The following is a 144179-nucleotide window of genomic DNA, read 5'->3' as shown; positions in this document are numbered from 1 at the left end:
GGGAAAATTCACTGGTGCCGTATTCCTAGATTTTGCAAAGGCTTTTGACACAGTTGATCATGCTATCCTGCTTAACAAACTCCAGAGCTCTGGAATAGGGAAGCATGCTTTAAACTGGTTTCAGTCCTACCTATCAGGAAGATCCCAACATGTGTCCATCTCAGGCTCTAACTCCAGCCCCCTGGATATCACCTGTGGTGTCCCGCAAGGCTCTGTTCTGGGGCACCTACTCTTCTCAGTGTTCATTAATGATCTTCCCACAGCTTGTAAGGAAGCCTCAATACACATGTATGCAGATGACACAATCCTATATGCACACAGCCATAGCCTCTCTGACCTTCAACACATACTTCAGACTGACTTTTTGAGACTCGAAAACTGGATTTCTCAAAACAAACTGTTTTTAAACACTGACAAGACTGTAACAATGGTATTTGGGACCAAGACTAAATTTGTAAAGCTTCCAGTGACTGAGCTCCTGATTAGAACCAACGCTAACACCACCCTAACACCTGTCACTTGTTTTAAATACCTGGGCTTATGGTTTGACTCCCACTTAACATTCGGGATGTACATTGATACCCTGACAACCACGACCTATGCCAAACTAGGGGTACTTTACAGGAATAAATCCTCCCTAAGTCTCCTGGTCAGAAAGCGTATCGCACAGCAGATGCTAATGCCAATTATTGACTATGGAGACATAGTATATGGCTCGGCACCTCAAACCAACCTTAGCAAACTTGACACCCTCTACAATTCAATTTGTCATTTTGTTCTCCAATGCAACTACAACACACATCACTGCGAAATGCTCAAAGAACTAGATTGGTCAACACTAGAGTCTAGGTGCAAAGTTCACCTTTCCTGTCTTGCCTTTAAATTCTTCATGGGCAAGCTACCCAGCTACCTGAATAAGCTCCTCACCCCTACCACATGCAGCACTTATCACCTGAGATCAGACTCCAAAAGACTGTTCATGGTCCCAAGGCTCAACAAAGTATCCGGACGTTCCTCCTTCTCCTACCGTGCACCCCAAAACTGGAACAACCTACTAGAGACTCTCACATCCACCACCAGTTTAAGTTCTTTCAAATCTAAGGCTGTCTCATATTTTAACCTGGTCTGTAACTGTTTCATACGCTCATAATATATATTTTCTTTAACTGTGCACGCAATATCTTGTATATAATGTATACCCTGTTCATTTATGTAACTGTACTTGTGACCATGTATTATTTGTTTTACTCTGTGCCCAGGACATACTTGAAAACGAGAGGTAACTCTCAATTTATTACTTCCTGGTAAAATATTTTATAAATAAATAAATAAAATATATCTATCCACCCCACACATCACACCTACAATCCAGTCCCAAGTCTCTGATTGATGAGGATATAGCATGATGCAATGACTGCCTTAAACTTAATATCTAAAAATCTGAGATCCTCATATTTTCTCCTAAACTTGGCCTAATATCCCCTTTCTCCATCACAGTAAATGGTACTACCATCTATCCTGTCATCAAAGCACATTGCCTAGGTGTGACATTCAATCTACTGCTAAAACTCTAATTCATACACTTATCCTGTTCAATCTGGATTATTGTACTATTCTGCTAGCAGACCTCCCTGCCTCAAAACTTTCTGCATTGCAAGTCTGATGCTAGAATAGTTTTACTTTCTCCCAGAGCAGTCCCTGTTCATCTACTCCTTAAATCCCTCACATGGCTTTCCATTAAGTTTTTGATCACCTACAAAGTTTTTTTCTAACCTTCAAAGCTGTCCACTCATTTGCACCTCCCTATGTATCAGCTTTGATCTGTTCTTACAGCAGGTTCCTGCTCATCACCCATGCTTTCTCATAATGGTCATAATGGCCTCCTTTACACCTATACTGCTTACTCTCATCTTAAACTTTTTTTTCCCTCACTTCATCTCACCTGTGGAACTCCCTCACACTCAGTATATGCCAAGCACCTATTATCACAACCTTTAAGTCAAACCTAAAAATGAAGCATTTCAATGGCCCAGACTCATGTGCGGCTACTGGCCCACACCCACAGTGGCTTCTACCAAATCTTTTGGCCAAGCACTGCCATCTACTGCACTTACTCCCTCACCTGCTGTCTCTGTAAGTCTCCCAATATACCACTTAGAATGTAAGCTCTCTGTGGCAGGGATTTTATTTCCTATTGTCTGATTTTGACTGTTGCACTTATTGTATTATAAATCCCTGTATTGTGCTATCTCTTTGTAAAGCACTGAATACACTGTGGACGTATAAAGAAAGTAGAAAAGAATAAGCAGGCACACGGTCTTAATCAGCAGTTAATGGGTTTAATGTGCCAAGAAATAAACCCATTCACTGCTGATTAAGACCGTGTGTCTGCTTCTTCTTTTCTACTGGACCATTTTGGGGACATCAGGAGCTCCCCAGAACCAGCGCACCGGCAGCTAAGTACCCCACTATCACCTGTATGTCTGAGTGCGTGCACAACCTTCTATCGACGTATAAAGATATACATACATTCATAGCAGGTTAATGAATGCTGGAATATGAAAGCTTGACAGTCTGTAAGATCTTGCAGCAAACTGCCATCATGCAGGAAAATTTTAAGCACTTGAGAAAGATCAAATGCCTGGTTTGAGAAGAAATCATTCACCGATTTATCACGATCATAAGAGCATAATAATGCATTTAATTTTGAAGGTGCCACCAGTAAACGACCTTGGGAGTGTAGGAATCAGTGCTGGAGCAGAGAGGTACAAGAACCACTAATTTAGCTCAACAACTTTGTATCCATCTTAAAAGGGCAATTCTCCCTGCATGTTTATTTTTTATATTTTGATGATTTCTTCACAATAATGTACAGTATTTTATTTAATAATTAAATATTTTACCTAGAAATATTGCATTATTGAATATGTCTAGTTTGGGGTGCTGTACCATATTTTATGTACCCATAGTCAATAATTGAGATTAGCATCTTCTGTGCGATGCGTTTTCTGACCTTTAGGCTTAGCCCTCTTTCCCTGTGACTTAAGGGACTACGCGTGCTGAGTGTTACCTACGTGGCTCAAAAGAGGCCTATGCCTCTGCCGCTGGGAGCCTGACGTTGTCTTGTCTCTTGGTTTACAGCGCCTTCACCTGAGAAGGATGCTGAACAGCGGGATAACCCCTCACAGGAACCCAATACATACACAGTAACTCTCACACCAAAGTATATAACAATAGTATTTACTGACATAAGACCCACAACATAATATAAAAGTGATCACACAATACACTACCCCCACAGTAACACCAACCCAGTGCAACCCCCAATGTACTGAGGTGCCTGGGCACTAAACCTGCTAGTGTCCACAGACCAGGCCCAGCCAAAGGGTGTTTGTGAAGTAGCGCTGCCCACTGTGTATGGCTGTGTCACGCTGCGCTCACCACAAACAGGACTGAAGACCGCGGGGCTGAGGTGGGGATGGAAAGACACCGACCCACAACCACGCAGTCCTGTCCGGAATGCGTAGTACAAGTCGTTCAGCGTCGTAGGGTTGGAGAGGTCAGGGTAGTCAGGGTACTTGCCGTAATTCAGGGTTGGAGAGTGGAGGATGGTAGATTTCCGTAGCCAAGGTCCAGGGTAATAGAAAGTAGAATGGTCAAGGGACGAAGCCGGGGTCAAAGCGCAGGAGAGTGTAAGAATCCGAAGAACAGCCAGGATCAAGACATGAGAGAACAGACAGGAAAAGGCAAAGCAGGGATCAAGACACAACTGAACAGCAGCGGTGAGCACAATGCATAAACAGGAGTTTATGCCCAGCAAGGAATGACAGACAGGAGCAGGTATATAAGTAGGAAGGATCCAATTACCTTGCAGGGGTGTGATTCGGTCCTCCAATGGTGTCAGGAAGGTACTAATCTGAAACAGCCTGCAGGTCAGGCTTCCCTGGTGATTACTTTGGTTGCTGGGCAAGCCGCACGCATGCGAGATGCGTGGCGCGGAGCGCTGACGTCACGCGGATGTGCGGTCGAGTTTCCTCCCTGTGGGAGGCGCCGATGGCTCCCTTCAGAGCGTGCGCGTACCGGCTTGGCAGTGCACGGGCGCGTGGGTCTGCCGTGTGACACGTCAGCCGGGCGGTTTATGGCAGGAGTTGCGGCGGATGTTACAGTATCCCCCCTTGAGGGGAGACCCCCGGGCGACCCATAGATGGTTTATCAGGATGCCTACGCTGGAAGGCATGAATGAGACTGTTAGCATGTACCTGACGATGAGGAATCCACTCTCTCTCCTCCAGGCCATAGCCCTTCCAGTGTACCAGATATTGCAATCCTCCTCTGGACATTCTGGAGTTGAGGATGGTCTGTACCTCGTATTCTTGTTGACCCTCTACCAGTATGGTTTGTGGAGGTTTAGGTTGTCCTTTGGAGAATGAGTCTTGTAGACAGGGTTTTAGAAGGGAGGAGTGAAAGATGGAGGGAATCCTCATAATCTTAGGCAGTTCTAGCCGGTAGGCTACTGGGTTGATCCTTTTAGTGATGCGGAAAGGTCCGATAAAGCGCGGTGCCAGTTTGGGTGAGGTTACCTTTAAACAAATGTTTTTAGTGGATAACCATAACCAGACCCTTTGTCCAACAAAGTACCCTGGGACCTCTCTACAGTGAAGGTCCGCTTGTCTCTTCTGTAGTTTACCAGCGTGCTGTAGGTTAAGATGGATCTTCTGCCATAAGTCTTGTAAGTGGAGGATCCTGTCCTCTGCGGCCGGGACTCCAAACTTCGAGATAAGAGAAGGGAGTGCAGAAGGGTGGAAGCCATAGTTGATCATGAACGATGACTGTTGGGACGATTCATTCCGAAGATTGTTATGGGAGAATTCTGCCCACGGGAGAAGTTCCGCCCAGTCGTCTTGAGTATCGGCAACAAAACACCTTAAAAATTGTTCAAGAGACTGATTGGTGCGTTCCGTTTGCCCATTTGTCTGGGGGTGATAGCCTGACGAAAAGTGTAGTGTGACGTCCAGACTCTTACAAAATGCCCTCCAGAACTGTGAGATGAATTGGGATCCTCTGTCAGATACTATGACCTGAGAGCCCCCAATTAACCTGAAGATCTCCCTGATGAAAACGTCGGACAACATAGGTGCGGTGGGTAGACCCTTCATCGGGATGAAGTGTGCCTGTTTTGAAAACCTGTCCACCACTACAAGCATGGTATCCATGCCTCTAGATTTAGGCAACTCAACGATAAAGTCCATAGATATGTGTGTCCATGGACGTTCCGGGATGGGTAATGGTTGAAGGAGACCCGCAGGTCTGTTGCGTGGAGTTTTGTTCTGTGCACAAGTAGAGCATGTAGCTACAAAAGCTTGTATGTATCTCTGCATGTTGGGCCACCAGAACGTGCGTTCAATTAACTCGGTAGTTCTCTTGGTGCCAGGATGACCAGCTGTCTTGGACGAATGCCCCCACTCCATGACTCTCCTCTGGTAAGGAAGGGGGGTGAACAAATGATCCTCCGGAACCTTGAGTACTGCTGGGATGTTGTTCTGAGCCTTGGTAATATCAGACAATGCACTGAAAGTATTGGCTGCCACAATGCAAGTGGATGGGAGAATGGTCTCCTGCTGTTCCACCTTGTTATCCTCTACCAGGAACTGTCGAGACAAGGCGTCGGCTTTTAGGTTCTTAGACCCTGGGATATAGGAGATAAGGAAGTTGAAGCGTGTAAAGAATGAGGACCATCTTGCCTGGCGAGACCCGAGTCGCCATGCTCCCTCAATGTATAGTAGGTTTTTATTGTCTGTTAATATCGTGACTGGCATTTCCGTGCCCTCCATTAAGTGTCTCCACTCCTCTGAGGCCAAGTTGATCGCGAGGAGCTCACGGTTACCCACGTCATAATTCCTTTGGGCGGAGGATTTTTTTTTAGACAAATACGCACAGGTGTGAAGTGGAGCTTGAGGATTCTTTCTCTGGGAGAGTATAGCACCTGCTCCTACATCGGAGGCATCAACCTCTAAAGAAAAAGGTAATGAAGGGTCTGGGTGTATCAAGATGGATGCTGAGGCAAATGCCGTCTTTATCCTCTCGAAGGCCTGGAGGGCTTCGTTAGACCAATTCGTAGGGTCAGCTCCCTTCTGGGTGAGCGCCGTGATGGATGCTACTACCGATGAGAATCCTTAAATGAACCTCTGGTAGTAGTTGGCGAAGCCGAGGAACCTTTGGATAGCCCTGAGGGAGAGAGGACAGGGCCATTCGAGTACAGCTTTGACCTTGGTAGGGTCCATAGCGAGACCGGTGTCAGATATGATGTAGCCGAGAAAGGAGGTAGATTTTTGGTGGAAATGGCATTTGTCTATCTTAGCAAACAAGTGGTTCTCTCTTAAGCGCAGTAAGACTTGCTTGACGTGAACCGTATGTTCAGGCATGGATCTGGAAAAAATTAGTATATCGTCCAGGTATACTATCACATGACGGTCCAGAAGGTCTCTAAAGATGTCATTGACAAAGTCTTGGAAGACAGCAGGGGCGTTACACAACCCAAACGGCATTACCCGGTACTCTTAGTGCCCGTCGCGAGTATTGAATGCGGTCTTCCATTCGTCTCCTTGTCTGATTCTAACCAGATTATAGGCGCCTCTGAGATCCAGTTTGGTGAAGATCCTTGCTCCTTGGAGTTTGTCAAATAATTCTGCTATCAACGGAAGGGGGTAGCGTTTTTTTATGGGGAGTTTGTTGAGACCGCGATAGTCTATGCAGGGTCTGAGGGTTCCGTCCTTCTTCTTGACGAAGAAGAAGCTTGCCCCAGCAGGTGATGAGAATTTTTGAATGAACCCCCTCTTGAGATTCACCTGGATATATAGTCTCATAGCCTGGGTCTCAGGTATAGATAATGGGTAAGATCCTCCTCTCGGGGGAATGGCGCCGGGTAGAAGATCGATCGGGAAATCGTACGCACGATGTGGTGGAAGTTCCTCTGCCTGGCGTTTATCGAACACGTCACGAAAGTCTTCATATATCACTGGCAGCTGTATCCTGTCAGGATCCGTGACCTCCAGACCTGCCACTGCCTTAGGAGTAGACATGCAATGTTCCAAGCAATAGGAACTCCATTGTAGAGGCGTGGACTCTGTCCAGTCAACGACCGGATTGTGGATCCGGAGCCACGGAAGTCCCAGAATAATGTCCGTGGAGGGAGTGTGGATAACATCCAGTGTTATGGTCTCGGAGTGGAAGTCACCGGTCGAGATCTTTAGGGGCACAGTTTGCAGGGAAATAAACGCGGGCTGCAAGGGTCGTCTGTCAATGGCTTCAAGGCCTACCGGTCGATCTTTGGGTACCAAAGGTATCCTATTCTTGATCGCAAACTCTTAGTCAACGAAGTTTCCCCCTGACCCTGAATCCAGAAAGGCCCGTGTCTGAACTGTGAAGGTCTCACCAAATAGGGAGATGGGTAGGTAAATCCTAGTAGAGGGTTGAGGAGGGGGAAAGGTTGCAGTACCCAGCGTGATCCTCCTAATACTCACTGGGCTTTGGCGTTTCCCGGTTTAAGCGGACAGTTGATCACAAGGTGTCCGTTGTTGCCGCAGTAGAGGCACAGCCCCGCTTGTCTTCTCCGTTGCCTCTCGGTAGGCGAAAGACTAGTCCCTCCCAGCTGCATGGGTTCATCTAGAACAGGAGTTGTGGGAAGTACAGGACCTATGGTGGAAAAGGAGGGCGATTGTATACCTCGAGTGTGTTTGTTTCTCTCCATCTTTCTCTCTTGAAGACGCTGATCCATGCGGATGCACAGGGTTATCAGATCTTCAAATCCAGCGGGGCGATTGAGAGATGCCAGTTCGTCCTTCAGACGTTTGAACAGGCCCTTCCAGAAGACTGCGGATAGGGCCTCATCGTTCCAGCCGGTCTCCGTAGCCACCGTCCGAAAATCCAGGGCATAGCGAGCCACACTATGGTCTCCCTGGGAAATATTAAGCAGAGTAGATGCGGCAGTAAACTTACGCCCTGGGGTGTCAAACACCCTTCTGAACTCGGCGATGAAGAGGGCGAGATCTGACGTCAGATCGGGGCGTTGCTCCCAGATGGGAGAGGCCCAGGCTAGAGCGGCATCAGTCAACAAGGAGAGTATGTACGCGACCTTTGATCTTGAGGAAGGGAAGTGAGAGAAAAGCATCTCAAACTGTATGGAGCACTGGTTCAGAATCCCCCGACAACCGGTGGGATCCCCTGCATACCGGTTGGGCGTTGGTAGTCGTGGCTCAGAGGTAGGCATCGTGGGAACGGGAGCAGTTGCGAGTGGGACGTTTTTGGCTGTAGATAAGGTCAGGCATCTAACTTGCTCTGTGAGGGTATCAACGTCTCGTTTAAGTTGGGAGACTAGTTGTTCCTTAAGTGTGAATGATCCGATAAGTTGCCGGAAGCATTCCTCATGTATGTCTACCTCAGCGGGGTCCATGTTTGTTGGGCTGAGCATATTGTCCCGCTGCGCTCACCACAAACAGGACTGAAGACCGCGGGGCTGAGGTGGGGATGGAAAGACACCGACCCACAACCACGCAGTCCTGTCCGGAATGCGTAGTCCAAGTCGTTCAGCGTCGTAGGGTTGGAGAGGTCAGGTTAGTCAGGGTACTTGCCGTAATTCAGGGTTGGAGAGTTGAGGATGGTAGATTTCCGTAGCCAAGGTCCAGGGTAATAGAAGGTAGAATGGTCAAGGGACAAAGTCAAGGTCAAAGCGCTGGAGAGTGTAGGAATCCGTAGAACAGCCAGGATCAGGACATGAGAGAACAGACAGGTAAGGCCAAGCAGGGATCAAGACACAACTAAACAGCAGCGGTGAGCACAATGCATAAACAGGAGTTTATGCTCAGCAAGGAATGACAGACAGGAGCAGGTATATAAGTAGGAAGGATCCAATTATCTTGCAGGGGTGTGATCCGGACCTCCAATGGTGTCAGGAAGGTACTAATCTGAAACAGCCTGCAGGTCAGGCTTCCCTGGTGATTACTTTGGTTGCTGGGCAAGCCGTGCGCGTGCGCGATGCGTGGCACGGAGCGCTGACATCATGCGGATGTGCGGTCGAGTTTCCTCCCTGTGGGAGGCGCCGACGTCTCCCATCAGAGCGTGCGCGTACTGGCTTGGCAGTGCGCGGGCGCGTGGGTCTGCCGTGAGACGCGTCAGCCGGGCGGTTTCCGGCAGGAGTTGCGGCGGATGTTACAGGCTGTTGATGCACTTTGATGCGATACCTTCCTGGTCTTAGGCCAGACCAGGACGACGGAGATAATAGGTCCGTTGAACCGCAACATGGTCCCACACCGCAGTACACCGGATCCTCGCCTCTCGGATCCTCAGGTGTCATCCGCTGGAGGGGTCTCCCACTGGAGTGCGCCCCTATTATAGTGTCTCTTATAATATAGTACCTGTGGTCTGGTCCCAGACCGCATGCCGCACACACCGAGTGCATCCTTCACTGGTGCCTTAACACTATAAGCTCCTCCGAGAATCTGGCAGCCCTATTGGCTGGACCTGCCCATGTGATCCTGCATCTCCCTGAGGCTCTTAGGAAACGCAGTCCCTTGCGTAACCTCTTCTAAGATGGCCACCGCAACTGTATCCACTTCGCATGCGCAACCTCCACAATGGCCGCCGCGACTTCGGGGCTCTCTGCACATGCGCAACCCATGTCCCGTGCATGTGCAAGCACCAACATGGCTGCCGTCTGCATCCCCGATCTGCCCCGGAGCTTCGGAGTTCCCGCTGCAGCGGCAGTAGCCTCTCCTTCTCCCGCACCAATGCCGGGTCCGCCCACAACGCTGGCGGCACAAGGGCAGATCAGCATCCGTCCCCCCACCCCACAGACCTGAAGTTAGGGGACCTGGCTACAAGATGATTTGTTCCTTTAAAGTATACCTAGTTTGGCATAGGATTCTGATGTTAGAGTATTAATAGGCAGCCCGAATGTTAAGTGGGAGTCAATCCAAATTCCCAGATGCTTAAAACGAGTGACAAAAGCTAGAATGGTGTTAGAGTTGTCCTGATCTGTAGCTCTGTCATTGAAAGCTTCAGTAATTTAGCCTTAGTTCCAAATACCATTGATACAATTTTGTCTGTATTCAAAAACAGGGTTTTTTTTTGTTTGTTTTTTTTTGTTTGTTTTTTTTAAAGCTGCATTCAAGTCTTGAAAAATTAGATTGAAGTACATGTCCAAGGTCAGTGAGGCTAGGGCTGTGTGCATATAAGATTGTGTCATCTGCATACATGTGCATTGAAGCTACCTTACAAGCTGTAGGAAGGTCATTAATGAAGACTGAAAAGAGTAGAGGCCCCAGAGAAGAGCATTGCGAGACCCGACAGGTGATATCCTAGGGGTTAGAGTTATAGTCCGAGATAGACAAAAATGAGGATAGGATTACCCGATAACTATAAGTGAAACCAATTTAAAGCATGTTCCCCTATTCGAGAGCATTGAAGCTTGTTTGACAAGATAACATGATCAAAAGCCTTTGCAAAATGTAGGAATATTGCACCAGTAAGTTGTCCCAGTTACATTCCACACTGAATCTCATTGCAAACTTTGAAGAGGGTAGTTACCATGGAGTTGGTTGGCGTGAAAGCCAGATTGGAGTTGTCTAAGGAAATTTGTTTTAGTATAATAATCACCTAAATGGGAGTGGAGACATGTTTCCATGACGTTGGATAGTATTGGGAGAAGAGAGATTGGTTGTAGTTGGAGACACTGTTTTTGCCCCCACTTTTGTAGATTGGGACAACTCTAGCATTTTTCCAGGTCTATGGGATATGGCCTGAAGACAAAATATAATTGATTAGGGAGGCAAGAGGTATGGCAATGGCTGGGGCACTAAGTCATAAGAACTTTAATTTCAGTAGGTCAGGCCTACATTGGCTGTTTAGTTTTAATGTTAAAAGCACCTGTAAAATCTCTTCTTCAGATACTGGGACAATTTGAATATTGTAAGCACTGTCCAGAATTAATATTGTGATCAGAGACATAGAAAAACATATGCAAAAAAGACATTTGTTGATTTCATATTGGGAATTAAAATGAGGAAATATAATCCATAGTATACCTAGGCCTGCCTGAAACCTTCCAATATCAAAGTTACGGAAGGCTATCACATCCAGTCTCCAGAAATAACAGCGTTAAATACTATATGCCCAATTGTCCATTTCTTCCCACAGCCATATACAGTGGTGTGAAAAAGAAAGTACACCCTCTTTGAATTCTGTGGTTTTACATATCAGGACATAATAACAATCATCTGTTCATTAGCAGGTCTTAAAATTAGGTAAATACAACCTCAGTTGAACAGCAAAAACATGATATATTACACTGTGTTATGATTTATTTAACAAAAATAAAGCCACAATGGAGAAGCCGTGTGAAAAACTAAGTATTGTAGAACCACTTTTAGCAGGAATAACTTGAAGTAATCGTTTTCTGTATGACTTTATCAGTCTCTTACATCGTTGTGGAGGAATTTTGGCCCACTCTTCTTTACAACGTTGCTTCAGCTCATTGAGGTTTGTGTGCATTTATTTATGCACAGCTCCCTTACGGGCCTGCCACAGCATTGCCATCGGGTTGAGGTCTGAACTTTGACTTGGCCATTGCAACACCTTGATTATTTTCTTTTTTAGCCATTCTGTTGTAGATTTGCTGGTGTGCTTGGGATCATTCTCCTGTTGCATGACCCAATTTCAGCCAAGCTTTAGCTGTCGGACAGATGGCCTCACATTTGACTCTAGAACACTTTGGTATACAGAGGAGTTCATGGTCGACTCAATGACTGCAAGGTTCCCAGGTCCTGTGGCTGCAAAACAAGCCCAAATCATCACCCCTCCACTACCGTGCTTGACAGTTGGTATAAGATATTTGTGCTGATATGCTGTGTTTGGTTTTTGCCAAACATGGCGCTGTGCATTATGGCCAAACATCTCCACTTTGGTCTCGTCTGTCCAAAGGACATTGTTCCAGAAGACTTGTGGTTTGTTCAGATGCAACTTTGCAAACCTAAGCCGTGCTGCCATGTTCTTTTTAGAGAGAAGAGGCTTTCTCCTGGCAACCCTTCCAAACAAACCATACTTGTTTTGTCTTTTTCTAATTGTACTGTCATGAACTTCAACATTTAACATGATAACTGATGCCTGTGGAGTCTGAGATGTAACTCTGGTTTTTTTTGCAATTTCTCTGAGCATTGCACGGTCTGACCTTGGGGTGAATTTGCTGGGACGTCCACTCCTGGGAAGATTGGCAACTGTCTTGAATGTTTCCACTTTTGAATAATCTTTCTCATTGTAGAATGATGGACTTTAAATTGTTTGGAAATGGCCTTATAATCCTTCCCATATTGATGGGCAGCAACAATTGCTTCTCTAAGATCATTGCTTATGTCTTTCCTCCTTGGCATTGTGTTAACACACACCTGAATGCTCCAGACCAGCAAACTGCTAAAACGTCGGCTTTTAAAGAGGAGGTCACACTTGCTGATGATCAATTAATCAAGGGCATTTGATTAGCAGCACCTGTCTGCTACTTAGCATCGTAATTCCTATGGAAGCAGTAAGGGTGTACTTCGTTTTTCACACATAGATTCTCCATTTTGGCTTTATTTTTGTTAAATAAATCATGATGGTGTAATATGCCATGTGGTGTTGTTCATCTGAGGTTGTATTTACCTAATTTTAAGACCTGCTAAGGAACAGATGATTGTTATTATGTCCTGATCTGTAAAACCATAGAATTCAAAGAGGGTGTACTTTCTTTTTCACACAACTGTATATATATATATATATATATATATATATATATATATATATATATATACATAATAAAAAAATAAATAGACGATACCGTTCTGTGGCTAACGAAATGCTTTTATTTGTGCGAGCTTTCGAGATACACTGATCTCTTCTTCCGGTGATGTTACAATGAATGAAGCAAGCAAAGGGTATATTTAAAAACAGTGTCTCTTGGAATGTTATCTGTGCTTGTCCCTCTCCCGTGTGTGGAAGTGATTTATGGCTAGAGGTGTTAAATGTTTCCTGAAAGTTAGTGATGTCAGAGTGTGTGTGTGTATATCTGTGTGAATATAAATGAATGGAGAGCCCACAGTGTATACAGTGCTTTACAAAAGGTGCGTGTGGAGTGGAAGTTAATATAAATGGTGTGGGTAGGTGTGGAAATGTGAGAGATTGTAGCATAACTAAAAGTGTGTGTAGATACTATGTGGTCCCTATTGGTGTATAGGGATGGTAAAACAAGGAGTATTTGTATGTGTAAGAGACAGCTGTGTGTGCATACATATAGCACAGTATGTACAGACATGGCCTTTAGCGCTCATGGGAAGAGAGTTCACTTGTGTCAGTAATGACTCATAAAATTTCGATCCATGTTTAGGCCACTGCTAAGTGTCCCGAACAGTTGCATAAATTTGTATTCATGCAACCGTCTCTCTTTCGGTGTTTTAAGATTACCTTTGAGTATGGCAACCCTCAGATCGTTCATCTTATGGCCAGAGTCAGAGAAATGTTCGCTGACAGGACCGTCTCTTGTTCCGCGTGTGATGCCGTGGCGATGCAGGTTCATTCTCTTGTTTAGCCCCTGCCCCGTCTCACCTATGTAGTAGCAGCCCCCTGGGCATTTCATGCACATGATGAGGTACACGACATTGCTGGGGGAACAGGTGAACCTTCCTCTGATTTTGTATTCCCGATTCCTGCGTGGTATTTGTATGTTGTCCGCTGTGTAGAGCATTGCGCAGGTTTTGCATCTTGCATCCTGGCATGGTTTTGTCCCGCATTCAGTTGTAATGCTGAATACTTTTATCTTCGCCATAATATTCTTGAGATTATGAGTTTGTCTGTATGATAATAAGGTTACTTCAGGGAAGACCTGTGGCAGTCTTGTACTGCTGCGGCCGAGTTTATTCGAGCATTTGCCCGTTCTCGGCCGCAGCAGTAGCCTGGCGCACGCCGGAGGGTGACGGGCGCGCGCCGAAGCAGCGGAAGAGCGCCCTCCGATCGGGGCGCTCTCCCTCCCGCTGCCGGGTCCGCCGGGTCCCCCGGAACCCCCTGCCGCCGTCCCCCACATCGCGGGACACCAGGGCTCCCTCGGGGAGCCCTGGACGCGCGTGCAGGGGGCGCACGCTCCCGATGACGCGTGACCGCGCGTCGGTGACGCGCGGCACGCCGAGGGGCGGCCACTAGCAAGCCGGGAAATCTCCCGGCTTGCGGATCTGGCCGCAGTGCAATAAACTGTGTCGCCAGTGTATCTTCCTGGAGGATGCGTTGTAGTTCCCTGGCAATCTTGCGTAGGGCTCCTAGGTGTGGGTTATATGTGACCACCAAAGGTACCCTGTCGCTTGTCTCTTTCTGTTTGTATTCAAGGAGATCACTTCTTGGTATTCTGGTGGCTTTGTGAATTTGCTGGTCTACAATTCTGTGGTTATATCCACGGTTTCTAAAATCTGATCTCAAGGCTTTAATCCGCTGGTCTCTGTCTGCTGTGTCGGAGCATATCCGGTTGTATCATATGGCTTGACTGTAGATGGTTGCATGTTTGGTGTGTGTCGGGTGGAAGCTGTTGTCCCTCAAATAGCTGGCTCTGTCTGTAGGTTTAAGTTAAGCCATACGATACAACCGGATATGCTCCGACACAGCAGACAGAGACCAGCGGATTAAAGCCTTGAGATCAGTTTTTATAAACCGTGGATATAACCACAGAATTGTAGACCAGCAAATTCACAAAGCCACCAGAATACCAAGAAGTGATCTCCTTGAATACAAACAGAAAGAGACAAGCGACATTGTACCTTTGGTGGTCACATATAACCCATACCTAGGAGCCCTATGCAAGATCGCCAGGGACCTACAACCCATCCTCCAGGAAGATAAAAGACTGCAACAGGTCTTCCCTGAAGCACCCTTAATATCATACAGACAACCTCATAATCTCAAGAATATTATGGCGAGAAGTAAAGTATTCAGCAGCACAACTGAATGCGGGATGAAACCATGCCAGTACGCAAGATGCAAAACCTGCACAATGCTCTACACAGCGGACACAATACAAATACCACACAGGAATCGGGAATACAAAATCAGAGGAAGGTTCACCTGTTCCTCCAGCAATGTCGTGTACCTCATCATGTGCATGAAATGCCCAGGGGGCTGCTACTACATAGGTGAGACAGGGCAGGAGCTAAACAAGAGAATGAACCTGCATCGCCACAGCATCACACGCGGAACAAGAGACGGTCCTGTCGGCGAACATTTCTCTGACTCTGGCCATAAGATGAACGATATGAGGGTTGCTGTACTCAAAGGTAATCTTAAAACACCGAAAGAGAGACGGTTGCATGAATACAAATTTATGCAACTGTTCGGGACACTTAGCGGTGGCCTAAACCGAGATCGAAATTTTATGAGTCATTACTGACACAAGTGAACTCTCTTCCCATGAGCGCTAAAGGCCATGTCTGTACATACTGTGCTATATGTATGCACACACAGCTGTCTCTTACACATACAAATACTCCTTGTTTTTCCATCCCTATACACCAATAGGGACCACATAGTATCTACACACACTTTTAGTTATGCTACAATCTCTCACATTTCCACACCTACCCACACCATTAATATTAACTCCCACTCCACATGCACCTTTTGTAAAGCACTGTATACACTGTGGGCTCTCCATTAATTTATATTCACACAGATACACACACACACACTCACATCACTAACATTCAGGAACCATTTAACACCTCTAGCCATAAATCACATCCACACACGGGGGAGGGAAAAGCACAGATAACATTCCAAGAGACACTGTTTTTAAGTATACCCTTTGCTTGCTTCATTCATTGTAACATCGCCGGAAGAAGAGATCAGTGTATCTCGAAAGCTCGCACAAATAAAAGCATTTTGTTAGCTACAGAACTGTATCGTCTATTTATTTTTTGAAGCTCGGCTAACACGGTACTGTGTTACGGATGGGTGTAGCGCTGCCTGCTTGGCACAGCACAGATGGTACTAAGGAGCGGGATTGTTTGGGCCACCACTACTACTAGATATTCAACATTCAAATATGATTAATATATGATGCCAAATTAACTTATATCCAATTCATCACCACAACTACCTTGATCATTTAACTAAAACTTCAGTCAGTCACAGGTTAATACATAACAAATAATGTAAAGGACCCTCTTATGTGAAAATATTGTGAATAATCAATTGATATATAGTGATGACGTGACAGGTGAATGTTTAGAACAATCTTATATTATAAACTATATTCAGACATGTAAATTCAACAATAACATATGTACATACAAAGTGAATACATGTGATATCAAAGTAAATAAGTAGGTGTAAAGATGCAGCTCAAAAAACCCTAATGGGGGCTTTTCCAGCAGTTCTCTCAGGCCTGTAGATATTCAAAAGTCGGGGATTGCAGATTTTCATCACCACAAAAATAAGAATGAAAAAAAAAACAATACATTAAAATGCATGTCTACATTAAATCATAATGTGAAGAAGTAGAGGCTGGAGATAAACTCACATGGCCCCATTGATAAAATGGCATATCCCAATTGTGGGATGATGTAATTATCTCTATAAGCAATGTCTCTTTGTAAATGATATCTTAAGATATCCAATAAAATCAAGCATTGAAATGGAATAATATAACTGGTGCAGTGTTCGAACAGTTTCACCACCGCCGTCCATTTCTGCATCACCCATGTTAATCATCTGGCTTTTCTGGTGTCGAAAGAGCTAAGAATACCTATAGAGACCAGCTTTAAACTCACAGGAAAGGGCAACTACACTTTGTTTGTCCTTTTAATACCAGAGGGATGATTTACAATGATTTACAATATTTGTTTCCAAAACACTTGTATGTTTTGACACCTGATTCTACAGTATTCTACATCAATATCTAAGTTGCAGATGTGTCGGGAATTTGGGAGATAGGTTGATATATAACTTCTTAAAAAGGGATAGAACATACAGATTTTAAAGACCAGACAAGCGGGATCCATACCCCTCTTGATCCTGCTCAATATATATTTATGTCTAGGAGTTATATCTCCTACGACTGACTTTATATCTTTAGATGGTAGCAAATGTTTTGATATTAGAGAGTACATTTATTGTAAGCAGTCGTGGTAATGCATTATCTAGTGTGTCCCTGCGATTTGACAGTGGGTGTGATTAGCAGGCATGTTAAGACTAGAATATCATAATAAAATTAGGAATTGGAATGAGGTTAGCAGTACTGTATAGTGTTGTATTTTAAGAGAGCACCCTAAGAATCATGAATTAATCAAAGTCTCTGGTATTGACAAAGTTAAATTGGAGATTACAGGTGGGGATATGGAGATAGGACTGTTGAGAAGAGAATGTACATTTGTGTTTACCTTGTACACAGTCTTAAGGATTTAAATGAGCAAAATAACTTCAGTGCATTCTTAAAGTGACACACCTTTACTATCATATTAAGTTTGTATATTGGTAACATTGAATTACTCGTGAAGATTCTTCCCACCTTATTGATTCTGTAGGCACGGTAAAAGCTTGTGTTACATATTGTGATCCTGGTGGTTAATATTGAAATATCTTGTGTATTGTTATATCTGATTCTTTATTTTTTCAGTTTGAGGCAATACTTTTCAATCAGCCTGTGCCTTCAGTATACTGTACAAATGTGTGTGAGCAGAGCTAACCCCTGTTGAAGCATTGGGAGGGTAGCTGGAGCCCCGCCCTTTGTGGTCCGGTCTGCCTGCCAAACTATGCCGCTTGACTGAATGGCGGACAACTGAGCTGAGAAAACACTGCACAAGCTAACCATACATCCAGATTGGGAGACACACTATTGAGCTGGGTTGGGGAGGCTTGCAATAACCCACACATATGCACGTGTGATATAATGCAACTGTTCTTATCTACCTGTTTCACTCCTGTCCTTTAACTTGCACTTACTGATACTTACTGTATGCTAAACCTCTCTCTGTTTTAGTGTGGTTCTTTAGATTTTACTGTGGATGTTTTTTTTTATTTTGTGGGGTCATCATTGATTGATTGTGGGAGGATTTATTTAGAGGACTAGGCAATCTTGATTCTGGGATAGTTATTTTGTGGTACTTGTTCAGTTCTATGTTTGTTTAGGCTTTGTTTTATTGTAAGTGTTTTCAATTGTCACTTCTCTTTTGGAGACACTTTGATTTGGATGAAAGACTTTTCGTGTTTCTGTACCTTGATATTTCAGTGTGCATGTGTTAGACCTACTTTTTGAACTGTACATTTTTTTTTGCTTATAACCTATCAATATAGTGCTCCAAATTGTTAAACGTTGAAATTAGGTACTTACACCCATTAAGTCTTGACTGGCAAGTGATTTTTGGGTTCTTTCTTCACCACTCATATTTTGAAGGTGGTGTTTCACGCTTTAGCCAAAATTACAATGCAACATTTTCTATTTAAATATCTCCATTGCTGCCTCTAGCAAATAGAATTGAGCAAATGCTGGACACAATGGCCATCTGTTTTTGTAATATTAATGATAGATATAGATGCTAACATATTTACCCTTCAAGAATGTACAAATAAAAAAATATGTATATACTGTACATTATTGCATCGGCTTTTTAAAATACTTTTTTACTTAACATATTTTACTCAAACAATGTAAAAAAAATAGGGATAGGTAACATAAACTAAAAAAAAGGAATAGGTATGGGGAGATTGGGGTATATTGGTACAATTAATTAATAATTTTTTTTTTTTTTTTAATCAGGTGTAGGGCTGATCACAGCAAAAGATAGGGCTGGAGGCTAATATCCAAAAAAAAAGTATTTATTAAATAGGTATAACGGCAGACAGATAAAAGACAGATACAAGGTCCTCAACCTCCAGACCGTTGGGCAGAGACGTGCTTCTATACAGGGTGAGTGTTGGTCTTGCTCCACTTACCCCTGTTAGCACAGTCAGGCTCCCATTTATTGGTTTTACTATATGGGGTACATAGGAGTGAGATTTCTTATTACACACACTGTATTGTGCATTCGGGTGGATTAGTGTTACACTTTATATGGATCCAGGAGTTGTTTGATATATTCTCATACCACGCTGTGATATTTTGTAGCACCAGTTAGGGGATTGTTACTATTTCTCCTATGTTCTACTTTTTTTTTTTTTTAAGATATTAGAAATAATCATGCATATTTTATTCCAGGTTTGGGAGATTATTGGACACTTCCAACAAACATGCAACATTGGATCCCACGTCTCCCCATCCCCTCCAGCTGGTGCTGGGCACCTCAGGAAACATCCCATGCAATCTCTCAAGAGCCAGGTACCACCAAAATTAAATATTATATCCTTTTCTTTAATATTTGTACAAATGGAAAATTGCTTTCTTTACAAAAATTGAGTGCCATGTCTCTATAGGTAATGCAAGACCTAGCTCTTTTTTCCATTTCAACATATATGGGGTTTGTGAGTCTATACTGAAGTAAATATAGTGTGAGATTACAATGTGTGGGGGATTGTACCAGCTGAATAAAAGGGGCAGCATAATGTGCACTTTTTTATTACACCTCTGCATATTTCTTAGGAACAACAGCAAAATTGTAAGAGCATGCAGTACTTAGATGTATTCTTAGCTATAGATCAGATTAACAAACTGGACAAAGCAATTGGAAATAACTACTTTTTAAATGAGTGCTTTATGTACTCCATCCCCTTTTTGATTCCACATATTATACTGCTACTGAAATGTTAACCTTATGTACATCGCATATCAGCTGCTCAAGAACATTGGACATTGAACTGTAAGAAATTACATTTTTAACCTTTGCTATGGAATGCCAAACATCTAACAACAACTTCACAAACTCAGCAACAGTTGAGCAGTGACCAGTAGTAAATGAAACTACATTAACAAGATTTGTTTTTTAATTTTGTAAATGATAATCACATAAATGACTATAAGTAGTTAGAGGGGAAGCAAAGTGGTATTTCACCTTTGATCAATGTATAAAAAAAAGGATGTGTCAGTTATTAGATAAATGTATGAATTGACCAATAAAATGCTGCAGCTAACAGTTGCTCCAAACCATTAAAAAAAACATTTACTGGAGAGTCAGGGAGTTGAGTGGCCTGTGCAGAAGGGGTTAAATGATCCATTCTCTGGTGGTCTCACTAATGCACTGCACAAGCCAAAAACAATACAAACATTTATCTTCTGGCCTTCCAGTCAGTTTGTCTTCTTAGTGCAAATCATAATTGCTTTAGGAGTTTCTAAATCCACTTTTGAATTCAAAGCTTGAGACAAATAATTGGATTTCCCACAAACATGCTGAGCTATGTTGCTCTTTCTGTCTTGCTTTGTATCCTCGGGGCTTTACTCTCTGTTTTATATCAAAGTTTACCTTCTAGGCTGGACGGGGGGAAGGGTAGATCATTCTTCATTAAGTTGTCCATTTGTATATAAAAAAAAGTCCCCAGAACAGTTTTTAACGTCTTCAAATGAATTATCACCACTGAAGTTAAGAAATAGGAAACTGTGCACAATGACTTAGTAAATTACTAACTGAAGTGTCTCCCCAGCCCTGTGGACCTACAATCCAAACCAATTACATTTTACCTGCTGTATTTTTACAACACTTTGACTTTGTATATAGCCACTTCATGTGTGTCACTGACTACAGGGCAGCTCTAAATGTGCTTTAGGCTATCTGGCTAGACATTTCTTGCTCCAGGTAAAATACAGTTGGGAAAAAAAAAATACAGCCTGATCTGTGAAGTCGTGCAAGCAAACAATAGTAAAGATCATGCTCCCTCACCATCTCAACATAGTTCCTCATTAGTCTGGCAGATGTACAAAGAATTCCTCAGTTCTAATATTTAATACTGACAGCACACCTCTGATATATAAGATCATCGTTAGACTACAAACAATGCCTATGGTAGAGCTTGCTTTTAGTATTCTGAAACATTGCTTTTATTTGATTCATTTGGGTGCAGACCCACAAATAGGCTCTGTTAAATCAGGGCTCAGAAAGCGATATTACGTTATCAGCGGTGGGCACTATTTTCCATGAGGTTAATACATATTCTCAAAGCTAATTATATGCGAAAACACGACCTCTTCTATATTTAAGCATAGGTCTAACGTCACTTTATTGTAGCAGAACGTTGCGCTAGCTTTCAATCATGTGAAGTTAAGTTGGTATTGCTTCCATCCAGAGCTTAAAAAAATATTTTGCTGGAGAGGAAAAGGGGGAGTTGGAGGGGGGGGGAGGGGATGGACAGAAGAAAAGAGGGTCGTATTTAATAGAGGACATATACCTCCTAAAAAAATCATATATAAAACACGTGGACGGTGAACACCTCGGAAATAAGCGCATTTAAATCTTTTATATATACTTGCCTATTTAAAGTAGCATATTTACAGGGTATGTCGGGTGGGATCACAGTTATCTCTCCACATGTTGTATAGACAAGTGTCAATAGGTACGCTACAAAAAACGGACTCCCTCTTTCTGTTTCCCTCTACTTTCCAGATAAAAAACCTATTTCAGGGTCTGGATAGGAGTAATGCCAAATTTAGGTATGAGTTAACTAACGTAATGTCCCTGAATTATTAACAGGCACTAACGCATGTTATAGTTAACAAAATGCTCTTAGTGGAACTAAACATGACTTCACGTTACCTTTTGGGCATTTGAAGATATGCAGTAAGTGACTTTAATGTATATTATTGTCCTGTTAAGTCACCTAATAGAGTTTTGTAGATTTTGGTTTAAGAATCATATTCTAAAACAACCTTTATATTGGAATTTCTTCTCACATTGAGGATATGGCCATGTAACTACCCTTTTATGTAATGATATTGTGTAATGACTTATATCATTGCATACAAAAAACAACTTAAAAAGACACATAGAATACTTCTGCACAAGACTAGATAAGCCTTTTTATTCTTAAAAACATAAAAACTAACATTTTGTAAAAAAAAACAAGTTAAGCAAACGGCTTATTTATTACTATGTGAACATGTAAGACTTGTTAATCTACTGCTTCAAAGTTTGTTACAAATTAAACCTTAGGTTTTAGTCTGATCCCAAAACTTTTAAGTCCTTGAAAGAGAGGCTTAACATGAATCAATTGATCAACCCATAATTACCTCAGATCCCTATATAGACATCTATTGCTAGATTACAACGTCGGTTAGTCAATGTCTCGATGATAAACCAGTTGGTTTATTCTACACTGTAAATGGTAACTTTTTGATCTGTACATTGTGCATGAAGTTTTGGAGACAATGGAGCCGATTCTAGTAGGTTTGATAACGTTGCTGCCATCTCGAACGGTGTCATGTTCCCACCAAATAGTTTGTCATTTGTGTTATCACAGTATTCAGAAAGAAGCTGAAACCATTTCTACAAGTCTCAAACCATGAGGTAGGAAAATGCCAATACTGCTCGGGACAGCAGCGACGGTATCTCAGCCTGTTTCAAAGTTCTCCCCCATACGATCTGGCCGCAGTCTGTAAGAGCTGCATAGAGAGATGCACAGAGAGAGCTGCATCTCCCTGCACAGCTCTTACAGGCAATCACAGCATTTTTATTTATATTTAATACTAGTGTACGGGAGCAGGGGTCTCCGGAGCTGAGCCGCATTAATTTCAGGCCCGGGGACCCCCTGCATCCCGAGTTACAGGCCCCTGTATGGGGTGTGGGTATCTCCTATGCATTTAAATTTCCCGTCACATGACACGGGGGATTTAAACATTGCATGGGGATACCGGAACCCCATACAAGAACCTGTAACTTAGGAAGCAAGGGGTCCCCGAGGCTGAAATAAATATGGTCTTAAACAGGCCCCCTCAATCCTCCAGGGGACGCTCTCACAATCTCTCCTCTTCCAGTGTCCCTATCCCCCTCTCTCTCACATTTCCTCCCCCCCCCCCCAGGCCCCATACCTACCGGCCCTCTGCGGCATAGCCCACGTGGCCCTCTGAGTCACAGCCTGCTCCTCACTCACCCCCCCTCCTCCCGACACCCCCCCCTCATCCCGACACCCCCTCTCCTCCAAACACCCCCCCTCCTCCAGACACCCCCCCTCCTCCCGACACCCCCCCCTCCTCCTGATGCCAGCTCCGCTCCGATCTCAGCAGCTGACACCAAAGGTAGGGAGGGGGAGTGGGAGGTGTGGTGTAGTGTGCTGTGAGAGTGTGTTGTGAGAGCTGTGTGCTGTGTAAGCTGTGTGCTGTGAGAGCTGTGTGCTGTGTGAGAGTGTGTGCTGTGAGAGTGTGTTCAGTGAGAGTGTGTGCAGTGGTGCAGTGAGAGTGAGTGCTGGGAGTGTGTGCACTGTGCTGTGAGCAGTATGCAGTGTAGAGTGTGTGCAGTGTGTGCAGTGTAGAGTGTGTGTAGTGTGTGCAGTGTAGAGTGTGTGCAGTGAGTGCTGTTAGTGTGTGCAGTGTAGAGTGTGTGCTGGGAGTGTGTGCAGTGTGCTGTGATCAGTGTGCAGTGTAGAGTGTGTGCAGTGTAGAGTGTGTGCAGTGAGTGCAGTTTAGAGTGTGTGCAGTGAGTGCTGGGAGTGTGTGCAGTGTGCTGTGAGCAGTGTGCAGTGTAGAGTGTGTGCAGTGTGTGCAGTGTAGAGTGTGTGCAGTGTGTGCAGTGTAGAGTGTGTGCTGGGAGTGTGTGCAGTGTAGAGTGTATGCTGGGAGTGTGTGCAGTGTGCTGTGAGCAGTGTGCAGTGTAGAGTGTGTGCAGTGTGTGCAGTGTAGAGTGTGCGCAGTGAGTGCAGTGTAGAGTGTGAGCAGTGTAGAGTGTGTGCAGTGAGTGCTGGGAGTGTGTGCAGTGTAGAGTGTGTGCTGGGAGTGTGTGCAGTGTGTTGTGAGCAGTGTGCAGTGTGCAGTGTAGAGTGTGTGCAGTGAGTGCAGTGTAGAGTGTGAGCAGTGTAGAGTGTGTGCAGTGAGTTGCTGGGAGTGTGTGCAGTGTAGAGTGTGTGCTGGGAGTGTGTGCAGTGTGTTGTGAGCAGTGTGCAGTGAAGAGTGTGTGCAGTGAGTGCAGTGTAGAGTGTGTGCAGTGTAGAGTGTGTGCAGTGTGAGCAGTGTAGAGTGTGTGCAGTGAGTGCTGGGAGTGTGTGCTGGGAGTGTGTGCAGTGAGGGCTGTGAGCAGTGTGCAGTGTAGAGTGTGTGCAGTGTGTGCAGTGTAGAGTGTGTGCAGTGAGTGCAGTGTAGAGTGTGTGCAGTGTGAGCAGTGTAGTGTGTGCAGTGAGTGCTGGGAGTGTGTGCAGTGTGTGCAGTGTGTGTGCAGTGTGTGTGCAGTGTGTGTGCAGTGTGTGTGCAGTGTGCAGTGTGCAGTGTGCAGTGTGCAGTGTGCAGTGTGCAGTGTGCAAAAAAAAGTTTTTTTTGAAATTTATTTATTTTATTTTTTTATAACGGGAGCCACGTGAAAACCGCGTTATAACCGATTTCGCGGTATAACGGGGCGCGCTATAATGGGGTTTACCTGTATATACTGAGTTAAGTTATGGTGAGTAAAAAAGTGACAAAAACCCTCCACAGCAAAGCATATAGCAAATGCAAATATACTGTATGCTCATTTGCATGTCTTTGGCAGGTCTGCAACCCCGCCTTTCACCATTATAACCCAGCACACAGCACTTCCACTGCAGCAAGGGATTCTGGGAAATGACATGCAAATGAGCACACAGTGCCACTTTTTGCTTCAAAAACCATTTTATACATGGTTTCCTATAGGCTTAAGCTTGCTGCATGGTCACAGCTTTGAGCACAGCCAGGGTTAAGATGCATAGCCAGAAAACCCACCCACAGACAGCTGTTTCGACCTTAATAGGTCTCATCAGTGTGGGGTTGGTTAACTGGCTATGCAATGAAGCGAAAGGATGGGATTTACCATACTGAGTTAAGTTATGGTGAGTAAAAAAAGTGTCAAAAACCCTCCACGGCAAAGCATATAGCAAATGCAAATATACTGTATGCTCATTTGCATGTCTTAGGCAGGTCTGCAACCCCGCCTTTCACCATTATCACCCAGCACACAGCACTTCCACTGCAGCAAGGGATTCAAGGTCCTGTCCCTAGGACCGAAACGTCGGTGATTGTGCCTGCTTTTCAATACAATATTTTCATCATTACCAAGTGTGCTGTCTCTTCCTTGCTGCGTGTACTTTGGATTCTCTGGACTCTATGGTCTGCCTGGTAAGAAGCCTTTGATTATATATATATATATATATATATATATATATATATATATATATATATATATATATATATATATATATATAAAAAACAGGTACACTCCTAGTGTGATAAAGTATTAAACCGTATTTATGGGATTGTAAAATATAAAAAGCGCACTCACAAATAGAGTAAAAATAATAGCATTTATGAGATATACTCAATCGCCTTGAAGCTGTGAAGGGAATGTATCAGCCTGTCCCGTTGGTGCCACCTCTAGTGTATCCGTTGGTTCAGCAAGGTGCACTGGAGCCACCGCAGCCAGATGATGTAATAATCAGCAACACGGTCAGAGACTCCCTCCATATACACCTCCCACAGCTCTCACTGCTCACCAGCAGGCAACTGCAAAACCAGAAGCAACAGCAGTCCCAAGCAAAATAGCAACAGCTCCAAGGTACTCTCTCCGTTCGTGCAGTAATGTCAGCCACAAACTCGCCTCTTTGGGAAACTCCCTACGCGTTTCGTCAGGTTTCCCTGACGAAGTCCTTAGCACTAGGAGTGCACCTGTTTTTTCTTCTTGTTTTCAGCAGATATCCTTGGGATTTGGTGATCCTTATATACGGGCAGCAAAACTCCAGTGGACTAAGTACATTTTTTGAAATTTCAACTGACATCTGGTTTTTATTTTATTTTTTATGTTTCATATTTTTTATTTTTGCTAAGATTTCAGTTGTTTTTATCACAAATTCGCCCTTTGGGGATTCTTTGGTCAATCGCCTTGTTAACTCTATCTGATTTACACAGCTGATTTATCCTTATCAAGCACAGACACAACTTTGTGCACAGACAAACAGTTTTACTGAAACACATAAAATACTCTTTTTATGGTAAACATTAACACTCAACAAGTTGGTTATTCACCTGTGATGCTTAATTACTTAAACATTGAATATGTTGTGCAGAGTAGTCGATTGTAGATGCCAGATCACTTAGCTATTTTTTTCTAAACAAATTGCCTTTATTTTTCTATGTAATTCATCCTAATTAAATATATCATTGTGAATGTCTGTAGTGTAAGGCACCAATGTTTGTGATTCAACATTTGGATTTTCTAATGACTGATTTACATTTCAAGCCTGATTGCTGTTATTTTTTAATCTACACCTTTTTTTCCCTACTCATTAGATGGACGAAACAGTCAAAATCGGTTTCCCGCAATTTCCCAAGCTTTCCATTCAAAATCCGTTCCGCTGTGTCAAATCCATCGATTGATTGTACCAGTTTCAAGGGTTGATAATGTTGTGAAATTAGTCTTTGCTGATATTTTGCTGAAAGCTTGGGAAATTGAAAAATCTAAGATTCATTTCCCAATAGCGTATCATGGTGTGTGTGTCCTCTATATAGTCTCAACATTAAGTGAATCTAGCAATGTTTACCGTACTCTCCGAGCTGCAAAACCATGACATAAAGTGGGGCAAATAATGGATTTAGATCTGACAATGAAGAGAAAACACTAAAAGTTTAATTTTTTGTTTTCCGCTCTTGAAACTTTGATACATGAACATGACCCCCAATGTTCCTTCACTATACTGTGATCGCTGTTAGCAGTCAGTAATACATTAATTTGATTTAAGTCCTTGGGCCATATTTTCTTAGCTGTGTTATTCAATAAGTGAAATACTAGTGGCAGAAGACACTTCACGGACCATGTCACCTGTCTCCCCCTACAATCTAACCTAAACGCTGCTGCCAGAATCACTCTACTCTTTCCTAAATCTGTCTCAGTGTCTCCCCTGCTGAAATCCCTCTCCTGGCTTTCCATCAAATCCCGCATCTCACACTCAATTCTCCTCCTCACTTAAAGCTTTACACTCTTCTGCCCTTCTTTACATCTTAGCCATAATTTCTCGCTATGCACCATCCTGACTCTTGCGTTCCATTTAAGGATGCCTTCTCTCTACCCCCTTTGTATCTAAAGCCCTCAACTGCCTAAAACCTTTCTCACTTACTGCTCCACACCTCTGGAATGCCCTTCCCCTCAATACCGACTAGCACCCTCTCTATCCACCTTTAAGACCCACTTAAAACACACCTGCTTAACGAAGCATATGAGTAGCTCTGTGGCTAAAACTATACACATGATACATAAAGCTTGGCCCTTTGCAGACGCACTTACCAGAATGCCCTCCTACTGTCTCTGTACGTTCTTCCTACCTACCAATTAGATTGTAAGCTCTTCGGAGCAGGGACTCCTCTTCCTAAACGTTAATTTTTATGTCTGAAGCACTTATTTCCGTGATCTATTATTTGTATTATTTGTTATATATATGATTGTCACGTGTATTACTGCGGTGAAGCGCTATGTACATAAATGGCGCTATATAAAGACATACTGTACATAAATACATACATACACTTAAATTGGCTGTACGGTATCTGCCAATTCTGCAAGGTGTTTTATGGGATAGCACCACTTAGAAAATATAGTCCCATATAAATTAACCATCGTAAACTGGAGCACAAATGCTCCACAAATGATGCAGAATGTGCCACCTTTACTGTGTATCACTGCCAGTGTGGTTTGTATCAATTTTGCTCTGCTTGCATCGGTAAGTGACTTGGGGAGTTGTTTTTGGAGCAAGTAAAGGAGAAGTTGCTTGGAACAAAAAAGATGTGAAAAAACACACTCAATTAAAGTTGCATTTTTGTGCCAAATTAATCTGCTTGGTCTGATTTGACATTAACCTCTTTTGCTAAAGAGATCAGTGTCAGGTGTAAGAAGTATACCCCAAATGCAAGTTGACACAAAAAGAAATATTTGCTATGGGCATGAAGTAAAAGCATAATTTTAATATGTATTTTCCTAGCTGTTTTATAATGAACAAATCATGGTAATTCATAGACTTTGGGCCATATTTGCTTAGTGTTCTATGCCATAAGATACTTTACATTACGAGAAGACACTACAGCCCATTCACTTGAATAGGCCTTAAAGCGACATCGACATTTGAAGGTGTCTGTTGGCATAGTACATATTGAAAATATGGGCATTAACTACCCCCAAATACATACAGCACTACCCCCCAAATACATACATCCGTACCCCTCCAAATACATAAAACACTAACCCCAAATACATACAAAACTATCTCCCCACAAATACATACAACAGTAATCCCCACCCACCGCCCAAAAAAAACAAACACACACACTTACCTTGGGGATGGTCTCAGGCCTCAGCTGCCTCGGCACTCCCCAACTGCTGACTGTCTCTCTCTCAGAAGTCGGGCCCAGCTTCTGGCGCCCACCGGCAGGAGAGAGGGGAGTGAGAGACAGGCCTGGCAGGAGGCCCACAGCAACTGAGAAGATCTGGGACCTGGTGGCAACTCAGGGTCCGGCAGCCAGACGCAGAAGTTGGGCCCAACTTCCAGCGCTCACTGGACACTTCTCCTGGCTCTCCCCCTCCCCCCCTCCCTGTTGTTGGCCCTGCATAGGACAGTGTTATTGCAGATAACAAACCTTTATTGCAGATAACAAACGATTTACAAACCTGCCCAAATTTGTATCAAATATTTAGTTCGAAAATTCGCTAGATAGTTTTAGCCAAAAATGTTAACAACTTTATTTCGTATTGTACTTTTCTTCCAATGAGACTCAAAGCGTTTCACAATTACAGTACAGTGTGCAGCACAACAGAATTTTACAGATACAGATCCCTGCCCAGACGAGTTTACAAGTTATGCTTTTGGTGCCTGAGGCACAGGGAGATAAAGTCACTTGCCCAAGGTTACAAGGAGCTGAAACTTGGATTTCAACCAGGTCCCCATGATTCAAACAATGTCATTGTTTAGAGTCAGTGGGGGTGATTCACTAAGCTCAGATTATTTGCGCTGAAATGGGAAAAATTCGGTCGGGCGCAAAAGGGTGAAGCCAAATGCGCTATTCACTAAGGCTGCTCGGCGCGTTTTCGGCCTGCCTTGCCAAAAAGTGCCATATCGTGGGAGCACCTTCTTTCCCCCATGCTATCGTGCTTAAAGTTATATAGCACGATAACTGATATAAATAAAGCAGCCTGTAAGAACTGCATGGAGACGCTGCATCTCAATACACGGCTCTTACAGGCCATCGTGCTGTACAAATATGATTTTTAATAATAGTGTAGATGAGCAGGGGGTCTCCTGAGCTGAACTGCATTGGTTTCAGCCTCGGGGACCCCCTGCTTCAGGAGATACAGGCCCCGTTATGGAGTGCCAGTATCCCCTGCAGAATTTAAATATTCCGGTCACGTGACGTGGGAGCTTTAAAACTGAAGTAGGGCTGAAACCAATGCAGTTTAGCTCAGGAGACCACCTGCACATACACTATTATTAAAACACCAATACCGGGGGCGTGGCCAAGACACAGAGTAGGCAGGACGTGTGTATGCTCAGCTCCGTCCCAAGAGTGATTAAAATAAAGATAACAGGGACCAAGAAACACCTAAAAAGTACCCAAAAAGCTGAAGAAAGATATCCTCCTCATGCTGACTGCCCCGGCGGTGGGGGATTCTACACAGTCCCAAAGCTCACGGACAAAAACCGGGTCCCCTGGGCCCCCTCTCTCATATTGCTGAGGGTCTAAGATTGCGGCTAAGCAGGACTGAGCTTCTTAGACCGTGCGCCAAATCCCACTAGACAGCCTCCCTGAGACCAAGGGCTGCAGCCCGCCAAACCTTCTGAGCTCCGGAGCACGAAGAGAGGATCTGTCCGGCGTGAGTCATCAACCCGCCACTGGTGCTGGCGGAGAGAGGTGGGTGAAGCGCAGGAGTGGTGGCGCATGTCGGGCCTTTGATCCCCCCTCCTAGTCAGTCCACGGGGTGCTCCCACGCTGGCCCATCCCGCGTGACAGCTGCCCATGGTGTCGGGCCCCTGCGGTGTACAGCAGGAGCCATCTGCAGCGTGTGAGCCCGACTGCCGAGGGTTCTGGAGGTGAGGGCACGCGGGGTAGCGGGGCAGTGCGGTGTGCGGGGAGAGGAGCAGGCAGCCACCTTGCCCCTGAAACACTCGGAGGCCCTGGAAAGGACGAGGGCGAACCTGCGCTAACCCAGGGCAGAGAAATAACATCGGGGCTCCCCCCCCTCCTCCCTCTTTACACGAGCTCACTAGGAGGTGTGTGGAAAACTCAGGGGTAGAACTGGCCATTGAGCTGCTACAACTCAGCTATAAAATGGCTGCCACGTGTTCTTGAGCTGGCAGTTCTTATCTTATGCACCCGTGCCAACAATCACTACGGCATAGGTCTGCTACAAAATAATACAATCTGTTCAAAATAAAAACACCATACTGTAGCAAATACACAGGAGAAACGAATAAATAAATAAAATTAAAAAAAAAACATCCCCCAAGAGAAAAGTAAAGCTTTACACCATTAAAAATACAAGGAGAGCTGCCATACCAGAAGAGACCCACACCCCTCCGCTGCAGAGACCCCAGTCTTGCGCCCCCTCAGAACTCCCAAGACAGTAGCAATTAAAGCAACAATGTTCCTCAGTGGAGCGCAAGTGGCGCAGTCCACAATGACCGTTTGAAGTGGGCTCCATGAGGCGGCGGGCATACAAGAGCATTTAACAAACTACTAGAAGCAGGAAAAGCATACATTGGAGGAGTGGTAAAGAGAAATCCCCAAAATGGCTCCGAAAAAGCCGACTTCGCAGAACTTTTTAAGACAAAAGAGAGAAACAAATCGGGCCACTCAGAAAGCAGAGCAACATCTCCAGTACAATCAGACGCAGAATCCGAGCCTGAACCCGAGCCTGAACCCGAGGTGTGTAACCAAACATCAACTAAAAAAGACATTGAGAATCTTTACGCCAGCCTAAAAACCTTACTCCACCAAGAGCTGCAAAGCGCACTCAAAGATCTCAGATCAGAGGTCAGCTCCATAGGAGAGCGCACAGACACGTTGGAACATAAAGTGGATGAAGTCATTAACAATCAGACAAATATGGATACGGAGTTCCTGGCCCTACAAACAGAATGGCCGACGTGGAGGAGAAACAGGAGAATCAAGAAAATAGGGCAAGAAGAAACAACCTCAGGTTCAAAAACATTCCAGAGACGGTCACAGATCTAGAAAAAGCAACTACTGAATGGCTACAGACCCTCCTCCCAGAAATGCCCCCAGCAACACTGATCCCTGACAGGGCGCATAGAGCGCTTCGACCGAGACCACAAGCTGGAGATAGAGCAAGGGATGTAGTGGTGAGGTTGCACTACTTTAAATCTAAATAAGCGGTTCTCACCCTGGCACGGGAAAAAGGAGGTCTGAAATGGGGAGATGTGACGATAGACGTGTACAATGATCTGGCTCCATCAACGCTGATGAAGAGGATGGCCCTGAAACACATCACAAAAGTCCAGAGAGACAACGACATCCGATACAAGTGGGGGTTTCCATTCCACCTTATCGCCACCAGAAATGGTACGCAAGCCTACATGAGGGATCCAGAAGAGGGAGTGGACTTCCTAGAAAGATTGGGACTGCAACCACCAGATTCCATGACCAGAGAAGAACGCAGACCGCCTCCCGTCAGACCCATATGGAAAGAAGTAGGCAGAGGAGCCACTCCACATAGAGGAAATCCAAGGGAATCACAAAAATCCTAGGTCTATGCAAATCCTGCTACAACAGAGAAGATCCGGAAAAAAACCCGATTTAAAGAACTATGCCAAAAATGTTAGTCTGTAACGTGTGACATAGACCCAGATAAGGATTAACAAGAGGTCACCACCATTCCCCCCATAGATGAGCGGGTAACCCGAGGGTTAAAATTTCTGGGGACAGTAAGCAGAAAACAAGAATTTAAGTAAAATAAGGAAATAAATGAAAAAAAAAAAAATGGGGGGGGGTGTGGACAAGAGAGGGTTAATGTATGTTTTTAGCTGTTGAATTATGTCTGTTCAATATAGAGTTGATCACAATGTCGTAGATCTACACATTAGGTTTGGGAGATCTACAAAAATATATAAAAAATAAAAAACAAAAAAAGAGGGATAGAAACGTTAAATGTAAATGTTATAAAAAAAAAAAATGTTGAGTTGTTGAGCGGGCCCGCGCCAGGGACCGCAATACGGTCTGTATACACTCAAGGATATGGGTGTGGGATTAGCGCTACTGCGCAAACGCAGAGAAAGTTCGTTCACGGTCAGTGAACATACAAATCCAGGTTATGTCAGTCACCTAGATTATCCTATATATGTTATTTTATTTTTGATGTTTACATGTTTGAATGTTTTTGTTGCTATAAGATATGCGGGAGTACCCTCCAGGCCGTCACTCAAGGGAAACCAGACAACGAATCCACTACAGAAGAAGACCTCACACCCAGGTAAATACATATGACACTAACACTAATATCTCATAACACCAAGGGACTGAATAATGTGGTAAAAAGGAAGATAGCAATGACACAATATAAAAGACTATCAGGGGACATAATATTCCTACAAGAAACGCACTTCACTGCTGGCTCCACCCCTACGTTTTGGGACAAATTCTACTCCCAGGTATACACAGCATCCGCAAAAGATGAAAAGAAAAGAGGGGTGGCCATTCTCCTAGCAAGGAACTCCCCATTTAAGGTGGATAAGGTAAAAAGGGATCCAGAGGGACGATACCTAATATTCACAGGGGACATAGAAGACACCCAGTTAACCTTAGTTAATGCGTACGCTCCGAACGAAAGCAAGAATATATTCTTTACAAAACTATTTTGACTGCTGGGTAAAATTTACCGGGGCTGCATAGTCTTCACTGGAAACCTCAATATAGCCTTAAATGAAAAACAGGACAGATCTAAACCTGCTTTAGCCGCGACTCTGGCGTCCTGAAAAGGGGAGAGAAAAGTGCTAAGAGAGGGACTTAAAGAATTTGATTTGAGGGATGCTTGGAGAGAGATTAATCCCCAGAAAAGAGATTTCTCTTTTTATTCAGCACCCCATAAAGTTTATACAAGGATAGATTACATTTTTGTAGATTCTCTGCTAATCCCAAACATAACAAAGGCCACAATGCACCCAATCACATGGTCAGATTATGCCCCAGTAGAAGTGCACATTGAGGATATACATAAGAAACCAAGTAAAGGGACATGGAGATTAAACGAGTCTCTACTAAAGATGCCGGAGGTCATAGCTGAGATCAGTAACGAGGCCACCAACTACTTCCAAATAAACGAAGGTAGCGTGGACTCACCCTATATCCTATGGGAGGCCCATAAGGATGTGGATAGAGGAAAACTTATCAATGTCGCAACACATAGAAAGAGGGAGAGACAGAAACAAACCGCAAGTCTGCTAGAAAAGATACAAACCCTAGAAGAGGCACATAAAGCAAATCATAGTATAGCCATTGAGACTTAATTGCGGGATCTAAGGGGGAAATTAAATCTATTACTGACTGACAAAGCTGAAAAGGCCATAGCATGGACAAAACTAAAATTCTACGAGAAGGCCAATAAGGCTGACACAATGTTGGCCACAAGATTGATAAAGGATAGAATGCAATCTAGAATACATAGCATCAGAAGAAAAAATGGGGTGTGTCCAACAAATCCACAGACAGTAGCTAATGAATTCACCACATACTACAAAGAGTTATACAATGGAGATAAAGTAGATAAAGGGAACACCACCAAGGAAAAACAGAGAGCATTTCTCAGAAAATTGAATTTGCCCAAACTCACAGTACAGGATATAACAGCACTATTCCAGCCAATAACTTCGACAGAGGTATTAGAAACAATAAAGGGGTTGAAAAATTCCAAGGCCCAGGGACCGGATGGCCTATCCAATATATACTATAAAAAACTAGCCCCAATATTAGTTCCCAAATTACTAAAGATATTTAATAAAGCTCTTGAGGGAGAGCAGTTTCCACAAACAATGCTGGAATCAAAAATAATACTAATACATAAAGAGGGAAAAACCCACTCAATGCAAAAGCTACAGGCCGATATCCCTGATCAATAATGATCTCAAAATATTTTCCAAAATATTAGCCACTAGACTGAATAAGTATCACCCGCAACTGGTAGACGCAGACCAGGCTGGATTTATACGAGTTCGACAGGCAGTGGATAATACACGGAGAACAATCGACTTAATCCAGTTAGCTAAGCACAATAACACGCCTTCGATGCTACTATCATTAGACGCTGAGAAAGCTTTTGATCGTAATGATTGGGGATATATGTTTGAGACACTTAGGGCATTTGGAATGAAAGGTAACTTTATGAAAGCTATTACATCACTATATGGAGAACCCACAGCTAAAGTATCCTATATTAATATGCAGACCGAGAAAATCCACATCAGAAATGGTAAAAGACAAGGTTGCCCTCTGTCACCCCTATTGTTCGCTTTGGCGATAGAACCGCTAGCAGCCCAAATCAGGGCGAATGCAGATATCGGGGGGATTAAGGTAAAACAAAAAGAATACAAGCTGGCATTGTTCGCCGATGACATATTGTTAACAATCTCAAAACCCTTCACCTCACTCCCAAACCTATTTAGTAACCTGTCAGAGTTCCAGAAATTATCAGGGTTCAAAATAAATAATGAAAAACCCGAAGCCCTAAATATAAACCTCCCTCAGGAACAACTAAAGCTAATAAAAATAAACTTTGACTTCGCGTGGAATACACAGGCCATAAAGTACTTGGGAATCTGGTTGACCAACACAACTGACACTATATACGAGACAAACTATCCTGCACTAATAAAAACACTGAAAAAAGACTTAGAAGAATGGTCCAGGTATCATATATCATGGATGGGCAGAGTAAACGCTATTAAAATGAACTTACTACCTAGAATCTTGTACCTATTCCACACACTCCCAGTGAAGGTCAGAGCTAGGGATATACACGAGCTACAGAAAGAAATGACAAAATTCATATGGAATAACAAAAAAGCGAGAATAAAGCTGCCCATACTCTATAGATCAAAACAGTCAGGAGGAGGGCTAGCTTTGCCACACTTGTGGCAATATTATCAAGCGGCACATGTAAGCCAACCGGTCGACTAGCATGCACATAAATAGAGGAAAAAGTGGTTGGAAATTGAGTCCGATCTGATAGCAGGGTCATCGCTAGAAAAGATACTGTGGTTAACAAAGAAAGAAAGACCAGTTCTGAGGGTGCCCCTGGAATCCATCACACACTCACTAATCATGTGGGATTCATTGAAACTCAAACATGGGCTATCCAACCTCAAATCTCAGGTGACACCATTATTTGACAATATTAGCTTTATCCCGGGCACGGAACCAACAGCGTTTAAGGACTGGAGCAAGGCAGGAATCACAAGGGTAAAGGATCTATGGGCAAACAAATATATTAAAAAGTTCGAGACAGTAACACGAGAAAATGGCTTTCATGAATCGGCCTTCTTTAGGTATCTCCAATTGAGGGACCACTTACAGAGGACAGGCCCATATAGTGACTTCACAGCTTTTGAGGATATGTGCCTCATAGGGGAGGACAAAAAAGGTCTGATCTCTACAGTATACAGCATGCTTGAGGAGGGTAAAACGGAACCGGAGATAAAACCCAAATTGATGACCAAGTGGGAGGAGGAGTTGGGAGAACAGCTAGATCAGGAGCAGTGGGATAACATACTGTATTTGAAGGACTAGCGAAGAGCTCCACATGCGTATTAATAAAAGAAAACGCTTATAAAATGCTCCACCAATGGTACTACACCCCACTACGTCTGTCCAAATTTTTCAGAAACATGTCCCCAGGATGTACAAGGAGGTGTGGCCAGCAGGGATCATTTGTACATATGCGGTGGACGTGCCCGAAGGTTGCAAAGCTATGGAAGGCCACACATGATATGGCACAGACAATACTTGGGTATACCTTCCCCCTAGACCCATGGAAGGTACTGCTATGCAGGCCAATTGAAACCATGGAAAAAATGGACGACAAACTACTGACACACATATATACAGCGGCCAAATGCGAAATAGCCAAAGCCTGGAAACAGGAACAGCAGCCGGCCATACACGCTGTAAAAGCGAGACTATGGAGGATCTGTCTTATGGAAAAACTGACGGGGATACAAAAAGACACAGTACAGAAATACTTAGAAGACTGGTGTAGCCGTGACCCCTGATTCACCCCCAAAGAGCGGGAGGTTGCGCTTGCAAATGGTAGTTGCAAAAGCCCGCGAAGGAAGTTGAACCGCCGCAGCGCAGGCCAGGTGCCCCAGGCCCAGTTAGCCCTGAGTCAACTTAGAGACAAGCTGAGCTAGGGATCGCCTTAGTGAGGTTCCTGTTCCCCTAGTAACTGTAAGTCTTGACGGGGACGATATCTGTCGAGAGGGAGGTCTGGGCTCAGACCCCCACTGGTGTTGCCGGAGTCTGGGTGGGAGCGCCCTAGAGAGAGAGAGAGAGAGAGATAGATCGGTGTCGACGTACAGAGACACTTTTTGAAGATCGTGGCAGTACCGAGCACCGGAGTGCTCGGCATGTATTTCATCAAGTGCACCATCTGTACCATTTATTCACCCGAGACATAGTGGCTGCGCAGTCACCCATACACACACATAGGGCCTGTTGTGAGCGGAAGGACTAATCCGTAAGTATCGGACACGGGGTGGGCTCCCCCGGTGGCGGGTGTGGGGATTCTTGTTGGCGTCCGCCGTGGCGCAAGGTGTGGGGCGTCCGCCGTGGCACTAGGTAATGTTGATGTCCGCCGTGGCGTGCTATATAACATATACATATATGTATAGGAATGTTATGGCATGTAATGTACTGTGAGTTTAGTCTGCAAGTAAAAGAGATTGGTTTTAGAACTTGGCTGTGTAAGTGTAATTCTTGCATATACGTCCTGCGAAGACCCACTCCCCCTTTGGCGGGGGCTGTCGCAGGTGGAGGCGCTGCACCCGTTATACATATTGCGCGCACCCCAGGCTCTCCGTGGCAGAGACTTAGGCCCTGTGAGCCGGCAGGTAATACAGCACATAGTATCAGCTTGCTAGTGATAGGAAGCAGGGCTACATTTTGAGGCGCTGCTGAGAGTTCAGACCTGGGGTGCCCCTTGAACCCCAAATTGTTATCACCATGGCTTTGCCCACCTGTCACGAGATACGAGACTGGGCCCGTCAAATACGCACGCCTACTCGTCGCGCCGTAGCGCTGGCCCGAGTGCCCATGGCCTTACCCTTAGAGACTTTACAGATGGCCTTGCGACAACTCCCGGGTTTTGCCAAAGCTCGCCTAGTAGATGTAATGGTAGATCACGACTCCAAGTTGAATACTTTGCTTGTGGACTGCAGGCGTAACCTGTTAGCGCTCGAACCTGCCGTTCCGCAATCTCTGGCCTTGCCTGATGCACCGCCTGGCGGTAGTCCTTTTGTTTACCCCCTCCGAGATCCCCTCGTACGTCCGTTGGATGAGGATGACTCCACCCTCCCTTTGATTCACTATGCCGCGAGTGACGTCGGTAGCTGCCGATCCGTGTCCAGTGACCCGGGATCCAGCGCCTCCGTTGAGGCTGGAGTGAGTAGTACTATGCTGCAAAAACTAAATGACAAGATAGACCAGTTATCTAGTCCTCCCAGTTTGCCACCGCTAGTCGAAGCGCTTCTCGGGGATCCTCCCTGTGCCTACCGGGGAAGATGGGGTAGAAACGTGGAAAGAGCACACGCAGGGGGTAATGGAAGAGTGGTCGTGCACTGATGTAGTAAAAAGACAGAGACTCATGGAGTGCCTGCGGCACCCAGCGGCCACTCTGATCAGTATACACCGCGAACAGCACCCCAATCTAACCTCTCGCATGATGATAGAGTTCCTGGCCGAGGCCTATAGCGTGAAAGATGGGGCGTTGTGGGCCAAGTACTATGCCATAAACAAGAAGGAGGGGGAAGAGCTGTTTGCCTATATACACCGTGTGCAAATATCTCTCGGACCGCTGCTGCATTATAAATATGTGCTACCCTCCCAGATGAATGAGTTTCTCCGGAAGCAGTACCTCCGCGGATCCAGTCCTTCTCACCCAATAGCCAGCATGATTCGTTATCACCTCACCCGGGCCCCCCCCCCCCCCCTTCATTCATCCAACTACTGCAACAGGTGAAGGAACACGAGACCCATATAATGCTACACTCCCCTCACAGGCCGAAAGCAAGCGGTAGCAGTAAATCCAAACGAAGTACGGAAAAGAAAGAGGAACCACCGGACCAGCCTCAGAGAAACCGCCTTTCGCGGGACGGTTGTCCCCTCCGCCTGATTGCCGGGCTACCCCCAGAGATATGTCTTGCTACAAGTGTGGGAAGCGGGGGCACCTATCCTACGATTGCCGCCTGGGCACTTCTCGACCCCTGAGCCCCTCACCCCAGAAGCTCCCGTCCCAGGCTATGGTCTGCGGGGTATATGCGACGGATGCCGACAGAGACGGGACCCCGTCCGGAGGGGCCGAGCCGGTAGAAGATGGTAGTCGGGTGGGACCTGTAGCGTTGATTCGGGTGTTAGTGGATGGAATCTACTCGTCTGCACTACTAGACACCGGATCCCAAGTCACCATCATATACCGAGGGTTCTATGATCGTCATCTTCAAAAGCGTCCGCTGCGACAGGCGGACCACATCAAGGTACGCGGGCTAAGCAACAACGACTACCCCATCGACGGGTTAGTGACCGTGGATCTGGAAATACAACAGCTCAACACGGGAAAATCTCACCCCATGAAGGTGGACGCCTTGGTGTGTCCAGAACCCCGAGACACCCCCAAGTACCCTATTATCCTCGGTACCAATGCTGATATTGTACAAGCAGTCATCTGGGCCTATCTACACGAGACTAAAGAGCTCCCCATGTCCAGCCTACATCTGCAATTGGTTCAATCCGACCCAGCCCAGCCTTCCCCTCCTTCAGATGACTATGGGCTGTTGTTCTGTGGACGGAAGGGGTGGACGAAGCTTTTCCCCGGAGAAACGCAAAGAATTTCCACTTGGTGTGCTTATGCGGAGTGCCTAGCCGAAGACCAGCAATTCTCGCTAGAGAGTACCCCCGGAGAGGATGTGAGACGAGGGTATCGGCTCATACCCGAATTCCGCCATTGGCGGGGTGCCATCCCTAGACGAATTGATGTGATGGTGCAGAATCTATCGCCCTTCCCCCTGGCCATCGATGTGGGGCAGCGGATAGGAAGAATCTATCCTGTTAGTTCAGTGGAAGAAGCCATGCAAGTAAACACGACCCGAGTGGAAGAAACAGGGATGGACTGTTGGACTTCGATTTTGGCTCGTCCAAATTGCCTGGAGCCTGGAAGGAATGGTTACGGGTGCAACTGGAACAGAGACGATCCGTTTTCTCTACCGGGGAGATGGATGTGGGGTATAGTCGCAACACCCAGCACACCATTCGCATGATGGATGAGAAGCCCTTCAGAGAGTGTTCTCGCCGACTCGCTCCCAGGGATGTGGAGGATGTGAGGGCCGCTATCAATGACATGGAAGCCGCCGGGATTGTCACAGAATCCCGAAGCCCCTACGACTTGGTGGTGGTGGTGAGAAAGAAAAATGGAACTGTGAGACTGTGTGTAGATTATCGGACTCTGAACAATCAGACAGTGCCGGATCAGTATAACCTCCCTCGCATAGAAGAGATCCTCGATACACTACACGGGAGCCAGTGGTTCAGCGTACTGGATCTACGGTCTGGGTACTATCAAGTCCCTATGAGCCCAGAGGATCAAGAAAAGACAACCTTCGTCTGCCCCTTGGGGTTTTATCAGTTCACCCGCATGCCCCAAGGCATATGCGGGGCACCAGCCACCTTCCAGCGATTAATGGAGAAGACGTTGGGTGACCTCAACCCCCGAGAATGCCTGGTGTACCTAGATGACATCATAGTCTTTGGGAAAACCCTGGAAGAACACGAGAACCGTCTCTTGAAGGTACTGGATAGATTGTCCCAAGAAGGCCTCAAACTCTCTCTGGACAAATGTCGGTTCTGCCGGACCTCCGTAACGTATGTAGGACACATAGTGTCCGGCGCTGGAATCGCCACTGATCCCGCTAAAATAGAAGCTGTCGTTAACTGGCCTCGTCCAGAGAATGTGGGGGAGCTGCGCTCATTCCTGGGTTTTTGCGGCTACTATCGGTGATTTGTGGAAGGGTACTCACGTAGGGCCAAAGCCCTCAACAACCTGCTCCGCATATACCCGTCTGAAACGGGCCTGAAGAACCACTCTGCCAAACAGCCCTTCAGGGATAAATGGACCCCCGAGTGCGACCAAGCCTTCCACGACTTGAAGCAGAGCCTGACGGCTGCTCCGGTCTTGGCCTACGCCAATCCCGACCAACCCTACATCCTACACGTGGACGCCAGCCTGAGTGGTCTAGGAGCCGTGTTGCATCAAAAATATCCCAAGGGGTTGCGACCCGTAGCATATATCAGCCGTAGTCTCACAGTCAGTGAGCAGAACTATCCGGTACACAAGCTCGAGTTCTTGGCCCTTAAGTGGGCCATAGTGGACAAACTTCAGGACTATCTGTACGGGGTGTCGTTCGAAGTACGCACCGACAATAATCCTCTTACCTACATCATGACCTCAGCCAAACTTGATGCGACCGGACATCGCTAGTTGGCTGCACTCTTCAATTACAACTTCACCTTGAAATACAAACCTGGGCGTTTGAACATTGGAGGCGACCAGGGTGCACCTCTACCGCTATCCCTGAAGCCTATCGTGACCCGAATGGGATGCATGTTACCCCCGATCAAATCATTGCTTGGGAGGACATGGTACGTTACCAAGAACAAGATCCGGTCGCAGGGACTATCCGTGAGGCCATTCGACAAAAGCGACGGGGCCTGCTCCGCCAGACTCCGGGGGATGTCGGAGGTATACTGATGCGGGAGGCGGACAAATTTGAAATCCAAGATCGGTTGTTGTACCGAGTGGTGAAGTATCATGACCATCCGGGTCGCCGCCAACTAGTGTTACCAAAACGACTACAATACTTAGTGTTGAAAGCTCTCCATGATGAACACGGACATCTGGGGGTAGACAAGACTTTCGGACTAGTGAGAGATAGATTTTTTTGGCCAAAAATGAGAGAATCCGTGGAGCATCACTGTCGAAGGTGTGTGCGGTGTATCCAACGCAAGACTCTACCCATTAGAGCTGCAACCATGGGCCATCTAAAGAGTACAGGACCTATGGATTTAGTCTGCATGGACTTCTTATGCATCGAACCCGACACCCATGGTATAGGGAACGTGCTGGTCATCACTGATCATTATACCCGCTACGCCCAGGCCTTTCCGACCAAAGATCAAAAAGCTATTACGGTGGCTAAGGTGCTCTGGGAGAAGTATTTCATGCATTATGGGCTACCTCAACGTCTGCACTCTGACTAGGGATGGGACTTTGAAAGTAAACTAATAAAAGAATTACTGAACCTCTTGCACATTAAAAAGTCCCGTACTACCCCTTACCACCCAGAAGGGGATGCTTTACCCGAACGTTTCAATCGCACTCTGCTGGACATGCTGGGCATGCTAACGGGTGTAGAGAAGACTAAGTGGAGTCGCCATGTGGAAACTCTAGTCCATGCTTATAATTGCACCCGACACGAATCTACCGGGTTCTTGCCCTACTTTCTTATGTTTGGCCGTGAAGCCTGTCTGCCAGTGGATATCCAGTTAAGAGTCTCCACCGATGGGGTGCACAATTCCACCCATTTTCGCTTTGTACAAAGATTGCAAGAGAACCTACAGAAGGCCTATGGGCAAGCCGAGAGATACACCGAGAAACTGAATGCCGGGAACAAAAGGCGCTATGATCACAAAGTAAAACATAGAGACATTAAACCTGGTGATGCCGTATTGCTCCGCAACCTGGGAGTACCGGGAAAACATAAGTTGGCTGACCGTTGGCGGGAAGGGATGTACAAAGTAATTTCTCAAATGTCTGGCCTTCTAGTCTACCGTATCAAAGACTCGGAGGGTCGGATAAAGACGTGGCATCGCAATCATCTGCTCCCTATTCCCCAAATAGAAGAAGGAGACTTGGAGTGGCCTACATCTCCCCTGAGTGGGGAACTGTCATCAGGACAGGAAAGTCTGGAAGATCCAAATGAAGGAACCTCTCAAAGGGGCCTTCCGGCCGTGGGGGCATCTCCCGGAGGAGCTACGGGCAAAGAGCCCCTTGGCCCCATGACAGAGACACTGACTCAGCTAGATCCCCAGAGCCCGTGCTTTGTACCACAAAGAGACTTTACAGCTATACCCAGCCCCTCAAGGGCCGAGTTGTAAATACCCGAAGAGAATTGCTACTCTCCCAAAGAGGTAGCGGAAGAGCCAATTCGCAGAAGCCAAAGAGCTGGCCAGCCTCCCACGAGGTTGGCTTATGATCAGTTCGGGGCACCCCATTATGAGACTCAGCAGTGGGCTCGCAGCCGGGTCCTATCAGTGATTATCATGTTCAGTGAAATGTACAAGTTGATAGAGAGACCAATGTATTAGTGTTTTTCATTATATAACTGGTTGTGTTGTTATCATTGGCCAAGCGGGTCCATTGGAATCCACAGGGGGGAGGATGTAGCCGTGACCCCTGATTCACCCCCAAAGAGCGGGAGGTTGCGCTTGCAAATGGTAGTTGCAAAAGCCCGCAAAGGAGGACAGTGCATTTGGTGGGAGAAAGCAGTCCCTTGACCCAGCAGCCCTGCGGGGAGGGTCAGGTGAGAGAGTCTAGCCAATGGGCGGAGGATGTGCCAGAGATATAGGCAGTGGTTGCGCGCACGTGTGGTTAGAGCTGATTGGAGAGGAGAGGAGAGGGGAGGTTGAACCGCCCCGGTGCAGGCCAGGTGCCCCAGGCCCAGTTAGCCCCGAGTCACCTTAGAGACAAGCTGAGCTAGGGATCGCCTTAGTGAGGTTCCTGTTCCCCTAGTAACTGTAAGTCTTGACCAGGACTATATCTGTCGAGAGGGATGTCTGGGCTCAGACCCCCACTGGTGTTGCTGGAGTCCGGGTGGGAGCGCCCTAGAGAGAGAGAGAGAGAGAGATAGATCGGTGTCGACGTACAGAGACCCTTTTTGAAGATCGTGGCAGTCCCGAGCACCTGAGTGCTCGGCAGGTATTTCATCAAGTGCACCAACTGTACCATTCATTCACCCAAGACATAGTGGCTGCGCAGTCACCCATACACACACATAGGGCCTGTTGTGAGCGGGAGGACTAATCCGTAAGGATCGGACACGGGGTGGGTTCACCCGGTGGTGGGTGTGGGGATTCTTGTTGGTGTCCGCCGTGGCGCAAGGTGTGGGGCATCCGCCGTGGCGCTAGGTAATGTTGACGTCCGCCGTGGCGTGCTATATAACGTATACATATATGTATAGGAATGTTATGGCATGTAATGTACTGTGAGTTTAGTCTGCAAGTAAAAGAGATTAGTTTTAGAACCTAGCTGTGAAAGTGTAATTCTTGCATATACGTCCTGCGAAGACCCACTCCCCCTTTGGCGGGGGCTGTCGCAGGTGGAGGAGCTGCACCCGTTATACATATTGCGCGCACCCCAGGCTCTCCGTGGCAGAGACTTAGGCCCTGTGAGCCGGCAGGTAATACAGCACATAGTATCAGCTTGCTAGTGATAGGAAGCAGGGCTACACTGGGAACCGTGGATAACTTATGTAGGACATAGATATATTACTAGGGGAACTCTCCAAATCTGAAAAACACATAATAGAAGTGCCCTAAAAACACAAGATTTAAGGATGGGGGGGAGAGGGGGAAAAAAACACATATTCCCTGAGGAAATGTTGATGTGATATAGTTCGTTTCGGTCTAAAATGACGAGATGGGCCTGGAGGGTATTTGGTACTCAAATGTCCACAAAGGTATGTGTGCTTACCTACTGTTATGTTAGGATTACTGTTATGGTACACCGACAAGTGGAAAACTGTTGCTAAAGTAATGACATTCTTTTTTTTTGTCTTTTCCTTTTCCCTTTCCCAGTCTTTTTAAGTTAAAGTATTGTACTAGTTATTTTATACGCTGTCCCAACAGTGCTGTCATTATTGTCTCCCCACTTAACGATGTTATAGACCTGATAAAAAGCTATGTAATTCAAAAGTAACATCCTCCCCCTTTTTATGTTCTGTACCCTATTCCCCATTGATCTTAACAAAAAATGTAAATAAAGAACAAGTTTACAAAACAAAAACACCAATACCAATAAATAATAATTCATTACCGTAGCGGATAGCCTCTATGGTAACGAAGCTGCATTAATGTAAATTTTAATAATAGTGTGCGGGAGCAGGGGGTCCCCTTAGCTGAACCGCTTTGATTTTTGGCTCAGAAACCCCCTGGTTCCCGAGTTACAGGCCCCGGTATGGGGCATCGGATGCCAGTGTCGCCGCCTTCATTATAGCGTCCAAGACGCGATGTGGGCTCTTTAAAGATGGCGGCGACCCTGGCATCCGATGCCCCATACCGGGGCCTGTAACTCAGGAAGCAGGGGATCCCTGAGCCATTAATCAATGTGGTTCAGCTAAGGAGACCCCCTGCTTCCGCAAACTATTAATAAAAATAAATTAAAGCAGCTTCATTACCTTAGCGGCTATCCGCTAAGGCAATGAAGGGGTTAAGGCATAATAGCATGTTTATTGGGGACAATTGCCCCCAATAACATTGCAATATAAAACACACATCCCATCCCCCCGCCCCCTAACACATACAATACAATAATGGGCAAAATTACTATTATCCACATATGATAAAAATGCATTTGCCCATTAAAAATACATTAATCACAATAAATACATTTTGTACTCACCCTTGTCCGGCACCCACGATGAAGGCCATCCTCATCTTCATCACCGCCCATACACTCGGGTGCTGAAAAACATACACAAGAATAAAAAGAGCCAATCTAATGTTCCTTAACCCCTTAATCATCTTAGCGGTTATTAACCACAACAGTCATTAAGGGGTTAACCCACCCTCACTCACCACTCACTCGACAGGCCTAAATATACCCCACAAACCCCACCTGTGAGGCCTAACCGCCATCACCCGCTACACACCCGGGAGACCAATCCAAGCTCGGGGACAATAACCCCTTCCCCCAACCCCACTACCCACAATCAAAACAATACACAGCCACACAATAATCATTACTATATTTAATAAATAATATATAACCCACCCCCTGCGCCCCCCCCCATACAACATGATTTATTCTTTGACATACAGGGTTAATACCCCAGCCCATGGGTATCCCCGGTGGTCTTGGCGGGTGTCTGCAGGCCCCACAGTGGCCCAGCAAAGGGGTGCACACAGGGTCTGGAGGCCTATAGGTGGTCCCCGTCAGGCGCTGTGGGCCTCCATGTGGTCTGCGCAGGTCACCGTGGGCCCCAAATGGGGTCTCCACGGATGGACCTGCAGGTGTCTGGGCGTCCCCGGGTCAGCCCCACAGGTGTCTGAGGGTCCTCGGGTGGTTCCCATGGGTCTGCAGGGCACCCACAGAAGTGGGGCCCCCGGTTCTTCCCCGCAGCTGTCCCCCGTGGACCCGGCAGCCTTGTACCCGTGGGCATTCGGGGAGCCCTCAGTTGGTCTCCAGAAGTCCCCGCAGACCTAAGGAACCAACACTGTATGTCAAAAAAATAAACCTGTCCTATACATTTAAAGAAAAAAATACCACCACCCCCTCCCCCCACCACCACCAAACACACATACAGTACAGTAATGGGCAAACTAACTATTATCCAGATATGGATAATAGATTATTTGTCCATTATTAAACACATTAACTAGCCTAATAAAATAAATACAGCTCTGCTAACCTCAGCAATATGAATCACCTCCACAAGCAAGTGCACTCTGTCCTCCGTAGCCCAAAAAAATACATAGCAAATACATTGTGATATCACTTAACCCCTTAATCACCTTATCAGTTAATAACCACAAAGGTAATTAAGGGGTTAAGCCACCCTGCCCTGATACACAGCCTTCACCCATTCGTTTGTACAGTGGCTTCATCATGCCTAAATATATTTTTTTGGCTATGGAGGACAGAGGGCACTTGCTGATGGAGGTGATTCATATGGCTGAGGTTAGTAGAGCTGTATTTATTATATTAGGCTAGTTAATGTGTTTAATAATGGACAAATAATCTATTATCCATATCTGGATAACAGTTATTTTGGCCATTACTGTACTGTATGTGTGTTTGGTGGTGGTGGTGGTGGTGGGGGGGAGGGGAATTTATTTCTTTAAATGTATAGAACAGGTTTATTTTTTTGACATACAGGGTTGTTTCCTTAGGTCTGCGGGGACCTCTGGAGACCACCTGAGGGCATCCCGGATGCCCACGGGTACAAGGTTGCCGGGTCCACAGGGGAAACCTGCGGGGAAGAACTGGGGGCCCCACTTCTGTGGAGGCTCCGTGGACCTGTAGGGACCACCCAAGGGCACCAGACCCCTGTGGGAACCACCCGAGGACCCTCAGACACCTGTGGGGCATACGCAGGGACGCCCAGACACCCGCGGGCCCATCCGTGGAGACCCCATTTGGGGCCCACGGTGACCCGTGGAGACCACCTGTAGGCCTCCAGACCCTGTGTGCACCCCTTTGCTGGGCCACTGTGGGGCCTGCGGACACCCGCCAGGACCACCGGGGACTCCCGTGTGCCTGGGGTATTAACCCTGTATGTCAAAGAATAAATCATGTTGTATGGGGGGCACAGGGGGTGGGTTATACTATATTAAATATAATAATGTTTATTGTGGGGCTGTGTATTGTTTTGATTGTGGGTAGTGGGGGTGGGGGAAGGGGTTATTGTCCCTGACCCTGGGTAGGTCTCCCGGGTGTGTAGTGGGTGAGGGCGGTTAGGTCTCACGGGTGGGGGTCGAGGGGGGTATTTAGGCCTCCCGAGTGAGTGGTGAGTGAGGGTGGGTTAACCCCTTAATGACTGTCGCGGTTAATAACCGCTAAGGTGATTAAGGTGTTAGGGGACATTAGATTGGCTCTATTTATTCTTGTGTATGTTTTTCAGCACCTGAGGGCATGGACGGTGATGAAGATGAGGATAGCCTTTATCGTGGGTGCCAGACAAGGGTGAGTACAAAATGTATTTATTTTATTTATTGTGATTAATGTATTTTTAATGGGCAAATGCATTATTATCCATATGTGGATAATAGTAATTTTGCCCATTACTGTAGTGTATGTGTTAGGTGGGGGGGTATTTTTTTACAGTATTGTTTATTTTTTGGGGGCACACCATTGGTACCGCAGGCCCGCTAATGGCCGCAGGGACCTCCGTAAGGCCGAGGGGACCCCCGGACACCCCCGGATGCCTGTGGGGACCCCCAGACACCCCCGCGGGACTCCCAGACACCCGCGGATCCGTGGGGTCAGCCGGGGAAATCCGCAGGCCTGTTGTATGGATGGTGTGCCTGCAAAAAGGTAAACAAAGAAAACATTTCTAAGTCCAGCTTCTTTTGCACCTGCCTTTAGCTGGTGCGTTTGTCAGGCGCATTTTTTTTAAAGCCGATTCACTTAGCGCTGCTTAGTGAATCTCAAGTACTGGCAAAAATCAGCGCATGTGCTTGATCGGGCGCATTTTGCGTCGAGGGCTGAAAAAATACCTTTTAAGAGTGATAAAACTCAGTTATCACTGCTTAGTGAATCGCACTGCAGCCTTTATTGGGCTTAAAGGGTACTTTGCGCTCTTAAAGCCATTTATCGGAGCTTAGTGAATCGGCCCCATTATCTTTACTCACTGAGTTGCTCCTTCAGCCTTCAGACAAGTTGAGGCAAGGTTAAACTTTGAAATTTTTTAGCAAAATTGTAGAATTCCATCAGATAAGTTTCTACCTTAAAATATGGGATTTGTTGGAGGAAAATAAACTCTTTGTATCGCACTGCCTCCATATTTTAGGCTGCGGTTGACTTTTCCTAGTCAAACTGCTTGCAAACTTTTTTTTTTGAGTTAGCGTTTTGGTGGCAAACTGTGCATGGGTCACAAATTGGTTGACATTCACATAGAAACTGAATTCATGTTTTATTTCAGTCAAACTCAATACATAGGTAACCCTACAGCATATACACGTGACCACTTGTGTGGTAAATGTCAATCAACTTCTTCAAACATGACACAGCATAATAATGTACTAAAGTTAGTGAGAAAACTATCATCATTACAGCTAATCACCACTTTGTAGGTTGTGTTATATTTCACTTTGAATAAGAATACAAGCCATTTACAGCCCATCTTTGAAGTGAGATTTTCATTTTAAATACTTGTAAAATTTCACTGTTGATGCTTTTTTCTTTTTTAAAATGTAGCTCAGCTTTTGTAAAGAATTTCAAAAGGTGACCGCCCATGGAGTAATTGAAATGGTTATAGAACGCTTAGCAATCTCATTAAGGGAGCATGAGAGGGGTTTATATTATTTTAGTACCATGAAAAGAAAAAAGCTTAGTTAACTCTGTCAAATAATTATACGTCTAAGTTGTTGTAGATTACAGTAGGTGTTACAGCATGGTATGTATATGTAGAAATGCACTTTTCTGCTCTTGTAAAATAACACACACCCATATAATAATGTTACATGGTAGATCACTTTTTTTTTCTTCATGAATGTTTTCACTTAAAAGGCTCATAAATATTGTTTTACAAGTACTTGGCAAGCTTTAAACACAGAGTAAAAATGCAAGCTTTATTTGAACACTTGAGTTACTTCAAAATGTACAATTTTATTTTAGAGTTTAAACCCATCTTTAACAGATCTACAGAGATGACTTCCGGGGCCTGGTACTCAACTAGGTAACTGGGCCCCAACTGAAGTTGCTTGAGGTGGGTGTAAAGTGGAGGGAGGCGGCAAAGTTGTAGGCTAGGGGCAGAGAGATTTGCATGGCTGGACATTTCAGGATATGCTGAGGACTAGCTGTTCCCACTCTGGAGGCAGCCCTGTAAATTGCATCTGTCATTTTGAAGAAATAAATATTTTATATACAATAGTGTTATCTGAAACTTGTCTGAAATAAAAAAAATAATAATAATCTGCAATAGCAGGACTGCAGTGTGCACATTTTGTCCAGATTCTGCTGAAATTACAAAAAAAATTACTATATTTAATGGTTCCATTTTCTGCAGTATGCAAACTTCCAGTTAAAAAAAAAGGGCAGCAACATTTTATAAATGACACTGCATAATGGGTTGCCAAAGTCTGGGTGTATTCTTGGCAATGTTGACAACATGGCTTAAGGTTTACAAGTGGCAATATTCCCAAATTAGCTAGTTTCTCTACTCGAGTTCCTAACAAAGTACCAGCCAGACTTCAAAATCAGTTGAATGTCTGTTTTGCGTGCACTGTTGGATTGATGAAACCTAGATAAGGTATCAGAATGCTTTTTTCACATCTTTTTGTTTCAGGGAGTATTAGTTTAGAACTGGCACAGACAAAGCCCCTCCCAACGTTTCCCCACGTTATCTTTATTGGCCCTCTAACAGGGTTTGAGGTTGAATAATCACCGCTCAATCACTCCCCATTCAGAGACCCAATTGAAAGCAATTCTTCTTAATTTCCAAAGAAACCAAAATAGACAGATTTCTTTTTTATAAGAATGATGGCGTTTGTATAAGAAAAACAATTAAATTTTTATTGTGCAGTACAATTAGGATCTTTGGTCCAGAGGCACAGAGCTCTGTTAGGCAATTTAACCTAATATTAGGTTCATTCTAATGCCTATCCACTATAAAGAGCGAGCGAGATTGAGACATTGTACTAGCGTCCCAAGTGAGTTATATACCTCCCCAAACACACCTTTATACAACATGTGGAGAAATTCCTGTGTACAAAATGGAACACTTAAATTAGTATATTTCCCTCATGTAATTAATTACCTTTGTGGCTATGCGTTAAACTCAGGAAAAATAACATCTATTACTAATTTAGGTAACCTGGCGTTACTTTCCGTGCTTTAACAGAGGTTAGTACAGCCAGGTCTTATTTTTGATTCACAAGGCAATAGTCTTAGAGCACATTTTTTTCTTTTTTTTAAAAATGGTTATTTCATAATTCAGTATTCGCAAAGGTTAACAACAAAAACAATATTGACAAATATAACAGAATACATGTTTTTTAGATACTAGTTAGGGGCACCAAGTGCAGAGACAATGCAACAGAAATGATCTAAGTGCAGAAAACAAAATCATAAAGCAGTTAAAAAAGAAATTAAAATAGTGCCAAAACAATAATGGAAAAATAAAATAAATGTTGACGTGTATTTATTAAGTAAATGAAACTGCAGTATATTAAAATCTTATTGAACTATATACAAAAAAAGTAAATATCAAATATTTTTCTAAGCTAAGTATTTTTGTTGTGTTTATATAACGTACGGAACATAGGGGCAAATACAGCAAATTAAAAAGATGAAATGGAAGTATAAAGTGCTGACTTGAAATAAAGCCTTGTCATAAAAGCACAAATAGTCTTAGATTGCTGAATTAACAAGGACAAAATATGGATTAGGTGTTGGAATGCCGAAGGCGCAATCAGTTTAATGGTTACTTAGCTGAGCAGAAGCTGAACTAAATCCAGTCATTAAGAATAGTAAATAGCCAAGTTATGTTGTAGCTCTAATATGAGTCAAATTTACACACCAGTTGAGCTTAAATTAAATGAGGTTGCTTAGGTTGTCTAGAAAACTTGAGCTGTTTTAAGCTCTTAAAGTCGAAAGTCGGACAGCTATGAACTTCAGATATTTTGTGCACCAATTCCATTTTGAATATTGAATACATATCAATACTTTCTCTCTTTTTGTGCAATGCATAACTCATTGCTCAGCAATATGTTTATTGATTATGTCACAGGAAAGAGAGAGCTACTTAGCAGAGGTAAGAAACGCTGACAAAGGTGAGAAGGATATTGATTTTGAAAGAGAAACAAGTGAGATAGAGAGAAATAGGTTGTGAATGCAGATACACAGCAGAGTTCCTCAAATTGGGGGTCACAAATCACTATTAACCAGGGGTTAATGAAAAGATTAGAATACACTGATAGGGACAGATGTGAAAACATATCAATGTAGTCCCTGCTGGTATGAATACAGATTTCCTATAAATTTATACCTTTTTGTGTAGATCCAGGTAGAAATACTTTGAACATTTTTCGTATGAATATGTTGGTACAGTACCTGTATCTAAACATCATCAGTGTTGAAAGAATACTTTCTTTTTAAATCAATATTGTTCCGTGCCTGGACTTTAATGGCAAATATGCTAAATTCAGTACATTCAGCAAAATTTGAAATAAAGCACATTCTGTGAGCATGGAATAGAACTGCATTTTTATCTTATATAGTTGGGTACAGCAGCATAACTCACTGAGAATATTCAATGTAAGTTCAGCATATTATTTTAAACTATTTAAAATGTTTACATAACATTGAAAGTGTATGCTACTGCTACTACTGTACAGTATGTCCAAGTGAATAACTCCAAGAATCAGGAAACATTCCCTGTAACTTGGTTAAATGTAGTGAGCACTAACATGTTAGGGCCAAGAGAGTTGAGCTGAAGTTTGTTATCCAAGAATATAGGGCTTATTCTAGCAGCTTCGATGTTATTACTGACAAATCTAACAGTTTGGCATGACCCTACCTCATGGTCTGACATTTGTGTTCTCACGGTATTCAGAAAGAGTTATTGCAATTAAGAAACTGTGAGGTAGGAAAATACCATACAGCTCGGTATAGCAGTGTCTTTATCTCTGTGTTTTTCTAAGTTCTGCCCGTGCGGTCTGCCTGCAGTCTGTAAGAGTGGCACAGAGAGAGCTGCATCTCCCTACACTGCTCTTTTAGGTGATCACACTGTTTTTATTTTATTTTAATAACACAATATTGAAGCAGGGGGTCTCGGGAGCTGAACCACATTAATTTCAGCCTCGGGGAAGCCCTGCTTCCCAAGTTACAGGCCCTCTTATGGGGTGCCGGTATCTCCCTGCATTGTTTAAATCTCCCGCATCACATGACCGGGACATTTAAACGCACAGGAGATACCGGCCCCCCATACCGTGCCTGTAACTCGGGAAGCAGAATAGAGTACCTGGTTTGTTGGGGGTTGAGGGGGCCGGAGAAGGGGGTTGTTGCACCAAGGTGGGTGTTTAGGCCTACTGGGAAGTTTGCGGGAGGAGTTAACCCCTTCATTACCTTAGCGGTTACTACCGCTAAGGTAATGAAATGGTTGACCCCTCCCGCTACCCACCCGAGAGCCTAACAATCCACCACTGGCTAAATACCACCTTCACCCACCCCCTCTACCCCCAATAAACTGGGCACTGGTATTTAACCGCTTCATTACCTTAGTGGTTAGCCACTCAGGTAATGAAGCGGCCTGTAAACATATTTTTATTTAATAGCATGCCAGCAGGGGGTCTCAGGAGCTGGTATGTAGCGTGTCAGCTCCGGAGACTCCCTGCTTCAATCTGATGCAGTAAAAATATTTTTTTTATTCAGTCACATCGCAGATTTCATCTTTCTACCCTTGAGGTGGTGAGATCAGAAAATGCATGTTGCAGCCATGATGTGAATCTCGGAGCTACTAGAATAGCTCAATTTCACAAGAAATACGAGTTTGAGCATTTTTTGAGTTCCCAACATCGTTTGTCTGTGCGGAAACACTACAAATGGGGAAGAAGCACTTCTCGTGCAAGTTTGGCATGTTATCGAAGCTTTCTGAATAGCTACATTTGCAAATTCGCTCGAAGTGCCCAAAATTCTAAATAAGTCACTTATCAAAGCTACTAGAATAGGCCCCATATGTGCTCTATATATCAACAGGTATGTGCGTGCAGTTGCGTAAAAAAAAAAACAGCATTTTTTTCTGTCTGAAATGTAACATATTTATTATTTGAATTTCTACTATTTTAGCATTTGGCGTTTGCTGTGCTAGTATTTTGTGCTAAGAAAAGACGTACACAACCTTAAGGGTGTCAGAGAAAACTAATGCAGAAAAATGTTTGGAAAAGTAATGCAAACCGCAAATTTTTTCGACACAGACCTGCGCCAATATACAAATGAAACTCTGCCTTAACTCCTCCCACTTCTCCTTAAATCCTTCCTCTCATCGCAGAAAATGGTGCAAGTAAGATTAATACATAGACGCTGTCTGGCACAGGTATATTTTAGTGCAAGTTTCGACAAGATAACGACTTTGCACTGACATTTTGCCGTTGATACATAGGGGTCCATGTTTATTGTTGTAAGCATGTAGGTCCTCTACTTCCATGATACGTTTTCGAATGAACTGGCATAGATTATTATTTGAACACTACTTAGAGGCTTAAATCTTCGTCTTTGCTTTTGACCATATAAAAAAAATGGAACTGTCCAAAGTTAATTTCATTCTGTTACCAACATTCCTATAAATGTTTTTTGTACTACAGAAAAATAACATTTAATTGAACCACTTTTTGCTAAGTGGGCAAGTAAATAGTGCTGTATAAAGGAATGCCCATGTATTGTTTATTTAAATATAGACAGTATTAGTCTGGTTTCTCATGGCTTTCATAGTCATTTTGAACATGTTATATGCTATTTTTAAGATTATATTTGTTGTTAAATGCAGTTTTTTTTATGTTTTATTCTAATTTTTTAATGACATTAATTGCCTATTGGAGGTAGTATTTTTTTGTTTCTATTGAATATTCTTCGACTTTTTGAACTATGAAGATTTCAGCATCATTTTTCAAATAAACAATTGAATCTCTAACTATTCATACTTTTCTTTCGAACAGGCATATTTTTAAATGTATGTTTATTTTCTCGATTCACTCAGTGCAATAATGGCTTTCCATTAAAATGTCTCACGACTCATGGTTTGGCTTAGCAAAGTAAAAATATACAGAATGAGTTTCAAGCAGAAAGTTCAAGCACTGCTTGTAAATTATAGTTGCCAAAAATAATGCAAATTGAATGTGATTGATACATACATGTCTTCCCCCAGAAAAAAAAAATCTGCTCAAACCAAAAAAAGCATTTAGCTAGTTTCTGAGTATTATTTTGGATTACTTTGAACCTCTGAACAAAATACTGTTTTTTAGCCGCTCCCTTTTAAAAAATATTTTAGTCCTGGTTTAATTTGAAATTTTCAGAATCTTAATTAAATATACATAAGAATTGACACCATCATTACAAATAAAAATAAGACGTAATCCAAAATGATTTCCGTACAGGTTTATTATTTCTGAGTATTTAGTTCTTAAACATTTGTCTCTTGAGTCAAGTGAACTTTTTTGACCGCCCATAACCTAAAAAGAAGCATAAAAGAAGCATGTATACATCTTTGTCTGGTCTAAAGAACTACCGGAGATGCACCAAACAAGCAAGAATACGCACTCGTTAAAATCAGTGCAAGAAAAACTGCACCAGACTTCCAAAGGAAAATATGTCATTGCCTTCAGTGAAATTACTTTTCTTTGATCAATTAGGTGTTTTTATTTAACTCCAATTTTGCAGCTGGGAGACATTGAGAAATAGACCCCAATGTGTTCAAATCTTTTCTTAAATTTGTTTTTGCTAATAGCTGATGTTGTAATGGATCTAAAGGTCCATTAGGCATAGTAATGTACAGAATAGATAGGACTGTTTGTGTTCTAAGTGGTCAACCTGTTTGCTTAGCCCAGGGGATGTAGGTATGCTTAGCGGGGTCGGAAGGCTGTGAGAACTTGATAATGAAAGCTAAGATTTCATGGGTGGGGCACAATAGTAGAAGGTTTTGTCATAGCAGCTGTTACATTTGATATTACATTTGTCACTTACAATCTCTGGAATCTATCAAGTGGAAAGGTATAGAGGTAGAATGTCAGGGACATTCATTTTTTTGTCGCTTTGTCATGTGAAACTGCAGAAATGTAAGGGCTGTTATAACTGGACTTCACCAGCTTGTTATGGGAGGGAACAAACCCTAATAACAAACCCTAATATTGTGTGACTCGATTGTTCAAGAGAAGGTGGTTGAGTTACAGTAGGTTCTTGCTGCAGACTGGAACCTCTACTTTAAGGATTTCAGATTCCACAACTTTTCATACACTCATTACTAGTCTTTCTCCAGGCCCATGCCTGTCCAGTGCTCTGTAAGAACTATTCCCCTGATTATGGGGGATTCTGCAGTCCACACCAGGAAAAGTGTTACTGCATATAATGTATTTATGAAAGGATTCCTGCTTCCATTTTCGTAAAAAGGGTAGCACAGTTCGCTAAGAGGAGGGTGTTTTACCCTGAAGGCAAACCTCATTTAGGGTTAAATGTTATATACTCCAAAGTGGCCAATAAATCAGTTTTTGGATGAAAATCCCTATTAATTCTTTGGAATATATAGAATGTACTCGTTAGGATCTTGGCTGTTGTTGTGAGAGGGGTATGTACTGTATAAACACTGCTTTTCCTGCACATAACAGTTAAGGTATGTTTGCCCCTCCATCCCCCACCACCATTTTGTTTGTTATTTTGTATATATATATATATGTGTGTGTGTGTGTGTGTGTGTGTGTGTGTGTGTGTGTGTGTGTGTGTGTGTGTGTGTGTGTGTGTGTGTGTGTGTGTGTTTGTGTGTGTGTGTTTGTGTGTGTGTGTGTGTTTGTGTGTGACACAGGGTATATGTCCCATAGAACCTCTCTATAGTTATAGCTGTTCTGCAAGTCCTATTAGCTGCAGGCAGTAACAGGTTACATCTATGGGCTCTTGACCCCCCCTTGTGCTCCTTCTTTGATGGACAGGAGTGCGGTGATGACTCATGGCCTGTGTGCAGCCTATCAGGGATAGGTACAGTCCATGGGCCCGCCCCTGCTTCCTGAGGAAGAGGTAGAGCTAAACTTAGTCATTCCTGCTTGGGAGTTCAGAGTAAGCAGATGGGCTGTGAGTCTCTCCCATTGCGAGGATGAGTGGGCCCACCCTCAGACGTAGGCCTGGGGGACCATCTGTCTCAATACCCCATACTATTGGGGTAGCACCATCCAAATAGGGCTGGAACCTTGAGAGGCACCGCTGTATGTTCAAATGATGCAGTGGCTGCTACTCAATAAAGGCCCCTGTTCTCTCCCCTCCTGTCTGAGTATCAGTCATTGGGCAGGAGGGATAAAGTATGCAGTAATGGGGACTGACATCCATACACCGTGGAGCTCATCATAGCTGGAGGCGTACAGTACCAACTCAGAAGAAGATCAAAAGCCTGCCCTGGTCTCAAATTAATGCAGATCGCTCCCAGTCTCATGAACCAACAGGTAAAGAACCACACCTTGAAGTGGTGTGCTAGAAAGGTTTGTTATATATGTTTATTATTGAGATGGTTGCTCCAGCAGTTATTTTGCTATGCTCTTGATTATGGGTTCATATGCAGTATCATAAAGAACAATGAATACTGAAACTAGCTGATTCACTGACGTTTCAGTATTACAACCTATTGTTCAAACCTCTCTCTGTCTTTTAGAGGTAGAAAGAGGGCAATGAGATAAGATAGTAGGTTCAGATGCCATTGCTTGTCAAAATTGCCCCACTTGCTACAGGTTAGCTATTGCTTAACTAAATATACAACCAGCAACCACTGGAAAAACCACATTATATTCAACAGACTATGTGTTTGTAGCCCAGTCTAATGGGACTACTGATTTACTGGCCTCCTAACAACGTAAGTCCCCTTTAATATGTGGGCAGTATTAGCAGTAGACTTGCTGAGTGTGTTATATTGTTTATTGTACATGTTCAATAAAGTTCAGGATTAGCCTGTGATTGTAAGGGGGGTCTATGACAAGAATTGGCCAGCTTACAAGCCACTCCCCAGGGATGGAGGGGGGTATTCTTCCCAATAGAGTAGAGTAAGGGTTAGTGTGAGCAGTTGAGTCTGGGATAGCCATCAGAGAGTGAGGGTCTTCTGGAAGAGATGCCAGAGTTTGCAGACACTGAAGAGAGTACTTTAGCTAGGGAAGTTACTGGGGCCTAGTCCCTAGGGCATAGGGTACAGTTGATATGTGATCCAGTGCATACACCTCATTACTAAATAAACCTCAGTCATACCAACAACTGGTGTAGTCCTTGAAGCATGGCTAGTGAAAGAAGAAGTGTTCATGAGGTGCATGAGAGAGAGAGAGAGAGAGAGAGAGAGAGAGAGAGAGAGAGAGAGAGAGAGAGAGAGAGAGAGAGAGAGAGAGAGAGAGAGAGAGAGAGAGAGAGAGAGAGAGAGAGAGAGAGAGAGAGAGAGAGAGAGAGAGAGAGAGAGAGAGAGAGAGAGAGACTGAGACTGAGACTATATGCAGAAAGTTGATGTAGAAAAGACAGACATTAAGAGTTTATAGCCATCAATCTCCTTTATTATGTCATGTATCATACTGGTGATTGTGATGTTAATAATGTATCAGCAATACAAAAGAGCATATTTTATAGATATACTTACTGTACTTGGAAATACATGAAATGGATGGGTAGAGCTCAGCTGAACTAGTGCCAAGATTCCTGGTGGCAAAAATGTTTATGAATGAAAATGCAAGAAATACTTGGCAATTGTGACCAGCAATTTTCAAAAACCCACATAACTATACAGAGTTTTTTCTGAACAGCTTCAATTTCCAGTGAATAAACTACATATTTGATTTTACAGAAGTACATTTTTAAGGCTTAATCTACAACAGTAATGCACCATGGAGGTGATTCATTATCTGTAAAACAAAACAAATGCACTCTTTTAGAACAAGACAAATATGAACCCGTTACTTTGAATATATAAATGCAGCTATGATATAAACAAAGTGTTAGTTAAATGTGAATTGTATGCTGCAGTTTAATTAAGATGTTAGAATATATATTTTTGTTTGTTAGAATATATTCCATATGGTTAGTGTTATCAGTGATGCATTATTCACTTTAATGTTGCAAAGAAGCAGAATTAGCATTTTATGTTAATACCGCTAAGTAAAATTACAGATCTGAGCAGTAAAACATATAACCGCACACTGTAAGTTGAACACATGTAAATGTAAAAGCTAGATTATGTTTTCAACAATATGCCTGACATTTAACATGTCGTGTTTAAACAAAAACAATAAAGATTAGTAATAAACAAGAGGCCTCATTTATCAAAGTCTCAGTTGCAAAACCAGAACAAAACTAATGCAAAAACATGTCACCGTTTTAATTAGTAAAGAGAATCTTCCCTGGCAGCTAGAGTGGGCTACATTGAACTTTTTCTTCTACATGAATGCCATTAGATCTTTTCTCTGAACCCTCTTAAACCTTGGGGCCTTAATGATAACCTAAAATGTCTCCTGGTCAAGCCCTTGTTGAGCCTTATCTTGCTTGTTTCTTCATGGTATCTAGGAGTTGATGTTAGATGGTCATAAATGTACCTTATAATATCTATTTATACACACATATTGGTCTATTCTATTCTAGTATCTCTGCACAGTTCGGCATGTTCAGAAGTCGCGGAATGTAATGTGAGAAAAAAACGTATTTTCTATTGCAAATAGCACATGGTATAGCAGCCAAATCCGCGAGGGTTGTTCTTTTGCTTAGTTTTGAAGCAGAGTGAACATAATGTTTTATGCAAAATTTTGAGTTGGTACAATTTGTTGCAACATACATTCTTATTAGGTTCATGAACACAGATAGATAAATATTAACAATTAAGGCTGCAGAACAAATCAATCATTCTCCGAAATGAGTAGCACTACAAATAAGCTACATATTTCCAATTCAAATATTGAAATGTTAACTAGGAAGACTTTTCCTCTTATGAATAAACAGAGTGTACAGAATACTAGTGAAAGGTAATATTAGGCGCAAAATAACTTAACCGGTGATGTATAAAGTATACTGATTAACTAGATGTGTAATACAGAATATATACGTGCATGAAAATTATCAAAGAGGGAAATACACAAATAAAAATAAATTTGAACCCCCTGCTCAAACCCTCTTGTGGGATTCGTCTTCACGTATCCCCAAGGCGTATAGTTGATTTCTCAGAATCCAGGAGGAGCATGTATGGGGAACAAAGAACAATAGAAAATCTAAGTGTAGAGGTGATAAATTGATGATGTTGGTCAAAATCTTGGCTCTTATTGAAAGCCTACTTACAAACTGTAAAACAGCTTCAGAAGCACTAGACATCGGCGGGGGGCAGGACGGTGAGCTGGTGTGGCGTGCGACCTCTCTGGTACACCATTGTGGTGTTATCAGCCCATTTTAATTATTTTATTGTAAGTGCACCATTCGTATTTTAATGATAAACATGACCTTATTAAGTTGATCTGTGCTATGTAGTTCTTTCTCTCGATTTCTTCATTTGGGGTCGTTTCTTCTGAGTACCGTGGACTCTGTGAACCAGACCGTTTTATGGGAGAAGTTATACCACAGAACACACACTGCCTTTGACCATAATTTCTTGGGAGAGATCACTACCCTCTACATATTGCCTTTGATTGTCTTACAGTTTGTAAGTTGGCCTTCTATAAGAGCCAAGATTTTGACCAACATCAGCAATTGATTTATCACCTCTACACTTAGATTTTCTATGTGTTCTTTGTTCCCCATACATGCGGAGATGGAGTCCAGTAGCTTGGACAGGCTAGCTGTCAGGATCATTTAAATATACTTTGCATATACATTAGCATATCTCCTAGCCAGGTACCTCAGGTGTGCTGCTTTGTCAGCAAAGGCATGTCTCCCTATTTTTTTGGAGGGATATTTAAGAGGATATAAAAATTCTCTCTCGCCCCTCTCCCTATACCATGCCACCTATAGAGAATGCATTGGATTGTCTCCCAGGGATCAAATGGTTTTCAGTCTTGGACCTCCGCAACGGATATTACCAGATCCCAATGTGCAAACAGGATAAAGAAAAGACTGCTTTTATATGCCCGTCTGGGTCAATATATTTGAGCGCATGCCCCAAGCAGTGTCAGGAGCACCAGCTATTTTCCAAAGACTGATGGAACACGTTGTAGGGGATATGAACCTTTTAGAGGTACTGGTATATCGGATGATCTAATGGTGTTTGGAAAAACCTTGGAAGAACATGTCTGATGAAGGTACTAGATCGGCTGAGCAAGAGTGGATTTTAATTGTCACTGGACAAGTGTCAGTTCTGCCGGATGTCTCTCACATCTGTGGGGAACATTGTGTGAAAAAGGAGTGGCTACCAACACCTCTAAATTAGAAGCCATTGCATCCTGCCTAGGCCCAAACAACTGACCGAATTGCGATTCTTTCTGTGGATATTACAGACGGTTCGTAAATAATTTCTCAGCTGCTGTGCAGCCATTGACGCGATAAAGAAAAGATTACTACCCCCCAGAGGATGCAGTACGGCTGTTGGAGTCACTAGTCAAGACTATTTCAAAATGAACGAGCCATTTGGAGAAATGTGGACTACTAAGTGTGCAGAGGCTTTCCAAGCCATACAGGCCCATCTCACTAATGCGCCAGTACTGGCGTTTGCTGATTCACAAAAATCTTATTTGCTTCATGTAGGTGCCAAACTAGAGGGGTTAGGAGCAACCTGGGGGCTGAGACCCACGGCATGTGTGAGTTGGGGGTTGGCAACTTCAGAGAGAAACTACAAACTCAAATTTCTGGTGTTGAAATGGGCAGTAGTGGACAAGCTTCATGACTATCTGTACAGAGCCTCCTTCGTAGTACAGACAACAACCCGCTTACATTCTTTCCTAAGCAAAGTTGGATGCCACTTGTCACAGGTGGTTAGTGGCATTGGCTACCTACAATTTTAGCCTGAAATACAGACCAGGGAAGAAAAACATTGATGCTGACACATTGCCTCAAATTCACAGAGATACTCAAGGTATGGCTGGACAATAGGAATACATTGGTGCAGCCGGAGTGAGCGCATGTGTAAGTAAATTGAGATGTCAAGACTGATCAAATCTAAACTGAGTGGCTTACAGTCTGTGGATATCCCCCACCCATTTACCCGTTGAATACCCTCACCCTGCACAGTTATTTATAGAGTGGTTACCTTGGTTAAATCAGCGTGATATATCTCAAGCCAACAGACAGACCACAGTATGAAGGAAGTATGGTCAACCTTGAGGAACCAGAAGTTGTCCAGGACGGTCATCGGACTGCACCCTGAAAGTCAACTTCTCATAAAACAATGGCCTACTTTGGTGATCAAGAGCGGAGTGATGTTCCGAGTCACAAAAAAGTAACAACATACAGTACTAGTACATCCTCACAAGTTTATGCAGGTGGTACTCCATTCTCTCCATAACGATCATCGCTACCTGGGTGTGACGACTCAGGAGATTCCTTCCTCTCCTTGTCCCTCTCTCCCATCTTCTGTCACACTTTCTATTCCTTCTCAATCCTCTCCTTCACCTTCTACCTCTCTCCCCTTACCGCAGCGCGTCCCCCGCAGGTCCCGCATACCCACGCGCTCCCTTAACCATTGCCTTGATCCTCCCCGCTCCATCTCCCCCGCGGTAGCTCCGTTACCTTCCCCGGTGGTGCCATCTATCCCGTTGCCTCCTCCTCACGTGGTGCCCGCGGCGTGGTGCTCCCTGGGCCTGGTGACATGTCCGGTACGCGCGTCCCCTCAGCCCATGGAGGACGCGCGTGAATGCTCCTCCCTGCCCTTGCTGGCCATCGCGCGGGCACGGGCCTCACGTGCGTGCCCCTCCTCTTGGCTCCGTCCTCCTCCTGCGGTCTTCCCCTACTCCATGCGGGCCGCGTCTGTGTTGCAACCTGTGCACGCACATCCCCAGCTTACAGGGGGCGCGCGCACAGACGCCTCTTATCAGATTTCCCCTGTCTCCGCCTCCCAAGCTGTACAGGCCATTCCCCTGACTGCCCCTTCTGTCTCCTCCTCTGCTCTCCCTGACCTATCTCTTGTTTCTCACTCAGAAGCGTGTGTGAAGAGCTCCCAGGCATTTGGTAAGGAATCAGCTTTATTCTTTCTTTATTTGTTATATTTTGCTGTGGATCTGTGGGGGAGTATACTGTGAGTATACTGTGAGTTTTTAGAGGGTTTTGGGTGCTTTTTTAGGTTTAAAAACCGTTTTTGGTTTTCACCCAGGGGCTGCAGTGATTCAACCCAGCAAAGCTACACTGTGGCTGGCTGGAAACTGCAGTCTCAAACTCTCTCTCCTCCCCTACCCCTGGTTGTTTTGTTATACTTCTAATTTCACCTTAATTTAAGCCTGATTTCCTTTTGTCATTTGCATTTTTGGGAGCTCTGTGTCTTACTTTAAGACCTTCAATATTGTGGTATGGTTTCTTGTAAGAGAGAGAGTTTAATAATAAGGGGAGAAAAGAGAAGATTACAGCAGGTTTTAAAAGCTGTTTTTCTTCCCCGTGGTTAATTGGTTCTTAAAGGGACAGTTTCCTCTCTGCATCTCTCTCCCTAAGCACTATTTCCTCCCCTTACTTAGAGGCTTATTTCATCATGCCTGGGGGGAATAGGACGAGTGCAGCAACAGGGGCCACACCTGGACATCGGACTCCAAAAACTGGGGCCCCTAGGATCAATAACCACAGCCCTAAGCCCGGTACATCCAGTGCCTTGGCCACACCTCCCCCGGCTCCCTTTGTCAGTTTAACCCCTGCAGTCCCAGTTCCAACATGGGCGCAGGTGGAAGCTGCAGGCATTGACCCCAGCAACAACAACGCTGGGGCCACGCCCGGTGTGAGCAGGAAGCTTGGGGTGAGGTGCCCAATGTCACCTGGCCTTAAAATGGAGATCTATGTGAGGGCTGTGGCAGACGTTGTGGGTCCCTCTGCTGTGGTGGCGGCCAGCAAGATGTATGGGAGGGGCATTTTCTTCCTCCGTACGCTGGCTGCCACCCACACTCTGGTGCAGAAAGGCATCAGTGTAGGGGGGACCTACATCCCCATAGAACCCATGGAGGGGTTAGGCACAAAAATCATCCTGTCCAATGTGCCCCCCTTCATCCCAGACAGCCTCATGCGCCCACGCCTGCAAGCCCTGGGAGATATTAAATCTCCCATAACAAAAATTCCGCTGGGTTGCAGGGATAGAGCGCTGAGGCACGTGCTCTCATTTAGGCAGCAGGTACAAGTGCTGCTGCCGGGGAGCACAGAATCTGTAGAGGGTTCTTTTGGGGTGCCCTACGAGGGCATAATATACACCGTGTACTATGGCACGGAGGGGGTAAGGTGCTATTTGTGCAAGGAGCTGGGGCACACTCGTAGGAGTTGCCCCAAAAAGAATAGAAATCCCACTTCAGCTCCTGCACCCACCCCTCCCTCTGCCAAGACACCCGGTGCCGCTGTGCCCACCACAGCGGGGCCCTCGAGGGCCCTGGTCCCTCCAGGGACCGCAAGAGATGTAGCTGTACCATCCTGCGGCTGCGCTGTTCGCAGTGATGTCTGTACCTCTCCCCAAAGAACAGAGGGAGAAGGACAAACCCTCGAGGGCCCAGGTCCCCTCTGGGACCGCAGGAGATGTCGCTGTCCCATCTCGAACAGTGACGTCTGCGCCCACCACAGCGGGGCCCTCGTGGGCCCAGGCCCCCCATGGGACCGCAGGAGATGTCGCTGTCCCATCTCGAACAGTGACATCTGCGCCCACCACAGAGGGGTCCTCGGGGGCCCAGGTCCCCCCTGGGACCGCAGGAGATGTCGCTGCCCCATCTCGAGCAGTGACATCTGCACATCTCCCCGGGGAGCGGAGGGAGGGGGTTGCCCTGGAGCGTCCACCCTCTGTTGTCGCTGTCCCGCCCCCGGGAGGCGACACCCTGTGCTGCTGCGCCCACCGGGGCAGGGCCCTCAGGGGCCCAGGCCCCCCCTGGGACCGCAGGAGATGTTGCTGCCCCGTCTCGAGCAGTCATCTGCACCTCTCCCCGGGGAGCGGAGAGAGAGTGAGGGGGTCACCATGGAGTGGCCACCCTCTGTTGTCACTTCCCCCCCCCCCGGGAGGAGACAACCTGTACCACTGCGCCCACCGCGGCGGAGCCCTCAGGGGCCCAGGTCCCCCCTGGGACCGCAGGAGATGTCGCTGCCCTCGGGTGGTGACGTCTGCACTTCTCCCCAGGAAAAAGAGGGAGAAAAAAAGAGTCACCCTGAAGAAGCCACCCTCTGTTGTCGCTGTCTCCACCCAGGAGCACCCTACCCCCAATGTAAGCACCGTACAGGGTGCGGGGAAGTGGTGGGAGGCTCCCGCTGAGGAGGTGGTGGTACCCTTTTTTATAGAATCAATCCCCAGGAAGAGGAAAGCAAAAACTAAGAACAAGAGGGTGATTGAGGAGGGCGAGGAGGGTGAACTGTATTACGTTCACCCTCAGAAGTCTCCGAAGCAGAATGCAACATCAATTCCGCACAGGGTGGCCCTGTCTGGCCCACAGGTTAGGATTAGCCAGTGTAAGCCGGACCCCATAAATATGCAGTCCCCCCCCCCCTCGAAGATCTGGAGGGAATGCAGGAGGAGGTACCCGGCGTCCCTGGGGTGGAAGATCAAAGTGCTCAACAACATGAGGCTTTGCTCCTAGAAATGGACGTTGGGGAGCCTTCCAACACCCCTCCCAGTTGGAGACCATCCCCCGGGGACTTGTGTTTCGGTGAATCTGCCGCGCCGGACACAGTTGTCTTCGGGGACTCAGAGGTCGGCCATGATCCCCCTCCGGCTGTGCCGCCTTCGGGTGGCATACCTGAGGCTGAGCCCCGGTTTGTGTCACCGGAAGAAGGGGATGGGCTAGGGCTGACCCCGTGGTTGGGGGTTTGGAGGTTGGAGCGGGGGACGCGGGTGTGGGTGAGGGTGTTTTAGCGAGCACTTCATTTTGCATCTGGGAGATGCCAGATGTGAGCTCTCCTGGTGAGGAGTTTTGGTCGGGCACTTTGTTGGAGGCGACTGCTGGGCTGGACCCTCCCTATGAGGGACTTGCTGAAAAGTGCCCTCCCGCGATTAATGCGAACGCCCGTGGCATCCCGTTTGTTTGCATGGTGGTAGAGAAGACCAGGAGGGCACTGTGCCTCGTTGGCCCCCGAGGACACTAGGGAGACCGCTACCTCCGCCATACTGCCACCAGCTACCCCTGAACATCCCACCCCGGGGTTTGATGTGGAGGATATAGTGGACACCCTTGTGGAAACACCGAGGAGGGGACCCACTTTAAGGCTGAGAAAGGCCCCCGCAGAGAAGGGCAGGGGTCTTCATGTTTTTCAGTCAAGAGGAGCTCGGGGAGTTGGGGCTCAGTGAGGAATCCTCTGGCACCGCGGAGGCGGTGGACTCTTTGACCCCCATTATCCCTGCCCAGGAGCTAGATGGTTTCCTGGAGGATACCCTCTGCAAACACGGAACCACGAAGGTGCAGTTGGCCCTTGGAAGGTGGAAGGATGCCTCGGTCATTCTCCACTCTCTCTTAGTATACATCAGGGCTAACCACAAGGCCAAAATCTCTGGGCCTATCCATCTTCGTGTACTGAAATTTCATAAATTGATGCGAGACCACATAAAGGCTTCTCGGGGTGTAGCTCCCTGAGCGCATGTGGAAAGCAAAACTCCTGATTACCAATGGCTTTGAGCATCGGTACACTTAACGTGAATGGCTGTAAGGACGGGTTTCGCAGGTTCCAGGTACTCTCCTTTTTACAGAGGGGAAAGTATTCTGTGAGTTTCCTGCAGGAAACCCATACCACTCCAGAGGCTGAAGCCAGCTGGCATCTGGAGTGGCGAGGCAAGGTCTTCAGCCACCTCACTTCGTCATCTAGTGGGGTGGTGACACTGTTCTCTGAGTCCTTTCAACCAGAGCTACTGCTTGCCAAAACTGTTGTTCCAGGTCGCCTGTTGCATCTCAGGGTCCGGCACGAGGACAACACGTTTAATTTCTTGAACGTGTATGCTCCTGCCACCGGACCCCTGAGAAGGCAGTTCTTCGTCAGAATGTCTGAATATATGGAGACAGTGGACGCGGATGAACACGTGGTGCTCGGAGGTGATTTCAACTGCACCCTCGAGGCTCTGAAAGACCGGAATGGCCCGGAGCCACACCCGTGTTCTGCGTCGGCCTTGCGGGAGGTCATCACCCGCTACTCCTTGGTAGACATCTGGCGAGAACAACATCCCGAGGCATCCACTGAGTTCACCCATGTTAGGGTGTTTAGGGGTGAACGGATGTCCTGGTCCAGGATCAACAGGCTGTATATATCCAGCCACAGCCTGTCGCGAGCCCAGTCCAGTGCCATTAGGCTGGCACCGTTTTCGCACCACACTTGTGCGTCCATCACGGTGGCGCTACTACCAGCAGCGCCCTCAGCCGCCTATTAGCACTTCAACAATACGTTGTTGAAAGACAAAGGGTTTGCAACGTCGGCCCGAGACTTTTGGATGACCTGGAGAGGTTGCAGATCAGACTTTGCCACGTTAGAGCAGTGGTGGGACGTGGGCAAGGTTCATCTGCGCCTCGTTTGTCAGGAGTACACCAAAGGTGCCAGCAGGCGGCGCGATGCTGAGATCGAGGCCCTTAGGGAAGAGGTGCTCGATCTCGAGAAGCGGCTGTCTGTGGCAGGAGACCAATACCTACAGTGTGCGTACGTGGAGAGGAAGTGCGCTCTCCGGGATTTGGAAGATCGGAGAGCTCGGGGGGCGTATGTGCGATCCCGCATCCACTTCCTTCGGGAGATGGGTCGCGGGTCGCGCCTCTTCTATGTGCTAGAGAAAAAGAGGGGAAACCGTAAACATATCACCTGCTTGCTAGCAGACGATGGTACCCCTCTGACTGACCTGGAGAGCATCCGGGACAGAACCCAGAGATTCTACGTAGACCTTTTCTCTCCGGAGTTCATCCTGCCAGACGCATGCAGGGTCTTATGGGAGGGGATTCCCACGGTCGGCGAGGGTGGAAGGGAGCGGCTTGAGTTACCTTTGACTCTGGCTGAGCTCTCTGAAGCCCTCAGTCTCATGTCCCATGGAAAAACACCGGGGCTAGACGGGCTGACTGTGGTGTTCTTCCAGTTTTTCTGGGAGATGCTGGGACCTGATTTCACTGAGGTCCTGGCCGAAGCCCTGGAGACCGGTGAGATGCCCCTTTCGTGTCGGCGGGCAATACTGTCTTAGCTGCCGAAGAAGGGGGATCTCCGCCAGATCTCTAACTGGCGACCGGTCTTGCTGCTAAGCACGGACTATAAGATCGTAGCCAAAGCGCTCTCGCTGAGGCTCAAGTCAGTGCAGGCAGAGGTGATTCACCCCGACCAGTCCTATACTGTCCCGGGCCGGAGTATTCATGACAACATTTTTCTGGTCCGGGACCTGCTGCATCACGCGCAGAGGACTGGTCTGTCACTCGCCCTCCTGTCCCTAGATCAGGAGAAGGCGTTTTGATAGGGTGGATCAGCGTTACCTCATGCAGACCTTGCGGGAGTTTGGCTTCGGCCCACAATTTGTGGGCTTTCTCCAGATGCTGTACGCCTCTGCAGAGTGTCTGGTGAAGATCAATTGGTCCCTGACGGCACCTTTTGTGTTTGATCGGGGAGTACGTCAAGGGTGCCCCCTGTCTGGGCAACTGTACGCGCTGGCCATTGAGCCCTTCCTCTGCCTACTGAGGAGGAGGCTCACCGGGCTGGTGCTGCAGGAGCCCGACATGCGGGTAGTCCTGTCGGCTTATGCCGATGACGTGCTCCTCGTGGCCCAGGACCTAGATGATCTAGAACGGGCGCAAGCGTGTCAAGAGGTCTACACCGTGGCCTCTTCTGCTCGGATCAACTGGTCTAAGTGCTCCGGCATTTTGGTGGGTCCCTTACATGTGGACTCTTTGCCCCCCATGTTTCGTAATATCTCGTGGGGGAGCGATACTCTCAAATATCTGGGAGTCTACCTGTCTGCTGTGGAGAACCCGGCCCCAGAAAACTTCAGTGATCTTGAGGAACGAGTCATTGCTCATCTGGGGTCTTGGGTGTATCTGTCGAGAATGCTTTCCCTCAGGGGAAGAACCCTGGTGATCAACCAGCTAGTGGCCAGTCAGCTATGGCACCGGCTGATAGCCGAATTTATCAACAAGGTCCAGAGGAGGTTGATGGATTTTCTCTGGATGGGGAAGCATTGGGTCTCTGCGGGAGTTGCGTGCCTTCCTTTGGAGGAGGGTGGACAGGGAGTGGTGTGTGTCCACTCCCAGTTACACACTTTCCGCCTCCAATACCTGCAGAGATACCTATTCGCAGATCCGTCTCCGCAGTGGTGCCAGCTGGCAACCAGTTTCTTTCGCCAGCTGCGCAATATGAGGTATGACCGGCAACTGTTTATCATCAGGCCCGAGGGTTTAGGTAGAGACCTCTCGGAGCTGCCGGCATACTACCAGGACTTACTTAAAGCCTGGAAACTGGTCTCCGTGATCCGGGAAGGAAAAGGTGGTGGGGGTTGATTTCCTCGCCGAGCCCCTGCTGTATAATCCGGCAGTGGGGGCTCGGATGTTGGATTCCCCCTCTATTTGCCGCCGGCTAATCCTAGCACAGGTGACCAGAGTCGGGGATCTCCTGGACTTTGAGCGGCGAGACTGGGTTAGGGCAGAGGTGCTCACGCCCCGTATGGGTCTGCGTACTGCCCGCGTCCCTCATCGTTTGATCCGGGAGATTAAAGATGCCATCCACCCCGACTCACGCACCTTCATTGAGGGGGTATTGCAGACCGTAGAGCCTTGTCAACCTATCAACTTCAGCTCTCCGGATCTTTGCGTGGAACCAAAGCCACGGCAACCCCCTCGGGCTCCTCTCTCCCCCAACCTCAGCAGGTTGGGGGATATGTCCGCGGCATGCCGAGGAAAGTCCTGTATTCTCTAGTGCTCCATATAGTGCACTACCTCGCCCTTGCCACCCACCCTGATACTATCTGGAGGCGGGTATTTCCTGCGAACGAGGGCGACAGACCCCGGTGGAAGGAACTCTATTCAGGTTTGGTTCCCTGTCCCGCTGGGGATTTGAGTTGGAGGGTCCTCCACGGTGCACTGAGCACAGGTGAGTACTTGGCACACTTCACGGACTCCCCCGCCGCCTGTCCCTTTTGTGGCGAGCGGGAGTCCGTATATCACATTTATTTGAGTTGCGCCAAACTGCAGCCCCTCTTTTCCTTCTTGAAGAACCTTCTCCTGCAGTTCTGGCTACACTTCTCCCCTCATCTTTTTATTTTTGGGTGCCCAGTGTCCTGGAACGATAAGCCTAGGGATCTCCTGGTCAACCTGCTCCTGGCATTGGCTAAGGTAACCATTTGTAAAACCAGGTAGCAGGTTTTGGAGGGGGGGGTCCCAACAAACATCGTGGCCATGTTCCGGGTGCTGGTGCACTCCCGTATTCAGGCAGAGAACTCGTACGCCGAGTCTACTGGGACGGTTTCAGAGTTTGCCTCCCAGTGGGCGTTAGGCGGGGTGCTCTGCTCGGTATCCCCCATCAAGGGTTCTTTAGAGTTAACCCTTCTGCTTTAAGTGCACTTCAACAGTGCACTTGTTGGTCTTCTTTTGAATATTTGTTTGACTGGTTTTTCTTTGTTCTACTTGGCAACAAGTAGAATTGCTGTTCAACTGAATTAATAGACCCACTTCTCTCTCTACTCCTCCCCTCTCTGTCATGGGTGCACCTTCCTTTATAATCCCTGTCTGTCCACCTCTTCCTCGCTCTGCATAGTTCCTGTTTCCCTGTGTGTACCTGACCTATGCTGTGCTCCCTCTGTGCTCCTGTTATTACCTGCTCCTGTGATACTTTGGATTTCCCTGGCTTTGACCCCTGCTGACCCTGGACTACTCTGCTCTCTGGTATCCCTTGAACTCTGCTACACGTACGACTTCGCTGACCTCTGGCTTCCTAGGACCTGGCTTGCCCTCTGACGACTCTACCCTCTGGATCCCTGGACATTGGCTAACGGACAAAACTATTCTTACGGACACTCCCCAAGCATTGCAAGTATACTCTAACAACTCTTCCAACAGGCCCAGCAACACTATACCACACTCCGGGCTTGCTCCCACTGCTGTGGGTGTCTGGTATCATACCGTTCCCACCTCAGTACTGGGGTCTAGCTTGGTCTGCGGGCATACAGACGTGACACTGGGAATGGACAAGATGTTGGGATTAGTGAAAGACCAATTCTATTGCCCCGAATCACTTTTGATGTCAGAGAATATTACAAGAACTGTGGGAGGTGTGTGCCTAGAAAGACTTTGCCTACAAGGGCCACACCATTAACAAATATCACAAGCAGTGAACCAAAGGATTTGGTCTGCATGGACTTTCAGTCCTTAGAGCAGACAGAAAGAAAACCTGAAATATCCTAGTGGTCATGGACCACTTCACCCGGTATGCTCAAGAATTCCCAACAATGGATCAACAAGCTACAACTGTTGCCAAGGTGCTGTGGGACAAGTACTTTGTCCATTATTCATTGCCAGCTAGGATACATTCTGATCAAGGGCAGGATTTTGAAAGCTGACTCATCAAGGACCTTTTGCGCCTCTGTGGAATAAAAAAATCCCGAACAACGCCTTATCATCCATAGGGGAATCCTCAACCTGAGAGATTTAATAAGACCCTATTGAACATGTTGGGCACATTAAATACTCAAAGGAAGGTATGACTGAGCCAGCATGTGCATCACCTGTTACATGCATATAACTGCACTTCAAATTACTCTACAGGGTATTTGCCCTACTACTTGATGTTTGGACTGGACGTCCGATGACCCATCGACCTGTGTTTTGGAGTGGCAGTAGAAAGCACATTCCTGACCACGTACATGCAGTATGTACAGAGGCTTAGGGGACAGTTGCAGGAAGCATGCATACTGGTCACTACTGCTGCCAATATGAGCTGTAGGGGAAAAGCCTTTATGACAGGAAAGTACACAGTTAGGAGCTACAAGTGCATGACCTAGTCCTCGTCTGAATTCTGGGCATATCCGGTGAACACAAGATAGCAAATCACTGGAAACCAGAAACTTATATGGTAGTCGAAAAAATAAAAGAACTACCAGTGTATACAGAAAGGCCCAAAAAAGAAAGTGGGCCAGAGAAAAATCTGCATAGAAATCATCTCCTGCCAATAGTTTTAGTTGGTGCGGTGCGCTGCCCTGAGAAAGTATTCTAGGAGTAGCTAGTCAACCTAGAAGAAGTGATTGACTAAACCAAGTACAGGGTCATGGGGGTAGCCCATCAACCACTGTAGGCAGGACAGTGATGAGAAATCCAATCAGGATGAGTGATATAAAGAAGGGAGAATGTTTGTACACCTATTGCATGTCATTGATCAGGAAGAGCAGCATCGACCACAAGTGGTGTCCCCAATGCAACCTGCAGGGCCTCAGGACAGAAGAAGAGATGCTATCATTGGGTTGGATCCTGAAGCAGATGAATTCAGCCCTGTGTGTCCAATTGAATAGGATAGCAAAACTGAAGATTCAGAAATGCAGTAGAACACGATCCACCACTACCATGTGGGTTCACTAAAAGACAAGGGTAAATAACAGTAGTACCCCATGTGTACTCGCCACATCCAAAAAGGAGTCTAGACCACCCAATGAGACTGACTTACGATTCTCCGGGGATGTCGACAGAGATTGCCGTGGTGTGGCACAATGGGTAGTACCTATAACTCTAGCGATAGGTGACCCTGGGAGCTGTGGGATCATGTGGTGTAATAGTACTGCAATCTGTAAAATTGTATGTGTCCTGGTTCCACTGTATCTATGATTCTATGTACAGTACCTAGATTTGTATTAGGTAGCTATTAGGAAAAATAGAAGAAAAAACAGCGCTCACTGTCAGCTATGTGACTCCATGCTTCCTTAACTCAACCTGCATGACCACGCTTGCGTGATACTTTGTGGTGAAGTCTTAAGGTTATAGTAACTCTGTCTGCTGTGCAAGGGGTTTTCTTAAAAAGTTTTTATTCATACCGCTATGGACATTGCCTGCTGACTACCCAATAAGGTGAATCTCCTCCCCTTCTAAATCGGTGGAGACACGTTTGCTGTGTTTCCTTCCTGCTCGGTGCGGGTCGCCCTGCAGTGTGTCGGAGGTTTCGGCAGCAGATCTAATCCAAGTTCCAGCAGTGACATCTGATCGTCCTCTCCGGTGCAGTAAACCCATGTTAGAGTTGCATAAAATGCATTAAAGAACTTCTTTGATGTACGCATAATATTCACCTGTTACATTGATTGGCACAGAATATATGTACTTACTTCACCATGTGTATGCTATTTTCCCCCCTTTTTTTCCTAGTACCTGACGGGTGTTGAGACATCCCTCTTGAACAGCTGCAGACCACTGTATATACACCTTGTTAAGGTTCTGTTATCGACACAATTTCCTTGTTATTTATTATTTATATATTTTCCACGGATTAAGGTAATGTTTTTGTTTACTTGATCTCTAGTCACTGCACCATTAATTGTTTGTTTCTCACTGGAAATCACTTAGACAATAGTTGCACACTTTATCACTTCCTTTTTTATCACATTAGGTACCTATGTAATGTTCCACAAAGACTTTAACCCGGTTGATGGGGACATCAACATTTTAGCAGGGGGAGGACCTAAACCCCTGTGTGATGAGCTCCATACGCTCACACTGCCCCCTGGCAGGTTCCTGTCCAATGTGCTCTGGACATGTGAGCAGACAATAATAACAGCTGTGGAAGACGAGGGACTTTAAAAAGGTGGATTGCCACATTGACATTAGATCTGCGCCGGCCTGAGGGCTATCAGGTTCGGTCAAGAATTGTAGTGTCTGCATGTGTGCACATGGCAGCAGGAGTAGAGAGATACAGTCTTTACGTGATCGAAGGTTCAAGAGCCATCAGAGGGGAACCTCAACAATTATAAAGTTCAGCGCTACCGAAGCACTTTTCTCAAAGTACAGGCCTGCAAACGTTAGTACACCACGAGCTCCCACGGTGTGCCAGTATCATCAAAAAACAACATACTCAGTATTTGGTGACTAATGCATCACTGAAACTGATTCACACCAGCACAGCATTATTTAGGACTGTGTTATATTACATACTATTTGTAGTGATCCTCGGCTGTGGAACAAAGCTTACCCGAGATAGTAGTGGCTAAGTAAACTTGTTGTATCACCATATATGTCCATATTCGTCCTGCCATCTTACCATAGGTATGTGTGGCCCATCAAGTTATCAATAGGGACTCAGGCCCCTGCCTCAGCACACGCCATAAGTCTGGGAGCTAAATGTAGAAGTGCTACATATGTATATTTTTATTTTATTTTGTCTTCTGGACTGCCTTTCATAATGACTGAAAGATAAACTTTGCAATTGCATTATAAGGTTTGTGACAATTAAGATATATGATTGGAGCAGTTAGTGAGATCTTGTGTATCTTAAATGCCTATAGGTCATTTGGTAGCAGTTTGGTGAGTATAGATGATAAAGTGCTGATCTTAACATCTGTGAAATTGTTGGGCTTAGAATAGGGCAGTGATTTTATCTAGTCAAAATATTGATAATACGGCGCTGTTACTGCATTGTCTTTTAACCAGTGACGTCTATCCGCTAAATCACTCGACATGGATTTTTTTTAAATGAATCTATTCTATGAAAAATGTTTCAAATATTATTGGGGGGAAAGGCAATCAAATGTGAAAGAAACATGAAAAGCTCAAATTGTTTCATTTTAAATGGACTCAACATTTTTGTTTAGTTCTTTTAGAAAACCACAAGGAGTGTGAAGGAAAGTAAGCCTGAAAATGTGATAGGGAGATAAAATGAGAAATGAGACAGACAGATGTTGATTGATAAAGAGCAGATGATTCCGAAGAATTCCTTCTAAAAACATGTTTTAGAATTTTTCTATGCTTTCAAAAATAAATAAAGTAACAGACATTGGCAATTAGACGATGTTTGTATGAGATAATAGAAATGCTTTTAAAGTTTGTAATGATGTGTGGAAAAAAATACTGATCTATGATGCAAGAAAATGTTACTTAGAACTTGTATTGACTTCTTATTGCTGAGAATTGTAAAAACTGCCTGATTTGCCATAAAATAGAGTAATATTAACAAAATGATGACATTATACATAAAAAAAATGTAGCACAAGGTATGGTATTAGAAGTGTAACTGATTTTATTTACAAATACAATTTTAGTACATTTTACTGCTGCCCACCAGTGGCACATGTAAGGGAATACACAAAAGAATGAAAAATGAAAGCTATCTTAAAGAAGCCATTGTTAAACATCCATGCAATGATATCTGTGTATCTTCCAGACTGATGCAGGCGACAGAGCGAGATACAGACTTGCAAGTGAATTTAGTGCAAACGTTATTTCACATGATAGCAGTCAAAGGCATAGTAATCAGAGCTGGATTGACTCTGTGTCCTAGTCTGCTACAGTTTCCCTTTACCAGAAAGCCCTGCAAAGAATAAATTCTGGACTGTTGCTAAACCGAACAGCAGCAAAACTTTTAAACAATCATGTGTTACGAACACTGCACTTGACCATAGAGAAATTTGTATATATACATTAGTGTATATATAAATAATAAGCAGGATGCATACACCTCCATTTTGTGTATGGTATGTATGTATGTATGTATAGCAGGGTTCCTCTTGGACCCCTTACCTCTGGTTGCCTGTGTACACTCAGGCTAGGTGCGGGAGGTTGTGGGTTGGCGACGGACTCTCCGAAGGCTCTGGCGGATCCTGGTGTAGGGTGCTGCCATCTTGCGCATAGTTGTGCATGCGCAGTTAGTGCGGCAGGTACGGTGGCTTGGAACAATGTCGCGCATGCACAGTGGCAAGCGCGCGAACGGCGGCCAATAGGAAGAGGCTCTGAGCTGGGACTACATATCCCAGGAGCCTCGGGGGCAGTTCACATGTCGCACGAGAGCCAATAGGGCTGCAGCTTCCCCTGGATGGGAAGATTGTTACAGTTTGGCACTTCAGGACCACCTTAGTCGGAGCTGGGAGACAGATAGGGGAGATTGTATGTGCATGGTGTCTGTAGCCCCTGCACTAGGCCAGAGACCCCTGATAGGCCCGAGCTAGGCCCCGACTCAATATAAAGATTGTGGCTGCTACAGGGACAGGCCCCTTAGGTAGGGACACTGCCCCATTAGCTGCTTAAGTTCAGGGACACAGCTGTAAAGCTGCGCAACCCTGAGGATTGTGGTCTGGGATCAGATCACCCTGCAAGGTATAGAGACTATCTGTATGTGGGACACTCCAGCTGGATACCACCCATGGTGAGGAGGACCCATCACAGAGGCAGACACCATCGCTGGATCAGCGGATCCTGCACAGCTACCAGTCGGCATGCCTGGGTGCTGGAGCACCCGGCAGTTATCTACCTCACTATGTGCACCAACCAATTAACACACCATAGTGGCAGCGCTGTCCACATATAAGGGTGGGGGTTATATTCTTGTGGACACCAGGGTGGTTGGGTGCCCGAGGGCCCCGTCAGGTACTGTGGACACGATGTCGGTTACACAGTGGTGGGATACGGCCATGTGAGGCTTGATGGGTAGCTGTAACCAGTAGCATTATTATTCTCATTTCTGTTTATGCATAGTCCTAAGTAAAGGTTACTGTTATTTTATACAGAGTGTATGTATTAGTATCTTTGGGTTCCTGTGTTGGGCTCCTCCCACTACGTTGGGATCCCTCTCAGGTGGAGGCGCTGCACTGAGATTGTTGTTGTTAAATCACCCCGGGATCCCCGCGGCGGAAGCTTGGGACCTCCGTAAGTCAACAGGTACTGCCAGCACCGGTAGACTATTTACACTAGTGGGAAAAGGGCTACAATGTATGTATGTATGTATGTATGTATGTATGTATAAAAAGAGTAAAATAAAAATTGATAATAACAGTTTTGGTGGAATGCACCTTGATGGAAATAGAGTTGGGCGAACTGGTACAAATCGGTTTAATGAAATTTCTAGACCAAATCTGATGCTTCCACCAAAATCTGTCAGTGAATTGGGTGCTAAAAAATCTGATTGAATTAATCTGAATCTGCCGTTGCATAAAATCTGGATGGATTTTAAAGAACCTGAATATGAAGTGAGAGAAAGGAAGACTTTCAATGTAGTAGTGTCTCCTGTGCTTAAAAAGGCACACTCCTGAGGTACCTGGCTGGGAGATATGCTAATGGCTATGCAAAGTATATTTATTGAGTCCCATTACACACTTCCTAAAAGCAGATCCATACCAATTATATATAGTTGATAAACTTAAGGCACCAACCTAAAACCTAATGACTGTAATGGTGTCAGACCCAGCAGAACTAGAACCCACAGCCACTGCTTTTCTAGACCACAGCTCTAGCACTGTGAGCTAAACAAGCTGATGGGTAGCATCTGTCATATCATACTATTCTTTTGAGCTTCTCATTGCTCACTGCTCACATGTGTAGCTAATCTAGCTAGTAGCATATCTCACTTTTATTTTAGGTGTGCTCCACGAGGAACATTAAACTGTCATCCAGGAAGTGGAAGTGTTCTGCTTTTAAAGGAAGCCAGGCGGAGGGAGCTACTATAGATATAAGCACTCATGTGGTCCTACATGATGGATATGCATAAAGGTGGCTATGATGTAACAGAACAGGGACAAAAATATTCACTGTGCCATCTGCCAGAGTGTCAGACACATATGTAATTGAAATTTTTTATTTTTAAATAAATAAAACTGTACAAACTGCAGGGAGTTATTCTGCTGGCTTCCTACAGCACACAAAGTGTTACTAGGATCACAAGTCTAAGGAACCTTATGAGGAATAGGGTATGGTGTCATGCCCAACAGGATCAAAAGTTGAACTCACAAAACACTGTGTTATTCAGGACAACAGCTCTAGGATCATGAGCTAAACAAGCTGATAGCTAGCACCACTGTCACAGTATACTTAGTTTTGAGATTTACTTCTAATTGATTGAGTGTGCACACCTGTACAAAGCATTTTACCTTCATTTGAGATAGAGAAACATATCTAATAAGCAGTCTTCTGCCATGAGACACGTTCTGGCATTGTTAGACATCTTACAGTCAGTGCTGATTAATCAATTAGGACAATTGGGCGGCCACCTAGGACAGCAGCATGTGGGGGCCAGGGACAACTAGTTGCTTAGTGAGGGGATTTCCCCCATCTCCCAGAGCAGGGAGAGAGCAGGTTCATCGCCAGGAGGCTGGGCAGTTTCCCCCACCCTGATTGGCTGTATTACCAAGCAGCAACCAATCAGGAGGAGGTGTAAGGAGCCTGGGGGCAGGGCTAAGCATGGAGCAGAGAGAGGTGGGGCTATGTGTTCCTGTACTGCTCTGTTTTGTGTGTGTGTGTGTCCTGCTCTGTTGTGTAGGTCTGTGCTGCTTTGGTGTGTGTGTGTGTGTGTGTGTGTGTGTGTGTGTGTGTGTGTGTGTGTGTGTGTGTGTGTGTGTGTGTGTGTGTGTGTGTGTGTGTGTGTGTGTGTAGGGGGGAGGAGGGGAGAGGGGGCACACACTGAAGGTTCGTCTAGGGTGACAAATACCCTTGCACCTGCCCTGCTTACAGTCCATTTATTTGAAAATGCTGTAATGTATTCCAACACCGAAGATGCCTTATGGCAAAACATTGCTTCGTAAATATTGCCAACTGTTTTTATCCTTTATAAGATAAGAACTACTAACTCAAGTCACCAGGTCACTTTGTTATATTACTTTCTCTTGGCATTTGCTTTTTTTGCTATCCTTCCCCTTGTTTTTACTTGTGTGTGTCAGAAATTCTATGTTTTATTTAATATTACCTGGCCTCAGTAACTCATAGCCCTCAGTTAACAAATACAAACTGGCGCCTAAAATGTCCAATAGGAAAGGATGATGGGTATCTTATCATACAATATTGTTAAGTCTGGATATTCCGGATGTGCTTGTGATGACCACATAGATTTACTCAGGACATAAGGGAACAAGCAAAGGAAACAAATCATAGTGTATACTGCTGTTAATAACAAAACAACACCAAGATCCATACACAAACCAAAGACTAAAAACTAAAAAAACAACAACGAGACTAACAGACCTACACACTTACGAAAAACTAAAAAATGCTAAGATTATAACTAATTTATTAAAAATATATATTAATAAAAAACACAATGGTCTAATTCACCCTTCCTCACCCCACACCTGAGGAAGTGACGCAATCATGAAACGCATAGGGTAGAGGTGGTTATATCCACACAGCTTTTTTATTATTATATTGTTTTAATAAATTAGTTATAATCTTAGCATTTTTTTTAAATTATTCTTAAGTGTTTATGTCTGTTAGTCTTTTTATTTTTTTAGTTTTTAGTCTTTGGTTTGTCTATGGTTCTATGGTTATTGTCAGCAGTATACACTATGATTTTTTCCTTTGCTTGTTCCTTTATGTGCTGAGCAAATCTCTGTGGTCATCACAGGCACATCTGGAAAATCCAGACTGGACAATATTGTATGATAAGATACCCATCATCCTTTCCTATTGTACACTTTGAAGCACCGGTTTGAATTTTTTAATTGTACGTTGTTCTGATCTGCATCAGTCAGTTTCTAATCAGACAGCCCTGCTCATATTTATAAGTTTCATATACTCTTGATTACACTATCACTAGTATTCTGACACCAATTGTTGCATAGTACATTAGCGCTTCCAGCACTTTCTTTTTTGTATATCATAGACCTCAGAACTTATTATTGTGCTTGAAGTCCTTTCAAAATCATAATCAACAAAATGGATATCCCTTGAAGGTATGCTAGTTGTAGACAATGGTGTACTATTAGCAATCAGCTCATACTACTAGAGCTGTGGCGTAGAAAAGCAGTGGTTGTGGCTTCTAGTCTTGTTGGGTCTGACACCATTCCAGCCATTAGCTTTGTGTCCTAGGCTTATTATCAACTCTTTATAGTTGGTATGGAAATCATTTTAGTAAGTGTGGGATGGGACTCATTTAAATATACTTTCCTTGGCAATTAGCATATCTCACAGGGCTCCCTTTTCAGCACAGGAGACACTACTAAATTGAAAGTATCTTTCTCTCTCGTGATAGAACAAATTGGTGGAGTTGCCTTTTTGGTCTAATGCCCAATTTAGTGGAAGTTTATATTTCCTTACTTTTTTATCTATAACATTAATGAACCTCCTGTACTTTGACACATTTCTAACAATGTCACAGGATCAAGCCACTTGCAGATATTGCAAAGACAGATTATCCAGTTTTATCTAGGTGATCTTCTGTCATCCCATATCTGACCTTATCCAACCATCCCTCATTTGATTGGGGGAGTGGAGAAGTGTCACTTTTTGGGGTATCTTTGTAATTACAAATGCCTGCAGGTTTATATCAGTCAGTCCAGACTGATTGTAGTTTAAGAGATTTAAGCATGCTATATAGAAAAGTGACATCAATCTAAATTGTGTAAGGAACATTTTTTGTTAGCTACCCATTCTTCTTTTTAGTTTGCTGATTGGATTGTGTGGTAATGGTCATTGTGACGGAGCGGCCTGTAGGCGACGTCAGAGAAGAGTCCACACGCATTTCTGGGTTAACCATAATATTTGAGTGTATTTATTCTCCACAGGAGCAGAGGATGCTTCAGCAAAAGGTGCTTCGGCACAGGGAGGGCCTTAGGAACAGAGTAGGCCACAGGCCAGGCAAAGCAGAGGTGCTTATGACAAGCACAGGTTACAATGAATATGCTCAGCCCCTTCCTGGTGGAAGAGGCTGACCCTAAGTAGCATGGAAAGTAAATAGGTGCAGGGCTGCACAGATGGCATCAACAAGGCAGACTGCAATGTAAGTCTAGGAACAGCTGTCACCAGTCCAGGGAGAGCTCAGCCTTTTCTTTCCCTTATAAAAAATATTGTTGAGTTTTTTTGTTATCATTGAACTATTTTGAGCTACAAAGAGAAATTATTTGCTCAGAGAAGTTTTCATAATTTACACAAAGTTTTTTAAAAAGTGTAGAGTGTTTAACTGAATTTTATTGATTGTATAAAATGTATGTAAAATCACTTTTTGTCATTTTGTAGCTAGATTTTAAGCAACTTATATAAATGAATGTTTGAGTTAAGAATGATAGAGAACATACTACACAGAATTGCAGCAGATATTATGTGTTATCCACTTTAAAATCTTATTTAGAGCAGGATTTTATAAATGTTATGTAAAGACAGATAATATGTTTACTTTGATAGGCACCACTTTTATACTTATATTGACAATTTGTATTTGAATGTGTTAAGAATGCTTAGAACAAACCAGCACCCAATTAGGCAATTAATAAAGTGTTAGTTAAGTATTAGCACCATGCACTTTAGATTCCTGACAAAGCCCTAGTGGCGAAATGCGTATTGTCCAGGAGCCAATGCACGCAGAGGAGAGGTTGGCGATCGGAGGTCCACACACAAGTGACAAACACCATCTAACCCACTTCTTGTGAGACGTGAAACTCATGATGTCAGAAGAAGGAAGAGAATGCCGGGTGAGTGTGCCGGCATCCCCAGCGTTCTATAGACTCACAAGTAGAAAGTGTGGGACCCTTGAGGAAAGGACCGGACAAGGTCCTGCCGAGAGGAGACCCCCAAAGACCCCTGTACATTGAATATAGGATTATTACAAAATGTGAGTGTAAAACCTGCACAAATTGTATAAATCTATCTGTTTGAACTGCAAGATGGAATCCATTCTCTCTTCATTGCCCTGAAGTCTTCAGAAATAGAGTACTGTGGGATGCTTATGAAGAAGGATTTCTAAACAAATAACCTCTGTATTTATACTTTATTTTACACTGTATATTGCACTTGGTTTTAAACTTCAAAAGTTAGTTATATAGCAACAACGAGAAAATTCCCTATAAGGAGCATACAGGTGTACTAAGTGAGTAGCAAAATTTATTATAATACATAAAAACAGGGGAGAAAGAAAAGAAAATGGGGGGGGGGAGGGACAGTAGACCTGAAGTCTGAAGGGAAAAAGACTGGAATACAATAAATGGACTGTACACAATGTCTGGAAATATACATCAGAACACAAAATCAAACCACACAACCACACAAGGGTCTAATGAAAAGGGTGTGCATGAAATGGAAGCAAACATTGAGATGAAATGGGTAACTAAGTGAATATATATGCATGTGCAGAGTGAATTATAGTTACCACAATCCTCACTGCAAGCCGAAGACTGTTGAAGAAATCCAGGAAGAAAACCAAGCCCTGAAAAGAAGAAGGAAATCAACCAAGGGAACACAAAGAAAAGTAAACCTTGCTGTGAGAGCATTTACACAAGGCCGTGTAAGTGATTTTATATATCTTTTCAAGCACACCCACAAATATCTAATAAGATACCATATATACCCCAAAGTCTTCAACCTGTGCTCCCCCTCTTTTTCTCTATATCCCTGTACAAACAAGGATCCTGGATAAGGATCCTATTGGGGTCAGAGCCATAGGACACGAAGACGAACCAGAGGGAACATTTGTTTATAAGGTTGTAACATCTATTGACACATTTCCCCTGTTCTAGAATTGCATCAGGGAGCGCCCGGGTTTTTTCTTGTTCCATAGTTACCACAATGCACCTGGATGCCAGTATAACCATAACATGCAGCACATCAAATATGCAAAAAACAGCAAGAAATTAGAAAAGCTAATAGCCAATGCAAGATGGTAGTATAGTTTAGCAATTCATGGGAGGCTGTGAGAGTACATAGACTCTATCTAAAGCCCACAATAGCTGTGCATGAAAAACTACAGTCCAAGAAGATCACAAAGTCCAATACATCAACAATAAGAGATAATGGTGAATCCTGTAAGAAATCCCTGATGTCAGACCAAAGAAAATAGAGTCCCCCAACCAAGCTCCCACTCCTATGCGTTTTGACCCAACTGGTCTTCAACTGGGAGTGCTGGCATGGTAGTGGAACGCAGACAATATATACATACAGTAACTGCTGTTAATTTCGCGCCAAACCCCTGCTGTTCCTACTTACAGCAAACAGCTGATATCCTTTCTGTCCGTTAGTCACCACCCATGTATACACAGTAGACTGCGTTGTCATATGATGATGTCATCATGTCAATAGCGCCGTTACCATAGCAATGTGCAACTAGATCGTGTTGCGGTCAAAAGAGTCACTGACATGATTACAGACTGTAACCAAGAGGGCTTGGTATCTAGGTGGACTAATACTATAGCAGCGATAAGCAAAGCTGCTAAATGGGTGGAATATCGCTACCATGTTTTTATACTATCTACTGTATGCTCACACTGTAGTCAGGAGCATACACAAAGAGACTGCACTAGAACAACAGACTAAAACTGTATAGCATGTTTTGCAATGTTATTGATTCAATATGATGCTGGCATTAAATGAATAAAGTCAAAACATATCCTTGGCAAATAGATGAATGAAGGAACTGATCCAATAATGTTCCTGTAGAGAAGTATATGAATATCCATCTCCAACATGTAATCAGATCACATATTTCAAATTATATCATTGCAGTTGACTTGACTGCCGAGGATGAATGTTGTTTAATTCCATGGTGGCACAAAGGGAGGTCATGATTGTAGGAAGGCATCTTTTAGAGCTTCATCGCAAAACTTTTTCGCCAAATCTTACAGTTCAGAGGTGGTGTCACTCTAAGCAAGGAGAGGAAAATGTCGAGACGGGCGAAGAAAACATGAAAGGAAGGAGAAGAGGGCAAGAGTTAGCAAGTCAAAAACCACACTGAATCACAGATACATAGCAAAACTCAAATAATCATTGAGGCCAGCAGGCATCATGGTTCCCAACTGGACTATCCACCTGCATTCCCTTCTCAACAGGGCCCCCTCCAGGTCACCACCATGGATGCCTAGGGAGACCCTGTCAAAGTTGAATGCAGAGAGGACAGCCGGATCAGAACCATGATGTTGTAAAAAATGCATAGCCACCAATGTGATTTTTATTAAAGAATCTAGGTCCCACTGTGCGTTCTTGATGTTCCGACTATGTTCTAAGATCCTAAAGCGTACCTCCCTTGTGGTCATGACAATGTAGACAAGACCTCAAGGGCAGGATAAATGATATATGACGCCTTTGCTCTTACAATTGAGGAAGTTGAAACTCTTATAGGTGCGTGTACCTACAGTGTCAGTAAAATGGTTAGTCTGACGAATAAGTTTGCATATATATATATATATATATATATATATATATATATATATATATATATATATATATATATGTATACACAGTAGACTGCGTTGTCATATGATGACGTCATCATGTCAATAGCGCCGTTACCATAGCAATGTGCAACTAGATCGTGTTGCGGTCAAAAGAGTCACTGACATGATTACAGACTGTAACCAAGAGAGGCTTGGTATCTAGGTGGACTAATACTATAGCAGCGATAAGCAAAGCTGCTAAATGGGTGGAATATCGCTACCATGTTTTTATACTATCTACTGTATGCTCACACTGTAGTCAGGAGCATACACAAAGAGACTGCACTAGAACAACAGACTAAAACTGTATAGCATGTTTGGCACTGTTATTGATCCAATATGATGCTGGCATTAAATGAATAAAGTCAAAACATATCCTTGGCAAATAGATGAATGAGGGAACTGATCCAATAATGTTCCTGTAGAGAAGTATATGAATATCCATCTCCAACATGTAATCAGATCACATATTTCAAATTATATCATTGCAGTTGACTTGACTGCCGAGGATGAATGTTGTTTAATTCCATGGTGGCACAAAGGGAGGTCATGATTGTAGGAAGGCATCTTTTAGAGCTTCATCGCAAAACTTTTTCGCCAAATCTTACAGTTCAGAGGTGGTGTCACTCTAAGCAAGGAGAGGAAAATGTCGAGACGGCCGAAGAAAACATGAAAGGAAGGAGAAGAGGGCAAGAGTTAGCAAGTCAAAAACCACACTGAATCAAAGATACATAGCAAAACTCAAATAATCATTGAGGCCAGCAGGCATCATGGTTAAAATTAAAATTTCAAGTTCACAGATTTAGGTTATGCCGAAAGGTACGCAGAGAAACAAAATTGTATTTACATGAATATCATAAAATGAAAAAAAAAAAGGCAAGACCGATGAGAAAAGTAGAATGAAAATATAGAAAAAAAAACAGCATATATCTATTAAATGATGGAGTACAGATCTAACCAGTCCAGAGCTAGGACCATCCTTCAAATCAATCTTCCGCTATCAGAAAAGGTTTGATACACAATACACAACTTCACACATACACATATATATATATACTGTCAATACAGGCATACCCTGGTTTAAGGACCCCCGATATCCCTGTGCCCCGATATCACTTCGCGAGTACGGACACTTATTCTACCCTACAGAGTGCCGTAGTAGTGATGTGCTGATTCCCCTCTCACAATAGGCAAACAGCAGCTTAGCACGTCCTGAACAGTAATATCGAAGCATTGATAAGTGGAAAAAAACTAGTGCTTCACTTTAAGTACGTTTTCGCTTTACATAAATGCTCTGGACCCATTGCGTACGTTAATACGGGGTATGTCTGTACATATTTGCACTTGCTTTTTGTACAAATAATATTATATGCACTTTAATTGAACACTGCACAAAATCTGGTATATGCATTGCACTTATTATACAATCAGCTCTTTTATTGTACATTGCACTAGCACTGTGATTGAAAACTTATTTATATGTTTTATATTTATATATGGAATGCACTAAGATACATGCACTAGCAATTTGATAGAGTTTATATTTAATTAGATAGTGCTCCCCTATATTTCTAAAAAGTATCTATCAGAAAGAGGCCACTTAAGGTAGGTGGAGGTCCTTGTAGTAAAGAGCACCTAATCATGATCACGATGTGATGAGTTGGGATTGCCCCTCGAAGGAATTGCTTGCGCCTATATTCGTCCACCCCGGAGGCGGGGATGATGTCGCGAGTTCGCAACTTCCAGATGACCAGTTGCACCCGTTGTAGGAAGTCAGACAGATCTTCTCCATTCTTTTGTCTGAGGCAATAATATTTGAACCACAGTTCACTCTCGTCTTCCTCCTTTCCGTAGATCTACACTAGCAGCTCCACCATCTGGTGAGCTGAGAGATCTGTGTACTGGTCGCGCTGTGCACTGACCATTGTGGATGCCAGAGGTCGTAGGCTTTCCATTATTCTCTGTTGCCTTACCACCTCGAAAAAGGGCCATTCATCAATCACCTTGAGGGTGTGTTCTCTCCTGGAATTGATTCTTTCTTTGCCCACAGGAATAGGAGTTGTCCCAGAAAAGGACTTCAATTTCCTGTAATTCTGTGCTTGGGCGGACAGAGTTAGGGTTTCCACTAGGTGTGGTAATGTTGTTTCTACTACTGGAGTCCCTGGGGACAGGTATGAATGAGATTCTGGCCTTGTCAGATACTCTCTGGGAGGGTAGGATGGTCACAGGGTCCCCGTTCATAGAGGAGTTTCCTGCGGGATACCGGGACTAAAGATTTCTCTGGGCAGGAGAGGGTCAGAATACAATAGAGAGCACCCAGTGAGTAATGCGTCATGCTTCCCAGGGGTTTGGAAAGGACACAGAGTTTCCCTTTGAGAGGGCAATGTGTAAGAGCTTGTAGGGCCAGGAATAGCCACTGGCAAGGACAATTCGGGAAAGATGATCAGGCAGCCCAGGGGTAGAGCTCCCGGAAAGTGTAAGGCCCTAGGTGTACCATCCTTGTGTACCTCGTGGCGAGTTGCTAAGATGAGGATGTGCCAACGAAAAGTGGGATCCCACTTCCGACCTATCTGTCTTACGTTGGCAAAACCCGGAAGGGGCCTAAGTTGGGTTATGACTTCTTGAGGGGTAATATCAAATGGCACATTCCCCACTGCAACCATGTGGCGGGTCGGGTCATTGAGTTCCAAGGCCCACTAACGGACATGTTGCTTGGATGGGGAGAACATGCTGTGAATTTTGACTAACTAATTTGACTGCTAAGTATGGCACTCCAGGTCTGAGATCTCAGCAGCGCCTCCAAATGTAGCACACGTTCCCCCACCCCTTGGGAGATAAGGAGACTACTGTGCGTGTGGTGCAAAACCTGTTGCTCACAGGAGTCTGGGCCTCTGCTGCTGGGAGCCAGGGGTGTGTGAAATAAATATGCTAACAACTCCTCCACCTGGGAAGGATCCTCACGCATTTGTATAGCCCCACCCAAGACAATACAGTCAGTAATTGCACACAAGGTATAGGTACCAGTATTTACTGGACTGTACGTATAATAATAAAAATGCAACATAACATAACACACAAAGTATAAAGAGCACCTAACCAAAATCCCCAGTGAATGTCCCAACAGTACTTTGGGTGCTAGGCACCAATACCTTGATGTCCCTTTCCCCAGTGTCCAGTCCACCCAAAGTGTAAGGAGTAGAGCTCTCCAGTTAACTGTTGGTGCACTTGTTGGGATAGGTAACTGCCGGTGCGTCCACACCCAGACACGCTGTGTCCTGCGATGGCGTACACGGATCCAATGTTAGTTGATGACTCCGGTGCATCCGTCCTCGCAGGGGAAATTCTTCACGTGAGGTGACAGGGTGCTGCTGCGTCTTGGCTGTATCCTGCAATTCTTTTGATTGTACAGGGCCGTGTCCCTATTCTATGGCCAGTCCTTGCAGCAACACAAGCTGAGGTGAGTATGGGACTATCTGGGATATAATGGGGAAGCACTGGACCAGTGTCGGAGTCACAGACCCCTGCACATACAACCCACCCTTTTCCTGATTTTCCCTCTCACTAAATCCTAACTCACTAACTCACTAACTTACTAACTTATTAACTCCTATCTCACTAACTCACTAACTTATAATTCACTAACTCACTAACTTACTAACTCCTAAATTACTAACTTATTCCTAAATTACTAACTTACTCCTAAATGACTAATTTACTCCTAATACACTACTCACTCCCTCACTGTCTCTCCCTCAACCTACAACTGCCAGCGCGAGCTCCTTCATGCTAAAACTACCTCTTTCCCTATCTACCAATGCAGCCACCATATTGGCTAAGCCACGCCGCATCATCCGGCCGTCCTACGCATGCGATAAGTTTCTCTTGTGCCGGCGCAACCCCAACATGGCCGCCGGACTTGAAGATCTTCTGCGCATGCATGACTACACTGCGCATGCGCGGGAATAAACAAAATGGCGGCGCCCTGAGCAACCGCTCCCGTTGGAGCTCCGACTGGCACTCACCACTCAAGGGGCCCCCACACCTCCCAGCCCTATCAGAGGTGCGTGCACACCCCCACCAGCACCTGCACCACTCGCAGCGCTCCCACTTGCAGCGGAGATGTGCAGAGGTAAGGGGGACTAAGAGGAGCCTAAGGGGAACCTGGGCCGCATATATATATATATATATATATATATATATATATATATTACAACAAGACAAACTGCCTGCAACAGACTAAGCAAATAATGAGTACTTAAATTAGTAATATAATAACCACTAATAGTGCTAGGGACTAGAAGTAATATAACAATGAAAAGAAAAAGAAAAGCGTCCCAACTCAGCACTCAAGTATACTCAGAAAAAATATCAAAGACAATTATGATTTATTTAACAGCACAAATAATCAAACATAAAATACAAAAAATATTAAAACAAACCCTGACATCCTCCTGTGATAGAATATGTATCAGATAGGGGAAATCCCCTATGAAGATACTGATGGACCCCTAATACCCAAGGCAAGGGAAAAAAGCCTATAAGCACAATATATATGTAGAACAAGGGGTTAATAATAACCCCTTGAACCTACAAGGCCGGCCTCACCCCTAGTAAATATAAAACCACACAGCAAGCATAGATAACACATGCACAAAATTGCCTAATACATGCTGATGTCAAATACATATATTATATACATACACCATAAATGCAGTTGGTATAATCAAGGCAAACCAGGCACAGTACCAAAAAGAGACTGTTAGTATGGGATCAACAATGGTTAACAGTTCACATCAGTTACCATTGTCCATGAGACCATCCATGCCACACTGCGATTGTAAAATGTCCAAAGGATAAAGATCTTCCAATTGAGGGGTCCATCTGCAGGGGAGTCAGGGAAAAACAAACGCGTTTGTTGATCCCATACTAATGTATGTGTATGTATATAATATATGTATTTGTGTTTTAAACACAGCCATTACAACCAACCTCACACTGATGATACCCATCAAGGTTGAAACATGTCTGTGAGTGGGTTTAATGGCTTTGCATCTCATCCCAGCCTCTGTCTAAAAGCTGTGTTTAAAACAGCATGCATTGGCTTGAGGATTTGCTTGTGTAATACGAGCTTGAGACAAAAGGTGGCACTGAGTGCTCATTTGCATGTTATTTCCCAGAATCCCTTGCTGCAGTGGAAGCGCTGTATGCTGGGCAATAATGGGGAAAGACAGGGTTGCAGACCTGTCTAAGACATGCAAATGAACATACAGTTATATTTACAGTTGCTTTATGCTTTACTGTGGAGGGTTTTTGGCACTTTTTTTACCCACCATAACCTTAATAATTATAATATGTATTCATAATTATATATATATATTCATTATCCCCAGCACCGTAAATAGTGTATATTATTCACACTTTACAAACTGATTTTAGCACTTTTTTTTTAACATATATAGATGACATACATAGATTACATATACAGATTACATATATTTTTATATGTTTTTGCTGTCCTTTCAAATCTCGGCAACATATGAGGTTTTTTAGATCTCTATATTTATATTATATCTATATTATTGAATTATTAATCATTGATTGTAGTTTTGATTTTTATGTTTTTTACTGTGGTATTAATATCAGTACATCCCCTCTATATCTACAGTACATCCCCTCTACATCTAGCTAGATCCCATAGTCTGATTTGAATTAGAACATCTGCTGACAGATGAAGAAACGCGTAAAGATTTCTACTGCTATTTGCCGTTTTATTGCACATCACTCACTCACGACACCAGGAAAGGAGGTTTCGGGCTGTTTCTGACTGGGGACCTTGCGGCGGAACCAACAGTAGCCATCGCGTATTCCCGTGGAGGCACAACCAGCGGAGTTTCCATGAGTAACACCTGACGTCAGATCCGGCAGAGCATCGTCCTGGAGTGCTTATTGAAGCATGAGTACAACTCATACAACGCCTTATTTACACAATGTTTGTGAGTGCACATTTGTATTTTGTCCAGAAAATTAAAATCATCCCATTGGTATTACACTAGGAGCGGGCACTTTTTCTTTCTTTTTCTCTAGGTTTCATTTAAGCAGGTGGTTGTATCCATGAAGAAAGCTGCCGGTTTTCAGAGGATGTTTTGTGTTGGACCCCTTTTTTGTCACCGTTAACACTTGAGGCATTCATGCTAAGTTTCTGAACTTTTTATGTTTTTTATGCATTTTATATTGTTTAGGTTATATTGGTTAGGTTTTAAATTGCTTAGCAGTTGATTTAATTTAAGATTTGTACCGGCTACCCTATAGTCCCTTATGGTGTGATTAATACTTGCCATATGTATACATTTATCTCACACAGTAATACCAGTTACATTCACTCTTATATTAGTATAACAATATGAGTGTTTTAAATTAAAGGACACAGACATATTATTCTTATTTTGGTTTGACCTAGGCGTGGTCCTTTATCTATTCAATCTGATATATATATATATATATATATATATACACATGTAGAGGTATCAGTACCGTGGGCTGTCGGCTGTAGACTGCATAGGTTCCTGCAGGACGGAGGCTTGTGAGGGACAGTTCAGACACCCGGAGGAGTTGAGTAGAGGAGCTGAGTTCCAGCAACCGGACTGGGGCATGTATGTGGAGTGTTATCTCATAAAAACGCCTATAATATTTCTTTGTTGGTGAGTTTTAAATTGTGAAATCTGGATATCATTAAATACATTTTTTTTAGCAATAATGCACTAGGATTGGGCGCCTCCTTTTTTTTCTGTATATATATAATGTATATATGTATAAACAAATATGTGTAAATATAGACACGGACAGGGAAATATAGCGAGAATAGATCTGTTCTGAGAGAAAACAGTCCAGTAAAACCCAAAAAACAAGACACAGATTCAGTAAATAAGGCAATCCCATTATTTGCAGGTTTTGGATTTAAGATCCTGTATTTTAATATATAGTATATACGTACCGTGTGTTCAGGAAAAAAAGTCACCACTTTAGTTTTCCATTCTATTTAATATATTTCTCATTCAATCCCCATGAAAATGTGCACACTTGTACGTCTGTTATGTAGATTAACACTATATAAGAAGCACAATGTAGACATTCAACTGATTTAACTAAATTGATGTCACTGTATTATATCAACAAGTACCAGATACACTGCGCTTGGTTCATGTTCATTAACCGAGAAATAGGAGCATTTCCTTTGTGACTTGGAAATGTGTTAAACTGTTGTAATATAATCTGAACCTCCAAGATTACTATAAAGTTTGAGTTCAAAGTGTGTGTTCAAAGTATGTGTTCAAAATGCCCTCCTTCTGCTGAAACGCACGTCAGAAGACCAGAACGCCGCTGTCTGATTGCATAATCGATAACGTGATGATCCAGCTGCTCCCACTCCTGAACTATACGTTGTTTTACGCATTCATTTCTTCAGTCCTCCTATCGACCATCCTCTATCAGGAAAAAATGTATTTAAGTGTTTTAGACCATAATTCTTGCTCTGTCTCAAGCACTATATAACGTGTTTATCTTCTTCGCTAAACACCATTTTGTATCTCTACACTCGATGAGGTCATCACGCCCTCAACAATTCCAAAGAATATTTATTAGAATATGAAATAATTCTGAAATGTCATAGTCTACTGTGACAGACCTATAATTGCTCAAACGTTCATGAAAATGGAGTGATTGATGTGCAAGTTATGACGAGGAATAAAGGCGTTCACTTTTTTTCTGAACAGTGTATATAGACGTAGTGGCACTTCATTGAAGATAATTTCAGCTGCCTGGGTGCAAGCTGTGATAAAAGTAAATACAAAAAGATAGGAGGAAGGCACTAATAAAAAATAACAAATGTATTTAAACATTTCAAAGTTTTGCTGACTATGGAGCCTTTTTCAAGATGTAGCAGGCGTTAATGCTTCTGCTCGTGTGTTGCAGTGGGACACACACAATGCAGCAGAAACCATTGTCTGCATTAGAAGATTGCCAAAATACAGAGGGGCTAACAAGTTATTGCGTGCGTCAGCAAGTGTAATAATGCCAGCTACACCTGTATGTATCTTTATTGAAATATATGTTGCAGGAAATGTTTCTGTACATTATTGTTTACCTAGTTATTAGGACTACTCTCTTTTCTGTTTATGTTGTTTATGCCTTGAACAGATGTCAGCTTTGCGAACGTCAGGCACGGGGAAAATGTAGATTGTAGAAAACCCCGCAAAAACACACTTAAAGATAACAATTCTAAAAGTATGCATTTTCTAAAGTAATTTTAATCATTTACATTTTGCATCTCATTAAATCTTGAAATCCGTGACATGTTTTCAGTGATCACACATCATCTTGCTGTGAAGTGCTTCTGATTATCTTTTTTGAAAACTGTGACCTATAATGAAACTAACACAAATGTTTGTCCATCTATAAAACACTGTTTTGCTTGGGGCAATACATCTTGAAGCATGTGTATAGCAAATGTCAGTGCATTTTAATATTAAAAATTTAGACCATGTGAATAGATTCATTCTTCATTGAGTCCCCTATTCCAGGCCTTAGGGAAAGACCAGACTTGTTTACAAAAGTTGAAGCATAAACAAAGATAGCTTGAACTGATGGACACAAACATTATAACAAGAGCTTCCTGTGATGCAATAAACATTCTTTTGTTAATTCAATTCATCCAAAATATGATCTGCTTAATACATACATCTATTAGGGTTAAATGTGTCATTCTTCACAACTATAATTATATTACACTTACAGGAGAAAGCTAAAATTATGAGCATAGCAATAACGTTTTCATCTAAAAATGCAACATCAAGTTATTGAAAGAACTTAAAAAATTATTTTCCCTTTCTGTGAATTATGATGTGTTCTGTGTCTATTCTTGGGGCAGTCACAACTCAAAAATAGGACAATTTGAATTATAATTAAACAACAAGAATACTGTCTTTGTTAGAAAGGAAGCAGTAGAAATACCTATGTAGTAACCTTTTCCAGAGTATTCCCACAGTGAAGGGAAAAGGTGTACCTGGCACTCACCTACTGTATTGCTAATTAGGACTGATCCTGAGTCTCCACTGAATGAGAGATTGGGGTAACGAGTTCAGTGGTGCCTCCACCTGACAGGGGCCCTGCATAAGGACAGGTATAATCCCTCCCAGGAAAGCTATATACAAATACATTTAACAGACACATAGAGATGGAGAGATTATATATATATATAATAATAATAATAGCATGTTCTTGTATAGCGCTGCTAATTGTACGCAGCGCTTTACAGAGACATTTTTGCAGGCACAGGTCCCTGCCTCGTAGAGCTTACAATCTATGTTTTTGGTGCCTGAGGCACAGGGAGATAAAATGACTTGCCCAAGGTCACAAGGAGCCAACACCGGGAATTGAACCAGGCTCCCCTGCAGCAATCTCAGTGTCAGTCAGTGTCTTTATATATCTCCAACAATGAGTAACATAAGCATAACATATACATACTATAACTTTAATTACATAAACTTTACATTTGCTCAAGCACATACTGTAGCAATGCGATCATGCTGTCTCCAGCCCTGGAGTCCCAGTGACAGCCTCGCCAACACAAGGGTGCCCTGTGTGTCCTCCAACTATTGGTGCACAGTTGGGGCCCTTGAAGAGTTAGGGGTAGCGCTTCCCCTTTGGACTAATGTGATGCTGCCCTTATACCTTTTGAAGCTGTGAGAGCTGGCCTGACTATACACAATCTGACAGTAACTCAATTGCCTAGTGGGGCTGGCCTATGCCTGGGAGAGCCTAATATGGCCTCCAGTGCACCCTCCTAGACAACAACTGCCTCTTAACTTGCAACACATAAGGAACCAGTGACAAGGTCTTTGCCCATATCTAAGATGGCTGCCACAGCTACTATGACTTAGAGCTTCCAGAAAAGTTAGAAATTTTTCCATTATCAGGGTATAAACCATGCTCGAAAACAAGGAGTTGCCGCAGTATAAATTCCCATTGGTTAAGATAATGTAGCAGATAATGTAGCAGTATTTCACATTAAGTTTTTTAAATAATTATACTTTTTTTTAGAAGTTATTAAATAAGAAATCCTTCATTAGCCAATCTCGATGGACATTGGTGACCATTTTGTCTGCAGCTCCATTGCAACTGAATTATGACTCACTTCCTATTTAAATAATTTTAAGAATATACATCTGATCAGTAAAATCCTAGATCTATATATCACATGCACTGCAGCATGCAGTTTCATTCAATAAGTCGTAAACCTATGTATTTACTAGAGACAGAACAGCTTTGTTTTGCACATTCACTTGTTATATTGGGACCTTAACTATCTGTACGAGGTACAGTAGGATATTGACCTCTTTCTAAACAACCTCAGGTAAGTGGAGTAGCCAATGGAAATTATTTATAACCTAGTGACCAGCTCATTTAGTTTCATCCTCGGAGGCCCCTGCAGTCTAATTGACAGAGCAATAATGGCCACTGAACTTTTGATCCAATTATTTGTTAATGAGTGGTTTGAGTAGCAAATAAAGGACTTATTAGGTTTGGTGATTGTCTTTCTTTGATACTAAAGGTCAACATTTTGTGCCTGACAGAGAAGTACAGTGTGTGCTCTTTTAATAAGCCATAAACTCTCTGGTCTTACTGTAAATAAACTTGAATCATACTTCAGATATAATGGGAACTACAAACTATGTCAAACTACAGACAGAAACTAACTTAAATTCTGTTTTGTTTATCTAATCTAAAAATGTCCTGGTTGCTATAACATGTTGTTTGTTTTGCTTGCTAATCTCATTCACACCTACTTAATATTAGGGTTTATTGTAGTAAACAACTTTGATCACAAAGTGATCTTTTTACATATTCGGATTGCATGCCAGCTTGTAAAAGCTGATACTCATTTAGTATGTGTCCCACTGTAGAATACAACACATACAATATCAGTTTGGCAAGCTACTGATTTCCTGTTATTGCTAATATTTTGTACACTGTTCTCCTACCTACAAATGAGTGAATCTTTCGCTAACATACATAATTGCTGCATTTTCGGTTTAAAAAGGGACATTTGTCTACCTTAGAGTGAGAGAGAGACACCAAGACCTATATTACTAGAGTCCCAAGTGGTATATACATTCCCTCAAGCCAACCTTGAAACAACAACATTTTTAACAGTTCAAACAGCCTCTGAATATCCATTTGCAAATCAAATTTTGTTTAAAAACAGTGAAGAATTTGGGGCTCAAATTTTGGCACATTCACCCATCTTTACTTCCACCAGCAAAACTTGCAAGATAAGTAACAGAACAGAGTAGGGAGATATAGCAAATTGAATTGAGCCTACAGATGCCGTTAAGACCAAGTGGTCTCAGGGAAGTACTACATACTAATAGGCTAAAAGAAGTGCTAAAATGTCCCAAAAATGTTCCTCCACCCAGCCCCCTTCCTATACGACATTGGTTGGTGGATCATATACGTGACTTTGCATGTCTAGATCAGTCCAGCTTTCCAAAAACTTTTTTTCATAGATTTTCACATATGCTGAAAACAGTGACTCTCTGCTATATGGATAGTTGGCACTGTACCTACCTCACATTGCTTTGCATTAAGATACCCTTTGCTGTTTATTTCAAACAGCATATCATTTGTTTACCCAGAACTTTGCCTATCTACACTCAAGCGAACCTAGCCAGTTCAACTACCTATAATGTACACTGGAAACATTTGTCCTTTTTAAAACATTTATTTAACTTGTCTGGCTATACCTCTTATAATTTGTATTGATTGTTCACTTGTAAATATGTGCATACTGAAATACAATATATTTTGATTCAACTTCATTTACTCTGTTAGGTGTGGGGTCCAGGCACTCAAAGAACTATCTAGAAGTAATAATGTATGTTGCTTCAAGTTTCAGACCTCTAACTATTTAATTATTTATACCCAGAAAAAAAACTCTTGGACTATAAATAAAAACAAATCAAAAACCGCTGGACACTTATTGCCTCCAATGCCCAACTTAAAGCTCTACGCAGAATAGCTATCTCCATCCATGCTTCCTTACTCTATATCACCAACCACCCAACCAGAAAAAAAGCTAATTGTGTGGAATTCTATGTGCCATCCCACAGCCCATGGAATATTTATCTGCCAACATACAGTAACAGTTGTGAAACCTGCACACACGTACAAACTACAGGATGACTATCCTACAAGCACATCAAGACTACAAAATCTTGGACTCCTTTTCCTGTCGACCATGTAATGTTGTCTATAGTATCCTGTACATCAAATGTCCCAATAAAGGATTGTATGTAGCTGAAAAAGGATGAATAACATCATGAATTGCCACACTATAAACCCCAACAAAATAGACACACTAGTAGGAGAACACTTCTGAAGCACTGGTCACAATATTACAGACATGAAAGTCACCATAATGAAGACAAACTAAAAAACGGCACTCTACATACAGGCTTTATCCAGGATAAGAGATTTATGTTACATAATCCTCTGTAAAAGTACAGTATATTGCCACTAATTTTTTTGATTTGTCTAATATGGTATGTTATATAATACCTCTATATAAGTACACTCTGTGGGTTACGTTCGGCACCAAATGCTCAGACATTTCACTCCCCTGCCTTTCCTTTGTGCATAACTGTGTGACACTAATTATTTGCATTTCAGCTTTACATACAGTATGTATTTTCATGTCATTTATGCACTGTTTCCTGTATAAATATATCTTACTATATCAGCTTTTATTGTAACATACCTAAAAAGTGGTTCTGAAAACTTGAACTCTTTTAAACATCAGTTAGCCATTAAAGGTTCCACAAACGGTCCTATTAGGAAGACATCTAGATTGTAAAAACCATACAATGAAATCAATTACTATGGAAACAATAACAGTCAACCACGTACACTTAGCCAATAAAACATACAATTACCATTAGTCCAATTTGATGCAAAATTTGGACTGCTCATTTTGACTGAAAGAAAGTACAATTTTATATACTAGGTATATCTCACAAGAAGTAAAGTCAGGAAACAACTATCCAAGACAGATTGAATAAATAACAATTGTATTTGTGTCATTTTAAAGTAATAACAATATTTAAAAAACTGTATTGAGTATCAATACAAAAGTATCAATTGTATCAAAATAATAATAATAATAATAATAATATGTTTTCTCCTTGGTCACACAAGCTAAGTATGGACGTATATTGGAGCCAGGGAAATATTAAAACAAAAGAGGAATAAAAGCATATGGGGAGGAAAATTCTACAAAGTTTGGACAGCCAATATTGTGGAAGGCAGTGGTGAACCGCCACCTGCAGCCGCTGAACAGAGGGATCCAAAGATGACATTGATCGATTTAACAGTAGGAAGGTGTTAATGATATTCAGCTCTGATGGCTGAGCCACTTCACACTCATTTGCATTTCCATTCATCATCTCAGCATTTATCATTATGAGGAGACTGCCAGATCTAATTAAAGTCTGGGCTAACAGGGTGACATGGGAGCTCAGCCGCTGCATATACTGTAGAAAACATGGGAAACTTTCCAGCAGGAAATACACCAACCTTACACCAAACCCAATTAACTTAATTCCTAACTAAACCATTTGAGGCTCCTTCATTTGAATTAACTAAAAGGCTAGAATCAAGTTGCATAGCATTTTTTTTCCTTACTGGCATCTGGACTGTTCAAGTAGCGCAGTCCATAATCTAACATTGCAAGGAGTCATGTTCACTATAAAGTTGCAAATTAAATACTTTTGTAGGTGTTTATTTTACATATGCATACACAGTTTATTACAGTTAACAGCTGATTTTGTTGTTTTGTCAAGCAGCGTAGCAGTGGTTGTGCATCCAATGCTGCTGCATCGGAACTATCCGTGCAGCTCGACTGCAATGTTTATGAATCACCACTTGCAGGAAAACATGAATTCACTTGTAGGTCAGAAAGGGATCAGATACCAGAGGAAACAAAGCATTTTGTATGGAAATATATTGGGTGTGTGGTTGGAAATATGAAGGTGGTTTGACTAGATTGTAAAGTTTTCTTTTCATTATGAATATACATAGACAGAAAAAAATATAGATTGGGGAGAACTAATTGTATAGTTAAGGCTCTAAGAAGGACACACTTATAATACATAACACTCCCCTCACTCTCTCTCCTCTACCATTACCCATATACTGAAGACTTCAAACATTTATAAAGAGTTCCATGATTCTCCATGGACATCTGGACTGTACCTCTATTTTTTTACAATGCAAGATGTCCTCATCTGCATGAGGTCTTTCTCCTGCAACTTCAGCTGTTAATCGTCCACATATTTTCCTATGTACAATGCATCATCGCCATACCAATGTCATATTAATGGCAGTATTCAAATAATCTTAAATTAGCCTGGCCACATATTCCCCTCTGTCTAATGGATCATCACCATACATGTGTCATATTTATGGCAGTACTTCAAGTAGGTGCAAATGCTGGAAGACATCCATCATGGGATGATTTAACAGAGAAGGAAAGGAACATGTCGCATATCCATTCAACTAAAATGTGCTTCTTCACCTACAGTATAAACTGTGTTCACTACATTGTAATTTAATAAAATAATCAATTTATTGTTGGTTACATTACATAATTTAGTCACTGTAAGGACTGCATTGTTCAGTTAATGAATTTATTTTACTACCCGGTAACTTGCCAATACAATGATGTAATTGTGTGTGACATCGGACCATGCACACATGCATCCAAGTGGATGTTTGGTGGTTTGCACATATCGTGCATATGTATGTATACTTTTATTTGTATATCAGCAACAATGTGTGCAGTGCTTTACAAAATTACAATACAAGGTTAATAAATTACAAATAATGGGGATGAGTGCAACATGTAAATGACAAGGTAGGGCAAAGGGGACCCTGCCCCAAAGAGCATATAATCTAACTGGTATGTTTTAAGGCTTATTGACACATTAGGAGTAAAAGTGCATTATTAAAAGTGCAGTCAGGGGAGGTCAAGTGCTTCTGGAGTTCGTAGTAGAGGCGTGGAAAATATCATTTTCTCATAAGTATGGGTCATTTAGTTCAGTATTTTGGCCAAAGCAATTCAAGCCTGCAACCACATCAACGTAAACCCTTTTCTGCAGTTCTTACACAACTGATTTTATACTATCTTTAGTAATTCTTCTACTCAGTGCTGTCTTAACAGCATTATAGGCCCCCGGGCAAAGCAGTGCACTGGGCCCTGCCAACTATCCAATACAAGTCGTAATTTTTCTCTTTCTACCGAGTTAGCGGGAGATTTGAATGTTGAGGCGGGTGATCGGATAATTAGTGTTAAATTCTGGTCTGTGCACATATTAGCATGGGGCCCCTATGCTCATGTGGCCCCCGGGCAACTGCCCAGCGTGCCCATGCGTTAAGACGGCACTGCTTCTACTGCATAGAGAAAAGAGGAACGAAAACAATAATATAGCTAATAGCATGGGATGCGAGACATGTATGCGATGCCTAAGGGTTTCAAAGTAAGAAGCACTGTATGTGCTATATATAAATTACACTGTAGTTAAAAGTGATTACTAAAAAGGAGCCCTAATAAATATAGTGAAAAAAATCTAAAACATAAAGTACAGGGGTAAAAATTATGTTTTGTTTCCTCTTTTCTCTTTGCAGTGGAGAAATACAAAAGACTTGGTGTAATATTATTAGTGTAGAACCTTGACATGGGTGCAGGTTTAAAATGCTTTGCGGAAAGATTGAACTAAATGAACCATATGTATCAGAAGAATAAGCCAAGAAAAAATTGATAGTAATGAACTAGATAATTTGTCATATTTGATGTAAAATTGGGGCCTATTAGTCTATTGTTATATTCTTGAAGTCACTCTCCCAGTAGCTCTACAATTGTCACAAACAAATATAAACATATATAATACTGTCGATTTGGGTTTTTGAGCTTGATAAGACTATATGCGATTTGAATGTGGAAAGTGAAGATGCTTGACGAATATTTAGTGGAAGAGCAGTCCATAGGTACTGTAGGGAGAAATTAGTGAAAAGGGTTTAAGACAGGAGAGGGCTGTAGAGGTAAAGTGTGCAAAGAAATGACAACCTTGGATTGAGTGCAAGAGAAATAAGGGTGTAACGAGAGGTCAGAGTTGCGATATATGGAGGTGCCGAGGAGTATAGCCTTAAGAAAAACAGAGGAACATTTTGGAGTTTATACAGAAATTAATATAGAGATCATGGAGAGCAGATATGCATCTTAAAGAGCAGGAGATGATTTGGGCAGCAACATTTTTAATGGATTATAATGGAGAGCGGTGAAGGGCAATGAGTCTTGATAAAATAATGTTACAGTAATAAATACGGGAGAAACATGGGTAAGCATTTGTTTTTTTGTGGTAGTGGAACAGGACGGGCATATCATAACAATGTTATCAAGGTAGAAATGGCAACATTTTAGAACAGCCACAATATGTGGGGAGAAGAAAAGTGAGGAGTCAAATGTAACCAGTAACAAGGCAGTGTGCTTGCAGGACAAGGTGCATAGTGGTGTTATTGACTGTAATTGAGAAGAGAACAATTGGGAAGGAATATGAGAGGCTCTATCTAACCATGTTAAGCTTGAGGCAACAAAGGCCACCCAGTCTGAGATTGCTGATAGGCACCCTGTATTTTTTGACTGGACTGCAGGTGTAAGGTCAAGTGTAGAGAAATATAGTTGTGTATCATCAGCATATAAATGGTAGTTCAATCCAAAGGAGTCAATGAGGTCACCCAGAGAGAGTGCATATAGAGAAGAGAAAGGCTAAAACTTATCCTTGAGGCACACTTACAAAGTGTTCTACAAAGGTCGCGGAAGAGTTGGCATATGAGACACTGAAGGAATGGGGAGAGAGGTAGGAGGAGAACTAGGAGAGGGCAGTGCCTCAGATGTCAAGAAAGCGAAGAATATGCAGGAAAAGAGGGTGGTCAACATTATCTAAAGCTAAGGAGAGGTCAAGAAGAATCACAATAGAGTTCTCAATATGGAGGTGATTACTGTAGCTGCCTTGGTGAGTGTGGTTCCTGTTGAGTATGCTATTTCGGAAGCCTGATTGGAAAGGATCAAGTAGGTTTTTGTAATGGAGAAAGTGAAGTACACATAAAGAAACAGTTTGTTACAGCTTCCACCATGCATTTGAAATAATCAGCAGTCATGATTCCAGCATGAAGGGGGAGGAGGTCGAAGAAGGGTGTCAAAGACAGAGAAGAGATGGTGTGGGTTGCATTTATTCCTGTTTATAATAGAGGTGAAGTAATTCTGTTTGGCAAGAAAAAGAGCAGAGTTAAAGCAGAACAGACTACATTTGTAGCAAAGGAAATAAGCCAGAGAGCATGACTTGCTCCAGAGACATTTAGCGGGATGAGTGCAAGAGTGCAGAAAACATGGTGTGTTTTGTCAGGGTTTTGGGTTGGAGTCCCAGGAGCGTCGGTGTAAAGAACAGTTTTGTAAACCATGACAAGGCTATTTGGGTCAGCCGATGGTGGTAGTAAAGAAAGTTTAGCTTTTAGGCTAAATTACAAAGACTGATGGTCAATGCAACACAGTTTCCGAGTATAGCAAGGAGTATGCAATTATTATTTTTATTCTCTTTGGATTAGTGGGGGTGTATGTAGATCAATCTGATACATTTGACAATATTATATGACTTGAGAAAAACCCTTGTGATTCAAAACTACAAAATATACCACTGAATATAAAATCTATAGTAATACCTCAAGAAGAACAACATGCCTAAATGTAAGGAGAAGGAGCGGCTCAGTGAGTAAGACACTGACTGACACTGAATTTGAAGCAGGGGAACCTGTTCAATTCCCAGTGTTGGCTCCTTATTTCCTTGGGCAAGTCACTTTATCTCCCTGTGCCCCAGGCACCCAAACCATAGATTGTAAGCTCCATGGGACCTGTGGGGATTGTAAGCTCCATGGGACCTCCACAGGGACCTGTGTCTGCAAAATGTCTCTGTAAAGTGCTACATAAAACTAGCAGCACTATACAAGAACATGCTATTATTATTTATTATTAAATGCACTTTATGATGACATATGCCAAAACCTGGAAGAAGCCATCAGGAATATTACTGTTCTTTATCATTACTGTACTACATGGTGGAGGGTCTTTGTCCCTTTTGTTTACTCACTATAACTTGTCTCCCTTGAGATAATTTTGTTGTTTTATGATCCCTAGAGGCACAACAGTTTTTACAATTACTTATAGACCATTGATACTTAGTATATATTGTTTGAAAAGCACATGAGTTGCAGGGAATGTGTCTTCTTTGTAAATTGTAAGTTTCTTTAATGCACATATATAGGAAAGTAAAAATCCTAATTTATTTCTGACTAGTGCATGTATGATAAACTTAGACATAAGAATTACATCAAAATGTGCTCTTTCTGTGTTATGATACGAAGTGCCAATATTAGACTCACTTTTTTAGCGTTTTTTCTGTGAATGTGTCTATATGCTAAAATTAGCTTGTTTAAAACTATTTGTTATTAAAGCAGCAGTCCAAGCGACATGTTTTGGTCTTTTAAAATAGGTTTGAAGCAGGGGGGTCTCGGAAGGTGAAATGCTTTGATTTCAGCTCCGGATCCCCCTGCTTCCCAAGCTACTTTACATCTGTAGAGTGTGTTGATAGCAACTACGGCTGGGCAAGTTGAGGATATTGAAATGTTCCACGTCACATGGGCCAATAGGAAGCTGTGACATCATCCCTTTTATCTTTCTATTGGTCTACATGACCAGGACCTTTAAACTGTGGAGAGATACCTACACCTTATTTATGGATGTAAGTATCCCGGGAATCAGGGGAACCCTGGAGTTATAATGAATGCGTTTCAGCTCCAGAGACCCCCTGCTTCAAACCTATTAAGAAAAATATGTTGCTTGGACTGCTGCTTTAACGTACCCCCGCTGTTAATCCGATGGGCCATTAGTCTGTCTGCAGACATGTCACTGAAATATTGCAGCATGTACCCAGCATTTACCCAGCATGTATGATGATTGCCCCAGATTTGTTTTAGAATACTCGTCGGCACTATAGTACATTTTTTTCTTAGTTGGGGTGTAGCTTACTTTTAAAGTGGCAGCCTCATTAAGGACAACAAATATATAAAATATATATATTTTTAAAAGCTTAAGATTCAATTACTCTTAAAGTAAACGTTTTACTTGTAAAAAACAAATCTCTGGATCCACTGAATCCGTGTTTATTAGCTACTTATATTTTATTTTCTGTTTGACTATAAAGGTTTGTAAACTGCCCCTTTATAAGGCTTTCCCTGATGACATATGCTGTTTGTTCTGAGGGCTGGCTACCTGGTTACCCTTTAAGATTTACAGCGTATGTTATGTCTATTTTGCACATTTTCAAGGGAGATTGCATTCAGAGTGCCATAGGAGCTCTGAATGCAAGAGGGGACCATTCTCTTCTGTTTATGTCACAGCGGTAATGTTGTGATCATGTTATCACTGAGGAGCGATACTATGATCAAAACTTTCTAGGAAAGGGCATGGCACTCTGGTGTTGTGGATCTTATGGCACTTAAGTAGTTAAGAATTTAGCAAACTTGACACTATAAATGGCCACATGACAAAAAATGGCAAAATCTGCCTGATTCGTGACTTCAGTAAGCCTCCTGTAGTTAACAGTTAGGAGAGTCCTAACGGGTGTTATGGAATAACAATTGGCAAGGTCCACCCCTGTCTGAAAGTCTAATTTTATAAGCTCCAGAAAATGCAAGTCAGTGTGAGTTTTCGGTTAATCGCAGTTAAATCTGAAAAATTGTGGCTATTGGTTTCGGTGTGGATTATTCAGGTTCAGGCGGAAACGGCTGCTCAAAGAATCTTTTGCTATTGTCATTTGTTTATAAGAAAAGCAATTATAGTGCAAATTATTATACGATAACACAGTGTGACATACTGTATTTGGCACAAAGAATGCACTATAGCTGTGAGATCACAATGTAATGATACAGTACTGTATATTTAAAATTGTCACAATACTAATACTGTAAAGTACAACATTGCAAAATGTTACCAAATATTGCAATTCCTTTTACTATTTTAACATGAAATATGATGCTAAATAGTAATACAATATTTGGGGAATTGCAATTAAAGAAAAATAGGTGAAAAAAAAACTTCCCAAACTTCCTGTAAGGTCCCGGGGAACACCTCTCTCAAAGAGGGTTCCCCCGTGACTCTACTCACCCGGCGCTCTCCGGCTCCACTGTTTCACCACCGCGAGCGGGACCTTCCTTCCTCCTCCCAGATCCCCGCGGCTGCTACGGGGCGCGCGCATGCGCGCGCACGCCCATGGACTTTTACGTCCTCCCGCAGGAGGAGCTCCCGCCCCCAGCTCAGGCCACGCGTACCTCTCCCGCGCGGTGCACATGCCTGATGCGCGTGCACCGCCCACAAGCCTCGCGTCAAGCTATCAGCTGTGGCATCTTCCCTCACCTATCCCTGCCTTCCTTGGGGCCGCTCCCCCGTCACTCCCCCTCTTCCTATTGGGCTCTCTTCCCATTTATACCCTGCTCAGCCATTCCTTCTTTGGCTGAGCATAGCTTTGTGTGACATGCGGAACCTCCCAAAACATCCGGTGAGTATCTGAACTTTCACCCTTACTCTCGTGCAGTTCCGGACGCCTACTATCCACCTTCCAGGCGTGTCCACGCAGCTCTGGGTGCAGGTTTTACCCTTCTCACCTCAGTTCTTGGGTCCCTCCTTGCCCGTGGTGAGCGCAGCGTGACATTATGCTCAGCCCAACGGACATGGACCCCGAAGAGGTTGAGCAACCCAGTGCCATGGATCGATTTCTCCAGGTGGAGGCGCAACTCAACTCCATGACACAAGAGCTCTCAAGAATCTCCTTGTTGCAGTATTCCCCAGACTCCTCTGCCATGGCAGCCGCAGCGTTGTCCTCTCCGGGTCTCCCCACGGCTTTGGACCCTTGTTTCCAGGCTCCCAACCGCTATGCAGGGGATCCCCACGAGTGCCGAGGATTCATCAATCAGTGCGAGATCCAATTCGAGCTATCCCCATCGTGCTTTCCTACTGCACGCTCCATGGTGGCTTACATCGTTTTACATCGACCGGAAAGGCTCTGGCCTGGGCATCCCCATCTGGGAATGGAGGGCTGCCATGACGCATGATTATCCCCACTTCCTCCGGGAATTCAAGCAAGTTTTTGATACGCCTGGTCGCAAGATCACGGCAGACTCCTCTCTGTTCTATCTCTACCAAGGTACTCGCCCCCTCGCCCAGTATGCTCTGGACTTCCGGACCATCGCGGCTGAGACCTCCTGGAATGATGACGCTCTCTCCGCAAGCCTTTTGGCAGGGACTGTCTGACGCCATCAAGGACCAGCTGGCCACTCTGGAGAAACCCACCAGATTGGAGGATCTCATTGCGGTCTGCATCCGCGTGGACCAGCACCTACGGGAGAGAAGACTTGAACACGCCCTTCCTCGTACCACCTCTCCTCGGTCTACCAGCCGCTGTCTCGTTCCTTATGTTCCCCAACCTATAGATGAGCCTGAACCTATGCAGCTCGCAAGTCATCGGCTATCCGCGTCTGAGAGACAACGCTGACGAGATGGTGGATTGTGTCATTATTGCGGTCATCCCGGTCATCTGCTGGCAAGCTGTCCCCTGCGGCCGGGAAACGCCAAAACCCAATGAGGTATGAGGGGGTCTCGTTGGGTATAATATCTTCCTCTTCCCCTTCTCCTAAGAAACTTCCCACTCGGATAATGCTGTCCATCTCTCTGGCCTGGAATAACCCCCCGATTTCCGCCTCCGCATTCATAGATTCCGGGTCTCAGGGAAACTTCATTGATCATAGCTTTGCCTACAGGAACAAGATCCCTTACCAATCTAAAGCTGTTCCAGTCGGCCTAGAGGCCATAGACGGGCGCCCACTCCAACCAGCTTTTATTTCCCTGGAGACTTGCTCTCTATCCCTCTCCACAGAGGACGGTCACCAAGAGAGGATTACCTTGGACGTGATCCACACTCCATCGGTGGAGGTGATTCTGGGACTCCCTTGGTTGCAATTGCACAACCCACAACTGGATTGGATTAATAAGGAACCCATATGATGGAGCCCCCAGTGCGTCAAGACCTGTCTTCCCCCCAAACAGATGATAGCCGTAGTGGAACTACCCACGGAGTACAAAACTTCCCTCCCAGTGGTCTACTGGGACCTGGCAGACGTTTTCGACAAGGTGCGTTCTGTGGTGCTGCCTCCCCATAGAGCCTTTGACTGTCCTATTGACCTTCTTCCCGGTGCCACGCTACCCAAAAGCCGTTCCTACCCTCTTTCCATTCCCGAGACCCAAGCCATGGCCGAGTATATCCAAGATAACTTGAAGAAGGGGTTCATCCGGAATTCGTCATCTCCAGCTGGAGCCGGATTCTTCTTTGTCAAGAAAAAGGATGGCTCCCTTCGCCCTTTTATTGACTACAGAGGTCTCAACAATATTACGATCAAAAACCGTTATCCCCTACCACTCATATCCGAGCTCTTCGACCGTCTACAGGGGGCAACAATTTTTTCTAAACTTGATCTCCGCGGAGCCTATAATCTTGTCCGCATCTGCCAGGGCGATGAGTGGAAGACCACCTTTAACACCCGGGATGGGCATTATAAATACCTAGTCATGCTTTTCGGCCTGTACAATGCCCCGGCGGTCTACCAGGAGTTTGTCAATGAGATCTTCCGCGATCTCCTCAACAGCTTCATCATCGTGTACCTTGATGATATCCTCATTTTTTCGAAATCCCTCCCTGACTACATTCAGCACACCAAATTAGTCCTGTCCCGCCTTCGAGAAAACCATCTGTACGCTAAGCTGGAGAAATTTTCTTTTCATCTTTCTTCCATTCCCTTTCTAGGATACATCATTTCTAGCACAGGTTTCTCTATGGATCCAACCAAACTCAAAGCTGTCTTAGAATGGCCACACCCCACTTTCCTGAAAGCTATACAGCGGTTTTTAGGATTTGCGAACTACTATCGTAAATTCATCAAGAATTTTTCATCTACCGTGGCCCCCATCACTGCCCTTACCAAGAAGGGAGCTAACACAGCACTTAGTCCCCTGCAGCTCTCCAAGCTTTCGACTCCCTCAAGAAGTCTTTCGCTGCCGCTCCTATTTTGCGTCATCCAGACCCCAGGCTTCCCTTTACCCTGGAGGTAGACGCATCCGATGTCGGTGCTGGCACCATCCTCTCTCAGAGACAGTCCCCACAGGCCAAACTTCACCCCTGCAGGTTCTTTTAAAAAAAAAAATCTTCGGCAGAACGGAACTATGACGTCGGAAACAGAGAACTCCTGGCTATTAAACTCGCCCTTCAGGAATGGAGACATCTTCTGGAGGGAACAGAGACCCCCATTGCGATCCTCACTGACCATAAAAATCTACTTTATATTGAGAGTGCACGTCGTCTTAGGGCACGTCAGGCTCGATGGTCCCTTTTCTTTTCGAGATTCAAATATCTCATATCTTACATTCCCGGCTCTAAAAACCAAAAGGCGGAAGCACTCTCACGACAATTCCTGTTCGAGGACAACTCCGAGGATACCTCCAAGACAATCTTATCCTCCAAATATATAATCTCGGCCAACTCCTTCGATATCCTGGATCAGGTCATGGCTGCACAGTCTAACCTCCCGAGAGGCCTTAAGGTGCCGGTCGGCCGTCTATATGCAGCTCCACGAATCCTGAAGAAGATTCTTGAGTGGGGTCATTCCTCTAAGTCAGCCAGTCACCCAGGCATCAGCAGAACCTCTGACCTTATTGACCGTACCTTTTGGTGGCCGACCATGTTGGAGGACATTTCGGAGTACGTAAGAACCTGTCCAATTTGCGCCCAGGTCAAGACCATTTGTAAAAAGCCGTACGGTCTCCTACAACCCCTGCCCATACCGGAACACCCTTGGAGTCACCTGTCCATGGACTTTGTGGTGGAACTTCCAACCTCTATGGGGATGAATACCATGTTAGTTATCGTGGACCGTTTTTCCAAGCAGGCTCATTTTGTCCCTCTCAAAGGGCTGCCCAATTCCACCACCCTGGCAGACATTTTTATTAGGGAAATATTCCGCATTCACGGCGTTCCTTTTTGCTTCGTATCCGATCGGGGTACACAATTCATCTCAAAATTCTGGCGGGCCTTCGCTCGTAGGATGGATATCACCTTCCATTTTTCTTCCGGGTATCACCCCCAAACTAATGGGCAAACCGAGAGAACGAACCAGACATTGGAGCAATACCTCCGGTGCTTCGTCGCGGACAGCCAGGATGATTGGGTAGATTTGCTTCCATGGGCAGAGTTCTCCCATAACTCTTTAAAAAACAGCTCCACACTGAAATCCCCTATTTTCATTAACTATGGTTTCCACCCGGGTCAGCTTCCCATCACCTCAGTTCCTTCCGGAGTCCCAGCAGCGGATGACCGAATCAAGGATCTGCAAGAATCCTGGAAAAGGATCCAAGAGGCTCTGAGAAAGGCAACCCGCAGACAAAGATTCACAGGCAGATCTTCACCGCCGACAGGCACCAGTCTTCAAGTCAGGAGATAAGGTCTGGCTCTCCTCCAAGAACATTAAATTGAAGACTCCTAGCCACAAACTGGCCCCCAGGTACTTGGGCCCATTCTCAGTGGTGGAACAGATCAATCCTGTGGCATATCGCCTGGAACTTCCCCCATCCATGAAAATACCCTCCGTGTTCCACGTATCGCTGCTAAAACCAGTGTCCCAAAGCCCGCGGTTCCACAAGACACCAGTTGGCCCTAAACCAGTCATAGTTCGGGGGCAGGAGGAGTTTGAAGTTCAGTCTATCCTAGATTCCAGGAAAACGAGGGGTTCAGTGCAGTACCTGGTTCACTGGAAGGGCTTTGGTCCAGAAGAAAGATCTTGGGTACCCTACCACCAAATTCATGCCCCCAGACTGCTGAGACTCTTCCATTCTAAGTTTCCCCAAAAGCCATATTGGAGTCGTCCTGAGGCCGCTCCTCAAGGGGGGGGGGGTACTGTATGGTCCCGGGCAACACCTTTCTCAAAGAGGGATCCCCCCGCGACTCTACACACCCGACGCGCTCCGGCTCCACTGCTTCACCACCGCGAGCAGGACCTTCCTTCCTCCTCCCTGATCCCCGCGGCTGCTATGGGATGCGCGCATGCGCGCGCATGCCCACAGACTTTTACGTCCTCCCGCAGGAGGAGCTCCCGCCCCCAGCTCGTGCCGTGCGTACCTCTCCCGCGAGGTGCACGCGCCTGATGCGGGTGCACCGCCCACAAGCCTCGCGTCAAGCTATCAGCTGTGGCATCTTCCCTCACCTATCCCTGCCTTCCTTGGGGCCGCTCCCCCATCACTCCCCCTCTTCCTATTGGGCTCTCTTCCCATTTATACCCTGCTCAGCCATTCCTTCTTTCGCTGAGCATAGCTTTGTGTGACCTGCGTTACCCACGGTCGTGCCTGCCTTAGTGCTTTTTGTCTCTGTCTTCCCTAGTGATCTCCTGTGTACCGAACCGGCTTGGCTGTGGACCCGCTCTGGATTTCGACCCTTGGCTTGCCCTCTGACCTCCCGTACTCTCTGACCCTCCACCTCAGCTTACGGATTCCGACCTACCTCCCGGCTCTGGACCCCAGGCTCTTGGCACCGACTATTCTACTGGAACCTCCCAAAACATCCGGCGAGTATCTGAACTTTCACCCTTACTCTCGTGCAGTTCCGGACACCTACTATCCACCTTCCAGGCATGTCCCCGCAGCTGTGGGTGCAGGTGTTACACTTCTCACCTCAGTTCCGGGGTCCCTCCTTGTCCGTGGTAAGCGCAGCGTGACACCTCCAGTTTATTCCAGATACAGTTTTGATACCAGAATAGCAAAAGTCCATATTGAACTAATAGCAGTGTGGCATGCTGAATGGATTAAGCTTGAATAATGAAATCATTCCAAAAAAAAAAATCAGAACTCTATAGTTATTTTTAGATTCTTTTTCAAAGTTAGTTTGTAAGCAAGGGATAACCAGATGGGCCAAGTCGTTATCTGCTGTCAGTTTCTATAGTGAACTGTGCTGTTTCACTTGTACTCATTTCTCCATGTAGTGTGTGTTAATCGGGACAAGCATTCAATGCTATAATGTGCCCTCTGCCTAGCTTCGCGACCTTAAAACGTTGATGCTTTGTTCGCAGCAGTCCCAAGCTTCTCCAACTCACAGTTTTTTCCAGATATAATTTTGATACCTGAATAATAAAAGTCCATATTGCAGTTCTCATATGAGGCATCAATGAATCAGTCCAACTTCAGAAATATATAGTTATGTATAGGGAACTATATCAAGTCAATATTGGAGAAAAATGTGGCATTTTTATCTTGCTTTTCTGTATGAAAGGATTTTGATAGAATTGTGCCTCGACTGTCCAAGCTATATATATGGTGAGTGTGGAGGAGGAGGAGTTGGGGATTAGTTACATGTGCACAGATTATGCGATGTATCACATTCTGCGTCTTTCAGTGCCATTCTTTTTCACATATTTGCCTTAGAAAATCTGCCAGATAACTGTTTTTACACTGTATGTCAGAGCTTAGCGCCACAAACTGGAGCAGTGCATCAAAACGCACTTTTCTCCATGTTAATCCCATGGTGTGTGTGAGGCTCTGCTTACAATGAGCAATCCTCTCTATATTCTCACTGTCTAATTATTTTCAAAGATGTTGAATCCAAACATTGATTCTGTTACTACAGTACATAAATAAAAAATAATATTGTTACACATATTTTGCCATGCATATACAGTATGTAAAGTTATATGTTCATGGAAGTAGATGTTTCCATTGCATTTAATGAATAGAATAATGGTGTAGTACATTGTAATTTATTAATTTGCTTGGTTGTGATTTGACTTTTTAATTGAATGTGTGATGATGGAATGCAAGTTTTATTTTTATCAGTTCCTTTTATATAGGAAAAATTGTAACATAATTCCCACAATCTAATCCAATGACTAAATAGCAGAAACACTATTAACAATCATAAAAACATAGGTATTATTGGTATTATTAAAAAAAATACATTGGTATTATTAAAAAAATTAACTTAATGAATGCATTTTGTTTCAATACATATACATATATTTTCTACTGATGTAGTTAAGTAAAGAAAAATAATCTCAGTCTATTTTTGTGTGTCTTGTTTTTTTTTGCATGTTTAAGTAATAATCTTCAGTGAATATATTATCTATCTCTTTATGTTGAACAGCTATTTAGAATAATGTGATTGTAAAGAATTTCTTGCCACACAGCTTAGTGCAGCCTGGAAACCTAAAGACATGAGCATTGGCTCTCTTTGTATGCACTGCAGTTTCTTCAAGCAGCAATCCCCCCAGACACACATTTATTTATTTTTACTTTTGGTTAAATGGATCCCGAAAGATAACCCACTGTACTCAAAGCCCCAGAGGATCCTGACTGTAGATATATTTAACTTTTAAATCTTCCATAATAAGGCCACTAGGGTCACTTCAGCGACTAATGAAGAGCCAGGAGGACATGGTGGCTTTTTATTGGGGACCTCAAAGCCATACTTGTCTTCTATCGGGAGAAATAAAAAGTTGAATTTCCTACCAGACTAATAAAAGGTTAAGAAAAAATTAAGCATCATAAGTAATTGCTTTAATAATGATCTAATCGTTGGATCACAAAATATTGGAAAGTGTTCTTAGATTTGTAACATTGTGGTAAAGTAGATTTTGCAGGCTCCTCTGGCAAGAAAATAGTTGTAAACAAAAAGCACTTAATCTCAAACTGTTTTTGGTTAAAAGGTGCGGTAGATCATAGAATAAATATGAGTTAATAGCAGTGTGGCGTGTTGAAGGAATTGGCTGGCTGTCCAATAGGAAAGTTCTTCTCCTGCTTCGGTCACATGGTCCCAGCTCACAGTGCAGTATGGAGTCCTGCAGCTCCCGCACGGGCTCCACACTGACCGCTGATGCTGCCCCACCGCCCCCGCACCTCTGCTTACCTGTTCAGATGTCGCCGCGGGCTTCCTCCACCCCAGGTAAGTTTCCTCCAACCCCACGTAAGTGAAAAACTGGGTAGCTGGGTACCCGGCCGGGTACAAGGCGCCAAATCCTCCGGGTACCCATTAACCAGTGTTAAAAAAAAATAGGACCCGGTCCAACACTACCCCGATTTTTTTTTTTTTGCACACACACTGCACACTCATAGCACACTGCACACACTCACAGCACACTGAACACACTGCACACACTGCACACAGTGCACAGCACACTGCACAGCACACTGCACACACTCACAACACACTGCACACACTCACAACACACTGCACACAATCACAGCACACCGCACACACAACACACTACACACACTCACAGCCCACTGCACACACTCACAGCACACTGCACATGCTGCACAGCACACTCCACACACTGCACACACTCACAGCACACTCCACACACTGAACACACTCACAACATACTGCACACACTCACAACACACTGCACACACTCACAGCACACTGCACACTGCACACTGCACACACTCACAGCACACTGCGCACACTGCACACACTCACAACACACTTCACACACTGCACAGCACACTGCACATACACAGCACACTGCACACACTCACAACACACTCTCACAGCACACTGACCACACTCACAACACACTGCACACACTCACAACACACTGCACACACTCACAGCACACTGCACACACTCACAACACACTGCACACACTCACAACACACTGCACAGCACACTGCACACACTCACAACACACTGCACACACTCACAACACACTGCATACACACACAACACACTGCACACACTCACATCACACTGCACACACTCACAGCACACTGCACACACTCACAGCACACTGCACACATTGCACAGCACACCGCACACACTCACAACACACTGCACACACTCACAACACACTGTACACACTCACAACACACTCTCACAGCACACTGACCACACTCACAACACACTGCACACACTCACAACACACTGCACACTGCACACTGCACACACTCACAGAACACTGCGCACACTGCACACACTCACAACACACTTCACACACTGCACAGCACACTGCACATACACAGCACACTGCACACACTCACAACACACTCTCACAGCACACTGACCACACTCACAACACACTGCACACACTCACAACACACTGCACACACTCACAGCACACTGCACACACTCACAACACACTGCACACACTCACAACACACTGCACAGCACACTGCACACACTCACAACACACTGCACACACTCACAACACACTGCATACACACACAACACACTGCACACACTCACATCACACTGCACACACTCACAGCACACTGCACACACTCACAGCACACTGCACACACTGCACAGCACACTGCACACACTCACAACACACTGCACACACTCACAACACACTGTACACACTCACAACACACTGCACACACTCACAATACACACACAACACACACTCAAAGCTCATTCACAGCACCCCCCCCCCCCTTCCTCCCTACCTTTGTTGTCAGCTTCTGGGGGATCGGAGCGTGGCTGGCAGGGGGGGATCTGAGCGTGGCTGGCAGGGGGGGATTGGAGCTTGGCTGACAGGGGGGGATCGGAATGGAGCTGGCAGGGGGGATCGGAATGGGGATGGCAGGGGGGGATCGGAACGGGGCTGGCGGGGGGGATCAGAGCGGGGCTGGCGGGGAGGGGGGATAGGAGCGTGGCTGGTGGGGATCAGTGTGGAGCTGCTAGGGGAAGTGTGAGGGGACATGTAGGGCTGCTGGGGGATGTGTAGATCTGCTGGCACCTCTTCCCACCTCCTCCCCCTCCTCCCGATCGAGCGTGCGGTGGCCATTTTTTTAAAATTTAGCGCGGCCCCGGTTACAGCGCAGTTAGATTGGGTGTTCCCCGAGGACCGCGCTATAACGGGGATGAGCTGTACCATTATTCTACTCTCCACTTGGATTATATAATAATACAGATAAGATTAAAGGGTTAATATAACAATCGATACAACTTTTTTTGTTTTCTATATGAAACTGAGCCTATGGGTCTATGTATCAATGAGCAAAAGGGAGTCAAGCACACCAAAACTTAAGCAAAAATCAAAAGGTAGCAAAAAAAGTCATTAAATGATTATAGAAAGTCATCAGGGTGATCAGATCCCTGATATAGGTGCATGTTGGCACCGATACGTTTTGGTGTGCTTGACTCACTTTTACATAGCTATATAGTTATATAGCTACATAGTTACATAGTAGATGAGGCTGAAAAAATACAAGTGTCCATCAAGTTAAACCTATGCTAAATCTAGACAATAGATACTTTATCCTATATCAATACTTACTTATTGATCCAGGGGAAGGCAAACAAAAAACCCCAGTGACATATCATCCCATAATATCTCATAAGGGGAAAAATAAATTCCTTCCTGACTCCAAGAATTGGCAATCGGATTACTCCCCGGAACAACATCCTTCCCATGTTTACTTATTTGGTATATCCCTGTATACCTTTCCTTTCTAAAGAGATGTCCAACCTTATTTTGAACAAATCTTTTGTATCTGCCATCACAGTCTCCATGGATAATGAATTGCACATTTTAACTGACCTTACTCTAAAGAATCCTTTATTTTGTTGCTGGGGTAATCTCCTTTCCTCCAACCTTAATGGATGACCCTGAGTCCTTTGTACTGTCCTTGGGATAAATTGTTCTTTTGAAAGCTTCTTGTACTGTCCCCAATTATATTTGTATATAGTTATCATATCCCCTCTTAGACGCCTCTTTTCTAATGTAAATAAATCTATTTAGCTAGCCTCTCCTCATAAGTTAGATTCTCCACCCCTTTTATTAATTTGGTGGCTCTTCTCTGCACTCTCTCTAGTTCCATAATGTCTTTTCCAAGGAGTAGTGCCCAAAATTATAATCCATATTCAAGATGTGGTCATACTAATGCTTTTTAAAGGGGCATAATTCTTTTTACTTCCCTTCCATCCATTGCCCGTTTAATGCAAGGTATGAACTTGTTTGCCTTTGCATGACTTTGGGCACTATTGCTAAGCCGGCTGTCTACAAGCACTCCTAAATCCTCCCACATCTAGGATTCCCCCAATTTATCCCCATTAAATGTGTAAGTCGCCTATTTATTCTTGCTTCCCAAATGCATAACTTTACATTTATCTGTCTTAAACCTCATCTGCCACTTACCTGCCCATGTTTCCAGCCTCTCCATGTCCTACTGGAGTGAAATTACATTTTGCTCATGGCTGTTATTCCTTGACTGGACCATTAGTCTTTGCACCCATTCTTGCTATTTTCCTTCACCCTAGACCCCCTGTAGGGGCATGCCAAGTGGCTTGACCTGATTCCCCCTCTCCTTTATACTTGTATGTATCAATGCACACAAACATTTGTTTTGACATACAGATGTGGTGTGATACAAGTTCCCCCGACACGTCACTTGGAGCAGGTGGAGTGCGGCCCTGATCATGGCCAAAACAATCATGGCCCAGTGCAAGGGGAATTTCCCAAAAGGATAAATGCAGAAGGGGTCCCTGCTTCTGAATGGAACTCCGGCAACAGAGCGAAGCGATCCCTCTCACTGTGTCTCTCAGCACAGCTCTTACAGCAGATAGTGCTTTTTTTATTATTATTTGTAGTACATTGGATTGAAGCACGGCATTTTCGGAGCTGAACTGCATTCATTTCAGGTCCGGAGACCTCCTGCTCCTGGACAGACAGGCCTCGATATCGGATGGCGGTATCTCCTGCAAGTTTAAATGTTCCGCGTCAAGCCCACGTGATAGGGACATTTAAACATGCAGGAGAAAATGGCACCCATACTGGGGCCTCTACCTAAGGAAGCAATGGGTTATCGAACCTGAAATTAATGCGGTGCAGCTCCAGAGACCCCCTGCTCCAATCCTATGTACTAAAAATAAAAGCAGAGCTGCATTAACTTAGTGGATAACTGCAAAGCTAATGAAGGGTTAAACCCTCCCTCCACCCCCCTCCTGGCCTAACCACTCGACCCCCTCTAGACTAATGCCCAATGTCCCTAATAGCCAAATATTGCAAAAGTGTTTTTTTGGCATTAACCAAAATAAAATACACATACAGTATAGTAATTACCAAAGAAAAGAAAATACATTTTAAACCAAAAAACTATTGATTGTCACTGTGGATTACTTGACGATCTCAATAGAAAGCCTAGATATACACATTAGGAATCAATATTAAGCTTTAATTTAAAAAATACATTAACAATAACATTACATTAATAACCCCCCTTCATTACCTTAGTGGCTAACCGCTAAGTTAATGACGGGGTTTACCTTCCCACTACCCACCTGGGAGGCCTAGTTTGATGGGGACATTTAATCTTAACGGGGATACTGGCACCCCATACTGAGGCCTGTACCTCGGGAAGCTGGGGGTCCCCATACCTCAAATTAATACGGTTCAGGTCTGGAGACCCCAGCTTCAATCCTATTTACTAAAAATAATAATAACATTAGCGAGATCAGCTGTCAGAGCTGTGTGGGGAGACACAGAGAGAGGCACCGCTTTTCTTTGCTCTCTGCACAACTCTTAGACTGGTGACGGTCTGGTAGGATTAAAACAGCGGAGTCCCATTCCAAAACAGTGACCCCTGCTGCCTTAATCCCCTCAGGGCAGCAAGGCTTCTTGGCTTTTGGGCATGGGGAAGCTGTGACGGGCCGCGGTCTGACTCTGGTCAGCTGCAGTTTCCTTGTGCCCAAAACTAATTTAGATAAGACTAAGGCCCTGCTACCTCAGTCAGCGCGCCCACACTGCAGACAGGCGGGGCGCTGACAGACACAGACCGCGATATGCGGTTTGTAGGGAGCCGGAAGCCAGAGCAGGAGGGGGGAGGGAGTGGGAGGGAGGGGGGCGGGAGTGGGAGGGAGGGGGCAGGATCTGATCATGGTGCCATCCACCCCCCCACACACATACACATACACACATATACACACACATACACACACATACACACACACATATACATACATACATACACACACACACATGCACACTCACACACTTTAACCCGCAGCTCCTTCCCTGCTCCCAGCCCAAGGCGCCTCCCATCTAGCTCCTTCCCTCCCCTCCTCCCCTTTGGCTGAGTCGCATACCACGTGATGCATCAGGGTCGAAAATCACTAGGATCTTGCAGCATCGGCCGGCTGATGCGTCACAGTACGTAGTCAGCCCTGCCGGAAGAAGGCAGCGGGGGCAGGGACCATTCGGGCAGGGGTCTGGTGGTTCGCGGCGGTCTGGTGGTTCGCGGCCGTGCGGCCGTGCGCCCCACCAGCTGCAGTGGGTTCGCAGCCTAACACTGCATTTGTACTAACACACAGAGCCAGTGCAAGGGTAATAGGTGCCATACAAAAAACTTCAACCTTGCCCCCACCACACAATTAACTTTCAAAATTAATATTGGGCATTAGTATGAATAAAAGATCTGCATTTATAATTACAGATTTGTTTTACATTAAAAAGGAGACTATGATACTGATTGTACATTCTCATTGTATTGGGAGGGGGAGTTATGTGCCTAGAGGTGTTATAGCTATGTGCTTTGGGAGGGGTGTAGTTATGTGCCTAGGATGGGGAGGGAGGAGAATGGGGTATGGGCCTGGAGGACAGAGAGGACAACCACAGTTGGGCGGGAGTGGGGGGGACGACGACCAGATTGTGCTTATCTGCAGGCTTGGAAGATGGAGGGGTATGCTAGATGTATGCCGGATAGGGCCAGCACTGAAGAGGAGCCCATCAGTGGGGGCCTGCTACAGGGGGCCAGCAGAGGTGCATCAAAGGTGGTGTCTCGGAGAGGCCCATCTACGGCACATGTTCCGGTTGCCGACAGTACTCCCAGCTCTCCCCTACCCTGTTGGCGGCTGCTGGTACATAGCAGCCACAGTTTTTTGCCGCCACACAAAAAAATGCCTGTGAGCTTGTTATTCCCTTACTTCTGCAGCAGATTCCTAAATATAGAGCTTTACGCTTCATAGAACTAGTGGATTTTTGATGTACAGAAAATGTAGGCAACGATGCAAATAGGATCACAATATGATACATCACAGTATAATCGGTGTGTAATATCATTCCTATTTTTAACACTCCCCAAATTGCAAGTCGACATACATATGGGGCAAAATTGGAGCAAAGTAGAGATGTCCACTGGTGTTTTGGTTTTGACTTTGCCTCTTACAATTTTAAACGATTTGGTTATTGTTTTAAATTATTTTTTTCATTTATATAAATATAATTAAATGGACGGAATTAGGTGTAATATATACATATATAATATATAAAACATTATTATTATTTGCATAGATTAAGACCTTAATACGTTGATGGTTTTTTTGCAGCAGCAGTTGTGCTCCAGCATTGCCTTAGCATATAGTAAATAGCGCTATGATTGGTGTCATCTTTTTAACACTTCTTTATATAAGTAATATAATCATTATTTTTATGATTAATAAATGACAGCCATAATCGACTCTTGTCAATCTATACATGTAGAACACAAAGAGGATACCCCGCTTCAGCTGTAATTGAGACTGGTAGTATGATAGGGGAGGGTGCTGATGGGTGAGGTATACAGTAGCTTTCTGAGTATTATCTGAGTACAATCTGTACATGGACACTTGTAGTAAAACAGGATAAAAAAAGGTCGGTGATCTTCATTACATTTTCTGTTCTAGTGAGGCCCCAATCCAATAATATGTTAGAGATCAAAGTATAAGAAAAATGCAAAGAAAAAATGTACATACGACTCATGATGACACTAGTGCACACCTCTCTTTGTTGCAAAAACCACAATACAAATGGATCTAAATGTAACAGTTTATGACAACAATAAAGTTTAGGCTTTATACAAATATTTCTGTTTCATGCAAATTACGCTGTTCCTGTATATTGATTCCACACATGTTTCATTTTTTTTCTTTGCAATAAATGTAAATTAAAGAGTTATTTTTCTCAGTTATAAAAAGAATGATACATTCTTAGGCAGATGGTCCAGTAGAAAGTCTTATCATCACCAAGAATTAATTTAACATTTAGTTTTATAATGTCTTTCATTCCACGTCAAATGATGTGTGCATTCGTCTTCTGTTCTTTTTTAAGATTTAAAGGACTTTTGTGGGAAAAAAAACTACAATGTCACGGTCTGTGTTATTTGAGGAAGAGATTATAATTATTCTTTTAGAGCAATTTCTTCATTCTCTTTATCCTTCACTGCAAAAATTGTATAAAATAATATGGTATGCATTTCAGCATTTTCCTCAATGTACTTCAATTTGTCAAGCATATTTGAATAAAACAGAACAAAATTACAAGGCAAAATATTTAACAGTGATCTATTTTACAGAAATGTAAAGTTGTAATAAAGTGACAACATGCAATTCATATAACATTAGAAACAAAAATATTAAAAAAATTGAGAAAATAGATTTAAAAAGGTTTCTTTCAAATTTTACTTGGGAACCTACACATTGTACCCGTAGGCAGAAAAATCCTTATTTTGTATGAATGAAAATAAAGATAGTTTTCTACTCTGAAAGCACAGTTCCAAGAGCATATGCCTCACGAGTAAAGAAATGTAAACATTTATTGTACAGAACATAAAACAAGTTTTGATAAAAGTTGAAAACCTGGATTTTCAGAATAGAGTTCAGGGCATTCCATCTTCTAGATACACTTAACACATTTGCAGATTTGCAAACTAATTCACTACAGCAAATAAGCTCTTCAATGTGCTTGCAATTGCCTTTCACTTGAATCTTTTCAATAGTTGATAACAAACAGCATAAAATGGTTTCCAGCAGCTCTGCAAAATATACCACAACATATAAAGTAAGTTCTTCATACAGCATGGACTACCATTGAACTGGAGTTATAAATAAAGCACATAGCAACAAAAATATTATTCACTCAATGGGAGAAAAATAATTGCAAATGTAATTATAATTAAGATGAAATAATTAAATGCAAAGTGTGGCAAGATGTATGTATTTCGGGGAAGCAACTTGTAGTGTATTTTTAAACATATTTTCAGGTTCCAATAAAAATGGATACTGTATATACAGTATTATGTAAGTGTATGCAAAACCAAGATCAGCACAACAAAATAGAGTTCAGAGCTGTGGCTAAGGTACAGTAAGTTTGCCACTTACAAAGAGGAAAAAATAAGCAGGAAAGGCTACTGCAGGAAGCAGTTTGCTAGGCTGTCATCGCCACTAGTAACTTCAATCTACTGTCTGTACATGCTAGGAATACTTTGGTGTCTTCGTCATAGTCAACACAACCTTATGAGTGTGTAAAGCAAAGCTTTTTATCTCAGTATTTGTGTCCGCACAAGTAGAATAAATAATGCAATAAAACCTGAGGAAATCAGAACACCAAAAAAGAAGACACAATCAAATAGAATAAAAATGACATGTAGGTTTGTAGATAAATACCATGTCTACCCAGACTGTAAATTATACTGGCTGGTACTTCACTCTGTAGCTGCTGTGGTTGTGCAGTCATTAAATGTAACAAGCAAGGGGAAAAAAAAAAAAGAAGTAAAAAGTCTGCCTTATAAAAGAGAAGAAACAACTTTAAACAACTTGTTTTCCCTGGCTGCTTTTTGTGATAAGGGAATAGTCTTGTGAATGCTGTCAGCCTTGTGCCATATGTTCCAGGAAACCAGGGACCCTTGAAGAAGAAGAGCTTCTGAATTATTGATCAATGATTAGCAAATGCAATCGAAATTGTAGACTTGATGTTGTGCAGGGATTCATAATTTATGAGTGGACAAAATAGGAGGTAGCAGAGGTAGCGGTAGGTGATTTCAGTCCCCATATTGATTACTTAAAACATCAGGAGGTAAGTGTAGAGTGACAGACAGAACAAAAACTGACAGCTCACTGACTGTCCATCACCACAGATGGAGAGCTGAGGGAATAAAGCTTTCTACAGAAGCAAATACATTTCTATTGTGTGTCTTTGATCATTATGCTGTTCTACTAAAGCAAAGGACATATTAGTTGGTAATTTATGTATTCTCTTACAATAAAAAATTGATAGCGCCCGATTAGGTACCACAAGAGCAAAATATCCAGACAGTTTGTATCCTTAACAGTTGGACAAGCATTACTGTAGTGGAATTTTTGCACTGACTTTTGGAGGTTGAAAGGTGAATCACAGAGTTTGTTGTGGGATATTTTCATAATTGATTAATAGATTAATTTCTTTGCAAAATATGTTTTTCATTTGGAACATAGAAAAAATACTTCTATACACACTTCACAGAATTAGAAAACAGCCATTATTTACTATATTAGCATGTGTTTCGAAACTATGCAGCAGTTGCTATTGGAAAACCTTAACCATTAAACTTTTGTCCTTCATAGAAAAGGCATTACAGCAAACACATGCTAGGATTAAATAAGGTAGTTTGTTTTTGTGAATAAGTGATTTAGGGGCCCATGCTATAAGCGCTCATAAAAAAAAATCACTGGGCCATTTAAATAACCATTTTTTTGAGCGTTGCTATTACGGTATTAAGAAAGCCTCGCTTACTTGTGATAGCAAAATCCCTAAACTGGCGAGTAGCCAGCGGCGTGGTGATGGCCTCTCTGAAAAGGCCTTACCCGGCAATTTCTTTCAGCTGCAGAGAAAGCTGCTCAGAGAGAGACGCCTCTCCCTGTGCAAATCACGCCCAAAATGATTGTTTTTTATGTAGCCCCGGTCCTCTCCGGCTCCCAGAAACCCCCTCCTTTGCCTCAGTGCGGTCGCGGGTGCCGACGGAGCCAGCGACGGAACCGCCGGCTGTTTCCAAAGGTGGGGGCCGGAGCAGGGAGCGTTCTGAGCCTCAGGAGGCTCGGCGGCGCACCTGGCTAGCGGGGGCCGCCATGATGGTTTGCGCGCATGTGTGCAGTGGTTGCGCATGCGCAGTGATGTGCGGGAGTTGCGGCGGCCATTCCAAAGTCACGCATGCGCAGTGCAATAGCGCACGCGGCCCCAATGTTACAGCATCCTCCACGGGACTACAACTCCCTTGAGGCCTAGAGAGGAAAGCCCCAGGCGACCCAGAACAGCCAATAGGGCTCAAGGATTCTCGGCAGTTGCTTTTAGATACATTTCGCGGGCTTGGCAGTTGTCAGTTGGAGCAGGGAGCTGGTGAGTGAGGGTGCAGGGGAGCAGTAGCCCTTGCACTAGGCCAGATAACCCCCCAAAGCACCCAGATAACGGTTACGCTTGCCCCAGTTTGTTGATTGCTTCAGGGACAGGCCTTAGAGAAGGAGATCTGCCCCTTTAGCTATTTGGTTAAGTAAAGATACACTCTGTGGTGCGCAGCCTGATTTCTGGGTCTGGGCTCAGACCCCTCTATATATAAAGATTATCTTCTCAGAGACTTATCTATATATAGACTATCTTCACGGAGGCCACGCCAAGCAGTTACTGCGGCCTGCCGGCTGCAGACAGATCCCCACCAAGGTACAGACGGTGCGGAGCCGCGGTAATATTATCCCCACGCGTAGGAGGACATCACGTCGGATCAGGCGGATCCAAACCCAGTTGAATAGCGGCAACCGTGGGCTAGAGCCCCGGGCAGGTACCTTTAGTAGTGCACTTACACTTCAAGGGATAGCGCTATCTCCAACACATTGAGTGGCTGTGGACATAAAGGGACATCAGGGGATTGGAGCTCAGCACCCAAGTACTTTGGAGGAGGGAATATTTATGGTGATGTGTGCACCCGGTGCACTTCTATGTGTATGGCTATATGCATTATTCTGTGTGGTACAGGTACCGAAGTTATTAGTATTAGCAATAGTAAACAGTTATTATCAGGTAACGCACCACACCCGGTAACACAATTGTATTTCCCCACATGGTCCCCATCTGCGATAGGAGGAGGCAAAAGGTGTTACATTTGGAGGCGCTGCTGAGAGCTCAGACCTGGGGTGCTCTATTAAAGTCTAAATTGAGCTGCTGCAGTCACTACCATGTTCTCACCATCTAAGCAACAAGTGCGCGACTGGGCGCTGGAACTAGACGAGTCCCCCCACCATGTGCTCGCGGTGGGGGATGTGCCAGCAGGCATCCCCTCTCAAGAAGTCCTTAATCAGGTCAGATCGCATCCCGGGTTCGCGCAAGCCCGCCAAATAGGGCAGAGATGGATCCCCACATACCGCTGGTACATACTCCTTATAGCAATCCGTTCTGAAGTAAGGGAAAATATCACCCCTGCCGCCCTACACTTTCCGGGAGCCTTGCCTCCGGGTGTCCTGTTATTTTCTCAGAATTACCTAGGGCACTGCCGGCCCCCATACTCTATCCCAAAGCCACACCGGGACCCTCCCGCGGCCAAGGGAAATATGACGCGTTACTCTCAGGACAGTCCTTGCTATATTCAGAGCCATTGATACCCAGGGTAATCTTCAGTCCCGGACTCCCTATGGAGACCCCCCTCCAGACGGGGCCCCCGCCCTCCGTGTCCCCTGAAAGACAGACAAGTACCAGACGCCCAACCAGAATACCCTCCCGAGCCCCTAAGTTATTATAGGTGGACCCAGCGACGGGAGGAATCCTACCTCAGCTAATAGAAGCTCTGAGCCAGGCCTCTCATTCCCATCAATACCGCAAGCTCAAGATATTCTCCGGGAATAGACCCACGCCGGCGGGTGAGGCAGAATTTGAGGAATGGAAAGACCACACGGATAACGTGCTCCCGGAGTGGACTTGCTCTGATACAGTAAAACGGCAACGGATTGTCGAGTACTTACGACCCCCTGCTACGCATATGGTGCAATTTTACAACAGTAAACACCCTCACGCTGACGCGGCAGCCCTGATCCAGGCCCTAACCCGGACATATGGGGTTCCTACGGACGCCGTGTCCTTACTGGCCAAATTCTACTCTCTCACGCAAGTCGAAGGAGAAGAAGTGTCAGAGTTTCTTCGTCGGATCCAGTTGGCTCTATGTCCTCTGGTAAAGAAGGAGGTTATTCCGGCAGCCCAAGCTGATGGCATGCGAGTCCAGCAACTTCTGCAGGGCACCCTGCCCATGCATCTGGTGGTGATATGAGTCAGCTGTACTCTCTCTCCAGATCAGCCCCTAGATTTTGAAGTGTTGATGGATAAAGTTCTCGCTCACGAAGGTAATCTGCAGTTGCACCGGCCAAAGCTACCGAGTGACTCTACGAGACGAGAAAAGTCCGCTACTACGACCAAAGGACATCCTCAAGATGAACTAAAGAGAGCAGCGATCGGAAAGGCCAAGGAGCTCGAAGGTGAGGACAATTCCCCTGTTCATAAAACTCCTATTTCTGTACTACACTTCCCCAAGAGGGAGTCGGCGGCATCCAGGACTGGGACCTCTCCGGGGGGGTCAAGATTGCTTCAGGTGTGGCCAAGAAGGGCACTTTGCTAAGACTTGCAAAGGGACAAGAAATGTCAGGACCGACCCACCCAAAGCCATGACCTGCACGGCGCAGACTGAAGAAACTCCTTCTTCATTCGAGGGCCCCACCCCGCCGAGCAGTGGAGAAGCCGTAACCACAGATGCCTACTTACTGGTGGGACCAGCTGCTCTTATACGCATCCTTGTGGAAGGCATTTACGCAACTGCCTTGTTGGACACCGGATCTCAGGTGACCATTGTGTATCGCTCGTTCTATGATCAACATCTGAGTCACCTGCCATTGCAAACTGCGGACGCAATGAAACTCTGGGGACTTATTCAGGAGGCCTACCCCATTGACGGCGTAGTGAAACTTCGGCTAGCCATATTACAATTGAACACTGGCAAGTCCCATCCAATGGAAGTGGAGGTGCTAATATGCCCCGAACCTCAGGAGCATCCCAGTGCCCCAATTATCTTGGGAACAAATACCGATGTGGTACGGGCAGTGTTCCGAGCATACTTGAAAGAGGCTTGTGAATTACCCCTCTCGGCTCTAGCCATACTGCACCGACACACTTTATTCGAGTAAATACCCGGTATGTACCTGGCAGATACCTGGAATGCGCCACTCCTAACCTCTGACAAGCCCCGTTGCATTTGCCTTCCCAGCCTGGGTTCATGCCTGGCTGATGGGTGGCTGATCTGTTAAATGATAATGATTAGGATTTAATAGGCTGCAATGCTTCGCGTGTCTACCAGATGGCATAAATTCATGAATTGTAATGCAGTTTATATATATATACTGTGCAGTATTGCAGCCAGCGGGAATAAAATGCTTCAATCCCTGCTTGGAAAATAACTCAATGTACTCGGGCAGAAAACAGTCACAAACCTCAATACACCCGGGTATACCCGAATTCGTGGGACTAGCCAAGCTCGAATAAAGTGTGTCGCCAGTGTACAACCCAGTATGACGGAAGACGAGCCGCCGAGTCCGGATGAAGTAGAATACGGAGACTTATTCAATACTCACAATGGAGTGACCGTGATTCCCCAAGGGGGAGTAGAAGTTATGTGGGCGAAATGCTGCAATCCAGAACGAGACGAGGCCGATCAGCTCTTCTCCTTAGAGAGTGCGCCCAAAGAGGATGCCAATCGGTGTTACCGACTTGTGCCTGAGATCCGAGAGTGGAAGGGCGAAATGCCTCTGAACGTCAAGGTATATGTTCACAGCACCTCTCCCTATCCCATGCCCTTAGATTATGGGCAACGATTGGGATGGATGTACGCGGTTTCCTCTGTCAATATGATGTCCACCCAATTAGATGATGCAGCCTCCATGGAGCAGCCCACGGAAATAGCCATTGACTTCAGGCAATCCGCCTTGTCCACGGCATGGAGGGCACGGCTGACTGCCAAGTTGGAAGAGCGGAAGGACGTATTTTCCACGAGTGACATGGATGTGGGCTGTAGCCGACATGCCCAACACACTATCTGGCTAAGTGACACCACTCCGTTCCAAGAAAGATCTCGTCATATTGTCCCTCGAGACGTGAAGGATGTGCAAAACGTGTAACGAGAGATGGAAGCAGCAGGCATTGTGACTGAATCCCTTAGCCCCTACGCCTCGCCGATCGTGGTGGGGCGGAAGAAGAATGGGTCAGTGCAATTGTGTGTCGACTACCGGACCCTGAACAATCATACCATTCCTGATCAGTACTCACTGCCATGAATTGAAGAATTTCTCAATGCCCTGTCGGGAAGTCAGTGGTTCAGTGTCTTGGACTTGAGGTCTGGGTTCTACGACGTGCCTATGAGTGCAGACGACCAAGAGAAGACGGCTTTCGTATGCCCCCTGGGCTTCTATCAATTCACTTGCATGCCTCAAGGTATTTGCGGAGCCCCAGCAACTTTCCAACGGTTGATGGAGAATGCCTCGTTTATCTGGATGACATCATTGTTTTCGGCAAGTCGTTGGAGGAGCATGAAACGCGGCTCATGAAGGTGTTGGATCAACTGGGGCAAGAAGGCCTGAAGTTATCCTTGGATAAATGTCGATTCTGCCGTACCTCAGTGACCTACGTTGGACATATAGTATCCGCTGAAGGGATAGCCACGGATCCCGACAAAATTGAATCAGTGATGGAATGGCCAAGACCCGGAAACGTCATGGAGCTACGCTCCTTCCTAGGATTCTGCAGATATTACCGCCGTTTTGTAGAAAGGTATTCCAGTAGAACCAAGGTTCTTAACAATCTTCTCAAAATATACCCAGAAGATACGGGCCGACCTGCTACATCGGCGCGAGTGCCGTTCGATGACAAATGGACAGATACCTGTGAACAAGAATTCCTTGATCTGAAGAAATGTTTAACAGAGACACCCGTTCTCGCGTATGCCGATCCTGAACTACCCTACGTCCTTCATGTGGATGCAAGCCTCCATGGGCTTGGAGCTGTACTCCATCAGAAATATCCGGCCGGTCTCCGACCAGTGGCCTATGTAAGCCGCAGTTTAACCCCCAGCGAACAGAACTATCCCGTCCATAAACTGGAATTCCTTGCCCTCAAATGGGAGATTATGGATAAACTCCACGATTACTTGTATGGAGTCAACTTTGAAGTGCGTACAGACAATAATCCGTTGACATACATAACGACCACCGCCAAACTGGACGCTGCCGGCCATCGATGGTTAGCATCCCTCGCAAACTACAGATTTACCTTGAAGTACAAGCTTGGGCGGCTAAACATTGGAGCTGATGCCCTATCTAGAAGGCCCGGACTAGGGGCCACCCCGGATGAGGACATTTGGGAAGAAATTCCTGGGCCAGGAATGTGAGCCATGTGCAACACAGCAGCTATAGTGGGAATTATGTGGCCTTCTCTGAATTACGTGTCGTGGATTCATTGGGATGCCAATCCAAGGCTCTACCTGCTGCCTACTGTGATCCCGATGGGCTGAACGTCACCCCTGATAAAATTATCTCGTGGAAAGATATGATACAATACCAAATAAGGGACTCAGTAGTGGGCCTTATCCGCTAAGCCGTGCAGAAAAACAAACTGGATATGCTGAAGCAGGCTCCCAGCGACCTGGTGGCGATTCTCATGCGGGAAGCTGACAAATTCCAGCTGGACAACGGTCTACTCTATCGGGTGGTACAGTACCATGACCATCCCGAAAGGAAACAATTGGTCCTACCCCGAAATCTGCAATATCTGGTCCTGAAAGACTTACACGATGAACATGGCCATCTGGGTGTAGAAAAGACTTTTGGGTTGGTGCGTGATCGGTTCTTCTGGCCACGGATGCGTGAATCAGTGGAGCGACACTGTTGTCGGTGCTCCTTATGTATCCAGCGCAAGACCCTCCCTACCAGAGCCGCCCCCATGGCTCATCTGAAAAGCTCAGGTCCCATGGACTTGGTGTGCATGGACTTTCTGTGTATTGAACCTGATACCCGAGGCATCAGTAACGTGTAACCGATCATTATACTCGCTATGCTTAGGCCTTCCCCACCAGAGACCAGTAGGCCATCGCGGTAGCTAAAGTCCTATGGGAACGATACTTTATTCATTACGGGTTGCCAAACCATCTGCACTCAGATCAAGGTCGGGACTTCGAAAGCAACATCATTAAAGAACTGCTTAAGCTACTAACCATTTCTAAGTCTTGAACCACACCATACCACCCAGAGGGGGACACCTTACCGGAGAGATTCAACCGGACTCTCCTAGACATGCTCGGCACGTTAAAAGGATCTTAGAAGAGAGAATGGAGCAAACATGTGGAATCTTTGGTGCATGCCTACAATTGCACCCGCCATGAGTCCACAGGGTTCACTCCTTATTACTTGATGTTCGGGCGACAAGCGAGACTTCTGGTGGATATACATCTGCGGGTATCTACCGATGGGGTACCCAACATGATGCACTTCCGATACGTACAAAGGCTACAATACAGTCTGCAAAACGCCTACCAGTTAGCCGAGAAAGCTTCTGCTCTTTTTAACGCTGATAACAAAAGACGTTATCATCATAAGGTCCGCCATCGGGAGATTCGTCCTGGCGTTGCCGTTCTACTCCGAAACCTAGGAGTCCCCAGCAAACACAAACTGGCTGATCGCTGGCGTGACGGAGTCTATGAAGTCGAATCACAAATGCCAGGGCTCCCAGTATATCGTATAAAAGACAGTGATGGCCGGGTAAAAAGCTGGCATCGAAATCACCTCCTCCCTATTCCACAAATGGAGGAAGGAGATACAGAGATACCGACTACATCATTAGATGGAGAGTTAGAACCAGTAGAAGCTAATGAGGAAACTAGTCCGGTCAGAATGGAGAGCCCCTCTCAAAGGGAACCCCAACACTCCGTGGCACTCCAATGAGTAGACCCCTGGATCCTCGAAGCCCATGCTTCATGCCCCAAACAGAATTTTCAGAGACATTTATACCCTGAATGGGAGAGGCTGAGCCTCAGGACTATGCACATTACTCTCCAGAAGGAGCAGAGCTTCGCAGAATCAAAAGAATGAGGCACCCTCCCAATCGGGTAGCTTACGATTCAGTTGGGGCACCCCAATATGAGGCTCAGCAGTGGTCTCAGGCCAAGATACAGGCCGTTATTGTGATGTTCACGCAATTGTGTAATCTCATGTAGAGCATTGCACGGTGTTAAAATATATTTGTACTGCATTTTTTATTATATATTTTCTGTACATGGTTTTGGTTGCTACCCAAGCGAGGTCGTTGGGATTTTACCAGGGGGAGTGTGTAGCCCCTGTCCCCTCTGGTTCCCAGAGACCCCCTCCTTTGCCTCAGCGTGGTCGCGGGTGCCGCCGAGCCAGCGACGGACCCGCCGGCTGTTTCCAAAGGTGGGGGCCAGAGCAGGGAGCGTTCTGAGCCTCAGGAGGCTCGGAGGCGCACCCGGGTAGCAGAGGCCGCCATGATGGTTTGCGCGCGCGTGCGCAGTAGTCGCGCATGCGCAGTGATGTGCGGGAGTTGCGGTGGCCATTCCAAAGTCGCGCATGCGCAGTGCAATAGCGCAAGCGGCCCCAATGTTACAGCAGCCTACACGGGACTACAACTCCCATGAGGCCTAGGGAGGAAAGCCTCAGGTGACCCAGAACATTTCGCGGGCTTGTCAGTTGTCAGATGGAGCAGGGAGCTGATGAGTGAGGGTGCAGGGGAGCAGTAGCCCTTGCACTAGGCCAGATAACCCCCCCAAAGGCCCCAGATAACGGTTACCTTTGCCCCAGTTTATTGATTGCTTCAGGGACAGGCCTTAGAGAAGGAGATCTGCTCCTTTAGCTATTTGGTTAAGTAAAGATACATTCTGTGGCGCGCAGCCTGATTTCTGGGTCTGGGCTCAGACCCTCTATATATAAAGACAATCTTCTCAGAGACTTATAAATATATAGACTATCTTCACGGAGGCCACGCCAAGCAGTGACTGCGGCCTGCCGGCTGCAGACGGATCCCCACCAAGGTACAGATGGTGCGGAGCCGCGGTGATATTATCCACGCCGGAATTCACCCCACGTGTAGGAGGACATCACGTCGGATCAGGCGGATCCAAACCCAGTTGAATAGCGGCACCCGTGGGCTGGAGCCCCGGGCAGGTACCTTGAGTAGTGCACTTACACTTCAAGGGATAGCGCTATCTCCAACACATTGTTTGGGTGTGGACATAAAGGGACATCAGGGGATTGGTGCTCAGCACCCAAGTACTTTGGAGGAGGGAATATTTATGGTGATGTGTGCATCTGGTGCACTTCTATGTGTATGGCTATATGCATTATTCTGTGTGGTACATGTACCAAAGTTATTAGTGTTAGCAATAGTAAACAGTTATTAGCATACACTGTGTGCATGTTTTATTATTGTGGTTCCTGTAAGAGGACCATCCCACTAAGGTGGAAGCCCTTACAGGTGGAGGCGCTGTGTTCAACGAATGATCAGGTAACCCCAGGCTCCCAGTGTCGGAGGTTCAGGCCTTCTGTGAGCGTATCAGGTAACGCTCCACACCCGGTAAAACAATTGTATTTCCCCACATGGTCCCCATATGCTATAGGGGGGGGGGGGGGGCAAAAGGTGTTACATTTAATTTAAATGTTATTACTAGTGTAGATGAGCAAGGGTTCTCCGGAGCAGAATCACATTGATTTGATGTCGGGGACCTCCTGCTTCCCGAGATACAAGCCCCATTATGGGGTGTCGGTAACGCCTATGGATTTTATTCCCACGGTCACATGATGCAGGACATTTAAATGCATAGGAGATGCCGGCACCGCATAACGGGGACTGTATCTCGGGAAGCAGGGGGTCCCCGGACCTCAAATAAATGTGGGTTTGCTCTGGAGCATACATAAAATGTATATTAAACAGCTGCAACCCACAATAAACATTATAAACACAACAACACTAATACCCACCTCCTCTAACCCCACATGATGGATACCAGAGGCCGCGGGTGTCTGGAGGCCCTCAAGTGGTCCCCGTGGGTGTCTGTGGACTCTTGGGTGGTCCCTGCGGGTGTCTGTGGGCCCTTGGGTGGTCCCTGTGGTTGTCTGGGGGTCCTCAGGTGGTCCTTGCGGGTGTCTGGGGGCCATCGGCTGGTCCTGTGGGTCACACTGGCCTGTGGTACCAATTGTGTGGCCAAAAAATGTTTTCAATACTTTTAAATAAATACATCCACCCCCTCCCCCCACACATACAGTACTGTAATGGACAAAATAACTATTATTCAGATATGGATAATAGCTCATTTGTAAAACATTACCCAGCCAGCCTAAATAAAGTAAATAAACCTTTCTACTTACCCCTACCATCATGAAGGGCACCCTCATCAGCATACTGCAGGTCCATGTCCTCCGATGCCAGCAAGAATACAATAAAAAATAAAATCTAATGGCCTCAAACCCCTTAATCCCCATAGCAGTTAATAACCACTATACTAATTAAGGGGTTAACCCCTGTCTCCTGCTATCCACCCGGGAGGCCTAACTACCCATCCCGGGACCACTATACCCAACCCGTACCCATTGATTGACATAGTGGTAAATCAAACCCATATTATATGGGTATGATAAGCCACTATAGCAGGCAATGGTCATCCTAATCAAAGAGCATGAAGGCCAAAAATACAGAATTTTAAAATATATACACAAGCGCCTAAATACCGCAAACAATAACAGAACTAAAAAGTCTAATAGTAAGCCACATCAATAATTTTTATCTACAGCTGCAGCGGCTGTTATTTAAACACTTACACGTTGTGTACATCGGAATAACGATGTCATAACGCAAGATTTCTTCCAGCCTTACCACCTTAAGACGTGAGTGAGGCGAGTGCAGAAAACGGCATTTTAGAGATCTGGTTTTTAAACACCTTAAATTGACACAGTAGCACAGTACTGTACACATTGCAATTCATTCATTTCATTGCACCCAAAGAAACAGAATCCATGAAATTCAACAAAGCAATCGCGATAAGCACAGGTGCCTGGGGCGATTAGCCGCGTTCATGCTGCGTGGAGTACAGCAGAGCACACAAAATCGGCACCGTGATTTGTTTGAATAACGGCCACTGCCTCAGTATCTTCAAAACAGCACAATAATTAAAAGTCTGTTATTCCAAAACATAAGAATACAATTCAATAAACACCTTGTCAAGCAAACTATTCAAGAAATAAAACCACTAGCCAAACAAGCAATTCAATATGCAAATGCCCTAGCCAACAAATCATTTAATTAATAAAACCACTTGCCAACACATCAATTAAAACCAGTAGCCAACAAAATAAATAATTAATTAAAAACGCTAAACAATTGGAAAATGAAATAAAAACAAGCCATCCAAATTACAAACAATATAAGGCAAACAATAAACAGAAAAAGAAAAAACAACAATCAATAGAAAAAACAAATTTGCCAAAAAATGCATTGTCACTGTATTTATCTATACTCCAAACGGGTACAGATTAATACATTATCAGTCAATGGGCAATGAAAACCATTAAAATAAAACACACAATAAAAAAACTTGTAAGACTACATTTACATACATTCAATATTGTTCTTACCTTTAGAAGCGAAACTCTGAATCCCAGTGTTTCAGGAAGCTCTCGTACCGCGACATCATAAAAGTCAATCCAACGACATCCACCTTGAGAATCCGGAACAGGTAACAAAATTCTTCTTTCTTTTATCTTCTTTCACCTTCTTCTATCTTCTTCTGTCATTATTCTTTCTTATCTTTAATGTTCTATTTTCTGTCCTTCATCTGTCAATCCAACCCTATGGTAAGTCCCAATGGATGTTGTCTTGTCGGCTTCTTCCTGTTGCGAAATATTTTCTTATGTTTTGGAATAACAGATTTTTTATTATTGTGCTGTTTTTGGAGATAGATAAATGTTATTGATGTGGCTTACTATTAGGCTTTTTAGATATTTTATTGTTGGGGTGTTTAGGTGCTTGTGAATATATTTTATTATTGTGTATTTTTGATTAGGGTGATGCTTGGCTGCTATTGTTGCTTATCATGCCCATATTATATGGGTATGATGTACCACTATGCCAATCAATGGGTACAGGGTGGGTTTAGTGGTCCCGTGGAGGATGGTTAGGCCTCCCAGTTGGGTAGCGGGGGACAGGGGTTAACCCCTTAATTACTATAGTAGTTGTTAACCGCTAAGGTGATTAATGGGTTTGGGGCCATTAGATTATAATTTTTATTGTACTCTTGCTGGCATCGGATGACATGGACCTGCAGTATGCTGATGAGGATGCCCTTCATGATGGCAGGGGTAAGTTGAATGTTTTATTTACTTTATTTATGCTGGCTGGCTAATATTTTATTTTATAATGGGCAAATGAGCTTTTATCCTTAGCTGGATAATAGTTATATTGCCCATTACAGTACTGTGTGTATTGGAGGTGGTGTATTTATTTAAATGTATTGGCTAAAATAATTTGGCCACAGAATTGGTACCGCAGGCCAGCGGGGACCCACAGAGACCACCCGAGGGAACACAGATACCCACGGGGACCATCTGAGGACACCCTGACACCTGCGGGGACCACCTGAGGGCCCACAGACACCCACGGGTTCCACCTGAGGATCACCCGGACACCTGCGGGGACCACAGAGGGCCCACAGACACCCGCGTGGACAACCTGAGGACCCCTGGACACTCGTGGGGACCACCTAAGGACCCCCACAAACCCACGAGGACCACCCGAGGACTCACAGACACCCATGGGGACCACCTGAGGACCCTTGGACACCCACAGGGCCACCTGAGGACCCCCTGAAACCTGTGAGCTCCACCCTAGGGCCCACACACACCTGAAGGAACCAACTGAGGACTGCCGTACACCTGCAAGGACCACCTGAGGATCCCCATGCACCCACAAGGACCACCCGAGGGTCCAAAGACATCAATGGGAACCAACTGAGGACCCCCAGACACCCTCAGGGACCCCCTGAGGGCCCACAGAAATCCACAGGGACAACCTGAGGACCCCCAGACACCCACGGGGACCACCCGAGGGCCCCCAGTCACCCATGGAGACCATCTGAGGACACCTGGACACCTGCGGGAACAACCTAAGGGCCCCCAGACATCCGCAGGGACCACCTGAGGACCACCCGGACATGAACTGAACCCCCAGACACCCACGGGGACCACCCGAGGGCCCCCAGTCACCCATGGGGACCATCTGAGGACACCTGGACACCTGCGGGAGCCACCTGAGGGCCCCCAGACATCCGTAGGGAGCACCTGATGACCACCCGGACACGAACTGGGCCCACAGACACCCACAGGGACAACCTGAGGACCCACGGACACCCGTGTTGTCCATCCGAGGGCCCACAGACACCTACGGGGACCCCCTGAGGACCCCAGGAAACCCGCAGGGACCAACCAAGGGCTCACAGACACCCATGGGGACCACCTGGACACCCATGGGGACCACCTGAGGACCCCCATAAACCCATGGGGATTAGCTGAGGGCCCACAGCCACCCGTGGTGACCATCTGAGGACACCTGGACACCCATGGGGACCACCTGAGGACCCCCATAAACCCATGGGGATTAGATGAGGGCCCACAGCCACCCGTGGTGACCACCTGAGAACCCCCAGAAACAAACACGGAACACCTGTGGGCCAACAGACACCCGCGAGGACCACCTGAGGACCCCCAGACACCCGCGGCCTCTGGTATCAATCATGTGGGGGTAGAGTAGGTAAGTATTAGTATTATTGTAGGTAGCAGGGGTGGGTGAAGGGGGTATTTTGCCCGTGGTGGGTAGCGGAGGGGCTGATCCCTTCATTGCCTTAGCAGTTAGCCGCTAAGGTAATGAAGTTGACTATAAATTAATTTTTATTGCATGGTATTCATGCCGGGGGTCTCCGGTGCTTGTATTAACGGGTATCAATTACGGAGACTCCCAGTATCAAGCCGATGCAGGAAATAATACTTTTTTTACAAGTCCCTCCTCGCTGCTTCTCAGCAGCTTCTCACAAGCCTCATGCCAACTTTTCCTGGCGTGAGGATTTTGGGAGAAACTCGCCATTCTAGAGCCGTGATTAGCCTCGATAGACCTCGATAAGCTAATCGCGGCTACTTGAATTGCATGAGTTTCACAACCTGCCGATAAGTGGTTTATCGATGCTCACTCTGAGATTTTTTTTGAAGGCTCATTAATTTATCGATTAATTCTTTTATAGCCCACATATCAATGCTTACAGAATCGCAGTAGGCATTTTGGCCGATAAGTGCTCGATAAGTGACATATGAACGCTTACAGCTTAGGCCCCTTAGACCCTTCTGGAAATATAAGCTGATTGATGAAATTAAATTGTGGTAATTTTACAAAATTCACTGGTAAATCACCTAGTCATATTTGAAGGTATTCAAAACATCCATTTGTATTAGTGGAATAATGGCATATTTTGATCACAACATAAAACGCCAAACAGTATTCAAAAAGGGTTGATTTTATGTTCAAGGAAAGGTACCAGCTTCTTGTGACCTTGGATAAGTTCAAGGAGCTTATACCCTTTAAGTAGTTATGCATGTACTCTATTCTAACAAGTCATGCATAATACATTATTATTGATATATCATTTTGTGACTGGGGAAATATGTAGATACCAATGTACTGTAGATAGTTTCATGCAGAAGGTGTCTCTTTATCAAGATCCAAAAATACAGTTAAATTGGTGCTAAAATGTTCTTGTGAACATGTGCAGTATTTGCACATTCTACCTCTGTTTGCAAAATGTTGGCTCATTTTCAAGCAATGGGGCTGCAAAAAATGTGAAATTTACAGAAAAGTCACAAACATTTTCAAGAATTACTTCCAGAGACATTCCCAAATCTCTACTGTGAGTCAGAATCTCTGATCTGACTATTCTAACTGTAATAGAAGTGCCACCATTTGAGAATTCTGTGCATTGTTTCACCATAAGTCCTTCAGACAGATCCAGTCACCTTGTAATGAGTATTCTCTCCACAATCTCCTCTTTTCCTGAAAAAATAGTATAAATAGAATTATAACACAATTGCCTCTCTTTATCTGATGAATGTGAAGCAGTAATATTATGTTAGTAGGCCTTTTTGGAAGATCTATTGGACTTTAATAAAATTTGATCAATGCATTTAAGTCAAATTGAATTATATGTAAGTGGATAGGGTTGACATATGTTTCAATATCTGCGAGTGATACATTATTCTCCAGTGAGCATAAAATTTAATGAAATATAAATACCCATTAATCCTCATGTTTCAACCAATCAGTCACCAGTGCTATTGCCTGCTGTTAGCAGAAGCAGGCCCAGAAAGTCATCTGTTTTATCTAAGCAGGAGCTCTAAATGGGAAAGACATCAGAAAGCACGGGGAGGTAAGAAGGCACAGGGTCAAGGGAACTGTGCCAAAGCAATTGTTGTCTACAATGCCACTCAAAAGTCATAATAACACCATAATTAAGCTTTTATATCACGAGGCTTCAAGACTTTGCAGAAGACTTAAATTATCTGCATTCATATCCACACTTGCTCTCCTCCAATTCTTAATCGCATTTCTTCACATCTATTTTTCTCTTTGCTTGTAATTTATTAAATGCAGTAGAAAGCATGACAATAGAAATAATAGCTACTTCCTTCAGACAGACATGTCAATGACAAAACAATTTTTCTAATAAACTGGGTAGCAAGCTTTGAGTAATAGGTGGCAATTATTCTAAACAGGAAATAAAGTGTATAACTGAAATATGTTTGTAGTAATGTAACATATACCTTACATTGTTTTAAAAAATATATATAATTATGAATACAGGTTTTCTTCCTGATCTATCTAGTCATCATATATAGTGCCCAAGGGGGAAATATGTATGTAGAGAAATAAAATTTAATGGTATAGTTTTCTTTTTTTTTCTTGCAAAGTACAAATACAAAATAAAGAGCAACAAAAAATAACAGAATTAACAGCCGATTCTCTCCTGCTGGTGTCCTGATCACTGGAGCTTAGTATGCGGTAGGGCAGCTTGGTGACGTCACACAAAGGACAATGTACCAACAAATGACTTGAGGGCAATCCATATGCATAAATGTACTTTGTAACATCCCTAAAAGGTACGTTTTGAAATAATTTACATATCTGAGGAACATTTATAAGTCATGTCAGTGCATAATAAAACTAAACAAATGCTTAGGGCTTCAATAACATTACAATTATTATCATGTTAAAATGTAATTGATGTTTAGTCCAGAACTCCAGTTTGCTGCTTAGTTAGGACCATATTTACTAAACAGTCTTGTGCTATGATACACCTTCTGGTATTGGAAGACACATTACAACCTGTTACTTCAATAAGGTGCATGGTGTCTTCCTGTGTTGTATAGCAGAAAACCGTTTAGAAAATATGGTCGCAAATCCTTGGTCCTTTGAAGGATATCAATTGTGGGGTACCATGTAATGAAGTTGTTACCATTGTGGGAGATAGGAATGGTTAATCACGTGAATATCTTACATTTTTAGCTAATGCAAATGTATACAAATATTTTACACATTGTGAGGATTGGAAATTGGTCCCGCCCCGTGACACGTCCCGTGACGCATTGGGTGACACCCTTCATGCAGATGTAGCCAGGTCTCCCCTGCTGAGCAGCACCCCCCTCACCTGGTGTTCGATCGCGGGCGCCGCCGAGGCCAATGGCGGCCCCGCGCGGCGATCGAACAGGTGAGAGCCGCCAGGTCCCGGCTCGGGGGTTGCTGGGGACGCGTGCGGCCGGTTGCTAAGGCCGCACGCGTGTCGCAGGGCTCCCGGCGCTCCCGGAGCCGGGCGGGCAGGGTGCCGCCATTGCCCCTTAGTCGCGCATGCGCAGTTAGAGCCCCAGATTCAGGGCAGAGTCGCGCGAGTGCAGGAACAGGCCAGGAGAGTCGCGCATGCACAGAAGTAGGTAGGGAATACAGCCAGCCTTTAGAGGGTCGCGCGAGAGTAGGGATAGACAGGGAAAGGTTGCGGCGGCCATTAGGGGTTAGTGCAGGTGTAGGAAAGGCACGCATGTGGCCCCAATGTTATTACAGGCGCCCAGGGACTACAATTCCCATAGTGCTTAGCGAGGGAGGCACCAGGTGCCTCATAGGAGCCAATAGGGCTGAAGGACTGCCCTGGAGGGAGATAGATACATTTGGCGGGCTGGAGCTGCGTGTCAGTCAGCAAGAAGCAGAGCAAGGAGACAGACAAAGGAAGGAGGTAGGGTGCAGGAGCCGGGGACTCCTTGCACTAGGCCAGCGGCCCTAAGGTCCCAGTTAACCCTGTATTACCCCAGGTTAGTGAGTGTTGCCAGGGATAGTCTCAGAGAGGGACCCTGTCACTCATGGTAGTCAGAGCTGGGGAATAGCCAGGGATTAAAGGGGGCTGAGGTTAGTCTGCAGAGCGTTGCGGCAGGCGTTTAGGTAAATTAGTGGCACGAGACATCTGGGGGGTTCATAGCGGTAACCAGTCCGGGGAGCCATAGCCCAGGGTCCGTGTTGCGAGTGGCGAGGCCACTGGGGGGGTTCATAGCGGTAACCAATCCGGGGAGCCATTGCCCAGGGCGGCGTTGCGCGTAGTACAAGGCAACTGGGGGGGGGTTCATAGCGGTAACCAGTCCGGGGACCCATGGCCCAGGGCCCGTATTATGAGTAGGGTGGGTACAAGACCTACCTATATAGGATAGGCAACCCCGAATGCCCTAGGAGATTGACCCTTAAGCCACTTAAGGATGCTGTGCTATAGGGACGGCCTATAGGGCAGGGTGTGTCACGTTGCTGTTCCTGGAAAGCGGTTGGACCCACGTTGGGGTCCACAGAGACTGTGTTACTGTCTGCAGGAGTTCGGTTGGAGGAGTCCTCGTCGACGGACCCTTTTAGAAGAGTGTTGCGGGCCCGAGCATCGGAGTGCTCGGAAGGTATTTCTACACATGTGCACCAACAGGCCTAATAGATAACTTAGTGACTGCGCAGTCACCCACGACCTCCGTAGGAGTACGGGACATGTGGGTGGGGGATTACAGGACACTGGGTGGGAACGTCAGACATTGGGCCTGAGATGCATAAGGTTATGATGTTATGTAATGTGTTATATGTTCATAAGTAAAGTCCTTAGTTATTATATAATCACTGTGTGTGTGGTTTCTGATTGGGTTCCTATGTAGGGTCATTCTACACTTCCCTAGAATCCTACATAGGAGGAGGCGCTGAACCAAGAAACGTTCCAGAGGATTCACCCCAGGCTCTCATTAGCGGAGGCTCAGACCTCCTGTGAGCCTGCAGGTATACGCACCACACCGGTAACACTACATGTTCTACTCACCCACACTATATATGAGATTGGGTGGGGTGGAATACCCGTTACACATGCACTGCAGGCGAGTGCTGCAGTACTCCTGCCAGCACTGGACCTCGGCTCCGCCCCAGCGCCGCGTCCCGTGATGCAGCAGAGAACGTCACTGTTCCCACTTCACGTCGGCGCTGAAATATCCAGGGGCCCCCAATGGGTTAATGCTAACTCCCTTCATTACTCCACAGCTGGGATACATTCTGCCCCTGCCTATCAGTACACAGTCTATGTGTGATGACTCACTGCCTGCAGCCTTCCCATTGGCTCCCTGTGCTTTATATGCTCAGCCAGCCCCTTGGCAAATTGACTGAGCATAAACCTTGTTTATGTTTCTAGTGCTTGCCACTAGCATCCTGCTGCCCTGCTATTGCCTTTGCATTCTGCCTTGTTTATCTGTTACCTTTTACCTCAGATTGTACCCGAATTCTGCCTTCTCTGACCCCTGGACCTCGGCTACGCACAATGACCATTCTGACATCTCTACTCCTTGACCTCAGCTACGCACAACGACCATCCAACTTCTCCAATCCTAGACCACGGTGAGTATCACGACTAATCTGACCTCTACTACCCTCACCCAGCTACACGACTACGACTCTGCAATCCGGACGCGGTTGCGGTTGTTGGTCTGAGTACTCTAACATCCCCAACTCAGCCCTGCAGTCCAGTCCTGTTTGTGGTGAGCACTCGTTACAGTATGCTCAGCCTCACAAACAAGGACCCCACTGAGGTGGCTCGAGTTCTGCGCATGCACTCTGACATGTTTGGCCAAATGGAGAAACAGCTTGACCAGAATAGTTGGAAATGGAGCAAATTCTACTTACAGTACAAGCTTTGACTGACCAGGCTAAAAATGCCCCTTTGGACCCTGTCACCTCAGTGGTGTCTGCTCCCACAACCGTTCCCATGACAGAGCCTCTGAACCCCGACTCCCTACACCTCTACAGCGGTGAACCTCTTGGTTTTTTAACCAGTGTTCTATTTAGTTTGAATTGATGCATCACATTTTATATCCCAGCGATCTAAGGTGGCCTATATTGTATCCCTTCTTGTAGATGATGCCTTGGCGTGGGCTTCACCCATCTGGGAACAAAGGCCTCAAAGACCTCACATGCGACATAGGCTGCTTCACCAAGGAATTCCGAAGTGTATTCGACATGCCCAGACGCAAGGTAACTGCTGCCTCATCTCTCTTCCATATTTCCCAAGGCAGTCGTCCCGTGGCCCGATTCGCAGTCCAATTTTGGACCACAGCCACTGAAACAGGCTGGAACGATGAGGCACTGGCGGCAGCATTCTGGCAAGGTCTCTCTGAGAACCTTAAGGACAAACTTGCTGCGCAGGAACGCCCCACGGATATAGAGGAACTCATTGACCTGTGCATTCGAGTGGATTTAAGATTATAGTAAAGAGGGGGCGAGAGAAATTGATGCAAGCAAGGTATACAGTCTATCCTCAGCCACTACACAGAGACCCTGGACACTCTGCTTCCGGATCTGGAAGAACCCATGCAGCTCGGAGGCCACAAGCTATCGCCGGTGAGAAACAGGACAGACATAATGCTTGACTCTACCTTTATTGCGGTTATACTGGACACCAGGTAACTGTTTGCCCCCAGAGGTCGGAAAACGCCAAGTCCCCAGCTAGAGCTGGGTGGATCACACTGGGAACATTAGCTATTTCTCACCCCAAGGTGCCAACCAGACTTTTGATACCTATCACCCTAGCTGGTGAAACCTTCAAAGCCACAACCTGGGCTTTTCTGGATTCTGGGTCAGGGGGAAAGTTCATGGAACAGGGGTTCGCGGAAAGAAACAAAATCCCTTTGGCTCGTAAAAGACACCCGGTAGGGCTTGAGGCGATTGACGGTTGACCCTTAAAACCCACCTTTATTTATCTTCAAACTATCCCTTTCCAGTTACAGACAGGAGAGGTCCATACCGAAAGGATTCAATTTTACATCATTTTTTCTCCTACCGTCGACGTCATCCTGGACCTCCCATGGTTTCATCTACATAACCCTCGGATCAACTGGACAGAAGAACAGCCTTTTCAATGGAGTTCATACTGCCTACAGAACTGCTCTGTGCCATTCAAAGACCTATGTGTAAGGAATCCGCTCCTGGCTTTGATTATAGACTTGCCGACCTCTGCAGTTGCAAAAGCTTCCTCTGGCAATCAATGGCACATGTGCTGCCTCTCATTGCAGCTTCTGCCCTGTGCTCCATTATTGGAGGAATGCTCATACACCCTCCTCCTCTGATTGGATCCCCACCCTTTATATGTTGGGCTTTGGCTCTGAATCAGAGCCGAGCATAATCCTTCTCTGGACGTTACTGTCTCTGCCACAAGCCACCTGGCTTGTCTCCTTGTGTACTAACATCTCTAGTTCTCATCTCTAGTTCCTGAGTATCCGGAGGCCTGCTGCTATTTCCATGCAGAGGCCTGTTCCTGAGTATCCTTAGACCTGCTACTACTCTCCACGTAGAGGCCTGTGTTTCCTGAGTATCCTGAGGCCTGCTGCTACTCTCCTCGCAGAGGCCTGTTCCTGACTCCTGTGCTGAATCGTTGTTTAGCCAGCACTGTTTCCTGGTACCTGCTGCATTCTCCCCTAGCAGAGGTTACCCTTTGTTTCCTGAGGCCTGCTGCTATTCTCCATGCAGAGGTCTGCTTTGGACTTCTGTGCTGAAGCGTTTGTTTTCCCCGACGCTGCCCCGCGGTGTACTTCGGCCAGCCTGCTGTCTCCACCTGCTGAGACCGGCGTCATGGGCCGAGCCCGCTCCTCGCGCAGAGGCCACCCCCGCGCTCACGTTCCTAAGCTGAAGCGGGGAACTTCTGACTACCTGTTGCCGAACTCCTGCTTGAATAATGACGATGCTGCCTTCTCCAATCCTGACCCTACTATGTACGACTACGAACTGCGCACTCTGGATCAGTCTGCGCGGACTAAAGTCGGTGATTATATAACCCCACATCAGCCCCGCAGTCCGGTCCCGGTTTGTGGCGAGCACAATCGTAACACTATGTGGGTTTTCAGTACCAGAGCAGGTAACTTCTCATTTGCCTCAAATCTACTCTGCATTTCTGGACGTATTCAGCAAGGCTCAATCCGAGGAGCTTCCACCCTACCGATCATTCGACTGCACCATCGACCTTCTACCCGGCTCAATTCCTCTGCGAGAATGTTCTTATGCACTGTCACCTCCAGAGATGAAGGCCATGAAGGGATACATAGAAGAGAACCTGCAAAGGGGCTTCATCCGGAAGTCTTTGTCTCCTGCAGGTGCAGGGTTCTTCTTTGTAAAGAAAAAGATAGATCCCTCAGACCATGTTTTGATTATCGGGACTTAATAAAATCACAATCAAGAACCGCTACCCCTTACCTCTCATCACCAAACTCTTGGACAGACTACAGTGTTCCACCATCTTTACCAAACTGGACTTACGAGGAGCTTACAATCTTGTAAGAATCCGACAGGGGGATGGGTGGAAAACAACGTTTAACACCCGGGATGGACATTACGAATACCTTGTCATGCCTTTCGGCCTTTGTAAAGCTCCTGCGGTATTCCAGGACTTTGTCAACGAGGTTTTAAGGGATCTCCTGGACCAATATGTCATTGTATATCTAGATGACAGCCTAATCTTCTCCAAGACTGCACGTAAACACCCGGATCATGTCAAACAGGTACTCCAACGACCATGGGAGAATCACTTATTCGCGAAAGTGTCTGATGGTGGTTACTTTGAGCTTCCATTTATTTAATAAAGTTTTGGTTTTGGTGTTTAAATTGTGAATTGTGTAATTTATTTTGCATTGGATTAATTGATTGTTGTTAATTTATTTCTGTTTACTTCTTCATTTGTTTTTATTTTCTTATTGTTTGGATTGCATTGGATCTTGTTTGTAATTGTTTCTTTTAGGTTTAGCATTGACTGGCATAGTGTTAAATGATGCACAGATTATTTGCATCATGTACACACTGTGCCATTCAATTGTTTGATTGGCATTTGTTATATATTTAATTGGCTAAGTGTTTTATTTGATTTTGAGATGTGTTTTATTTTGAGATGTGCTGTGTTTAATTTTGATATGTGCTGTGTTTTATTTTGAGATGTCATGTTTTTATTTTGATTTGTGCTGTGTTTTATTTTGCTATGTGATATTTTTATTTGGGCCTATTTTTGTAATACTTACCCATTTCTTTGTATATTGGTTAATCATGCCCATATTATATGAGCATAATGAAGCCACTGTACAAATGAATGGGTGAAGGATGGGGTAGTTGTCTGAGGTGGGTGTTTAGGCCTCCCGGGTTGGTATTGGGGCAGGGTGGGTTAGCCCCTTAATTACTTTCGCAATTATTAACCGCTAAGGTGATTAGAGGGCTAGGGGACATTAGATTGTATTTGCTATGTATTTTTCTGGAAACGGAGGGCAGGGACCTGGCATTATCCTGACGAGGACACCCATCATATTGCAGGGGTAAATAATACCGTTTTAGTTACTTTATTTATGCTGGTTAATGTGTTTAATAATGGGCAAATAATCTATTATCCATATCTGGATAATAGTTATTTTGCCCATTACTGTACTGTATGTGTTTGGTGGGGGTGGGGGGGGGGGTAGGGGTGGTTGATTGAAATGTATGACATGTTTATTTATTTACATTAAGGATTGGTACCGCAGGCCTGCGGGGACCCATGGAGACACATGAGGACCCCCGGACGACCACGGGTACCACACGAGGACCCCCGGATGCCCACAGGTACCACCTGTGGACCCATGGGGACACCTGCGGGGAAGAACTGGGGGCCCCGCAGACCCGCAGTGAATGCCTGAGGGCCCCAGACCCCCATGGGAACCACCTGCGGGTCCCCAGACCCCCGTGGGAACCACCCGAGGGCCCCCAGACCCCTGAGGAAACCACCCGAGGGCCCCCACACACCTGCGGGAACACCTGTGGACCCCATTGGGGCCCACGGTGACCACGGGGACCACCTGGAGGCCCATGGCACCCAGTGGGGACAACTCTGAGGCACCCAGACAACCGTGGGCACCCCCCGGGGTGCACTGTTGGGCCTGCAGACACCTGTCGGGCCCACCGAGGACCCCCATTGGCCTGGGGTATTAAGCCTGTATGGAAAATAATAACTAATGTTTTTATGGGGGGCACAGGGGGTGGGTGAGTTATGTATTAATGTTTAATAAATATTGTAATGTTTATTGTTGGGCCTAAGATGTGGGTAGTGGGGCTGTTCTTTG

The sequence above is a fragment of the Ascaphus truei genome, chromosome 2 (genome assembly GCF_040206685.1).
Source record: "Ascaphus truei isolate aAscTru1 chromosome 2, aAscTru1.hap1, whole genome shotgun sequence".
In the NCBI taxonomy this organism is placed as follows: Eukaryota; Metazoa; Chordata; class Amphibia; order Anura; family Ascaphidae; genus Ascaphus; species Ascaphus truei.
This window is presented reverse-complemented; position numbering follows the sequence as displayed.